The 121,896-nt window shown below is 41.1% G+C and overlaps 6 protein-coding genes across 7 annotated transcripts; 4 read left to right on the plus strand and 2 right to left on the minus strand.

Annotated features, from left to right (window-relative positions):
* Window positions 1-51,702: 51,702 nt before the first annotated feature.
* On the plus strand, window positions 51,703-55,747 carry LOC139304277 (beta-1,4-galactosyltransferase 2-like). The gene is made up of 2 exons (XM_070928193.1): window positions 51,703-52,383; window positions 53,232-55,747. Exons 1-2 carry the CDS (start codon window positions 51,961-51,963, stop codon window positions 53,898-53,900), a joined length of 1,092 nt encoding a protein of 363 aa, XP_070784294.1. The 5' UTR covers window positions 51,703-51,960; the 3' UTR covers window positions 53,901-55,747.
* A 5,278-nt stretch (window positions 55,748-61,025) lies between these two features.
* On the minus strand, window positions 61,026-63,113 carry amer2 (APC membrane recruitment protein 2). The gene has a single exon (XM_070928489.1). It carries the CDS (start codon window positions 63,111-63,113, stop codon window positions 61,026-61,028), a length of 2,088 nt encoding a protein of 695 aa, XP_070784590.1.
* A 7,297-nt stretch (window positions 63,114-70,410) lies between these two features.
* Window positions 70,411-82,193, minus strand: mtmr6 (myotubularin related protein 6). Its single transcript, XM_070927798.1, has 15 exons — window positions 82,019-82,193; window positions 80,000-80,131; window positions 77,880-78,042; window positions 77,560-77,717; window positions 76,519-76,647; window positions 74,898-75,032; window positions 74,568-74,700; window positions 74,293-74,402; window positions 73,860-73,985; window positions 73,624-73,673; window positions 73,235-73,328; window positions 73,006-73,112; window positions 72,137-72,271; window positions 71,903-72,029; window positions 70,411-71,032 (listed from the first exon to the last, which is right to left on the minus strand). The coding sequence occupies exons 1-15, from the start codon at window positions 82,040-82,042 to the stop codon at window positions 70,688-70,690; spliced, it is 1,968 nt and encodes a 655-aa protein (XP_070783899.1). The 5' UTR covers window positions 82,043-82,193; the 3' UTR covers window positions 70,411-70,687.
* Window positions 82,194-83,098: 905 nt separating this feature from the next.
* nup58 (nucleoporin 58) lies at window positions 83,099-94,424 on the plus strand. Of its 2 annotated transcripts, XM_070928109.1 has the most exons (14): window positions 83,099-83,477; window positions 83,988-84,151; window positions 84,274-84,306; window positions 84,400-84,678; window positions 84,771-84,939; window positions 85,150-85,215; window positions 85,642-85,816; window positions 86,032-86,111; window positions 86,397-86,515; window positions 86,792-86,874; window positions 87,018-87,219; window positions 92,623-92,706; window positions 93,448-93,546; window positions 93,968-94,424. In XM_070928109.1, exons 1-14 carry the CDS (start codon window positions 83,398-83,400, stop codon window positions 94,135-94,137), a joined length of 1,803 nt encoding a protein of 600 aa, XP_070784210.1. In that variant the 5' UTR covers window positions 83,099-83,397; the 3' UTR covers window positions 94,138-94,424. The 2 variants fall into 2 exon arrangements, with proteins under 2 accessions (XP_070784210.1, XP_070784211.1); XM_070928110.1 differs by lacking the exons at window positions 92,623-92,706; window positions 93,448-93,546.
* Window positions 94,425-96,879: 2,455 nt separating this feature from the next.
* On the plus strand, window positions 96,880-100,587 carry ropn1l (rhophilin associated tail protein 1-like). The gene is made up of 5 exons (XM_070928466.1): window positions 96,880-97,010; window positions 97,767-97,890; window positions 98,720-98,881; window positions 99,538-99,713; window positions 100,533-100,587. Exons 1-5 carry the CDS (start codon window positions 96,880-96,882, stop codon window positions 100,585-100,587), a joined length of 648 nt encoding a protein of 215 aa, XP_070784567.1.
* Window positions 100,588-108,635: 8,048 nt separating this feature from the next.
* Window positions 108,636-121,216, plus strand: ankrd33ba (ankyrin repeat domain 33ba). The gene is made up of 6 exons (XM_070928446.1): window positions 108,636-109,079; window positions 117,700-117,829; window positions 118,152-118,292; window positions 118,950-119,091; window positions 119,721-119,919; window positions 120,671-121,216. The coding sequence occupies exons 1-6, from the start codon at window positions 108,636-108,638 to the stop codon at window positions 121,214-121,216; spliced, it is 1,602 nt and encodes a 533-aa protein (XP_070784547.1).
* Window positions 121,217-121,896: the final 680 nt, after the last annotated feature.

Raw genomic sequence — 121,896 nt, forward strand, 5'->3', positions numbered from 1 at the left:
GCTATTAGAGAGCTAGCGCAAGAAAATGGAAAAAAATGTGACATGGCGACTGAAAAAAAACCCTTTCTGAACTAATCACAAACTCTACTGCACATATTCTCCCATCCTCTGCAGAATCATTTGCAGAGATTATGTGGAATACATTCATACTCCTTTTTCTCCTGCTGATTGTCTCTGTGTCTCCCTCATTGCCCTCAATTCACCCTTTCTCTCAGTATCTAACAGTATCTCCTGCCCTCCTTCCCTCATCCGCCCCCCCCCCCCCTTGCTCCCCTCCTCTTTTCCCCTCCTTGGCCTATCAAACCCCTCCTTCCACTATAGCCTCAAGGTGCTATGTATCTGTGTGGGTGTGTGTGAGAGAGAGAGAGAGAAAGAAGCAGCATACATGCATGCATGGATGTGTGTAGACTTGGGTGTGTGCATGTGTATATTTTCCTGGTTGTGTGTTAATGTGTGTGTGTGTGTGCCTGTATGTGTATGTATGTATGTATATCTGTGTGCATTTATGCATCTGATGCAAGGAAGCAGGGGGTGTGGGAGGGGTGGGGAGGGGGCTTTGTTGGGTCTGGCCATCCTCAGTGTAGCGTGGTCTGTAGCACCGTCCAGGGCCTTAATGCTGGGGTAATTAAGGAACAGCTTCAAGGTTGCATGGACACAAGACAATCCAGGCCTAATGAAGTATCGATCGGCCACATTGGGGCCCATGCTTGGACTAAGGCAAGCTGACATTCATTTAGAGCAGGGCCACTGCAGGGAGAGGAAACACACACACACACACACACACACACACACACACACACACACAGCACACATCACAAAAGCAGGCTGATGACAATATAAGTGACTCAACGGCACTCGGTTTTAATCACATGGGAAACAATGAAGAGCCTCGTTTAGAGCCGCTGGGTTTATCTGTGTGTGTGTGCATGTGTGCGCACATGTGTGTGAGTCCCTCCATCTCCCCATCACACTCTGAACAACCAATAGGAGGCTCAAAGCAATCTCCCACTGAAAACAGTACTGATTATACCAATGATGATTATGGTGATAATGATCGTCCTGCCATCAGCCCGGTCATTACTGTCTGTTGCATATAAAGAAAACGTGTCACACCTTACAATCAATGTCATCACCATTTTCTTTTCCAACAGGAGGGTAATAACCCAATTCACATTATCTCAACCTATTATATTTACATTTTAATTTTCTCACATTTAGCAACCTGACAAACTCATCCAATGCAATTTAAGTGCCGGCTGCACAAAGTGATGCCCATGTGTTTTTTTGATGAATATAGCTATAGGCATATATAGATCTGTCAGCGGGGGCAGCTCCTGAATTCGCCTCAATGTCATCATCACAAGTGTTATCATTTCTTTCAGCCAAGTCAAATCTAAGCCAAAAACAATAAATTTCTACCTCGTGTTCTGGGCATTTAGTCAACAGTGTTAGTGGCTCACACTGAATGAGCAGGTACATTTGAGGTTTCAGAGTCCTGCTCAGGGACACTTTGACCTGACAAATGGCTGTTGCTGGCACAGGGGCCAAAAATCACACTGGTGACTTTTCTTTTTTTTTTTTAATGAACTGGTCTTCATATCTGCCATTTCACAGATATGGCATCTGCTCTTGAAACTTTTCCCATGAAAGCTTTATGTGTGCAGCAGAAGGATTCGGCTAGGTAATGTACACGGTGTTCTTTGGACAGTACCTTTCATTCACTGCTGCATATTGTCTACTTACATATTATATTCCATTAAAACTGTTGTAGCTGTCAAATGTGTTTTCACTCTAGTTGCAACAATGACTGTAAATCCGATCTTTTTATATAGTTCAGTGTATAGAAACTAACTTTGCACCACATAAAGACACAAACAAGTTTGACCCTAACTGTCTGTGTGTATGTGCTTTCTTTATGTATACATGTATTCACATGAATACATATATGTGAATGGGTGCGTGTGTGTGTGTGTGTGTGTGTGTGTGTGTGTGTTTGCGCATCCATAAGGTGCACTGTTACAGTTCCCACCTCAGCCAGAGGCTTGATGATTATGTCTCTGATTGACATATGCTTGGATTCACATCTATTGGCCTACTTCTGCACTGATTGAAGACTTGACTTCTCATCTCCAGACAACTTTATCAAGGCAGTAATGGTCAGACAATCAGACTGACAGAGAGAGACAAAAGAATAAAGAGGAGAGAGAGAGACAGAGACACAGAAAGGACGGGTTGAACATGAATGATCTTGATTGTAATGGGTATAAGTGCTGTTTTTCTTGAAAACCCTGATGCAAAGACCCTAAATTTCCCTCTCTCTGTTTCAAACACACACACACACACACTCACAAACACACACATATTCCTAAACCATGCCAAATAAAATCTATGAGCATAACTTTGCCATTAAAACATTCATAATTGTGCAAAAACTGCACTGCTTGCACTCTTTACTCCCACGGCAATAGAGCTACATGTTCAGTGCCTGTTATTTCTCGTCCTTGTATTCAAATGTATTTAAATGAGAGATGTTTAGATCCACTCTGCGCTGGCAAAACAGCCTAATGCTGAGAGCTGCGCAAAGATGGAGCGCTGCTGTCCAACTTGTATCTATAACCATGATTTTGAGGACGTAACCCCACTCTCACCCCCGCAGTCCAAGCAACTTTTAAACCTGCAGTTAAAGCGCTGACTTCACATTACTATGCCCCCCCCCCCCTCCCTTGATCTGGCGGCGTACTGTGAATTTTTGAGCAGCGCCAAAATGCTCTCATTTTAACTGATCGCTCCAATCATATGCAAATGTGGCAGGCAGGTGGGGGGATATCTTTCAGCGGTAATTGGCGGTCTTCTAATGGAGACTTCGGGTGTCAGTTGGAAATATGTTTTAAGCCTTAATGAGTTTTGACGGGTCAGATCAGAAAGCGCCTGGCGCGCAACTGTGTGTATGCATGTGTGTGTGTATGTGCATGCTAGTGTGTCTAGGCATGTGTCTACGATGCCACGCCAAACCTGATGCATTTTTAAACAGAACCAATTACCCCACATAGTGAGTTTTACTGAAACATTTTTATTGTGTAATACCCGTCACGTATAGAGACATCAGTATTCATTATACTCACAGTCACAGCCAGGTGATATCCAAGGTAATCCAGAACAAAAGGGGAGAGCGACTCAAAATGGATGCTAAATGCAACTGACTTGGGAGGGTCAAATATAACCTTTCATATGTTAATCACATGCACTCACGCCAACTTCATAAAACTCATTTCAGGTGTTTCATAAAAATGTAAAACAAAATAACAAAGGATGCTGGATAAGAGTGTTGAAAAGGGAGAGGTGGTTTCATGTTTCAAAAAGCAATTCAAAAATATGTGACAAATAAACGGCATGTCATAGATGCATAAATACTAAACCTGGCTGGTATGCATCGGTTCAAATTTATGTCTTAAATGTGTTTCTGCGCCTAAAGTTAAGCATCCATAGCCTAACCGTGATTCACAAAACATTCAGCAATTATTCATTTTGCATTGGTCAAAAAGCAGGGACATCCGAAATCTCCCATTAATATGCACGTGTCGCTATCCCTGCAATTTACAAAGCAACTTATCATTTTGCCCCGCAATAAAAGTGCAGCAGAGGCAACAGATTGCTTTGACACTCCAAGTGGTTTAAGATTTATTGCGCATAATAAACACATGAGCAGGTTTTGAATGAAATCATCCAATGCATCTACATCTAGTTTTACTTTATCTGTAGTGGGTGCATGTATAAACGAATGGCTGAGTAGACGGCGGCACTCCGGCACTCTGATAGATCATAAATCATGTGAATTATAAATCACGGTTTGTTTGGACGTACAGGAGGGGGCTGAGGAGTGAAACTGCTGTCCAGTTTATAAAAGTGTGCATTAATAAGAGATGCCCTCCTGGGTGGTCGTAAATACAGAAACACGAGGTGGCAGCTGATGATTTGGGCTTGGAGAATCAGATGATGACTGATCCTGCAGAGGGAATGGCTGCTAAAGTTTCTTCTACTGGCATCACTTAAAAAGGAACATCTAAAACATTATAGTCTTGGATGCCAAATCAGTATTTGTGACCGGGGACAGCTCGTTCACAAAGCTGTACTCCAGGGAGCCGAGAAAGCGGCAAGGTGACTTAGTGGAGTCTAGTTCATAACTCTCAGAATACAATGACACTGTCATATGACGTGTTCAGTGTGGTCATTTCCTTTTAAAAGTCACATTGGCAGTCTCGGTTTACTCTCAGTAGGACAGGATTTGTTCTCTTGTCAATGCAAGTGCCCTGTGTATATTCCTGTCTTATACATGGACCTGTTTGCATAATAAGGTAAAATGGTGTTTCATCTTAACTCCTACAGTGCCAACACACAAAACTGCAAGGGCAAATTCATATATCAAAGAGCTTTAGCTTGGTTAATTTAATTCAACCTTCATGACTTTTATATTTCTTTTAAACTATGGGTATGTTAAAACTCCTTTACTGAAGCCTGGACTTCACCATGACATAGTTGTCATGATTTGAATTAAGCAGCACTGACTGTAAATGAATAACCGTTAAAGATTATCCTGGAAGTTGAGGAGGAACGCAATGTCACTGCAATCAAGGCTCTCTGTGCGACTTAAGAGTTAAAAAGAATGTATTTAGCAGTGCTTTGCTAAACAAACCTCCATGTCAATTTATGCCATGTGAAAAAGTAGGACAGCATAATCCTTTAGCACAAACCCAATCTGGGAGATCTGAAAAGTACGTGATTAATTCTTCGGTATTAATCATGTAATTCTTTCATATAAAACAAAGCTTAAGCCTTATTTGCTAAGATATTTGACCTTGGCGGAGAGTTAAGACATTACAGCTTGGATTTAAAATGCATCTAAAGATTAAAAATGATGGTTGACTATTACTGAAGATTATAAACCCAAGGAAAATTGCTTTTTCATTTTGAAACAAAACTGATTTTAGAAGGGAGCTACAGGGTCAGGTGGTATATGAGGTGATAACTTGAACTAGGATACAGCATATTTTCTGATGAGGAAGGTTGGATGGAAGACATGTTACCTTCCTGTGTGTTGTTTTTTGTATTTTTCATAATTTGCCCCCCACATTTCCCTTTTTTATCCAAGCATAGAAATTAAAGTAATACCCTTGTAAGAGAAACAAGATTTGTTCTAAATTTATGCTTCACTGCTTGAGGCTACGCGGCACCTCAGACACACAGAGTTTATTTGATCTCTGCTCGTTGAGGGGAAAAAATCCTTTATGACTATCAAATGTGTCTCACTCTTTCCCCGTGAATCTTGTTTACCGATGCTGCCGTGTGTTTATCTGTGAATGAAAATGACTCTGGAGACACCATGCACTCCTTTGCCCCAACAACAACACATATTTCTTTCATTTCATGGTCTTTACAGAGAGTGGGAAAAAAAGTAAAGTGAAAGTACAAGGTCGTTTTCAAAGACATCAGTTTTATAATTCATGCTGAAGTTAGATGCGGGTCTTCAACTTGAACCAGGGGCCTCGTCAAATGTTTTATTTAAATGTATTGGTCAAACAGTTCATGTCTGGGGAGCCCTTCAATAGAAACAGTTTTCTATGCATATAAGTACAATAATCAAACTAATCATCAAATAAGTTAATAACTTCCATCACTTCAAGAAACATAAAAGCTTTTGTGCAGGTTATGCAACAGTCAATAATTTCATAGCCGTTGAACGCCCACCCGCTGCACCACGCACTCATTATAACCTGCCTGTGATCAGTCCTGTGTTGCATAATCCACAAACAAACACAGAAACATTTCATGTCAATAACATCGACACAGAAACTTTCATAAAATGGCCGACAGCAGCCTGGTTTAATAAAATGTTCTCATTTATCTATTTCATAACACTAACACTTTGAAAACTTAAATACATTTAACACATTCTTGCGAATAAATTCTAAATCGATGTGCCCTTAACATTATCATAAATATATTTTTAGTGTGTCGGTAAAAACAAGTTTTATTTAAAAAATTAAAACGTTCTGTTTCTAAGCAGTCAAATAAGTGTAAGATCTACCATGATGAGACTGAAACACAGGCAAAATTACACCACATAATGTTTTATTATTAAATTTAATTAAAAAGCAGTCTATACAATTATTGAAAGTTTATTTATGCGTTATGTATTTATGTGAGAACTGTGGAAAAAAATAGAATTTACCACTTTAATTTGAAAATGCATTTGGTTTTATTGGCCTTGACTCAAGTGTCAGCATACACATATGAAATAATTGTCAGGTTAGGGTATTGTAGGATAGTTACATTTATTTATTATTGAGATTAGAGATTAAACAACTGCATTTTAACATGAAGATGTTAAATTTAGCTCAGCATTCAGCTGATGAGTTTGATAATGACAGGGATAAGCATAAGCCATAGAATATCATCATTATCATAGTGGACTGCATGTTCCTCCGTCTCTTAGGAAGGAAGTACTGTAAACAGCAGGATTAAAGATTATGCCGGCTAGCAATAGGACTCCACTTCAAGATATCACTGTGAAACGTCACATAACCTATAAATTGCCAACTTTCCATTCCGATAATAGAACCTTGTTTTTGTTGAAATTAAAAGTTATTCCTTTAATTTCTGCTGATCGTAACTTTCACTCTCAAAGTCTCGGTTCGCTCAGATGTTGGGGGTTGACTTTGAAGGATGGGGCATTTGTGGTGTAAAAAAGCGGGGCCCGGCCTCTGAAGCAGATGAGCCCAGGGGACAGCTCGACACGACATGCACAAACAACTTGTGTTGACCTTGGGGCTCTGGGCAAAAGGCCTTTAAGGTGCATGCAAAAGCCGCGCAGACACCTCAAAAAGAAGGGTCTGCTTTTGAAGTGAAGTGCGTGAGTGAGTGTGTGTGTGTGTGTGTGTGTGTGTGTGTGTTTGTCAGTGTGTGCGAGTGTGGGGTGGGGGGGCAGCGTGCATTTTTCAAAAGCAACCAAGGATACCCATAGGCCTGAATTCTATGAAGCTCTTTGATATGGGCGTCTCAGAGTGTTTATAATTACAAACAAACCCGATCATGATTAAAACATTGCAACAGAGCACAGAGGTGGCCAGGGAGAACTGATCTGACCCAGTGTGTACATGTGTGTTTGTACATGCACGTGTACCTACTGCATGAGTGTGTATGAGTGTGAGCTTGGCATCACAGCAGCAACAGGGGTGGCCTTAAATCTCACATTGACATCATCAACTGTCGCCATCGTGGAGGCGAGCCGTAATGACACGCGATCAGCATGTTACACCTGGAGGGCTGACAGCCAACAGCGCTCATGTCTCTCAGCATGTATATTATGCATGTGTGCACGTGTGTCCGTGTGTGTTTTCATCATGGCCATGTTTCAAACAGGGCATGTTTCAAAGGGAAGACTAATCCTCAGAAATGAGGCATGAGATCAATATTCTCATGTTTAATTGGATGCCGACTGATTTGGTTCAGAAATAGTCGGCACAACATCCCTCTGTCATGGCAATATGGGCCCGCATGTCTGCCAATTTGACTCTTGAGGAAAGCGTGTAAGAAAAAGGGAGCCAGACAGACGGGCAGACGGACAGACAGATGGAGAAAGTAAAAAGAGCGGAATTGGGACTTGACTTCAAAGTGTTAGGACGTTATGATTGCTCCAGTCATTTAAGGAGTGGTTGGGGAGAGAGGAAAACCTCAGGGGGTCGTCCCATCATCATATGCCCCACTTGCTGCTGTGATTTGGTGATTTTTGTCCGGAAGCCATGTTTTGAGAGGAGCAAGAGGGAGTTTGGGAGGGGGTAGGAGGGAAGGAGAGGGGAGGGGGGGTTGAAGGGGCTGCAGAGAGAAGAGGGGAGGAAGACAAGGACAGAAGGAAAGAAGGAGTCAGGGAAAAAAAAAAGATGGGTGGGTGAGGAGGAGTATCCGGGACCACTGTCAAATGGTTGAGGTGTTACCATGGCGACAGTAATGAAGGGTCTCAGGACACCCTGGGGGGATGGAGGAGGAGGGGCCTGTGCAGGGGTGGAGAAGGGAGAGTGATGGTGAAGAGGATGGGGGGTCAGACATTGAAAGCTGGAGAAGGAGAAAAATGCCTGCAGGGTTTTTTTTTTTTACACTCAGACAAACGGACTATGTTGACACACATTATGCTACAATGCTGTCATGGAAATATACTCTATGATGTGTTGTTAACATTCACACATCACATAATTCTGTGTAAACTGTTCAGAAAAAGCACAACTCTGGTGTGCTTGCATGGTTGTCTATATTGCATTTGACACAGCAAACTGAATAAAATCTCTGAATACAAGAGTTACTTTGAGTGAAAAGTCATCAGAAATGTATATGTACTGGGGCTGTACCCGACTCAAAATCTTTGGATTTGGCTGTTCAATACAAATGTTCGACTATTTGTTCGTTTTTTTTCATATGGACTACCAAGCAACGCTTTATTGAACTGCCAGATTTTTGAATGGGGCAGGACCTTCAGGGTGACGGCAACGTTCACATAATATAGTAAACAACACAAGTTAGCCCTCCGAGCTAAAGCGTGCTAAATAAGCTAACGACGGATCGGAAATGTGCAGCATTTTTATGCCAACACTAAACACCAAACAAAAGCCAGAGACTGTTGTATTAAGTGGCTGTGAACTGTAAATTCACCACTTCTAAGCAGAAGGCAGGAGATAACGTTATCTCGGAGCCAGACCGGGCAAGGCCTCTCTTCCTGCGTCTCACTCAGACCCTGGGTCTATGTCCACACCTGCCTGTACCCGTCGCAGACATCTTCACCGAGCAGACGGGATAACTTGACGTGGTGGAATGGTTTTAAAGCTGGATGAAGACTTAGTTTATATAAATGTATTATCCATCATCCCACAACATATTTCCTGTATGTAACATCAGAGATGAAAGACAATAAACACTCAAAGCAACACAATTTCCACCTGCAGATGGTAAATAAATAGCCATTTTTGCAATTTAAAATCTCAACAGTACCTCTTTCCATCAAAGCCAGCCCCCATGAATGGACTCACATATAATTTTTAATAGTTAATCATCATTACAAGTGCAGATTTGCTTTTTGCAATTAAGACCAAATTTTAGTCTCAAAGTATTCTAAGACTTTATTTTCATCCTCCACTACCTTCCCCTCCAGCAGCACATAATTTGACACCCTCCTCCTGTTCTCACACCTGTTCCTGTTATAATCTTACTTTGTTTTCAAGTCTCTGACCTTTACACACTTGGATTCAAACTGATTCTACTTTCTTAATTATTGGTTGTTGACTACATGTCTAAAGTGTTAAAGTAAGTTCATATGATAAACAATTGTATGACCAATTAACAACTAGATTTTTTTTTATCTTAAAAAATGTTAAATTGTGTTTCACAAATTGTTAGCTATAACTTTATATAATAAAATAGTATACTTTGTCCAAAAAGGGAGGTCAAAACTAACTGAACTAAAATAAAATATGTTCTAGTTTTGTTGTCCTAAAAAAACACATGTATGTAAGTCTTTTTTAGTGCTTGCATGTAGAGGCACTAAGAGACACACAGTAGAAAATATACAATACAAACACAGTCACACAGCTTACATTATCTTAGCAGGATGCAGATGTTAAATAGAATCAGATACAGTGTGTTCAGTGTGTTAATTATGCATGGAAACTGGCTATCGGTTCCACGAACTCTGGCTCTGGAGTTAAATGGGCCGTGATCCTGCTGCTGGTGAGTTCCCACATGTCAAGAGCGGTAATATGTTTTAATGAGCCTGCTTCTCAGGGTGAGAGACTAAACTTCTAATTTTGGCGCGGGCTGAAAAAGATGAAGAACCTCTGGCTCAAAGTAAGCATGACTTCTCCAATCCCGGGTGGCCCTCAAATTATATTTATAGAGCAGCGCATGTGTGGAAAATTGACCCTTTGTTACTGTACTGTTGCATGTTTGTAACTGAACTGTGGTTTGCCATTGTGGCCAACAAAGACCAATGATTTAAATATTGATATTTTGTTTCATCCATTGATCTCTTGATATAGGCTAATTCCTTTATTGGTCACCAAAAAGTACAAGTTTAACTTGTACTTGTCTGCAGAGTGGTGATCCATGAAGATGATTCAACAGAAAAAAAAAAGACTAAGTTCACGATCAAGATAGACTGTCATTTTATTATCAATGCATATAACTTTAGATTAGATTTAGATTTATAATTTACACTTTCAACTGCAAAAAACTTTTGATCAGCCTGTAGAGGGATATTAAACTCTCTAGCTTACAAACATTATATCTAATGATTAGTGATGTGTTCGACTATCACTGTCCAGAGGATAAATCCTACAAATATATGTGTAAAAAAAAAAACACATCTTTTCTTTTGAAAAAATAAGAAAACATGCACATGTAATAATATGCATTTTTATTTGATATACTATAATCAGATGTGCATTTAAAGCTGCCTGTAAAGCCGTCGAAGAGCCAATAATCTTGCCCTGGAGGTGATCTTTAGCTGAACTTGAGCTGATCTCACTGTGTGGTCTCAGTATAATTCTAAACAGATCCACAAGGCTCTCTGCAGCCTGAGATCCCTCATCGCACATCGATAGACTGATCAATATGTGGACATGTGGGTATTGACTAGGGTAATGATGATAGCTGCACAATCACACACACATATGGAAATAAAGAATGTACACACACACATACGTCACACTGGCTCATAAACACGCACACATGCAGTCTTAGCAAACTGATCTCAGAAGGCAACTTGGAAGCAGAGATGGATTTAAGCTGAATGAAGGTACTTAGTGTGTGTGTTTTCAGTGTGTGTGAAATGTGCATGTAAAAGGTACAGTGTGTGTGCTTGTCCATGTGTGTCATAACAAATAAACAGCACTCCTCTTGTCAATGGTTATTATGGACTTTCCATGGCACCGCTTTACTTGCTCTATCATGACCCTGACATGGCAGTGAGTGACATTCATCGACTAGCTGACCCAGACCGACTCAGACCATAAGACAGACAATTTGACTCCATCAGTCACTTTTTTTCCTGCTTTGATTTACTTGCTTTGCAATTGTGACAATAGAACTGAAAAAAAATAAAATTCCTGCTTTTTAAGAGTCCATTTAAAACAGTTGGCTTCGACTATGAGTTTGGACCAGAAAATAGGTCATGGGTCTGTTTTTGGCAGGTCCCCACTGGACATAAGAAGCAATATATTTTAATGAGCCCCAGCCCCGTGATAAAAGATTAAATTACTCATTTCTGTTCTGAAAAAAAGTTTAGAGACCTCTGCTCAGACTTGGGTCAAACAGGATTGAGTTTTAGAGCATTGTACTTGGAGCACGAGAGTAAAAAGACTGAAGCTTCTGGCACTATCCAATGAGGAGGTATACTGTTCTCCTTCAATGTTGGAATTGAATTAAACAGTTAGCTAAAGTCTTTCTTCACAACTCCTCCAAGGAGCAGGCTTTTGTTGTGACTGGCAGGACTTTAATGAAGAAACGGAATCCAAATCACTTTTCCATTCAGGTTAAAACAAGCCCTAAAAATGATTTGAAAGCAGTGTTATACCTAGCTGTGAAAAAAAAAAAATCTAATTTAGAGGGGAAATGGAGATATACAGAAGACCTGGCAAAATAAAACATATTTGTAAGGTGCAAAAGGTGTGCATTGATCACCAATCAGAAAATGCCTCACAGCAAAGAGGAGGGCACCTTCGTTCATTAAAATAATCTCGGCATGTCTTGATGGTGGTTTGAGCCGTGACACACATCAAGGCGTTGTTCAGGGAGGCCCAATAAAAGCAACACTGACTTAACAGGCAATTGTGTCTGTCTTGCTGCGAGCGCACTCTTAGTCACGGACAGTGAGTTTATTGGGCGGATCAGTGTCAAGAGCACATGCACACACACACACACTCACACACACATACACTGGCTTTAATAAGCCCACACTTTAATTTAGGCCCCGTCACTACAATGAGGCTTCCAACATCAGACAGCAAATTGTTCTTGTTCAATGAAAAAAAAAAAAACATCCTGTCTTCTTGTCTGGAAAGAAAGACTGGCGGACAAAACAAAAGAAGGAGGAGGGAGGGCGGGCAGTGAGTGTGCAGCCAAGTGTGTGTGCATGAGGGCATGGATTTGTATGTGTGTGTGTGCACGCCTGTCTACAGTGAGTGTAGACAGAGCAGGGACAGGGCTGTTGTGTGTGCATCCACCACCTTGCACACCTGGTGCTTCTACATATGCATATGTGTGTACTTGTGCATGTGCATGTTTTAAACTATCAGGTGGGTGTGTAAGAGTACTCCAGGCAGAAGTGTGTGTGGGTGAGTGTGAGGGGAGGAGGGGAGGGTGTGTTCAATGTCTCTACAGCCTCTTGAATATGTTCAGTTAAATAAGCCGATTGTTCTTTAAAAGCTTAATCAAACCCTAATTAGCATAGCTGTAATTGCACTTGCCTCGTGGCTGTGGCCCATTGACATGGATTCCCATGTTAATTATTGTAATTGCCTCGCTAATGCTATGAATACTTCAAAGTTATGCAAATTGTGATGATGAGTAATCCACCAAGTGTTTGAAATCGCTGTCATTATACACACATGTACACACACGCCGTGGACAAGCTGATTGTGAATTGTTGGATATGTTTCTTTCTGATGGTAACACTCACATCGACACACAGGTCATGATATAACACACACGCAGAAATATTCATCCACAGCTATTGAACACAAGCACGCTAACACACACAAGTTAATACAAAAGGGACACACACACACACACACACACACACACACACACACAGGCACTAGCATTAACTAACACCCCACCCCCCGCCCACACACAATCCAACTCTCAGATCAAAGTGTTAAATCATAAAGATGAGAAGCTCTCAAAGAGTCTAACACTTCAAGCAGGGTGCTGGTTGTATTAGCACAAAGAATTAATGAGGGCGCACAAATACACTCGCCCTCTCACTCACACAGTCACACACAAACACACACAGTCAAACACAATCTCCATGGCAGGGACGCTGCATGTCGGACTATTCTATGGACTAATTACCCTTGGTTCATCTCTCTCATCTCTCTTACTCACTCACTCCCTAACACACACACACACACACACACACACACACACACATCAATGAAGGCCTGTTGACTGCTGTAATCCCATGCTAATACTCCAGGGAGTCAAATCAATGTGACCCCACAGTCTTTGTGCATAAAGCGGCACTATAATGAGGTTGGTGTTGGAACGCGTAGGCACACGCACACACGCACACACGCACACAAACATACATACACACACATACTATTTTTTTGTATAAAGGTTGATCTCTCTCTCTAAGTGAAGATCCATGACTCAGTAAATGAAGGGTCTCTATAAAAGTGTGTGTTCACGCAGTGCAAAGAGAAAATGTAAAGAGAAAAGGTCTATTTGTAAAATATAACAAATGTCAACAGTGTGAAGCTGCAGGCATAGTGTCTGAGCATCAAAGACAGACATTATCGTACCTATTTAGCAGGTAGGGCTTGGAGGGGGATAACTGTGATCAAAGATTTTATTTTGAACATTTTGAAATAACATTTGCTGCATATGATGCAAATGCAAAATCAGTATTGCACAGGAAAATAACATCTCCATTGTGTTCAATAGCTGCATTTGCTCACTTTAATAGCCAACACCAAAGATTTAATTCATACTTGTTCAATAGAACACAACATTGAACAGGGAAAAAAAATGTAAAGGGTCAAGTGGCAAGCGGGAAACTCTGAAAACAAGACCGACATTTCTTCACATAACAGGGCAGCGAGAGCTTTTTCTGTTTCAAATGTATGCCTATTTAAACTGAAATGCATACGCCATACAGTCATAAAAGCTCCACTTTATATACGTTCAAGTTCAAATGTGCATTTTCTCACATGTGCTTTTAATGAGAACGCATTCAACTGGGCCAACTATAGCCAAGCATATTTGCATAATGTGTACTGTACACTGCTGTAGCCGCTTCAGCACTTGCAAGTGAAATAACCCAGACGTGCTTAGACTGAACGGTTAAATTAGGGACCAAAAAGCAACACGTTTGATTCTTACCCTTGTATGCATAAATTAAATGAAACTCTGGTATGAGTAGAGTTTGTGCCCATAATCACATCACCAGATTTCATACACAGTTTCCTTAATCAACTGCGATAGCTGCTCCGTCTTTCACACAAATACAAAAATCTGTGTTTGAAACACTGCTATCCTGCTTAAATATGACTTGCTGCCACCACATTCAGTAACTTCTACTACTGACAGGGAAGTGTTTACTGACATTACAAGAAATACATACATTATGTTTAGTTAGTCTTAATTTTGATACATTTCTTATATTCTCTTCATGAGTATAGGTAAAAGTATATATTGTATACCACACAGTGTATTGAGCACTGTTGGACATACAGTTTCTACTGTGTAATAAATATCATAGTATCTTGCTTAGTTTTGGTTTTCTTTTACTGAACTTATTTTTTATAATATCCAATATTGTGTGCTAGCCTATTGTCATTATTGCAAGTTGCTCTGAACAGCAGCAAAAACTAAAATGTTTAAATGTGTTCCAACAGGGTCACTGTGGTGTCGATGGGGACAGCAAAGAAAGAGGGCACATGCATATATCTACTACACACAAAATCATATACATACATAGACACATGCGTCCCCCACCCACACACTCTCTCTCACACACACACACACACACACACACACACACACACACAGTGACACTGTCCACACGGACAGCTCCCAGGAGAGTGCCACTACAACTTCCACCACTTTATTATTGGTCAATTTGGAGGCTTCTTTCACAGGGGTGACATGGCTTAGGAGATGTCACAGCCCAACCAATCAATACCACTCTGAGAGCTCAGGACCCACAGCCAGCGTGTGTTGTGCGTGCATGTGTGCGTGTGTGTGTGTGTGTGTGTGTGTGTGTGTTTGTATGTGTGTGAGTGGCTGAAAGCTGCAGCAGCTGTGGCTGGACTCTACCCTTCTGACCTGTTTACCGGACAGTAATTACATGGGAAGAGACGTCCATCCAGCTCCTGCTGACCAGCTCGACTAATGAAGTAAAACACAGACAGATAGGCAAAGAGAGGGGCAGACAGGAAGACAGGATAGACCGAGACAGACAGACAGATATGCAGACAAACAGATGGACAGATACATGGCTAGATAGATAATATCTGTGTCCTTGTGCTACTGATGTTGTGTGTTTATTTGTTTGTTTTCGCATCTGTGCATGCAGGCCTGTGCGAACGTGTTCATGTATGTCCTGTGCATACCTATGTGCGTTGTTTTGCCATTGCCTGTGGCAGGATAGGCCTGACTAGTGGATGAACAAGCCTCACAGCGTGTAAGCAATCCCAGGCGTGAGTTTCCCTGACAAACCTATTGATTCTATGGATTTCCACCCAAAGTTGTGATAATGATACATCATGGGCGGATTTGGCAGGACAGACTGCTGGGGGAAGAGGTGGCAAAGCAATTTGCAGCTGTAAAGACTAAGGGGGGGCTCTGATTACTAATACCCCCATCAAAACAAAAAGAGAAGGAGAAATATATCCCTCCATCTCTCTGTCCATTCCTCTATCCCTCTCTCCTTGGGTGTCTTGTTTCCTGGTGTGTCGATATGGATGTATGAATTTGTTACAGATGGATCCGGCACAATGGATTGGCTTTGCTGCTTTGTTAAGGATAAGGGGTGCGCAGGCATCATAGACTTTGCCGTGTTTAGCGTGTGAGCAGCAAGAATGGAGCTCATAGATAAACCCATTGTACGTATGTGTGCAGTTTTTCTTTTCCAGGCTCAGAGCATCTTATCTTAGCAGCTAGATCCTGAGGTGTTTTGTAATATTAAAACTATCTTTCACTTTCTGGCTGAAAGGTATTTTAAATAAATGTATGAGTTCTTCTTTTCACACTACACTGCTGTACAGTACCGTACATCAGCTGTAAGATTTAACAGCACATGCTTTTATGAGTTGTAGATTCCAGAGTGATGCAATGCGTTCAGTGCAGCAAAGCACACTCCTTGAGGATATTAAGAGATGAAGCTGAAGTTTTCCAGGTATTACACAATGAGAGCTGAAGGTCCATGACATGTATTCTGTGTTTGTATCTCAGATGGCTGGCATGTATGAAACACAGGCAGTTGTGCTGCAGCGAGGGCAGGTTATTTCGAGTTTATAATGTAATTCTGAGAAAAACCTTACAGTATGGAACATAATCCCCATGAGTGAAAGTATACCCGAACGACTTTTAATTCAGAGTTCCTGAACAAAAATAACTATCTTTTAAGCCTCTTAAAAATGCTGAAAAATTAGATTTGTGATGCGCCGGTGCAAAAACACAAGTCTGCATGAAAGGCAATAATTTATGGCCCATATTTCACTCTGATTAAAAACCTAAGCAGCGATTATAGTGACTACTCAGCAATCTTCTCTGACATCAAGGCATGTTTTTTCCTCATTCTAATCCACTACATTATAATTATTCAGTCATTTCAACTTTCATAGGGGAAAAATAATCATCTTTTGGTTATGCAAATGATTGGGCCGCTGAAAAGGCCCTCCTTGGCAGATGGCTGGTATTTAAAATGGGGTATGTGGTCATTTGGGTATTTCTGTCATGAGATAGATCTTTGATTTAATGAAATAGGGGCTTAGGCTCATTCTGAAGAATATACAATACAATTACTTTATAAACACCATCTCTGATTATAGTAAGTATATTGTCTGTGTGTGTGTGTGTGTGTGTGTGTGTGTGTGTGTGTGTGTGTGCATCCATGTGTCTGTAATGTTCTTGAATGTGTGAACACTTCAGTTCTGCTGCATTTTATTCAACACTTGGTGACCCACATACACATGCTTAATCACAATTTGCTTAGTATCTGATTACAATTATTGATGTACATTGTTATTCATTAATCCTAAATTACTTCTGTGTCATCTACAATTTACAGCAAAACAGCTTGTAGCAGTAGTAGTAGCAGCAGTTATATCTTTCAAATGGTCCTCTGCCAGGAAAGAGTCATTTTCATATTCCTTCCAGATTATGAAACAAAATGGCTATGGACATTAAGCTAAAGGTGTGTTAGATTTCTGTCGGTGCAAACATTTTTAACAGTTTTTTAGTATCTGTCTGATAGATAGTTACTCCTGTCGAGCTGGTTTTCCACTCTTTTATTTATTCCTCAGTCATAAAAGAACACACAGTCTCCAGCCCCTTTGTCTTTAAAGGAGAGTGTCTAGCTGCCAGTTGGGTATCCAATCCCCAGCCGTTACAGCCAAATCAGGATAATAACACCTCCCTTTAAACCAAATGACCGCAGCGTGGGACTGCCAGCTAAAATTAATTCCACCTCTGACCAGAGGCGAGAATACCCCACTGCTTAACCCCCCCTACACACTCACACACACAAACACACACTTAAGCTCTTACACACACAAACACACACACTTAAGCACTTACAAGCACACGCAGGCTGATGCATGCATGCACACACGCACACATACTGAATATGGAGTAGTCCGTATTTGCTCTCGCTGCTCACTATTCAGTCTTGATCACAAGCCTGTCAGCAGACACCAAGCTGCAGCATTTGACCAAACTATTGTGCGTTTAAGCAAAGCATTTTCCCTTTCTTATCTGGCTCTGTAATCTAACACTGAACTTTGAAATTACAAAATAACCCTTTCCGCAAAAAAATTACAAATTACATGCAAATTAGGGAGACAAGCTAAATTTGGTCCTCTTTTGTCCTTTAAGACAAACATCAAAGGATCAAGATGAGTCGCAAGAAGGTAGTCATCTCAGGCCTTGGTTTGCCTTTAAATAGACTGTTTGACTGTTATACAGTGACATAACTTCACCAGAATGGAAACTTTTAATTGTCCCAAAAACGTACACATTTGAAAACTATTTATACTTTATGCTTAAACCATAAAAAAAGCACCAGCACATAATATTCTGTAAGGAGGTATTCTGCTGCTGTTAAAATATATAAGTCTTGAATGAAACACTTGATACCACAGCATTAGCTCACCTCTCCAGCAATATTGATTTACAACATCGATATAGGCTGGCTCCCTCTTAATACATTTAAACTCTAAAAACAGCAATATGTCACAGCTACTTGACTGTGATTCTTCAAAATAAACACTATGTTCCAAAAACACTGCATAATGCGTGTCTCTTAAGACCCTTGGGTTTTGCTTTATTACGGCTGGTTGTTAAGTGACCTTTTGTTAACTCGTATTTAAGTGACATTCGTTCTCCTGTCTCAGGGCACACTTTGTCTTTGTTACCAAGGGTTGCAACTATTCAAATTTTCACGTTCGTCATGCTTCACACCATCATCGAACCAATAGAGGCTCTGCCTTCTGCGGCCTTTAAGGTGTTTAAGCGCAGACAGAGGTAGCAAATGATCAAGATTCATTGCTTTTCATTTGTCTTCCCAAAACCTGAGGAAACACGTCCAGCTGCTGCCAAATTTGAGTCAGGGTTCAGGGATTTTCTGATGAAGATATAGAGGATGTGAGTGATGTGAGGTGATTTTTAACATTCAAACTTGTTTTACATACATTGGTCTATGTAGACGCAGGACGCGGCAAACTGAATTATGATACTGTCTGTTGTGTAGGAGCATGACTCTAAACTAAGGGTGGTGGTTATCTCAGTCAGGTTGTGAGCATGCGCCTGTGTGTGTGTGTGTGTGTGTGTGTGTGTGTGTGTGTGTGTGCGTGTGTGTGTGTGCGTGTGTGAGTGCGTGTGTGAGTGCGAGAGAGAACATGGATGTGTGTGGCCCCCATGTGTGTATGTGTATGTTGTTTCTAGGGCAAGTCTAAACTCTGTCATGTTGATTAGCTGTAGGTGTTAACACACTAGATACTGCCTCATCTCATTCTCTTCCTGACTGATCAATGTCACTCTCTGTCTCGCTTCCTTTTCCTCTTCATCACTCCCTCCACTCTCTTTGCGTCTCTCCAGTTTGCATTTGATACATTAAGCCATTTTAAATTTTCAAAATCAATTCTTTCGGAGTGACTAAATCCAAGAAGAACAAGAAGCATCTAAAGTGCATGCTGTATGTATGTATAAATATTTTTGGGGCATGGTTTTGTGATGAGATTTCAGCTTGTTGCTAATTGTTCCTTTTCGGCTGCCAGAGGGTTGTAACCATGCAGGCATCAACAGATTGTAGGCTCTCAGCTGCCAGCCTCCCACCAACTGCCTTTGTGCCTCTGCCACTTGACATCTCCATTCGTTGTGTGTGATGATGTAAATAATTACACTCAATTAGCACTTAATTAACAATGTTGAAACAAAAGGACAAGTCCCTGGGCGCAGCTCATCTCCGCTCTCTGCTGTACATTGCTCTCTCTCTCTCTCTCTCTCTCTCTCCCTCTCTCTCTCTCTCTCTCTCTCTCTCTCCACACATCAGGGAAAACAAAACATGTCAGCTTTTGACAATGTGCCATCTGTCCTCGAGCCAACAGATAGGCTTAGACACACGCACACACAGATACAGCCCCTCAGCGCCCATAAGACATGCAGGAACACTAATCGGGTCCTTAGGCGAACATAATTACAGCTTGCCATGTTAATTACCTAACAATTAGCAGCCGTCTCTTCCAAGGGGCAATCAATGAATTAGCTTGTGATTCCCATGTTGAGTTGCCAGACGAGCCCTCCCATTCACGTTCTCCTCACTTCTTTTTCTGCACACACACACACACACACACACTGTATATGTTTAATACATATAGAACAAGCACCTACATGGCACAGAAAATAGGAATTAATTCACACTTCACCCAATTAGCTGATTTTACATCCCAAAGTGGATTGTAAAACCGTTTTGCACCTTCAGTAAGCAAAATGGTCAAGAATTTCATTTCTCCTTCTCCATACGCACCTAATGCCTGAGGGCAGCAGTTTAAAATTCAATGTAAAATAGGCTGAGGAAGAAAAAACATTATAAAATAATCACAATAGAGGAAATTGAACAAATTGGGTGGCTTGTATTGCTCTTTGTCTTTGTAATTCTCGCTCGTTATCAAATGAATAATGAGAACATTTTGCTGCTGTGATGCCAAATATGAATCTTAATGCCAATTTTGATTGGAAACAAATTGGTGAAGCAGGTGCAGTCCTGAGACTAATGATCAATAAAAAAAACTCATATTTCATCATTTTTAGAGGACCCAAAAAGCTATCAGTATGAAAAATGTGCACCCTTTACCAGAGAAATCATCCATCACTGCTCCTATTGAATTTCCCATATTAAAACTCCAATATGGAAGTCATATAGGCTGATAACACAATCAGATTGAAAATTGAGAAAAATTCACCTCCTGCCGATAAATGTATATCACGGATTAGTGCACTTGGATGGTTGCTTCCTCAGGAAAAAAAAACCAGAATCTGTTGGTGGACAAACCTTGTGCTTTCTCTTGTTGCATTCAAGCCAAGTCGAGTAGTAACAGTACAACTTAAACAATCATAATGCAGCACCAGGCTCACATATATTATTTGATGTATATAATTGAATTGCGCCTCTTTCTCTCGCCCTTATAGACATTTTTATTCCTCTCATTACTCTTCATATTGCAGTGGATATTACTGTGGATATTAGAGCAGTACAGATTGGCCTTTACTTTCTTTTATTACTGAAATCTGAGGCTGGCCACATGCGTAGGTAATTCATTCATCCTGCTTGCCTTGTGTTATATTTACACGTCAGTACAATATGCCTGTGCATGCCTGCTGTGGCAGCTGCTGGTGACATATTATATACCATGAAATCAAGAGATGAGTGGCATACTTACTTATATACATCCTTTAAAGTAACATATATAGACAACGGCCCAAAATGGATATTCTCTCTCTCTCTCTCTCTCTCTCTCTCTCTCTCTCTCTCTCTCTCTCTCTCTCTCTCTCTCTCTCTCTCTCTCTCTCTCTCTCTCTCTCTCTCTCTCTCTCTCTCTCTCCTCTCTCTCTCTCTCTCTCTCTCTCTCTCTCTCTCTCTCTCTCTCTCTCTCTCTCTCTCTCTCTCTCTCTCTCTCTCTCTCTCTCTGTGCATCACAGACCACAGTGGCCATGCTAGTCCAAGCCACAGACAGCTCTCTAATAGGCCCGGCTGTCTCCTTCTTAATTTGCTGAAATTGCAAAATCAATAGGTGTAGTCGTAGCCGCCCGCTCCCTGTTTTAGTGGGAAAAGATAAAGTCTATGGGAAGGCAATCTTCACTTTCAATTTGCTCCCTGTTCAGCATCGAGGCCGAAGTGCTTATCACTTTACTTAAAGAGACCGTATGCCTGTCTCATGGTGGGTAGTACTGGTGGACAGGCGAGGGTTTCATTCATTGTACTGGAAAGCTTGGAAAACAAACACATCATTATTCCCAAATAATATCAGCATTATTAATTACTGTCTGCTATCCAGACTTGCTTCATTTTCTAAACTGGACCAAAAATACTTTGGAAGTGAAATAATTCCATCCTCTTTTGCTTTTGTCTCGTTTATCTTGTCAGGAGATTTTGGATTTGCGGATTAAACTTCTTCTTTCCTATCGATATAACTGCCCCACCTAAACTATTGCTCTCTGGATTTGAAAACTTTAATGCTTAGTATCTCAAGACTCTTCTGAACTCAGAGGGGGGGGTCTTCTAATTCCAAGCTCACAGGGATTATGTGACAACATCTTGGCTAAATCCTTTACTGTAGGATCTGTATGTTGCTATGTGTCACTGGAATTGTAGGTTTCCATAAGAGAGCAATCCCAAAATTCACACAGAGACACAGTCAGCACCTGCACATCTGGCCTGACTGGTTTTGTGCATTTCCATACATTAGAGTGTGCTGTCATGCATGTGTTTGCAGATATGGCTCTGTGGATACATACATGTGAGGGCACATTTTCAAGAGTGTGTAGATGGTGTGTGTGTTTTGAGATATGTGTGCTCTAAGCAGCTCTTGTCAGTAGGATCTTTTGTCTCAGCGAGCCTGGTCGTCCTTTCCTAATCTCCCCTTGATGCTGCTTTTACCCATAATCCTTCCTTTCATTAACTGCCCTCCTTGTACAGCGCCACCTTTATTGCAGTCTTTCACTTTCTAATTGCAAAGAGACAAAAGCAGGGGGAGATGAGTGTGTGTGTATGTGTGTGTGTGTGTGTGTGTGTGTGTGTGTGTGTGTGTGTGTGTGTGTGTGTGTGTGTGTGTTTGTGCGCTGTAGGGAGAGTCTGGGTGGGTGCATTCAGAGCATCTGCATGAGAAGTTGTGTGAAGGCCAGGCCATATCGAGTGGAAAAGGAAGGACAGAGGGTGTGGGCGGGGTTGGCTTTGTGGTTGATTGCAGAAATAATTTCTCATGTTGTAGAAAAGAGCTTAAAGAAAAAATTTTAATCTGGATATTAAGAACATTATATGTCCGAGTTAAGGGGGTCATCGCTGTGGCTGCTCTTGGCAGGAAATCCATAGAAATTAGAAACAGGATTTTGATGATGAAGATGAGACAGACAGAGATGGGGAGGGTGAGCGAGAGCGAGACAGCAGTTAATGTGTGTACTTGTAGTACCTCCATTATAAGTACAATAGTACCAGTTCGTGGAATTTTCTAATTATTTTGTGACTTCAAAAACATTTTTCAAATCGTCCCACATTATAATACAATAAGCAGATTTACCGGAAGAGAGGAGGAGAGACAGACAGAGAGAGAAAGAGCAGCTAGGAGAGAGGAGAGAGGAGGGAATAGGAAATGTTTCCAAAACATCCACTAGTGGGTTGCATTTTAAAAATGTTGTTTTTGTGTTGTTAGCACGGAGCAAAAAGAAGGAGGGAGGATAGAAGGGAGAAGGGGGGAGGGAGGGGAATAAGAGAGGGGAGAGGTTCAATTTTGAAAACACTCGTACTGATGAATATTTATGGCTGTGCGTCATAAATGCACTTTATGATAAGGCAAATAATTCACACGGCGCATCACAGACATCACTTTAACATATTCTATAAGCAGAGTTAAAGACCGCCTTGTTTGCCGTTTCCTATTTCACAATAACCCCTCCAACAATAGCCCCCCTTTCGCCGTCCTCCCCACCTGCTCCCCCCAACCCCCCCGACCCCAGCCTGTCTCTCTTCCACCTCAGTGAGGCCCTATACTTGGTTACACACTGGCCCCTATTGGCAGTCTTACCACTTAACACAAATCTAAAGTGATGCATGCAAATGGGCAGAATTGCAATCTCTGCAAATGCTCAGGCTATTTTTATTTGTATTTTTGAGATTTAAATGAACCGGCCTGAAATGTTCTTCTGTCACATGATGTTTCTTTTATCATGTTATGATTTTTTTTTTTAAATAAATAATAAAATTCAAAAAGTAAAGGATAAAAAGGAAATGTCGTATAAAATGGTCCAAAACAGAATCACCCTTGAATTCCTGAATTCACAGTGTATGTAATCAAAATTGTACATTTATTTCATTTACAAGTATTTTAAAAACTGACTGAAATGATGGAATAGTTTTCATATTGATTTTTTTTTCACCTAGACATAAATATTTGTTCAGGTCTGAGGGAATGAATATCACTGTCAGAAACATGGAAATTGATCTCAACAGTAATATCCCTCAATTAATGTTGGGAGTTCTCTTTTTCCAGGGAGGAACAGTGCGTCAGTACATTTCTGCAGCTAAATACATGATTATACTTAAGCCCCTGTAGTTAGGTGTGCCCAATTTCCACACACTAACACAGAAGGAACAGAAGGTCACACACTGAGAGAGTGAGAGAGAAATGGACAGAAATGGACGAAGAAATGAAGACACATGGAAGGTGTAGCATGACCACGTTTTTTGTTATACTGTTTTGAAAGACATTCTAGAGACTGGGGAAAAAGCCATTTTACCAACCGGATAACCTCTATGCAGCTTATGTCAGTTATAATGAGTCAAAGATGAAGAGTGATCATGAGGTGAAGAACTTGTTCTCTTTTCTTGCCTGGTGCACACTAGAGGATTTTCAAATCTTAACTGATTTTAAAAACGTGCGAGACCACAGACATAACGACAGATTTAACTGATTTTTAATATTTTATTTGTAAGAACGCCCACACCAGACTGTTCAGTCAAGATGCAAGAAAACGCCAAGTGTGTGGCGTTTATGCTAAACAATTTCAGAGTGGAGTTTCCAGGGACTTGAGATCTCACAGAAACTCATGTGATCAAACGTGACTTCAGAAAAAAACAAGGCGGACTGTCGTCATCTGCTTGTTGCACTTGTGTGTGCTATGTTTTGCACCGAAAAACCAAAAAAGAGAAGAAAAGAAAACTGTGGATGAAGTCATGGCTGAGAATACGGAAACAGCATGATTTATACATTCTCTGCTTCCAGTCTCTCAAATGAGAGGATTTGCTGCTTTTCTTCCTCATATATATCATTGTAAATTGATATCTTTGCATTTTGGACTTTTAGTTGAACAAAACATGACATCTTGGGCTTGGGGAAGTTGCGATGGCCATTTTGTATCGCTAGTTGCAGCCTTAACCTTGAACGGCAGGGGTGAGCAATATGCCAATATATAGTGAGCGATGAAAAAAAACAACGGTCATGAATGCTGTTTAGAATTTTGCATCAGTATGATGAAGCACCTTGATCTTCCATGATTTAACTCACTGGATTAGAAAAACAGGCCGATCCGATCAGTATTGCCAGAGTTACGGAAGAAAAACTGATGTTTCACTTGGTAAGTAAAAAATACAAAACAGAGTGGGGTTTTTTAAGGTAATGTTTATTTGTTGAAGATTGTAAATGTATATCATCTGTTAGACCTATCAATAGGCTAAGTATCAGTGAAGGTTTCATTTATCATGCTAGCCTTTCTTTGGTGCTAGCCAGGGTAAACCTGACGGGACGATGTTACACTGTGTTGAAATAAATTAACAAAATGTTCAGAATTGTTACCGCTTTTGCTGTTAGCATTGTCGTTAACAGACGGCTCGCTTCGTGCATGTGGTTGTAAAATGTATGTATTTTATTCCTCTGTAATGTATCACAGAGTTAACAATGTTACATTCTCAGCTCTGGAACTCAAACCATTTTCTGATGCCCCAAAATATAGATATTTAAATAATTAGATAAAACGTGCGACGACTAGTCGAGTAATGGCTTGAACTAAAATCAAATCAAATCTTTGGTCGGGGACTGCCCAAGTAAAAGCACCCCTATTCATTCCAAATTTTTTCATTTTCAAAGTACTCCCACAATAATCTAAAAAGATACAGAACAATTTCTGAGTCAAATTTCTCATTTTAGAGATCTATTATGAAACTGTTCATACATTACAATACAACATTCAGACTGTGGCACTGAAGACAGGTGTAAAGGAACTAAGAAATGCCACAAAAGTAATGCAGAAGTTGTCAAAAAGACCTTTTTTAATGCAAAGGCAGTGAGATTGCATCTGTCACCACACGCGCAAGCGGCACACACACATTTATCCTCAGCTCCTCACACTGAACAAAAACACCAAATGTATACATCAATACAGCCATATATTTTGTTTGCTCTGACAGCTTTTCAACAGTTACTCTTCCCTATGCAAATGAGCCGACTCTCTCCCACTCCCAATCGTGGTGAAGTGATATGAGCCGCTGAATATAAATGATTGGGAATGATTGATAGACCCTCCCGCTCGCCGCCCTCCACAGACAGATAGAAATTCAGACAGACATATGCATCTCTCTCGCTCCTTCCTTGCATGTCTCTCTCTCTCTCTCTCTCTCTCTCTCTCTCTCTCTCTCTCTCTCTGTCTCTCTCTCTCTCTCTCTCTCACCCACTAATCCACAACATAACAAAACATACTAATTGCCAACAAGTTATAAACCATTAATAGTGCTTCAATTCGCCACTGTGAGCCAGGATAACCAGTCAATAGTGAAACTGCAGCAATATCCACCTCAGTTTAGGTTTCATGCATAGTAGGCCTCAACCAGCCTCAAAAGCTACTATATATGTAGAATATTTGCTATAAATAGTATATTATCAAAATATTTTCCCTGTCCTAATTTATGACAGACGCTTACAGAAAGAACAATGATATTTTGACAACTAGCTTCCTGAGAAGTTGAACGTCAACTCTGTAGACTACAGGACATGATCAGTATACATGAATAAATCAACTCAATGGACCATGAGAGTTTTCAATAAGTCACTGCAGCCATTTTAAATCCCTCAAGGTGTCAACTTTCCTCCACGTCGAGCCTTAACGTGTGACAAGTAACTGCTGAAAAATCCATCTAACTGGTTCTGCAACATCCCCATTGACAGCACAACTCACCTCGCCGTTCAGTGCATTAAATTTGACTGCAGCTCTACCTGGGCATGCACTTACTGGGCTCTTTCCCTGACAAAGCAGCACGCTATAAAGAAATAAGACCCGTCCTCGAGATGGCCAAACTCGAGCAGGGGCCTCTTTAAACATACACAAGGATGAGAGCACGTTTGCAATCAGAAACAAACAAAAGCCACACAGCTAACACTGGAAATACATATAACTCTGTGGACAATGAAGAGTGAAAAAATAATAAGAGATAAGGCTATATGGTACATACGGCATGCCGATGCAGACAAACACCAAATATCTACAAAAGACTGTATTTACCCGACTGTTTCCATCCGTTCCCTTTCCCCAATGCCCGACTGGCCAGGTGTGTGTATGTCAGTGTGTGTGAGCTACTGTTGGAGGGTCTGTGTGTGATTTCCTTCAGACAGGAGAGTGGAAATGGGGTAGAAACCATTACACTGGGAGAATCACCCAGAGCACCCCGAAATGAGGGGCAGGGGCCTGTCAGCACGCATGGATGTGTGTATGCGCGTGTGTGTGCAGGCAGGGTCCAGCCGGTGACCTTCTTCCAATGAGCCCCCCATGATTTATTTACTGTGCCCTTATCCAACCTCTCCCTGCACACACACACGCACACACACACGCACACATACACGCACACACACACGGACAAACACGCGATTTCCAGTATTTCAGTGATAAGGTAGAATCTGCAAATGTGGCTTTTTTTCACTCGGGACAGGACAGGCAGGAGAAAATGGTGTTTGGTGCGAGGAGAACAGATCTGTCACCCTATCTCTGACTGCAGTAGCATCTTATTTTCCCCTCCATTTCTCTGCTCTCTCTGTCCTCTTCTCATTTTAGCTCCTTCACCAGAGCCAATGTCTGCCTCTCACCCTTATTCTCCCATCCTCACCCTCCCTGCGCCTTCCCCTCTCACATTTTATACCGCCCAGACTGGCGAGTCCAGATGCCATCTCCCGCTTTCACTCTCTCTCTCTCTCTCTCTCTCTTTGTCGGTTTCATTCTTTCCTTCTTCTTTTCTCTTTTTCTCTCTCATTCATTCGTTTCCTGTCTCCCTCACTTTCCCCCTCTCTGTGTCTCTCTCTGAGAGGGGGGTGGGGTTTAGCTGTTGTGGAGCGAGATGAATTTCTGATTGCTGTCGGGCAGCACAGAGTGCTCTCATTGGTCAGAATAAGCCAGGGAGGAGAGGCAAAGGCTGCAGAAAAGAAAAAAAAAAAGAAAAACGACATTTATTTTTTTCATTGGCTGCATATGATCATAATTGCACCCCTCCCTTTTTCTCCCCCTGTTTCCCTCTCTCAGCAGAGCAGCAGCAGGCTATAATTTGAACCACCGGAGCCAATTATGCAGATTAGCTTGCCCCAGGTTGACCAATGACCTTCTCCCCTCCGTTTACATTTGTTTACAATATGCAAATTACCTCTGGGTTCAAAAATGCGCTAGAGGATGTCAAAACACCTTTAGACTAACATTGTACTGCCACAAAAACCGCCTCACCCTCCCTGCTAGCTCACACACACAGTGAACATGTGCAAATGAAACAGAAACAACTTAGCAGGAGATGTTGTTTGATGAAGTGTTTGATGAAGTGTTTGGGGTGTTTTGTGCCATGAGGACTTATTAATGTCGCAGGGGTTTTCTCTTAACTTCAGACACTCAGTTTACACTCCAAAATGTCAAAAAGACATGCTTTTTCTTGCTTTTCCCCCCTTTCACCCTTATTTCTCCTCCTTCCTTCCTTCTCCACTTCTCTAGCCTTCTCTCCCTCTTCCTTTCCTTTCTTTCTTTCAGCCTTCTCTTTCTCATTCCCTCCATCCATGTCTCCCTCTCTTCATTCATGCCCCTCCCTCCTTCGGCCCCCACCACCACCACCCCACCCACCTCCCCCCTTGGTACAGAGATGGAAGCTGGTCTGTCTAATTAGCTGTATGGTTTACCTTGGCTCAGTGGGGCCTGGCTGCCTTAGCCGGGTTTAAACAGGGAGATGGACGGGCTGAAACGCTGAAACCCTAGACTGTAATTAGAGACAAGCTCACTGAGGGCACACCACTGCTGACACAGAGCCTCTGTTCCACCGCGCACACACACACACACACACACACACACACACACACACACGAAGCTGGTGGCAAACATACACAGAAAATGCATGAAAACAAAAGGTGTGGGCATTAAGTGCACCCATCCATCCAGGCACGGTCACTGGCATAAAAACACACATACATATGCAGAGAGTTGGCATGTACTCCTGCCAACAAACACAATAAGTCCCTGAAGCGCACACAAACACACACACACACACCGTACTGTATAGTCCGAAATATACATGAGTGCTCTCAATTTGGTTCCATCTCTCGTATTCCAACTCATATTTTTGCGGTTTATTTTACTGTGTTGCAGCAAGATGTCCCCAAACACAGTACCAATTATGTCTTTTCCCCTCACCTCATCTATTCTAGCCTGCTCTCCGCCACTCGTTCCTTTTTTTAACACTGTCTCCTTTTTTTCCCCCATCTCGACCCATGATTTATTACTTCTTTCTTCTGATTTTAATTCTCCCTCTCTCTGTTACGATTGTATGCTTTGTGGTAGGGCCTATTTCTATTTTCTCTTGTTGGACAGATTAAAAAGACACACCACCGCAAAATCGGCCAAAGACAACACACACAGCCGATGCCACACACATGAGCGCACATGCACGTCCGCAGCTGGTCTGATTGCGCTGGAAGTGTTGTGTTTATTCCCCTCAAAGTTAACTTCATCAAAACAAGGAACAAAGAGACAGAGCCAATCAATGAAATTCATTAATGAAAACTGAAATGCATTTTATTCTTTTCTAATTACACGCATTGTAGCTCATAATTGAGCGGGGTGTATCAGACCTGAGATTACTTCACACTTGTGTGTATGTGTGTGTGTGTGTGTGCGTGTGTGTGTGTGTATGGCTCTCTGTGTGTGTTTGTGTGCGTGTGTGTGTGTGTGTGTATGCATTATTGTACTGTATGTGTGTGTGTGTGTGTGTGTGTGTCTGCGCAAGCAAAATGAGTCGGGGTAAGACAGGCATACAAAGAGAAAGAGATGGAGCTGAATGTGGAGAAAAAAAGTGATATCACGAGAGGACAGAGGGAGAGGGTAAAATGAGAGACGGAAATATGAAGCAATGGATTGTATCAAATCTATTTTTCTCTGGTATTATACTGCCCCCTTCTGTCCAAGCACAGAACAGCATTTGTTGTCAGTCAGCCAGTGTGTGTGAGACCAGACCTTCTGTCCCACATCTTTTCAACAAACTGCATTCACACCAACTAAACAGGCGCACTGCATCAAGGCGACATGTATACTTTGATTTGAGTTCATAGTTTGACAGTATAAACTAGATTTGGTTGAGTTTATTGACTTCCCAAGGGAAAGATCTTGGCAGAGAGCTCAACAGCGAAGACAGAGTCATCACTGAGGGAAAAATGTGTGAAGCCAAAGCAAAATTGATTAGATTTTATTTTTCTCTATACTTGTTCCCTTTTTATCTGTCTAAAAATGTGGTGTTTTGTCATGAATTCATGTCAGCAAAACAACCCTGCTGTTACGTTTCATTGCTAAATTGTGATTGTTGTTCTTGAGATTAAAGTGGACCGCTATAAAGACAGCATGTACTTACAGGTGTCATAGTGTTTTAATGTGTTGTGACAACTGCAAGGCACTGTCATCAACGTCGTGCATACGGAAAGTACAGACACCTCGTATTCTTTTAGGCATTGTTCACCCCCAATCAAACAAACGATGATTAAAGAAGGGTAGATGTTGTGTGTGTATGTGTGCGTCCTTTATGCCATCTGGCCCTAACTGCCCCACAATAATAAATGTTCCAGCTCTCTGATTGGGCAATTAAAACCAGCAGGGGCACAGTGTTGACGGGTGAGAGTGTGACATCCATCATCTGAAACAATCGGCCCCTACCAAGTAGAGGTGGGTATGTATGTGTGTGTGTGTGTGTGTGTGCGCGCATGATATAGGCTCTTCAAACTACCCCAAGCCCCCTGTGTCTCTATAATAACTCCATGAAATCAAACACACAACGCTTTATTCCCAGGTGATGCACGGTAGCCAGTGGCATCAAAAAAAAGAGAAGAAAAAGAAAATCAATAATGACCATGTGACCAAACCAGGAAATGCTTGGATCGAGGGCGAGGAAGAGTAGAAAACACTCAGAGAAATCTCATGGAAACACATGAAGCACATCAGTTTTATTTGCAAACCTGAAAACGTTTGGTCAAATAGGAAGCTTGGTCGTCAATTAGGATTTTGTGCTGATGAGATAAAATCCAAACAAATCAGAGAAACCTGGTTATAGAAACAAAACTATTCCTGATCTAACCATTATTACAATGGATGCAACTATTTGAACCATGTACAAAAAACTTTCATTATTTTAGTTGTATTGCTCCCTGTCATGTTCACAGTTACTGTGAAAGAACTAAAGGGTATTTGCGGATTTGAGGATTTTACTGAGGACTGAGGAGCGCAAGCTGATATTTCTTGTTGCCAGCATCTAGTGGCCATTAAAGGAACTGCAGCTTGAGGCATTACAGCATACCTATCCCCTGAGAGTGTCTATAGATTCATAGCTTATTACTGGTATGAACTATATAATGAATGTGCATAAGGCCAGCATAGATGTGCAGCTCACTTCTTTATCTCACTTTAGAATTAAACAAACTAAATATTCATGTGTTTATTGCTGTATTTAGTAGTATGTATGTAGTATGTAGTTATTATGTAGCTAGTTCTGTCAATTTTTGTTAATGATTATATGTGTTTTTTATGTCAACTAGCTGGCAATGGTGTTTACTCGTTCAATCAAAGTATTGTAAAAGAACCAGACCTCCACCCCTGTATACTGAAGCATGCTGTCAGAATCAGTCAATAATTAAATCTGGTTTCTATCAATTGTAGTCTGAAGTGAGCTACCATCATGTATCACACCAGATCCCATGAGGAATGAGTGACAACCATTACTCAGCAATCTGACAGAAAGGAACTGAATAATGTACAACCAGTGATTGACAATCTACAGCTGCAAAAAACAAACTGACTCACTCGCATTAGTAGAAATTTACTTGCCTATCGAGTTGAAAAGTAGCCAACTCGTCTGGGTTTAAACGTTTTTTAAAAGAGTAATTGAACATCAGGCTTAAAAGCAGTGTTTCATTGCCCTCTCTGTCTAAAGGTTTCAAGTCTGTAATACCTCTGACCCCACACAGCATCACCGGGTCTGGTCAGAAATGTGCTTTGTTGCACCTGTAACCACATGCAACAGTGATGTCACAGGGTTAAACCACTGGAAATCAGAAAGAACAACATTTTCTCTTCAAGTCCGATGACTTACCACAAATTAAATGCTGCTCAACATCCTCTTCTTCTGGACTGGGCATGGTAACAATATTTCAACTTTCAAAGCGTGTATTTTTCTTTGGGATTGTGTGTGACTGTTTGCTTGCCGGTGAGTTTGTTCACTGAATAAATAAACCACAAACTGAACCTGAGATGGGGAATAAATTGAGAGATCAAAAGAAAAAAAAAGGTCATCAAAGCATTTTCAGAAAAGCGACACCATGAATCAGTATTTTTATGCAATACCTGCATATGCTATCATTATTGTGTAAATGTGTAATCTTACAAATAGGTAAATAGGTAATTACATATCTGTTAGTTTGAAGATTTATTAAACTTTCTAAAGGTCGAGAGACATAGAATCACAAATTAAGTCCACTTGATTACTCCACCAACTGTGATCTCAAAAACAAACCATCACTGAGAGCTGATGTGTACTTATTATAGAAATGCGCAAAGAAAAGTGCTCCCGGAAAAATAAACAGAAATAAGTCCTTTAAGCCAATATTACTAATATGACAAGTTTTATGTGTCTGTTTGGTATGCAAAAGATGTACTATATTTAAAAAAGAAAAAAATAACACTGATGTTTCTGGTTCAGCGCATATCCAAGCTGGACTTATACTTCCTGCAATGCAGAAATGAAGCTCAGTATCAAAGTGGAGCCTTAGTCTTAGCTGTTGATTGTCTAAGAGCATAATTAATGCAGCAACTAATCCAACATGCCATCTAGCCAACCCAGAAATGTCCAATCACATTTACTGTTTCAGCTGCGGTTTGAAGCCGTTCAAAGCCTGAGTCCACAGCTGAGGAGCTTTGAGACCACTGAGTGAGGCACTAATCATGACACCATTAACTAAGAAAACACTGGGAATTAGTCAGATGAGGAAAAGTTGTGCTTTTCCACAGAGCTTTTGTTTAGTTAATTCCCTGTTGACAGCCAAGTGCTCCACTTGCCTGGAGAAAACTTCCTTGAGAGGGAAAGATTACTTTTTATCCCTAATTAAGGCAGCTTATTTGCATAGCTCACCAAGTCATAATATATGCTAATGTGCATTTACATTGGAGAGTGCTGCGTAGGCAGTTAATGTGGCCTAAATATGTCCATAAATATTATTTTTTTATGTTATTTTAAGCCTTATCACACATCTTTTACATATATTTCATTTTCTCCTCATGATGTTCTTAGTCTCTCAGGTCTTGCTCAATAATACTGAAGTACAGATTTCTTACAGCAAGTCACATGACATCTGCAATCAGAACGTAACTAAAACATAATAATTGCTGTTTTAGGTCTGTGGTGGATGTGGTTCGGGCAAAACGTAAATGCGGTTGAGTGTTTGGGATGAAGACAAGACAATCAGGACAATATGATTTGCGTACGTGTGCGTGTGTTTACTTCGCCAGCAGACCATCCTGCAGACCAATCAACCACTGAAGTGGAAAGTTTCAAATGATACCATGAAATGAGAGGAAGAATATCACAACTGCGTTTTCAGTGCATCTTTCTAGGACTGCCAAAGGGAACGAATGCATCCAAATGCTTAACAAACGCAGCAATAGAGTGATGCAAGACCTGCTCATCCATAGAAGGACCCGCCTCATGTCAGCAGGTATCTGCATTACTGTGTGGCTTTTGGAAAAAACACTCAATCCTTACCAGCTGACAAGGAGAAAAATCCAGCTTTGTATTAATCGAAATATCGTTAATATCATACACAGTTAAGGTGAATGAATGCTACTAGGCTTCCAATAAACTTGGAAGTAGAGGTCTTCCCTCCACTTAGACCAAATTCAAAATGCTGTCAACCTGTAGACACAAATAGAGAGAGAAGATCGACACTGGCAGCAGCACGATACGGCATCAATTAACAGACAGCGGCAGTTGAAAAGAGTCGGCCTATTCATTTAATAGTCATTTCAATTGTCACTCCACAGTACAGTCTCCATCTTTCAACCTTAGACAGTAGAATAATTTGGAACCGGTCCTACTCGGGTCCGGAGTCAGGTCTTGATTCATTAGAACCAAGTGGACCTGAGAAGACCTGATACAACCTGTAGGTGATCTTTTTCTAGGGCCATGTCCTGAATGGTGTTAGCAGCTCTTAGTGTGTACCAACCCTTGTGTTCACACTTTCTGTATAGGTGTAAGACCGTTGGGCTTTGGAATAGATAAAATTGATGTACCAGCCTTTTTCTGTTGTTCCATTGTCCACTCAACATGATACAATATCTGTCAAGTCAAGAGAAGATAGGACTGAAATTATAATAAAACAAATCATTATGAGCTTAATGTTGAATCTATTAAAAACATGTCATATGTACCATGTAAGCCTTCCAAATGACATTTTCAATCACTCAGGTCCTTCACAGTTCTTCTCACATGGACATAAGATCTTACTACTTCAAAAACACAACAGGGTACACAGGTGGAGTTGAAGGAGGCAATGTTCCCCTGATCACCCTGGTTCAGTTCCCTTTCACCCATCAGTATCTTCAACAAACACATGGCTGTCTCCACCCTTCCAGAGCCAGCTGTTGAGTTAGCAGTGATAGGGACTGCAATGCATAGTACACTGGGCAACCAAATTGGTAGAAAAAGGAGAAAAACACATAAAAATAGATCATTTTATCAGAAAAGGGGGGAGCACAGAATTGCAGTTTGTTGATACTAATTGGCTCATCCTATTCATTCCTGTCTCGATTCCGACTGAAGAAGTGGATGCAAGGTTTATGATCTCTCCCTCCTCTCTGGTCATTTGCAATCCTCACTTAACTTTTCCCTGACTGATTTAATTTGGCTTCAAGTGGTTTTGAGAGAAGAATAACAGATGAGGCCAACTTAAAAACAAGGTTTCTCAGAATTTCCTGTCCTTCTTATGGGTATTAAGTGTAGTGATATCAAGAAAGCGAGGCCCTCCTCAACCATTGCAAATGGTAAAAAGCTGGGGCCTACAATTCTGTTTTTACACAAAGAGGAAAAAGAGAGACAGGAACACATACATAAAAACAATAAGCACTTTCCTTTCAATCTGAGGTAGTGTTAGAGCGGTTTTCTGATAATTGGGTTTGCCTAAAAGACGGGGAGATTGAAGAATGCAGCAAAGATGATGGAGAGAACAGGCCTTTATTTTACAGAAGATGGGGACAGCAGCACTAGAACAACAGCCTACCGTTTTCTCCTCAAGTGCTCTTTCGTTTGATTACCCCTTCTGTCCTCCTCCACTTCTCTTCTTGCCTACGAGCAGTGATTTGTGTGCCTTCCTGTGGCTTTTTGGTTTCAACACCAGGAAGTCTGAGCCACAGAGGGCAATGTGCATGCATCTGTGTAAGCGCTTGTCCATATCTACAACCACGAGCATATACGTTCATGCCTACGCAGGAGTATGACTGTGTGTCCATAAACTTTTCCGTTTTCCCCCCATGTGGCCAAGTTAGAGACCATATTCCATCTTTAAATCACACGGCAGCACCATCGAATGCGTCACCCCTTTCATCTGCTTCCACTGCTCTCGGTTACTGCAGCTTCCAAGCCTCGCCTAATGGATTTTCAAATGCAGGTACACGATTTCTTTCAAGACTTGACAGGCATTTTCCTTTGTGTTTAGAGATGGGGATCAGGCACTGAGTGGTTTGATGGTGATGATGTTGTTGAATGATTCTGCATACAGAGTAGAAACATTTTCCCTGAACTTGTTTGAAAAGGCCAAATGTGAGACTTCGTGCACATTTTCGCATTTGGCCAAACAAAGGTAATAAAAGCAACTCTGAAATACTTCTCTCTTTCTCTTATGAGCAGGATACTACATGTAAAAAGGTGTGTCAGACAGGACTGGAAGATGACTAGGGTCTTAGGATGGTTCTGAGGGGTCACCTCCAAATGTATTTTCTCAAAATGTAAATTATAAAAACAACCTGGAAAAGCACAAAACACATCACTAATGGGAAATGGAGTTTTACAATGTGGGTTCTTTTAAACATTTCAAAATATTGCAGTTCCTATCCGGCTTTTAAGAAAGATCTGACGTATTGAAAGTGCATGAAAAATTAGATGTTGTATAAAATAATCATTCTGCAGATTTTTGACATTTTGCTTTTGAGTTTTTACTGATTTCTCATTATCAAAAATCATTCTACTATGAAATGCCTCAAAGAAAACCATATCTGTGGTCATTTTGCTGATCTATTTCTTCCAGAATGACAACTAATTTTGCTTTACTTTGCAGTAGACTCAGTAGTAGACAGTAGACAGTCAGTGATTAGACAGACATGCATTGACTGTAAATATATAGTATGAAGCCATTATGGTCAGCATCAGATAAGCTGTGACAAGCTGACTTGCGGTGCCAAACTCATGTTATAACCTGGATGTAATTGACTGTGATTTCCAACTGCCCTCTCTGAGCCAGAACGGCAATGTCTTCTAATTAACTAGAGAGCACTGACAGCCTGGTGCCACCTCCATTTGGTCCCCACTTGAAACGAGTGCCATGTCCTGAGGGTTCCTGTCAGACCTAGTGCTCTGTGAACAGTATGACATGTCCCTTCATGTCTCCATTCATCCCTCCCTCTCTTACTCTCTCTCTCTCTCTCTCTGACAACTGTTTTCTTCTAATCATGCTCAGGAAGAAAACGAGAGTGTTTGGCTAGAAGGGAGAAACAGACTGCGTCTACTGTACGTGTGTGTGTGATGAGAGAGAGAGAGACCAAGTGAGCAAATCAGAGAGATGGAAAATGGAGAGAGAGAGAAATGTTCATAAGTCTGTCATCTTATCTGTCTCTCTGTACACTGTGCTTCATTATCTGCCTGGCCTGGAGACTGATGTCTTCCTAAACCAGCACCAGCCTGCGGGCTGCCACCGCCGCCTTCACACTTATTGCAGCACACACATCAGCTACATCATTTATTACTCACACACACATAAACGCACACACACTGAGACAATTAAAACCTTCAGAGCTTCTGAATGCGCACTGACAAAAAAGAAAAAAAAGCAACGTTACAATATACACGTGCAATATACATTTGGTGAACAAATACAGACTACTAAAAGGACAAAAGGCAGGGAGCTGTCACCCTGATGCAAGATGAAATAAGAAGAAAATGTATCGTATGTATAGTGGAGCAGCCATCTAGCAGATCACTAATGAAATAACTAGATTGGTAAAACCCCATTAATTGTGCTGAGGGCAATGGGGTTTAATTGAGAACCAGGCCCAGGTCGCTCAGAGAAAGGCTGTTCAATATTTTCATGAAGGCTCATTTAAAGGGCAAGGCCAGTCCTATATAGCATTACATAGTTCAGCTGTTGGTTGAGTATCTTTATAGCTTTCAAAGCCTTTTAAATTCCTAATCTGTGCCAGTTTAATAAACTCCACTTTGAGAATAAAAGTGGCACAGTAGCAATGATTAGCTGCATGCTGGCTACACTGTGTTGTACCTTGTAAGATCTACTGCTTGGGAGAATTGGACTGTAAATTTAAGACGTATAAAGTTTTGGCCCAATTCAAAATTGATCTGTGGAAAACCTCCAAATAGACCCGAGGAATATCAGACCAGATCCAAAATGTGGTCGACCCAAACTGACCCATTGCTATCATCTTCTACGAAATGGTCACTATGGGCACTAGCTGAACTTCAGTCAGACAAACAAGACAGACGGGGCTGATTTTTCCATTGGCGTTGTATGCTGCAATATTGATCTTGAACGGTTAAATATAGTGTTAGTCATTCCAAAGACAAAAAACATGGGTTATTTCTTCAGAAAACTGCCATGGATGCTGTCATTCAATGTGAGTGGAGCAGCGTCAGTTTATCTTGATGATATGCTGATGATGAGGTTTCACTTATCTTTCAAGTTTGGAGAGACTTCCGTATTTTAAGACTGATGGTACAATTATGCTTGCAAGAGAAGGGCGTGTTTTCATTGAAAACTTCTATATGGTAGTTAATAGTGCCAAGGGTGGGCCACTTAAAGAGTTGAGTTTTATGTAAACTACACAGAGCAGGATCCCACCTTGATTTACTGAACGTTCTGTCTTTGAATGCAGTGCCACCCAATGGCAAATACCCAATTCCTGTGCACCTCTGCACAACAACTCTGCATGACAACTAGCCTATGAATTGGTCAAATAACAACCCCTTTGTGTTTTTCCAACTTTTCCTGAAGAGGGGTTAAAAAAATATGAATAAGGTGTTTGTGACAGAAGGCATGCTTTTTATAGTTGCATTGGGTGGTTAAAAGAGCAAGACTATAACATAGAGCTTATATGGATATAAAATGTTGGGCTTGACCGGGCTGTCAAAAACCCAATGTACGAATTGTTAAATTGAGTGATCATCTGTTACCAAATCTCTAAAATGTTAGTGTCATCATATCTTCTCACCTCTCCTTTTGCTACTTTTTAATGAAAACACAAAAACCTTTAAGCCAGTGCACCACTTTTAAGTTTAGACATGTTTGAATTCAACTATAAAATGTTTTTTAAAAAACCCTCCCATAAACCTTGGACAACCTATAATTCTCACCACTTTTGTGACACTGAGTAAACTGACGTTGGAACTTAAATTGAGTGGAAAGACTTTTGTCCTTTTCTGACAACTGACTCTTGAAGTCCCCTCAATTACCCTTCACTAAACCTGGATTTACAGAAAGACATTTGTCACAAAACTGCAAAAACATCCCTCTGGAGCAGAAGTATTTAGTGTGTTTCGCTAAATCTCTGTGCCACGCCGCAGGATCCGTCTGGTAGTTTGAGGTGCATCACAATCAACCTAATTGGACAGGTGTTTGCAAGCCATTATGATACTAAACCGTTGTGTCAGTAGAAGAGCCCCAAAACAGCACGACACCCCCAAAAACCTGCTGAAGGATTAGCTCTGGTTAAGATGGGAGGGAAGGCTTTTACGTGTCAGGGTTGAGAGAAATTATGATGGGGGAGAGAGAAACACAGAGAGAAAGAGAGGGAGGGAGATTAAAGAAGAGCAGCACTCTCAGTGTGTGGTAAGCCACAGTCATCTCTTGTCAGCCACCCCTGGTGGGAGTATGTACCCCACACAGAGAAACAGAGACAGACATTAACTCCCCACTCAACCTCAAACAACTCCCATTTACCCAGTAGAGAAAAATACACAGAAAACAGCAGTAAACTGACAGGTGTATCCCATCAAAATATGTGATGCAAAATAGGTCTTTAAACTTAACTGTACATGCAACTAATAATTATCTTCATTAATTCATAAAGATAAAACAAGTACTGTAAGTACTCCAGTACTTGGGTGTTAATGTAATGCATTGAGTCAGGTGTGTAGACTTTGTGTTATATAATATAACATATAGTTGGGGGGCGGGGGGTCCCGGGTCTTGTTGATGAGGCCAGCTGCGGATGGGAAAAAACAGTTCTTGTGGCGTGAGGTTTTGGTCCTCTTGCCTGAGGGGGATAACTGAAACAGTTTGTAGGAGGGGTCAGGGGCCTCAGGCTCCTGGAGGCGTACAGGTCTTGGAGGGATGTCAGATTGCAGCCAATCACCATCTCTGCATAGCAGAGATTTATTACAGCCTACTTGTGAGGCCTGAAGTGATACAGGAGTCAACTTCAAGGGGTGAAAGGTCAAAAGGGAAGATCGAAGTTCCCTCCCAGGGGTTATGTACTGATCAGGAACACACTTAGCCACCTGTACGGAGAGATACACACATAAATACTGACACACAATAACGCCCATCTCCACCCGTTATTGGATGAGGCACACAAGCCGGGAGTGAGGCACTCAATGAATAGATCCTTACTGATTTCACCTAAACGACATGTACTGCAGGGCCAATTGAGCCTCTCAACAAAGCACTCATGCTACATCTCCCCTACAAGCTACAGCTAATCCCTACCATGAACAAACACACAGCTTCAATCTTCAATGCACCACACGCACATACACATGGTGCAAACCCTCTCCCCACCACTCAAAGCTCTCCTACATGACCTCATGAAGTAGGGTGAGGCTCTTCACACATTTAGCAACAGTGGTGGAAACAGAGCAAAATATCCCCTTATTGATCGGTTGACGGCACCCAAAGGTCAACAAGGCTGCGTTCTCAGCAGGCTGAATGGCCCACACCAGGTCCTGTTGGCAACCGATGAGGTAGTGAGAAACTCTCAGTACTTGAATGAGATGAGCTACTAACTGGTGAGCACTCTGAAGCATTGGAGAGATTATTTTTCATTGTGTCTAACTCATGCGTTTAGTTTGTTTACTAAACTGCTCTCATGTTGAGTTTTACTTAGCTGAGTAATTCAATGCATTTTATTATTAATTGGACTGGTTTTTATTCGGTTATTGATCAGATAATATATACAGCATTATCCTCAGTCTCAACTATACAGTACTGTCATACATTAAACCTGGTTTATATGTGGCAGGCAAGTCAGAGGACAATTTAGCATTGCTTTTATCATGGGTAGACTGTTCACATCAAAGGCCTGTTGGTGATCCATCTTTGAAACAATCTGAAACCCACAGTGGGATTCCAGACCATCCAGTCTTGTGTGTCATCTGTGTATCAAAGTTTACAAATCTTCTTCAGTATCTTGTAAAACCAAAGACGCAAAAACAAGCAGTAATATCAGTGCAGGAGTGTTTACAAAGTGAGTAATACCATTTTGCTCATGTTTGGGGTATGAGTGATGCCGGAACTGTTCGAGAATATCATAGTAATGATGTGTTTGGGTAATGGGAGAGTAAGGGTGTTGCCATCATATCATTTTCTACATGGATTGAGTGCCACAGTCACTGCTTTGCTATTTTGTTATTTTTGCTATATGATACGTTTTCTTTTCAGACTTCACAAAAAACCCAGTTGATTTTGTTATATGTCAATTATGTGTTACACATAAAACATGAAACAAATGTACATTTCATACAAACTGGGGGAAGACACCTCTGATGGGTACCACTATGTATGAGCTGATGACTGATAATTAAAATTACCCACCACATATATATATTAAATGAATCAAAGATCAAAGGTCAAATTCTTGGCGTTTGTGTCAATGGAACCTCTAGTCATTTCCTACAGGCTGTATAAATGGTAGACTAAGTATCCAAGAACAATGTCATTTGTAGCTGATACCAAAAGGGTTGTACACAATTTCACTGGGTTTGTGAGAAAAAAAAATAAAGACTCTGATACAAGAGGCTGTGAGCTATGGATATCTTCCAGCCCTATCAGCCCATGATTTTCTGCATATTTAGTGAAAGTAGTTGTAATATGGCCATCATTTCACAACGAGTAATGTGCAGTCACGTGCCCTGCACAACGGTTTTGTTCAGGTTTTGGCAGATGAACATTTGACATCTAATTCACCATTTTTTCATGGATTCCCAGGATGTATTCATTTCTTTGTGTGCATGTGTGAGCACATGTGTGCATCGTGTGTGTTTGCATGTATGTGTGTCACTGGGGTAATTAGGAATAGGAGGGAGGGAGAGATCAAAGGAGGCACTTTACACTCTCCATTTCAGTTCTGATATGAATGTGTGTGTGTGTGTGTGTGTGTGTGTGTGCTTGTGTGATGATCTCCTCCGAGCTTTGATGCTGTAAGCTCCGCCGGTTAATGTACTACGGATAAAAATACTACACCATGTAATCTGGCATTTATCCCTCGAGAGCAGAAGCCCAAAATGTGACACATGTCAAGAGGAAGGAGGTAGGGAAAGGGGAGAAGAAGAAGAACAAGCAGGGGGGAGAAGACGAGGAGCAAAGGAGGTAAGATACCTAGAGACTGCATTGCTTCTTCTGCTCTGAGATAATTCAAAGATTGTCAGAGATTCTTAACTGTGCAGAAGAGTTTCCATTAATTATTAGAATTAATTCAGCACGGTAAAATACAGAGGGAAGACAGGGATGCATTATGAGTTTGCAACACATCACAGGCAGCAAAGAAGGAGCCGGGCCCCAAATTTAGTGACATGAACTTCAAGTTTTAAAAAACCATTTACATTTTCCATCTCTCTAATGTTAGTTGTGACAGGTTTTATATGCACTGACAACTATGGCCCAGTAAGGTAAGTAAGTAAGGTAAAGCATTAGTTTTCCACACACCTCCATTCAGTTCAAAACAGGACAGGAAACAGCTCCACTTCTCATTTAGTCAGAAAAGTTTAACCGTATATTTACAATGACAAAGCACCAAACACATTTCTAAAGTTGCATAAGAAAGCTAAAATGAGGCAATAAACTTTTACACCTTAAAACACATTAATGTCACAGTCTTATAATAATGCTTGCATTCAGCAACACAAAGATGAGAGCATCTGAATTCTACCTCCTGCTTTCTTATTTTCCACATCCAAAATCCCATTTACAAGCCACACCAACCCCACTTGCCAGTGTCTACCCTAACTGCTGATGGATGGTCAGATGTAACCTGATAAAATTCTCTCTTCAAGTGTCTCAGGTGAAGCAGCCCCACTAAAACAACTAAGTGTGAAGCCGTCATGAAGACAAAAAGTAGTGCTACACCGTGCTAGAGCATAGGATGCTGAACAGATGCTTTCTGGCTGTGTAGTGAAGGTTGCATCCTATAAGTGCTTTTGCAACAGCTTGCAGGTGTATCAAGCCTCCCAAAGTGCTGCAGTTGTTTGAAAACTGTGTTTGAAATTCTACATTTTGTTCACACTGGTCATGAAGAAAATCCATCCAAATCCTTTCCAGACCTTCCAGTCAAAGCAGTGCACACAGACACTTGGTTTCTTTACAGATATTACACAAAGTCGTACAGGACAACACACAAAACACTGGGAAGCCTTTTGTCGGCCTTGCTCATTTTAACGTAGGTCTACTGAAAGTCGGCTACCCCACAGATCGTATTATGAAGGGAAATATAAACACCAAATCTATCAGCAGATACACATTATTAGATTGCTTATTGAAATCAGAAGAAAAACCTAATCGGGACCAGGATGGTCTCATTATTCTCACCTACACCAAACAGTTCATAACTGAAATGTCATTCCACAAAGATCATAAGCTTTAATTCAACACAAAACAGTGGCCACTGAGCAGAGAGACAGAGAAAGAGGAAGCAATGTCACTTACAGCAGAAACAGCATCTGAGACGAGAAAGAAGCTCACTGTACTTGCACTTAAGAGTCGTCACAGCACAACGCAAGAATGCAAATGTGATCAAATAATCCTTCAGCAAAGAGCAGCCTCTACATTACGCCAAAAACCGGTGTCATGACACATAACCAGAGAAACAGCGAGGAAAGTCTGACAGACAAACTGAAACAACAACAACGTTACACACCATCTAACTCTGAGTCCAAACAGTCCATCTCTGGTTAGCAACACGGCAAGAGTCCCAATGAAACCCGTAACTTAACATATAACACAACTTCTACAAGGAGCTCCTTACCTTTTAGAAGTGACGTACTCCGGATATCCTTCGCAAGTCGGTCAAATCCACCTTTCGCAGCTCGTCACTTTCACATAACGTTAGCGGGCGAACACTGATGTTTTGTACTCCGTCCTCTTGTAATGTATGGCACCAGCTGAAGCATCTCAGATCCAGTCCGTTTTAGAAATGTTCGCGTTTTCGTTTACCGTTTTTTCGCTCCCCTGACGTTTTACTGTCTCCTCTAATGATCCATGATGATAGTAACTTCTCTAGCGATGTCGAGCAACTGTGCTCCCCGCGTGACCTTTACCCTCACGGCAAAACCAAACATGCAGGCCTTTTTTTTCTCTCTTTTTTTTTCTTGAATTGTTGTAGCACAAAGAAACGCAGGTGCAATTTAACAATAACTGTACATTTATAATGGCTCTGTGGCATTTAATATCCAAGTAAATGGTGCTAGTGAAGAATGAAGAATGGAATGCAGCCTTAACTAATTAGGTACACCTGGCCTCTTGTCTGCCTCTGTCTCTCACACAAAGCCGCCATGACAGGCGCTCAGTGTTTCCTCATTTCCTCTGTATTTATGGATTTTTATTCATACATTTGTATTAATTAGCTTGGGGCTAATTAATTAAAACATTAGCAATTATGATAAGTAAGCCATTAGCAATTATGATAACTAAAGTTTAAATTCTACTTTTGTTAATCCCAAAAGGGACATTTATTGTAATTTAACTTTTAAAGAATAATTTGACATTTTGAAAAATACGCTAATTTGCTTTCTTGAGAGTTGGATGAAAAGTCATGTAGGTATGGAACTAATCATGAAGTTACCACCAGCATTAACACATTGCATCTTGTTTGTTTAAGCCATACAAAAACCAAAGTGTAAAAGCGGCAATTTGACGTTTTACAGTTAAGTTAGCTGGCTGCTGGGAGTAGCTTCATACTTAGCATAAAGAGAAAAATGTCTTAGCCATGTTATTTGTACATATTGGCATAAAGTCAAAAGCAACTATTATGTCACTTTCACAGTGAATGACAGTGTTGCTGAGGAGATATTCTCATTTAGCAGGGGAGAATATGGGGGGGGACTACGCTTTAAAATGGTGGCGGGCGAATAAATGTGCATGGAAGTCTATCTACCTGAGATAGAAAGGACCTGCGTTAATGAAGAGGGAAATGAATGAACGAGTGTGTGAGTGAGGGAGACAGCTAGTGTGTGGGTGTTCGAGGTTGCAAGTGTGTGACTGAGCGAACAAGTGAGTGAAGAGGGAGCCTCTACAGAGCTACCTATCAGGGATGGGAGAAGAAGATAGTTAGGTGTGAAGACCATACGTCAATGGGCCCTAATTGAGCACTTCTCCTTCGTTCTCCACTTGCTACTGACACATCGCCCCAGGGCCTATTGGGAGAACGCCGGCTTCACGTCACGTAGAAAACGAGAGCGATGGATGATGAGGGGAGCAGAGGACGGTGCTTGCCGGTTTTCCTTCCCTGGGTTTTCGCCCCCATCCCTGGGACTCAGGGCTGATGTTTCTCCAACTTTTGAAGAACTGAAGTTGCCAGCTCAGCTTAAACACTGCAAATGGTTGTAGCTTAAAGGCTAGAGTGGCCTTGATCAAATACCTGGACAGGCTATAAAAACCTGGGCAGGAGAGCAGAAGAAGAATGCTGCTCTTGAGCAAGGCCTTTAACCTGAAATTCTAGTGGTAATGGCAAAAATAGACCAGAGGTTGTGTCTCGGCTCAAATGTGTACCCCGCGTCACTAAGGGGAAAATAAAAACTTTAAACCAAATCCAACCCCGAAGTGCTCTCATTATTTCAGGTCGATTTATATGAACATGTGACACCTAAGATTGACATATTTACCTGATTCACCCTCTAATAACAGTTGTCATTTCCCCAGTTGTGGTATTTATCCTCTCCCTGTGTTTCAAGTGGCCATTTTTGTTGTTATAAAGGATGAGGTCTAATGTTCATGTCCAAATATTTCTATGCTAGCTCTTTACTGGTCAGACCACCAGTGAAGATAAATACAGCCTTTGAGCCCAGTAATGTGGCATGACTTGTTTAAGGTCACCAGAATAGACTTTATTTTGATTTTCCCACTTGGGGCCATGCAGCACAGACAACACAGGATGACATGTCTTCAGAACTGTCCAATGAATAAGTTAACTCTCATATAACTGTCAGGCTGTAAACACTGGAATTTACTGTAAGTATAAAAAGTAGAAAGCTAAAGTAAATTATAAGAGGTCACAACCATGTTAGTTTTGGTTTATAAAATATCTTTATTATTCACACTGGGTCAAAACAACCCATTGTCTTGAATAGAGTGGAAGGAAAGGGAGAAATGGAAGAGGATATTAGGTGTCTCTTTAATTTAGTTAATAAATAGTCTACAGGTGTCTGGGAGTCAGGGTTCATTTAAACAACATTAAACTCAGCTGATCTTGATCGATATAACTTTAAGGAGGAAATTTCACATTTAAACTGATAGCTGAGAACTCTGTTATGTGTTGTAAACATGAGAAATAGGTATAATAAGCAGCAAGGCTTCTCAAAAACAAGACAAAGGGGCTTTTTACTTGATTTATTTGATTATTTTCAAGTCAAATTCAAATAACTTTCATACATTTCATATCATTTTGCGCCTATGGAATAAAAGCTTTGGAATACAAATGCTGAATACATCAGAAAACAGATTTTGTCAGACCATTTGGGCAATGAGAAGCAGGTGGAGTGCGGAGTAAGGTTGAGAGGTGTACACACATACACACTCACACACCCATGTACACACATACACGCACACACACAAACTGCTTTGTTCCCCTGGGTAGACCATGGAGCCGTCAAAACCACTCTGATTCTGAATTAGCTCTGATTGGCTGTCATTGCAGTGTGTCCCACACAGCTGAGACCACTCAAAACTACACACACACACACACACACACACACACACACCACACACACACACTTTTATGGTCTGGGCATCATGTTTCACTAAACTGCTGAGTTCTCTAGGCTGTAGCTAGGGCTGTTTTAAGAGCTGTGGTTGAGTATAAATGTGCATGTGTGTGTGACTGTGTGTGTGTTCACATCTGTCTATATGACTGCAGTAAATGCATGTATGCAATGTATTCAAATTTTCAGATGGTGGGGGAGTATGTTGTCCTGCCTCTTGCAAGCTTTGGATATTCTCTGAGGGTCTATACGAGGCCAAAAATACATTTTAATACATTTTAAGCTACAAAAATCTAGAAAAACATGTTACATATACACATATATTTTGTTAAACAATGTCTTGTGTTTTTCCACCACATATCTGGTTGTTATTCTATTATTGTGGTCTCTGCCATGCCTGAAGGAAAGACCAGAGCTATTTACAATCATTTCAGTATCAAATAGATTGAGTGTGACCCATATGAATAAATTGAGTGTGAGAACGTCCCAGTATTTGCAGAAACGAACTGCATCTGCATGTACGTGGTGTACTGTGTTATTAAGGTAATTATCACACTAACCTGTACTGATTCACTAAATTCCATTCAGTAAAAAACGACTGGTCAACAAAAGCCTGATTAAAACTGGGGAAATGGTTCTGTATCACCACCACAGAAGTCATACAAAAAGTCCTGGATCAGTTGTGTAAACTTCTCAACACAGAGTAAAGAGAAGCACTTGTTTTAACATTCCACTCATCTATTTAATTAAGAAACGTTACAGGTTTTGCATAAATGTCGCTCTGACACCACAAGCATGCATGCTAAGTGAAATGTGGGTCCAAAAAAAGCAGACCCGCCCATCTCCAAAGGGATGCCGCAGTGCCAGCACTTGTGTGGCTAAATCAGCAGGGGTTTACCAGTCTTGCTAGTGCAGTTTGGGTTGGATGTCCATCCAACAAGCCTGCTTCTCTGGTTACAAATGTGTCTCGGTAAGCACCATTCTTGTTCTGAAACTCAAGTTGGTGGGAGCAGCAAAAATAAGCAAAAGCGGGAGGAGGTGTAAAAAAAGAAAAAAAAAAGGATTTCTTTTAAAATGTTCAGACCAAAGCTGGATTCCATCTATAGAGGCCTCGGGATCAGGTTTCTCTACAAACAGCAGCCCATTTGTCCAAAAGTGTGTGGTTAAGAACAGAAAGCAGACAGAGACACACATGTGCAGTAACATGCATAAACACGCACATTAATGCACATGGGCATGCATGAAATACCTGTGTGTGTGTGTGTGTGTGTGTGTATTGGGGGATGTTCAGGATCCTACACATGGGCATGCCATGTCTCTGTAATCGGAGAAAGACACTTCCCTTCTAGTACATTGTGGCTCATGTACTCATTCTTCATTGGTGATACATGAGCACCCCCTAGTGACGATACACAAGACTGCACACATGATGTCTATCGATACACTGAGCATAAACTAGTAGATACTGCACAACAAATAACCCGGATAACAAGTAATAATATGTGCCTACTGGTGTTTTGGTCCCTCTAGTTTCAAAACATCTGTGTTTGCACCAAACTTTTCATACTGATTATTAAAATAATGAACTGAACACCTTAAATTTACTGAGTAACCTTTAAATTATAAAATAGTTTCTCCTCACCATCCTCTCTTTCAAACATCTACCACAAACCGCTAATAAAATGTCTGCGGCTGGAAAAGTACCCATATATTATTCTTGTTTTTGAGGAGTCAAAAAGTTGAGCTTTTATGGTTGCCATCAGAACACTTTTAGACAGAATTCTGATTTAAGCAAACATTTAACCTCCTGGTTGAGTGCCAACATCAACATATTAACCATGTACATCACATAACTGAAGCAGCAATGAAAACAAAGAGGAATCCCCATGGTGAACATGATGAACCATGGTAAATGGTTTAAACAGGCAAATAGGGGGCGAAGGAACATCTCCATCAAAGTTGTGGGAAAATTTTAGGGAATGTGGCTTATTTCTTAACCCTTCGTCCCACAGCAGTGTCAGTAGCACTGCTTAAAGCCATGGCTTACATAAATATAATTAGCTGTTGGATAGAATCTGTAGTATGGGAATATATTGTAAGCAGCACTTAAACCTTAAATTGTAAAGGACACGATGTATACTGATAAGAACACATAGAAATGAGATGCGAGGGCAAACTACATTTGTCTTTATGGTGGTGAAGAAGAAAGTCATCAGCGTTTCTCCTTTGTTGTATAGAAGGGAACACAAACCAAACTGAAACTTAACGGTATTTGTATTTTTGGTTTTTTTTTTTTTTTTTTTATTGAATTGCAAGTGCTAGAGCAGAAAAAATACACAGTCTTAAAAAAACACAGTGGCAGTAAGCTCGCACAGATGACACCAGACTGCCTTTGTTTCACCACACAAGCAACCCTCACTAAATTGAACACTCTTTTAAGAAGCACTTTTTTGTGCAAAGTCTACCAAAGGCACTCATTTTAGTTTAAACAACTAGTGTTTTTCATGTCAACCAGGACACTTGCATTTAAAATGACAAGTTGGTTGAAAAAAATTCAGTGCGCATGTGCCGACCGTGCATGCAGCCTGTTACAGTCGCTCCTGTTTGTTTTCTTCTTTTTCTTACTTTTTCTCCTTTATTTCTTTATTTAACTCTTATTTTTATATTTTGTACATACCTTTAGTTCTAAATTATGCTACTTTTTACTCTTGAATGGGAGCACCGGTACTGTACAATTTCCCCCTGGGGATCAATAAAGTATTTTCTGATTCTGATCCTGATTCTGATTCTGAAATCCACACTTGAAAGCCACCTTGGTTCATGGAGTGCAGGGAGCCACATGACCTCCAGGGGTCACTAGCAGAGATTTCCAACAATTTAAAGGTCCCATATTAAAAAAAGTCCTTATTTTTTTGATCACAGTATTTATACAGCACCTAGACCTGCTTTCTAATCAAACAAGACATGGAAATCTCACTTTCTACAATATGGGACCTTGAAGGTTTTTGCTCCGTTATTATCAGTGATGTAGTTTAGTGTTTACAACACATTGTTTGCCCAATGGTCATGTCTAAAATGCCACAAATGCCACAAATGCCACTAAGTCACTGTTTTAACAACAACCTACTGCACATTTGGTTTAAATGAGGTCAAGCAATTAGTGTATTATGGGTACAGTAAGAATGTTGTGGCCTTCTGCATTCCTGGGTGGATCTTACAGTATCCAGTTTACCTGTGGTTTAGATGCACCTGTACTTGTCATGACAGAACAATGAACTTGAAGCTTGAGGCAATGAAACTGAAGCTTTTAAAGCAACAGGTTCCTCCTATCCTGACAAACAATTTCAATTAGGTGTATTCAAAACACACCCAGCACATGGGGAAGAAACACTAGCCATGTTTGTATTTTCACATTGTTGTTTTGTGGTAGCTGACTGAAATAGAGAACTCCACTATCTCTGCTGCAGAGTGCAGCACTGTGTGAAAAGCTACAGATTTCAGCTTTAAATCCAATTCAGACTAATTCAGTTATAAAGTTACTGGTTGATAGCCACTATAGTCAGAATGTCTTGGAGAGCAGAGACCATTACTGCTGTGGAAAACATCTTCCATCACTTGAAAATGTACTTACTTAAATCTTAACTTACTAGTAAGTATTGAAAGCATAATAAAGCCAGTCACTGAAACACTTAAATAGAGATGTCCAAGTGAAGCCTTGGGCCAGACCTATGTAGGATTCTCCTGATCAGCTACTGCTTGGTTTTGAATGAAATATATGAATCCCTTACTTTATGAAGGTTGTATTTATCTCTATCTCTATCATTAGCAATGTTATACTATAATTTTGATTTTATGCCTAAGCAAATTATTGTCACACAAATACATAAATACACTCATCCACAGAAGTTGATTTGCAGTTATGTATCTGACTATTCAAGTCATTGCATACTTTTTCAACCAGTCAGTTATTTAATAAACCAAGCAACCATTTCCTCTCACTCACATGTCCTTCCTTTCCTTCTGAGTAACCATGTTTTTAAAACCCTCATTCAACCAATTCCAAACAGCAGCATTTGTCCTTGACTCAACTTGTTTACGTATTTTTATGCTTTGGAATGAACGCCATCTCTGTTTATCAGTTATGGGTTTGTCACATGACTTTAATACTGGCTGCTTTGTTTTCAGATGGACGTTTGGGTACTGATGTCACATGAACGGCATGTATCTCCACACTGTATATGCTGTGTTTATTTTATTTAGACATTAAAGATGACTCCCTATTGTAACATTGACATTTGAGTGTAATGGGGAAAATGTTGGTGCTGGAATATTATTTTGTTGGTTTTATAAAATGTGTGGATGCACAAGAAGATTAAAAATGTGTTCTTAGAAGTTCACACATGATCAATATGATAACTGAACAGACATCATATCTCCTACTTCAGTGCTGTGAGCAACAGTTAGCTCATCTGTTCCTGTTTGGTCCTTTTATTCACAGTGAACCTGAAGTACTCCCTCCATGTCACACAGCACCCTTCAGCTGAATCTCAGGTGCTGGATGTGTGAAACCTGCAAATCTGCATGTGAAGACTGATATAGGACATTCCCGTTTTCTATGAACCACGTGTATAATGTTACCTCATGTGAGCATAAAACATCTCAATAACTTAGCTCACAATACAACACATACACAACCCACCGTTATACTACTGTTATAATACATAACTAAACATGAACAGCTGTTGCAAACAAAGTAAAGTTGGGTGTGACCAGTAACTAATACCATTTATCTGCTTTCACATAAGACCAGTTTCCTCATTTTTGATGGCACTCCCCTTACTGACCCTGCAATTGGTTCATCTGCACACAAATAGGAAGTCAACTGCTGTGTGGGATTTTTATCAAGTTTACTGCAGGCGGAAATAACCTCAATCTTGTTCCACTTAGCGAGGGACAACCCTGTCCTGCAAGCTGCAGTGTTTCAAAGGTTTAGCCCTCCTAGGACAGGCTATTTCTACAAGGATAGTGGTGACAGACAGAACCACGGGGACGTCGACAGGTTTCAATGGGCAGATGTGGACAAGTTTCAGTGCCTGGGACGTATCTCACATTCATGCTGAAGGATCTGGCTGAGGACATCTTTCAGGGTTGAGAGCATGTGCTAGGTTCTTTGAGGACTTCTTGGAGGACTGTGGATAACCTGTCGGTCTGTTTTGGTTTGATTTGAACACAGGACGCTCAGGAAATTCAGCAAGCACAATCACCAGTAGAGGGCACCATTTGACAACATACAGGAAGTATTATTATTCCTCTGATGTTTTATAGTAGTGATACTGCATTACTGCAAGACCACTTAGCCAATAACTAAGTAATTCTTCTCTTAGTACATTACTTTTGTGTTTTGTTTTTGTTTCAACAGCAGTCTACAAGTACTTGGAGATAATATACAAATTAAAGTAACTAATGTAATAATATTGTAGACATACTCAAACACACAGGGATCCACTTTCAATTGGTTGAAACTTTCAACTGTCACTAGATTCTGGGTAACTTAAGAGGAAATAAATGAAAAAAAAAAAAGCATGATTAATTATTAACTACAGATGAGAGGCCCAACCTGATCAGCTGACTTGAACAAGGAAGTTGCTCAGAGAAAATAGAAACCTGTCTGGTTACTCTTGTGTTTGGAAAACCTTTGACTTGCAAAGAGAAATGCAGGTAGCAGAGCAGTACGAGAGCTGTTGAGCATACAGAGCTCAATGTCAGGGCTGGCAAAAATGCTGAAAAATCTCTTTAACCTACTGGCAATTTTTGCTTTGTTCAGTCTGGCGTGTTTTGTTGTGCTCACATTCTACAGCAAAAGCAACACTTTAACTTTTTTCGCGAAGTCATATTATGTGGCAAATGAAAACGACACCCTTTCCTCTGTGATAAAAGAACGTGTCCACGAGCTGTGGGAAATGAAGACTGACGCCCCAAAAGCCAGCCAAGAGATGATACCGACACTAGTCCCAAAGAACAAGACTTTGGGACCCTGCCCTGACACCCCTCCAAGACTTGTGGGTCCCCTCCGCGTGGAGTTTAATTCCAAAAGGACTTTGGATGAGGTGAGAAAGGAGATCAGCTCTCCTCTTCAGCAGGGAGGACGGTACAGGCCACCAGACTGTATCTCCAAACAGAAGGTAAGTGAATCAATAGAGAGACAAATGGACAAATGAACAGAATAGTGAAAGCAGAGATAAAACAATAACAGGTTTGGAACAGTTTACCATGATTTTAGAATCTGAGTGAATAGTACATCAATAGTACTGTAGTATTTGTTTAATGTGTATAAACAATAATAACTTAACTTGCATTTAAGTTTCTAATGTAGCACAGGAGAAGTATATTGTTATCATCATTTTGCTAGTCTGGAAATACATTGTTAACTTTAGTGGGATTTAAAGCATAACGCATTTTTACATGATATTTATACTTTAATCTTATTTCATTTCATTTGTGTTTTGTCTTTTTTAAATTGAATCTAAATTGAAAAATCTGAATGACATCAAAAGTGAAAACTAATTTTTTAAGTACTATGTGAACTCACTCACAAAAAACTTTTGTGCTCAAAATATGACTACACCACATTCTGCTATTCACTGCTAACAGACTTACTGTCAGTATAAGGTTTTTTTTTTTCAATTTATAATTTTTAGTTTCAAAAACCTGTAAACATGTACACTACCTAGGCAAACCAATAATAGCATACTAGAAAATAGTATCGAAGGTTATGTAGTGCAAGACATATAACAATAATAAAAAGGAAAGATTATAGAAATAAAACAAGATAGAACTAAATGAATTATAAAATAAAGCAATAACAAATACATCAGAGGAGTTACAGAGGTGAGCTGCGGGATAACAAAGACAGGTCACTGGGAGTCCAATCTGGGAACTGATAGTATAAGGGTTATAACGAAAAAACACTAAAGCCTAAATGACTCTCTGCATTCATGTTAAAGCAAACTCACTTATCTCACTTGTTAAGGTGGCGATCATCATCCCATTCCGAAATCGCCATGAGCACCTGAATCACTGGCTGTATTACCTCCACCCTATATTGATGCGTCAGCAGTTGGACTACGGTGTGTATGTCATCAACCAGGATGGAGAGGGAGTGTTCAACCGGGCCAAACTGATGAATGCAGGCTATGTTGAGGCACTGAAGGAATATGATTATGAGTGCTTCGTCTTCTCCGACATAGATCTGGTTCCTATAGATGACCGTAACCTCTATAGATGTTTTAACAATCCCCGACACTTGGCTGTGGCTATGGACAAATTTAACTTCCGATTACCCTATAACACCTACTTTGGTGGGGTTTCCTCATTGTCCAAGGAGCAATACTTGAAGATTAACGGCTTCCCAAACACTTACTGGGGCTGGGGTGGCGAGGATGACGATATCTACAGGCGAATTTTCTTCCGTGGAATGTCCATTTCTCGACCTGACTCGGTGTTGGGAAAGTACAAAATGATCAAGCATGAGAGAGACTTGCACAATGAGCCTAACCCAAAGAATCCTGGCAAACTGACCAAAACCCAGTGGAACATGGATAAAGATGGAATTAATTCCCTCAATTACAAAGTCAAGGAGATTGTGAAGGATGTGCTGTACACTTTTATCAATGTGGATATTCAGGCTCCGCCAAGCTGAAGGAGCATGGAACCTATTGACTATTTATTCATTGGTGTTTCACTCTCAAGACTCAAACAAGGTGGAGGTGGCACTCTACTGATTCAGTCTTGGGTGTGTCAGGTGTGGGCTTATGTCTGCAAACCTGTGAGCATGTGTGTGTGCGTGATTCCAAGTGAACATAAAGTGAGGGTAAACTTTCTGAAAATGACGTGAAATGTCTAGTTTTCTAATGTGCACGATGCTGTTGTATTTTCTGTACAATGCAGTTACAACTTTTACTTTTTTTGTACTTGGCATTATTTTTACTGCAGGTGCTCACTGTGAATATGGAGAATAAGATTCGAGAAAGGTGTACATTGAAATGGGAAAACCTGAGAAGGTACTTTTAGTTGAAACTTTTGATGAAACTTTTCAATTGATTCATAAGGATATTTAACATTACAACTTTGTTACACAGTTCCTGAGACGTTTGACTGCTCTGGGTCAAGAATGAAAAAGGTGAATCTAATTTTGGTGGCACTGGTTGCGTTCTGCACAGTCCAAACTGATGGCATATATGGCAACTATGGTCCAGCACTGTGCTTCCTCATGAACATCAAAACTAAATTAAATTTATAGTAACCGCACTAAGTTTTATGTTTGCTTGTAAACTGGAATATCACTAACAACCATTATTTATCACACTATATACTATACTATATACTATATTCAGCAGATCTAGTTGTTAGTTGGTGTAGAACTGTGTTTCACCACCCCTCTAACAATGGAAAATATTCCTGGGTGTCAGTTACAGTTTTAATGTTTACTGGGGTGTATCAAGTTCTGCGTAAGACTTCTTGTTTCTTTTCTGGAAACAGGTACAGTTGGAGGCTTCAGGGGTCAGAGAAATATGAGCTGACTGGCCAGTCATGCAGTATTCTATAGCCCTCTAACCTGAACACACACACTGACAAACACAACCATACATATGTGGTGTATCCTCCAGCCTGCCCTACCTCCTAATTAAATTTTCAGCGTTGTTGCTCTAGTAAATGAGAGGCAACACAACACACTTTGAGGTGAGGGGGGTTAATGTTGAGCTCATGATGTTAAACTGTTTATTATCTGGTAATTACACTCAAGTGTTCAATAGGGGAATTAATTTAGGAAGTTACAGATACATACCAGTTGTGTGTCTCACAAAAGTTTCAGCGCAAATTCAGTTAAGTGAAAATGTTAATTCAAGATTGAGTACTATATTCAAGCCATTGTGCTGTGTATCAGTCAATTTCAGTCATCTCGTGATTCATAATTTAATCCATATTCTATTTTGCTGCTCACAAGCTCTCATTCAGTTTGGAACTTAATTAGATATCTTGTTTCCTGTTGTTTTATCATTTCAAAGTCAGAACATGCGCGTGTTGGTCCTTTATACTTTAACCAGATTTGCATGTTTGACTTTCTGCGGGGCTAAAAGCTTCACTCAGCACCACACTGTGCCGCGTGCTGTTGTCTTCACGGTGTACCAAACTGATCGGCTCATTCACTGAGTCAAAAGCCTGTCTGTTGATGAATTATTGACAAGCAGGAGGATTGCGCAACATCACCCTGAGAGGAGCTGGGGCATCCTACAGGAGACAGCGAGAGAACTGAGGGAGGATAGAGGACGAAGCAAAAACAACAGCAACACAGAGAGGGGAATACACAGAGAGGAAAAATGGTGGTGGTGGCGGGGGCTTTGCATGAGGTTGCAGAGGTGAAAAACAGTGCTACAGAGTGAAACCTTTACATGAGGAATTGATGTGTTTAGAGGATGTGTGCTAAAGGTCAGTCTCCTTTTCTTGATGCTCCTGTTGATGGTTTATTAAAGGATGTTTACACTCTGACATTAAGGGTGAGGCTTTGAGTGTGTTTGCATAAGCAAAAACAACTGAATTTGTGTCTGAGACCAGAGTATATTTGCATGTGCATTTCAACATGTAGGTTAGTGAGTGTGTTTTTATTTGTATAAATGTATTACTGCACCAGTTCAACTCTAGTCACGTCTCTCACACACTGTGTCACCACCACCAAACACTCTCCCATCCTCCTTCCTGCCCAGCCCCCTCTTTTCATTGGTTGACCTAGTGGAGTTACTATGGCAACGAGTGTAGAGAGGCTGCCATGCAGAATGTGGGGTACAGCTTTTGAATGGTGCTTAGGGCTCCATCACACATGCACTCATGTGTGTTTATCAGGGCAGGGAAACCCTACCTACTATCAAGATATCATATTTTAGAAACATCAGTGTGACCTTTGCTCTGCTCTTTCCATGCAAACATTTTTCTCCACCAGCATCTGTAATGTAGAGGGTCGTTCTGTGGAGGGCTTCTTGTAGTTAATATTCTGTTTTATCTTCTATAAGATAAATGGCTATCTACTATACTACGGTGTATATGAACACCTTATCATTTTATCATATCTCTTAAGTCAAAGTTTCATAGGAGCTGTAGTTGAATACTAACACAATATAGCTTTGTTAAAATGACATCAGTTTTTCTAACTCAAACAGCAGTAGATGCCGATTTAGCTTGGAATATGGAAAAAAGATTCTTAGTATCATGTTTTAGCTCTTTAGAAAGACTGCTGAAACTAACTACTTACAACACACTAATAATTGATGATACACATTAATTGCATGTACATTCATACGTCAGCACATATGCTACCCTAAAGCAAGACTATGTAACTTTTGAAAGCAGAAACAGCACATTCACAGTCTTAAAACTCACCCTTGTTCAATTTATTACACTCATGGGTTTTGCCACTTCACTTGGTCTGGTAGAGTAGTGGCTAATGCTATCAAACATTAGGGAGATATTGCTGTGACTGACATTACTGAGTCAGTTTGCTGATCCAGTGACTCTTCTTGTGTTACAATTACACTACATTTTAGTATACCATTATCCCATTACTGCTACATGTGGCGTCCTGTTCATCAAAAGTTACATAGTCTAGCTTAAAGCTTCATTTAAGGGCACTGAAGCTCTGAAGCCAGACAAACCCTTACTCACACTCACAATAAATCTCCCACTTTTTCTTCACGCATTTCTTCCTCACTCCCTCCCTTGTTCTCTTCTCTTCAGTGGTTTGTATTAGAACGTCTTGTTCGGCCCGAACTAAATCCTCCCTGTTGAGCATTTATACCAGATTTATGCACCAAAACAAACATGTGCACACAGGCACAAACATGGCTCACAATCAGGATAAGTGTCCACGTCCAGCAGCCAAGCAGCAGCAGATTAATGATGAGATCAGCCGGCATATACACACACATGCACCAGCACGCACCATTCTCACTGTCAGCATCACTAGCTTTGAACTGGTGGGCTGGTACAAGTGAGTGTTATGGTCTTACGTAAGGCTTTTACATAAACCTCAGCGTGCAGAAACGAGTGAGAGAGCTGGATAGAAGTGTGTGTGTGTGTGTGTGGGGGGGGGGGGGGGGGGTTGCTGCACCATTACAAAGGGGATTCGCACTGCACCAAATCCTACTCCCACTACACATGCATGCGCACCCACACCACAACAACATATGAGCTTTCTACAGCAACATGTGTCTTCCTCGAAACAATGAGACCCTCCCTTTCATCCATATTCAGGACACACAGACACACACAGCTTCCATATCCACACGCATCAGCTGTGCATCAGCTGCCTGTCTTTGTCGTCATATTGGCTGTCTGTCCCGGTCTCTACGCATCTTTTCCCACGAGAGACCAACAGCAGACAATGACACATCCATCAGGCTTTCATCTCAGCAATCAATAAACTGTATTGATAACCTATTGCTCCCAAGCCACGCAGACCTCTCTCCAAGTGCTACACCATCAACAAAAATGGCATCAACAAAAGCATCTCTGTTTCTCACCCTCTCTCCCACCCAACCTACTCCTCGGGGATTCAAGCCACCAAGATGTGGGGGTGGAAAGATGGAGGAGGGAGAGTGGAGGAGATAAAGGCTCTATCTATCTTGTGTTGCTCTAATTATATACAAAGCCTCTGACATTAAGTGTGTTGATTCTTATATAAATGTGGTTACAAAGAGTCAGGAGCTCACCTATCAGCGCAAACAGTTTTATTCATTAAATAAGAAAAGTGGAAAGATTTCACACTGGGAACAGACAGACGGTAACAAAAAAGAAGGAAAACATAATGTGCTTTTCATTGCAAGGAATGACCATTTGTAATCAGAAAGAAAAGAGAGTAAAGTATCAGTCTGGAAAGAAATACAAGGAACTGAGCCAAAGTGGCAATATGGCAGCCTCTGTGGGTGATGTCATCACTGTGTGTATGCCAGTGCAACAAATAAAGGTACCCAAAGGTTCAGCTTACTAATACTTGGAAGAAGCGGAGAAACAACTTCTATTTACACACTAAACTGCGACAGGTGGGACATCAGCCAAGGAGGACGCCATATTTAAACAAAATCTGTTAAACACATTATCATGATAACGATCACTTCTTGTCCAGTTCATACTTCCCCACTCTCTCTCAATCTTAACATTAATATAATTTGATTGGTGATAGTGTGGCTTCCCATTCATAGAGTAAAATCATAGTTTTTGGAGGCTGTTTTGGTCAACAATCCATAAGCATCACCACTGCTGTTTGAAGAAAATATTCTTTTTTTTTTTACCCAGAATACTTTGAATGATTAGATTGTTGACCATCTCAATCACCCCAAAAGTTACCTCGTGTCACCATCCATCGAATCACCCTTTTGTAAATCAGCACTACATGAAGGGAGAAAGGAAGTGATTGCATAATAAATCAAAAGAGAAACGAGCACAGTGTAGGCAGATTAAAACATGAATGGACATAATCATTCTCTGCTCTCCAAGTGATCTTTAGTCTGCCCTTTTATCATTGGGTGAGAAACACACTCACTGCAGACCTGGGCTCAGGTTACCCCATGGCCTGTCCTACGCTACACCATCAGGTGGCTGAAAAGGTATCTGAAACTGGAGCAGCGTTGTGGATCAATCATCACATTCTAAATGAGAAGGAAAGCTATCACGAACTAGAATGACCCTCAAGTGTCATTGGTACCCTTGTGGTGAGGATTAGAGAAAACTTGCATCATCTCAAATCGATCTTGTCCTATGAAAACCCCTCTCTTTAACTGAAGGGTAGGGAACACTCTGCTCCCTGTAACTTGTCTCACTGAATCACTGACAAAGGCCTTTTAGGGCTGCAATACACCCCCTCATTCTTAAAACAAGTGGTGCTTTGCGAGGCTGCAACACTGTGCAGCAGTCTGTCTTCATTTTTCAGAGCATGGGGGACTTAGAAAACAGTAAACTCCACTATTTGTCTTTGCCCCCACAAAAGAGGGACAAAGAGGAAAACAGACCAACACAGGAAAATATATGCTGACCAGTGACCTACAATGATGTCAAGCTACATTCAGATTCGCACACAGCTGCAGTGGCTCCTAGAATGAAGTTGTACCATGTTTATTAGTACAACAGCCAGGAGAAGAAGGGTGAAGGACTCTAAACTGGTTTAGCATTAGTCCCAAAATGTTACTTTGTATTTTAAGCTGAGATCCAGCTAATCACATGACTCTTTCTCTGAAACACTGTCAGAATTTCCTTGTCTTTTTTTAGGTGGGGGTCACAGCCTATTTAGAAAACACTTGCAGGCTTGACAGCAAGGATGCCTCCCTGCCATCCACTTACATCAACCTGTACAGTATGTACAGTATGTAGAGAAGAACAGAAAGAAGAGCATTAAGAACCTGGTGCGATCACAGTTTAAGATCCGTGCAGTATGACTTAGGAAGAAGAAGCCTATAAAAACAGTATGAAATCCAGTGAAGAAGAAAGTACTAACTTGAAAAAATTGGTTGTTTATGCATGTGTCCTTAGAGAAGACAGTCATCCAGTGTAGCTACAAAGACAGTGCCAAAGGCTGAACAGTGTGTGTAACTAAGATCATTCAGTATTAGATGTTGTTCCCTGACCTTTGTGCCTTGTATGTGTGGCACTGCATGCGGAGAGGGAGAGAAAATGTTTGCAAGTATGATTTTGTATGCGTATGTGTTTTTCTGTGTATTGAAGCGTCAGTGCAAGGGATCCCTCCAGGTCGAGTATTGCGATAGTTTTGCAGGTTTCCATTGGTAATTCAACATTTGTAAATCCCAGAGATTGAAATCCTATGGATGTTATTTCGGGTGATGTGGTGGGGTGCAAGTGAGATCCAAGTGCAACAGGCTGAAGTCAAACTTAGTCCATCCATAAAAAAAACAAACAGTCAAAACAGAGGAGGACCTCCAAAAAAACACAAGATACTGTGTGGCCTCTGCGAAGCAGCTTTGCCACATTTGTAGCTGCAAAGTTGGTAAGTAATAAAACCGGTTCAGATCTCAGTGTTCATTTGTACATTTGCAAATATAGTTGAATAATCAGTGTGCGGTCAGAAGAAGACCATCTTCAAAAAGCAATAAACGCATACCAAACAAAAAATGGTGGGTTATTCCAGACTGTCCATACTTTTGAGTCTGTTCAAGACTATTAGAGGCTTTGAAATGAAGGTTGTTTTTTTTACTTTGGCTCTAAAATCAAAGGATTAGGAGGTAATTTGTTACAGATTAGACAAGATGACAGATGAAATTCAGCAAAAAACTTTGATTAGATTAGGTCCTTGTGAACAAATCATGTTATGCCATGTGGAATTCCATAAGAAAAAAGTTCTGATAAAAAGGTGCTCTGCTTCTTTTTTTTTTTTTTTTTTTGCTGTGTGTAGTCAAACTCTCAGCAGGTCGGTAGCGTTTCCAGGAAGTTACAAGGCAAATGAATGTGTCTATTGCAAGTCCATGGATTGTCAAGAGTCAACCTCCAAAGTTCCAGTGAGGGCTGTGAAGTGTTAACCCAGCCTTTTGGAGTCTCCTCGTGACTTTCTCAAGTGAACAAAACCACTTATTCTATTCTAGACTGTCGTAAGCCAAAACACTTAAGGAATGAGAGCTTTTAAGATTTGAGAGGAATTTATAGGCTGTTAACTCTACAGCTCAACATTTTTCTTGGTCTGGGAAAACTTTTGGCTCTGCATAAACAGCACTGAAGTGATGTACGCTCAAGTCCATACATTAGTAGGAGAGAACCACCCATCTGACAGGAATTATTTCTTGTGGGCAGTTCCTCTGGTTGTGCTGCCAGGTTTGTTTCCAGAACGACGGACGGGAACCTTGGATACAGGGATCCTGGTGCGAGCTGGGGGAGGCGCTTGGGTCTTTGGCGGAGGGGATTCAGCCTCTAGAACAGAGGAGAGGGCTGACTGGCTTACAGAGTGGGGAGGTGGGGTTGGCCTGGTGCTTACTGGGATCTTGGATTCCCGAGGGAGGCTGGTGCTGCCTTTCATTGATCGGAAGGAGGAACAAGAGGAGGAGGAAGGAGGAGATGTTTGGGAGGTGGGGCTCAGTTTGTATTCAGTGGATGGAGAGGGAGTACTGTTTAGATCTTCATCTCCCTCTTGCTCTTCATCCTCTGCTTCCTCTTCAGGGTCATTGTAGAGGTCGTACAGGTGATCTCCAGAGCAACTGTCGCGTGATAGGGCCATCTTTTGGTTGCGCTGCAGCCCACTCTCATCAGGTGTTGCTGTGGGTGTTGCTGAGGGTGTGTCCCAGTAGCCCTCATCACTAAGTGGCTCTTTTTCACCTGGTGATGTGGGATGACGGCCATGTGTGAGAGGGAGCGGGGGTTTAGCTGCCCGGCTTCCTGCTCCACCACCTACTGGAATCTTACTGAGCCCCAGTGCCTTCACCTGGGGTACCTTTCGGTCTGCACTTCTGGAGGCTGAGGGCAGGTGGCTGCTGGCAAGACTGGAGGTGGCACGAGGGGGATACGTGGAAGTGGGGGTAGTAGAGGGAGGTTGGTGTGATCGGGGCAAAGCAGGCGAGTTGTCCCTTGTGGAGGGCAGCATGTGCCAGAGCCCCTGCATGTCTGCATCGTCCACTCCATCTGGACTCGCCATTTCTTCCCCTCCTCCCATGTAGGCCACTACACCACTACCGGCTGGGTGCTGCTGTGGTGGAGGCGGTGCCCGGGCCCGGGCTGGGAGGGAGATAGGCACTGAGCTTGGGGAAACAGAGAACATAGGCTGGGACAGCTGGGAAGGTAGAGGGGTTTTGGATGGGGAGCCATGAGATGTGGCACTGGTGATTCCAACAGCTCTCCCAACACTGGCTCCCACACTCCCCCCTCCTCCCCCACTGCTGCTGCTGCTGGTGCCACTGCCCCCATTACCTGCTGGCCCCTCCTCATCTGCGTCTGCAATAATGTCACCACAACCTGTCAGTGAATCAAAGCTCTTGAGGGATGTGACGTCAGTGAAGAGGAGAGAGCAGAGGCGGTCCACCGAAGGCTCTGAGGGTGGGTCACCCGTGCTGCAGCGATCCAAAGGGGGTGTAGCAAGGGGGGGGGTGAGGCTGGAAATTGAGGCTTTGGCTTTTTGGATGGGAGGGCGAAGTGGCGACTCAGTGGGTGTGTAAGGAAAGGGGGAGTCTGGCTCACCAGATGGCCCTGGCATGGCAACACAGTGTGGGGGTGTCATGGTAACACTAGTAGTGGGAGTCTCTAGGTTAGGTTCTGTCTCTGTATTCCCACCATCCTCTTGGTGATGATGTGGAGGCGGTTCAAGGGTGAGTGTGATATCTTTTACCTTTTCAGAGTCAGCAATATCCCCATCCTTCTTCTTCTTGCCTTCCACCTCTTCGCCCTCTCCCTCGTTAGTTTTTTCCTTGCGTCTCCATCGCATGCTGCTAAAAAAGCCCTTTAGGCCCCTCCCTCTTTTGACAAGCCCCGCCCCTCCATTTTCACTCGACCTAAAACTCCCCCGTCGAAGTAGAGAGAAGAAACTCAGCGATTTGCTTAGAGACCTCACCGGCCCCGCCTCCAGGCTAACAAGCCCCTCCCCTCTCTGTCCATCAGTGTCGTTGTTAGAGCCCGTTAGTCCATCGTGGGTTTTGCTCCTAACTAGCTCCACCGATGCCGCTGAGCCATTTCCATTCAAAGAATTCCCATGGTCAGAATTCCCATTGTTCCCACTGTTTGTAGCCCCTTTGTTCCTGAAGGAGAAGAAGCTGGCCATTCCAGAGCCGGTGCGCCGCTTCCCGAAGAGTTTGAAGGCAGCTTTGTTGATCTTCCCAGTGGGCTGAGGGTCACAATGAGGGGCCACAGGAGGCTCCAAGCACTCCGGCTGCACCTCCATTATGTAGCACTCTATCGTCTCCCTCAAGCTCTCTCGCTGCCTTTCTGTCCTCTCTCTCTCTGGCCACACATACACTCCCCTCTCTCTCTCCACCCTGCTGTCTGGTGCTCTTTCACTCCCACTCTGACTTGCTCTAATGCCTGCCTGCTGGTTTTCTCTCGCTCGCTCTCTCTCTCTCTCTCTCTCTCTCTCTCTCTCTCTCTCTCTCTCTCTCTCTCTCTCACAGGCACACACACACATGCTGGGAGCTGCTCCTTTCTGTATCCATGGCAACTGGGTGGGCTAAGCAGCTTTCGTCAACGTTGGCGGGGCGCCAGTGTCTATCCTCCACTCCCTCCCCCATCCTCTTCCTCCTCTCTTCCTCTACCTTCCCTGTCACCAGTGCCCTGTTTGCTCTTCTCTTTTAACTGTTCATCTGTTTATAAGCCCTACATACACTGTTCCCATCCCTGTATGTGTGTCTGTACTGTGTTTTGTACTGTACATGTCTCGTGGCAGTTAAGTAGAGATACACGCCCACTGATGAATTATGACGGATTAGACATGAGTTTAATATGTTCAGTGGGTCATGAGACAGAGTGGAGTGACTAATTATAAAGACTGCGTGCATGCTTGTTTGGATTTGATGTTGTTTATACATGTCGGTGAAACGTGGGCAATGAAGGTGGGAGCAGACTACTAACAGCACAAGTTTTATATATGAATATTTTGAATAATTTTCTTGTAGATGTGTCTTACTGCATCATGCTGTCACGTCGAAGCTTGACATTACAAATGTATCAGTCAATCATCTGTGTGTGGCTGTGTGTGCGTGTGTGTGTGTGTGTGTGTATGTGTGTGTGTGAGCATGGAAAAGCTCAAAGTAAACATAAATAAGCGTGCCAGAAGCCTGACTTGGCTTGAGTCTTGAAGACTCAAATACAAGACCTGCTGATCAAGTATGAGTGGGCTTAAACCGGGATGTGGATTCAGGAAAGAATATTTCAGTGCTGTTGCACACACTCACACACACACACACACACACACACACACTCAGACATGCCTCCAATACAGTTTGGGCTAGACATATAGGCCATATGGCCTCAAAGCCTCGTCCATATGGACGCACACAGGACCAGGTGTCTGAGAGCTATGACAACACGTCTAACTGTCATCCTATCATCCTAAGCGTGTGTGTCTGTGTGTTTGTAACCACTCGCATAATCAACAGTACAATCTGTCTTGTTAGATTAGCTATACTGTTGGTGCCTACCTTGGCAACCAGCAAAGTTTCTGTAGGCATTTAGAACAATTAACTGTTCACTAACTGGAGGAAAAAGCAGTGTATAGCCTTAACTTGTTGTCTTGTTGTTATTGTCCTTTTCTTATTCTCTTAAACATACATAAGACGTAATATACATATATATAATGGTTCAAGTCTTAAAATATGTTGATGAAACAAATGATGCAAAGATAAATTCTGCTTCCAATGAGGTGTGATAGCATGCAGTGAAAAATGAAAAGAGATTTTAAATGGGTGCTCCCCATCTCTTCTGTTGAGACACTGTTTTAAAAATATCTCTCCCAAAATATATGTCATCATCGCCTGCAGTGGATTCACCCAGAGTTCCCCGTTTTTCATGCTGCGCGTGATCCACTGTGGGTGCTCTTTTTACTGCCTATTCTATCCTCCCAACCCCCCATGAATCTCCCTGATACCCCGACCCACTTACAAACCTCCTCTCCCCTCCTGCCTCCCCTCCCCTGCTCCTTTTCTCTCTTCTCCTCCTCCTCCTCCTCCTCCTCAGTTGCTGTGGGCACAGGCTATCCTCTTCCAGCCCACTGCTATCAAACAATGTCTGCATTCATCCGCCCAAGGCAACACACACACCCACAGATCCACAGACATGCTCACACCCACACAAACACATTTTGAGGGCTTCCCCAGAGTGAAGCATTGAAGCATATCTTCCTTATGCTCTCCCCCAATAGGAAAGATAATCTGTCCGCTCAGCCCACAAGTCAGTCACCCAGCCTGCTTGCCAGTCAGTCAGTCAGTCGCCCGGTGTGCAGGTTTTCAGGTACATCAGATACTCGAGCAGAATGCCCCACAGCCAGGCTAGCAGGTCAGCTGGCTATTGGTGGACTTGAAGCGGACTCTGAGGAGCAGATGGCTGGCATTGAGTGGGCTCAGTTATCACATGATGAGACAAAGGATTTTGCTGAGTTCTTAGGATGTAAATGCACATTGTTATGCTGCTTAAATCATTTCGACATCAGTAAAGCTACTATGCAATATGTGTATATTCTGTGATCAAGACCAGTATCATAAATCTGGCAGCCCGTACCAGCCTTCATGATTTATTTAACAGTGCTGATCCAGGTTAGATTTGGTGGGAAAGCAACAGGGTTTACAGGATAATACCTATTTACTACAAAAATGTATAAACACAGCATGCTTTGACATTGATTTTATATTTTAAGGTAAGTATAATGGCTAAACTACCACAAAATGATGATGTAGCATTGTGATCCACAAGCTCTTTATGGATATTTCTGGGTGTAAAATGCAACATGTGCTTTCTTCACAACCTAATTTCGTTCTCTATTTACTGTGAACAAGAAGATAGACACATGCTCACACACAATAGAAGAAGTACACACCCTATTATCTTTCTTTACCCCCCACCCCCCACCCCCCATCTGTCTAAATAGGGTTCCAATTTCAGCCCCCTGAGTGAAGCTCAGCACTAAGTGGGACAGTTGGAGGACATTTTCTTTCTCTTTCGATGCTATTCTAAAAGTGCCGGGGTGTGTGTGTGTGTATGGCATAGGGAAAGCATGAAAGGATGGATGTATGTGCCGTTTGATAACATTATTAGAGTGTACAACATTTTACATCAGCGATAGTCCTGATATGGTGATAGAGTGAACACTAGAACTTTATATGCCAATATTTTCATTTAGAATGAGAGTGTACAGCACATATCGGGCAAATCGAACTTTGCCAGAGATGCGAATGATTTCTAGATAAAGGGAATGCATTTGTTTAGTTTCCCTGCTGCTAGGTGTGGCCATACAGTAGCTACTCATCCTGTAAAGTTTACCCTAGTATACTGACTCCACATCATGATGTAATTATCTTGATTTACTAAAGCTTGTGTCCTTATCATCCAACTTTAATTATCTGACTATCATGAGATTGCCACTGGTGCCAATGGTAAATACAGTGGTGTCTCAACAGTTGTGATCTCTTTTCACACATTGGTACCAACCTTGCCAATAACAGCAAAACCATGACATCATTATTTTGAGATAAATAGTCCAAGTGCAATCTCGATGTATCAAGATAAAAACTGCCACTACAAACACATTCTGCCTCTCAAGGCTGCAGCTCCCAACCACCTTGTTTACTTTGGAAATACAACTACCAGGTTACAGCATCACCAACATGTGCAGGATAAAAACACACTGAATGAAATTATGGTGTTTTACGTGCTCAAAACAAAACAATTGAGCATACCTCTAACTTTGTGATATTCCCTTGATTGTGCCAACCCCCCCCCCCCCCCCCCACAAAGACAAAGGTGTTTACATGACAAATTCGATAGCCTAGAACTTTGCCTCAATGGGCTAATCAACACTTAATCACACATCCTAATCAGTAATGTCAGAAAATGCTATGCTGCTATGAATTTACTAGCTGGGGTGTAGCCAGAAATGTTAGAAGTTTCAACCTTTAGACAGCAGTGCTGCAGCAATCGCCTCCAGTGCTGATTTACTCTTTAATCAGGTTTGATCAGGATCGGCATGTGTGCGTTTAAATGTATGACATTTGTCAGGGATGAGAACAAATAAATCACAAGGGATATCCATATTTTAGTGTGTGTGTCTCTGCCTGTATTTTGGTGTGTACTGAAGCATCAGTACAACAATGAACAGCACACATACAATAGATCTGTGAATGGTTAATAATGCAAAGAAGGCGCAGGTGTGGCTGCTTATCCATGGTTGGTCAGTGACTGTGCAAACAAACCCAACCTGTTCTGGTGTTGTTAAACAGGAACAGATCACAAACACACACACACACATTCTTCATCATCATGATCACTAGAGGTCCTGTTGGACAGGTTGTTTCGGGACAGAGGGTCTTCCAACTCCAGATTAAACTAAGCTATAGTGTGTGTGTGTGTGTGTGTGTGTGTGTGTGTGGGTGTGTGTGTGTGTGTGTGTGTGTGTGTGTGTGTGTGTAAAGTATTAAAATCTCCAGGATTACCTCCTGCGCTCTTTTGTTACTTTAGTAATCAACAGGGAGTGGTACTAACTGTTATTAAGCCGTCAAAGCACAGACTCGCCAAACACTTTTACATTCCAAAGGCTGTGAACAGTGTCTCTAATGTAATCTATGAGTACTTTTGTCCTATAGGTCAAAGAACCCCCACCCCATCAAATAGATTATTAGATAAATAAAACAAGGTAAAATAAATTATAGTAATAATCTGACTATATATTTTTTCATTCAATTACACATTTTCAGTGCCAAATTTTTCTGCCTTGACTCATCAAAGCATGAAAAGCACAGGCGTAATTGATAATATTAATGATGGCTCTGTTCCATTTAGGTGTACCAGTTCCAGAGCCCTGGTTTCATGTATACTGGCTCACTAGGGCATGTAAATGGAACAGAGCCATCGTTAATGTCATTCATTTCTGCCATGAAAACGGTCTATACTGGCTCCATGTGCATGCTACACACTAATTATAGAGCAATATGCCATGAATTACACAAGTGAGTAATCTGTTTGAGCAGTTGCCACTATAGAAGCAAGATGATCATTTTACAGTTTAGCCTGATGTCAGAGAAAATGAGTGAAAAGTAGGAGATATCATAAGGAGACAGAGAGAGAGAGACTCAAACCCATTTTACACCACAGACCCACACATACAACCTGTATATGCACCATCTACATATAGTGCGTGTGCATGTATACAGTATGCATTTTTCATGTGGGCTGTCCATGTGTGTGTATAAAGACGTTTTTTGCACGAGTGCTGGATGTGTTTACGTTGTACAGCAGCTCTAGTACAGCAGTCTCTCCTTGTCCTCAGGAGTGTTCTGCCAGCATGGCGTGCAGTACTCATCTGAATGATTCAGAGCCCTGGGAGAGCCTTCAGCCGCTTGTCTTGACTTCTCAATGTTTAATATGAGGTAACATGCACAAGTAGGCTACAGGAAGGCCTCTCTAACAGAGAGAGTAGTGACGTAGTGTTAGAGGTCCATTAACCTGACTTACAGTTCTGTCAACATTCCAAATGGAGAGCATGTGTCACTTAAAAGCAATAATCCTCTACAGCAGATAATTACAGTTTTTATCTGTAATCTGATGTTGCAACTTGAATTAATTAATTTATTCTGTAGCTATGAACACCTATTAAAGCAACTCTTTTACATGAACTCAACACTGTAAGCCAGTTTGTGACTGAAATAAGGCATAATAAAGCTTCTTTTGCACACTGCATTCATAAAAATAATGCATATAAATGACTGATCATGACATGTTTTTGCTTGCTAAAAACTCTGTTCTTCATATTTCTTCTACATGTGTGGGTACCAATAATTGGGCCCTTTTTTCTCTTAATGTAAAGAGTATTGAGCTTTGGACAAAGCTGACACAGGGGGTATACACGTCACACTGCACTGCCAGTCTGTCTTTATTGTAAGTTGTTGAAGCTGCTCATAGACACTGATTTGTCTGAGGCCAATGGCCACTTTGTCTGATTGCTGTGTGAATGTGTGTATGTGTGTGTAAGCACAAAACTCCATTTGTGAGGATGGCGAAGAGAGTGGTGTTTAAGGAGGAACTAGTTCATTGCCGGTGCAGCTAGCACAAATTGCATAAAGTATTTAGAAGCACGCAGGCTTGATAAAACACAGCAGAATGAAAAGTGTCTGGTGTTGTGAAATCATGCTTTGCTCCTTTTTGTGCCATGCAAAGCACTGTGTGAAGAAAATATATGTAGATGATCATGAACCTGCAGAGACACACATTCCCTCTGTATATGCTGACATCCTCCAGGTTGCACATCTTGTTTTTCTGATTGAAGAAGATGTTTGCTTGTAAATCCAATCCAATGAAGAACAAATCCTTTCTGAGCCCTGTTATGAAGCAAAGTTACAACCTCAGTCTGGAATTAACGCAGAATTATTATGGGCTCAACAAATAAAAGCTGAGCCAAAACAGTCTGCCTCAAAAATAACTCATGTTGGCAAAATTCACCTAAATTCACATGCCACATCCCCAGAGCTGTAAACCTAACCCAGTTCAAATAAGGGTGGATAAGAAAGATGTATTGACCTACAAGAAATTTAAATATTTTACTTTATTGCTTTAAATTCTTTTTTATTGTTCCCTGCAATATTATTTTGTGCAGATATAACTATTATGAAAAGTCTTTTAACATTAGCACCAACAATAACTTCTCTCCAGTAATGCCAAGCTGCAGACTGATGTAATTGCAGTGTTTCATTTTTGTTAAGCTTCAGAACTTAAAGGAGAAGGACTAAAGAGAAAAATCATGGATAGTTTATGGAAAATTTAGCAAAATTCGTTTTTAAAAAGGTCCAGCATTTGTCAGTGCTTCGACAAGCAGTGTTAAGCAGACTCATTAAACTTACGCCATGTCCCAGCGTATCCATGACAGTGACCCCTGATCAGGGTCAGCTGTCATAAACAATAAGTCACTGACATGGCAGATTGAGATGACCAATAGGATTTGGGATCAATGCGCATTAGTAAGTCAGATTATCTGATCAATGTGAGATGCAAAATAGGATTAAATGATCAATGAGGGTGACAGTTGACAGCTGAACCCCTTCAGGGTCTGAACATGACTGTCCATTTGTCCATTGTCACAGTAACGGTTAAATAAGTGAAATGACCAGAGACTACTTAAAAAAACAAATCAAAACTGTGTTTAGTCAGATACAGTTAGTAGTGCAGCCAATTTTCAGTTCAGCGTAAGTGAAGATTATCTTTAATGATGTAGAATTTGATGTTTCATTTTTTCAATCAGTCACATTGGAGCAAAATCGTTGGAGCTCAGGTCACAAACAACATTCAGATTAGGCTGCATTCAAGCGTTTGGATGAGATGAAATGTTTCTGGAGCCAGAAAACAGATTTTCTGAGGGTTTGCATGTTGAGAAATATGAGGAATATATGTTAGGAATATCAAGGCCATGTATTTTAAAAATGAATTATAGTAAAACTGAACAAACTAGAGGACTCACACATTTTTTGATGAATTTATTCCCTTAATCTATTCATTAATAGTGCTTTTCAACATTCATAAAAAAAAACAAGCTTTTTTTTTCCTATAGGTGCAGTATATGACATAATAATGACGCTTTCCATTGAAATTTAGACTATACAGACATACAGCTTCATCCACTCGGCCCATTCAGGACCATTGCGTAATCAGCACGTTATTGCATACAGAACGGCAGCTTCCCCTTGACACGCACACACACTCTCAGTAAGCCCTCTCATTCAGTCGCCCCTGTCCCTCGGTATCCCACAATCCCCCTGTTTGGTCTCAGCAGGTCATGCGTGCCACTCCAAACTCCAGACTGACAACAGCTGGCTCTTCTTTGGCCAACTCGCTGTTGTATGTCCCTTCCAGCTCTCCGTAGCTCTGCTTCCTGCTCTCGGTGCTGCCCTCTACTGTCCGCTCCGTGTCAGTGCTCTCTGTGGCCTCCTCACCCACCTCCTCCTGCTCATCCTCCTCCTCCTGTCGCTGCACTTCTTTGTGACTGATGGGCGCCCCCAGAATGAGGGAATCGGGACGCGGCGGGAGGGGGTTGGAACGGTGATCTCGGGTGGGAGGAGGTGCAGGGAGGTCAGAGGTCGTAATGGGGGTCACGCCAAGCTGGTGGAGCCGCTGGACAGAGAGGGAGGGACAAGACAACACAGAGAAAGGGGTTTTCATTCACATTTACCCCTCGTCACTGACACAGACACTGAACCCCTAATTACTCCCAATGGTCACCATTTGAGCATTGTCATTTTCCTCAAGGCAAACTGCAGTATATGAAATACCACATGCTCTAAATATGATGGTATATTTGAGGTTAACATTATCAGTTTGCATATTAAACATGTTTCAATATGTATATTCCGAGATGGTTCTGTGGATCAGACTTTATGTGCACCCACTAAAAATGTTCCTGGAAAGTAAATATAATAGAAACAGAGAGCAGCCGGTTGCGATTACTTTCTCAACAATATTCATCATAACAACATAATTACCTTGTTATGTGAAAATAATGGAGGTCTTTTTTCTCAACCATTTGTTTAACCAGTATCACAAGAAAAACAACTTTGTTATCCAAGCATGATAATCAACTCATGATCTCGAGATAATGAGATTATGCAACCATGGCTGCTCTTGACTTACGTAGAAATGGGATTTTATTAAAAAAGTTAAAAAGACAACAGTATATATCCACACTGAATGTATAAAACAACAAAATACACTCCATTGCCACAACAGTCCTGCAATAAAGCCTTCCTCCATGAAGGTTATAATGTTCAGTGATTGCTGAAACTCTTTTAGAGAGGTGTTGATTCAACTGTGTGGTCATGGAGGCTGCAGTTCGTGATGCTGTTGAAGTGTACTGCATTTTACTGACAGGTGTTTCTATTATTTTGTTCACCCCATTTATAATTATTATATACATTATATACTAAAGTCAGTGTCCTAACTTCAACATATGGGCTCTGTAGAGAGAATTGTTGTGTGTCGACTCACACTCTCCAGTGCCTGCAGTGTGCTCTCTGCCTTGCGGCTGTTCTCTCTCAGAGTCAGGATGGTTTTGAGGATGGACTGACGTGGGTGCATGGAGCGATCGAACTGGTGGTACATGTTCCTCCAGAACCTTGGAAACACAAACACTTAGTTAAGATTCCTTATAGAGTGATGGGGGGGGGGGGGGGGGGGCACCATATGTAACAACAGCGGGGAGGTGAGGAGGGCTGTACTGACTTGAAATTGTAGGGCAGAGTGGACGGCGTTAGCACAGGGTGCGCTTCAGAGTACGCAGGGCTGTAGAACGGATTCAAGTAGTTCTGTTTCTCACTCATTAGAAACGCCCACAGTGAGTGAGTCCTCTCTCTTAGCCTGGAACACAAAACGGCAGTCAGAGAGACATATGACACATAAACCTAATTTCTTTGACGCTAAAAAGCTCACAGTATAGTCACACATGTCTCTGTGTTTTATCAAAAAGAGGGGTCACAATCTATTCTATACATCATGTTGCTTATTGACTTTATTTATGCTTAGAAGTGCAGATATAGGTGAAGAAATACAGTCAGTATAAATGATTGAAAGCATTGTTTGCAACCCTTTCCTAATTGGTAGAATATAAAGACTGTCTGACTATACATCGTTGTTTGTTATCGAAACTGCCTTACGTGGGTGTGAAATGATTGTTCTTTTGATGTGCTGAAACCTCACAGCAGAGTAGGTAATGTGGCTGGATAGTGTTATATGGTGTCAGACCTGTGTGAATCACAATCCTATATGAATTGTGTTAGTTTTAGCCTGATACAGCATGAGGACGTTTCCCACACAGGACAATGAGCACTTTAACAACCTGAAAAGTATTTGAAAAACTGTGGCAGTGTCCTCACCTGATAAATGATGACAATTATTCGCTATATTAGTTAACCTAGGTTTTGTATCCTATATGTGTGTGTGTTTATGTTGAATGAGGACAATTTTGCACAAAGAGGGCATTGTGGCCAATCCTCACCACTTATTTTAGGGGTGGTACTTCTGTGCTGATATGACATAAAGTCTCTTTAATGTCTCTTTAAATACATAGATACTTGTGTGTGCCTTGGACTCACTGCAAGTCCTCTCTCTGTCTCTGATTGTTGCCAAGGAAGTTTCCATATTGACAGGAGTGGACATGTTCATGAATCTGCAGCAGGAACCACTCGCTGAACTCAAATGCCTAAGGAGAGGGTTATCATTAAATAAATACAATAAAACATATTGCGCTGTAAGTCAGACACATACAGTAGGTCTGTGTAAATACAACACAGCTGTCATGTTAGCTCACACACTCCCACACACCTGCGGGAACTGCTCTGTCAGCTGCCAGACACACTCCAGGAACTGAGTGAAGATAGGAGACACCTCCTTTGGATCCCCGTCCAACTGGTCACACCTACGGGTGTACAATTCAAAGATACAATAACAGTCACATAACAACTATTAAAGAACTAACTAAGTAGTATAAATAGTACAATAGTAGAATACATATCTAGTAATTTCATTGAAAACTATAAATAACTATGAAATTGGGGTAATGCAATTATGAGGTCCTGCTTGTGTCCGCTCAAGTAGCAAATTATTTCTTTCCAAAAAGGCCACAACATGCTTGATTTTGTCCAACAAATGAGCAGAGCAGAACCCAACACTGACTAAATCTCTGGGCTTAACTGATCCAGTTGAATCCTCACCTGTCGGCAAACTTGTGGCCAAAGGAGATCCAGTCTTTCTCTATCAGTACCTCCAAGACAAATGTGAGGACAAAGCAAGTTTGAAGTAAGAGACACAAACATCTGGCAGAAGAGTAAGTTCATATTCTTATCAGCTCTTTAGTCCTTCTTTTAACTAGTGCCACACTGTGTGTGTGTGTGTATATATATGTGTGTGTGTGTGTGTGTGTGTGTGTGTGTGTATGTGTGGTTGGTACCATGAAGCCCTTGATGGTGCGGTAGTAAGGATCCATAAGCAGTGACCCCAGCGAGCAGACCTGGGCTGTTCTGTCCCATCCGTCTGAACAATGAACCAACACACTGGCTCCTTCCACTGTCACTGCCTGGGGTCAAGAGTGAAGAGAGACAGCAGAGGATTGTGGCATTAAAAAAAAAAAAAAAGAAGAAGAAACAAAGCCCTTGACAGTCACTGTCTGTGATGTGATAGTGGAGATAGGCCAATGATGGTTAGTTTCAAAGTGGACAGTCAAGAATTAAAGAAGAAAGAGATTATGTTATTATCATGGTTATCGCTGCATGCTTTCAAGTGGATTTATAGGAATATGCCACATTTTACTTAAAGTAAAAATAAATAAAATAAATGTTAATGTGCAAAAAAAATCAAGGAGCAGGAAAGGGAACATTTTTTACCTTGGCAAGAAAGATAGCTGCGTCTACAACAGCTTTGATGTGCCGCAGCCAGCCACTGCTCTCCAGGCCAACCAGGTAGTCACTCATGGAAAGAGACCGAGTCCCAATCACTGAGAGACACACACACAGACAGACAGAAAGTCATTTAAGATTAACCATTTATTAACTACTTGCAGTTGTCTGAATAATCATTATAAGTGCCTTTCATAATCTGCAAAAAAATGCAATGCAATTTTTTGTATGTGTGCCGGTGTGTGTAGCAACATGTGTTTAACCTTCTAGCAATTTCTGCAGGCTGCTCCGCATTACGTGGATGTTTTCAATGCCAACAAACTGGAAGCGGATGTTGGAGTAGTTGTCCTCGTTCTCATAGCCTTTACCTGCTGCTCGATTAGCTAGCGCATTCAACTGCAGGACAGATAAAAAACAAAACAATTGCAGATCGTCTGCTAACTCCGTTTTCAAACTGTGTTTATGTAGTGTTTGACCCAGTTATACATACAGCACATTAAATTTTTTGACTTTATAAATAGAAAAAAAAACTACTTCTGATGTTTATGAACCTTGCACATCTTATTCGGAGAATGTTTTTAATTGGCTGTTACCTTTGGCCTAGTATCCATGACGTAGACGAATCGGCTGTTGTGATTGGCCTTGCTGATGGCCTGCAGCATGCTCTCATCCTCTAAGCACCGAGCACTGAACCCAGAGAGAGGCTGACTGCATCGACACACCGCCGCCTGTCAGGATGAACAGAATACACTGATCAGGACAAGGACAGTGACACAAAATACTGCTGCTAAATTACCAACTAAAACTAGAACATTTGAACACATTACACCTGCCATTACCTCCCTCTATGACTCGCCTATAATCTAACAACTACGGTCTGCTAAAGCCTGATATAATAATTATTTAATCTTTATCAAATTAACAAAGACTTCAAACACCAGTATTGTGTTCTAGCCTTCCAATCCTTAATGGATAATTGCTGATGACTAAGCCATTTTGTGGCACAGTATATTCGCTGTGTTTGTACCCATTCTGTAAAAACCCCAAATGAAGTTGCTGTGCCAAAAAAGCATTGAGTGCAGACAGTTCATTTTGCCAAATCATTGTTAAGTTTCAGGTTTTTCCAAGTTGACATACGTAATGTGAAAGAAAGTGGGCAGGTCCTCTGCTCTCTACTCAGAGCTGTTTTACTGGAAAATCAGGAATCTAAATATGCGTGGATGTGTGTGATGGACAAGGTAGTGAATTCTTATCATTCATCAAGTACAAGTGGATTTGTGTGAGTAGGTACACATAGATCATGTTGATTATCCCGTTTTCATGTACCTCCAGTGCTGTAAAATGTGTTTTATTCAGTTTTTGTTTAGTAGGGCCTGGTGATAGCGATGTCTATTCATCAGTTCCTCTGACATTCTTTTGAATAAGACATCTGGACCTACTGTCCAGATTTCCCTGAAATTTATTGGGCTCAAGACAGTGAAAGGTCAAAATTTCCATCTGTACACATGAAATGTCAGAATCTAGTGAGCTGATTTCCATGAAATGTGTTAACTACATACATGTGCGCAGATGACAAATCCTTTCCATATTGGACACCCTGTAAGATTTTCTTTAGAGCCATCCTTAGGCCAAAATCTCTTTTCACACGTTATTACGAAATCCCATTGGTGCACTTCCATGAAATTTGCTTAGCACATTTATATAACGCAGGGAACACACCCTTTCAATTACATTAATCCTATGCCCTTTCCTCTAGCACCAACTTATGGAACTCCTTTTTAGGCTCTACTATTACTAGTAAGAATAAGACTAAGACTAATGATTAATATGTTGTTTGTCCCTTTAAAACATTTTGTGTTGTGGGTGTAATGTCAAGTTACTGATTGGGCTTTAGATATCTAGTCTTGTGTTATTACTGAACAATTTTTGCAGAAATACTTAAAGAAGAGAATGTACACTGAAAAAGCAGCTTTCAAATGAAGTGATGGAAGAATTGTTTCTTTTGAAAACCTACACTCTCCTACACCTTTAATAGCAGTCTTTCTTACTGTCCATGGTGATTTGTTTTCCTTTCACATTTTCTCTATAAACTTCCACAACATACAAAAAGACCAAACCAAACTTAATATAATAAATGTATAAAAAGGGTAAGGGAAGTACTTTTTACAGCACAGAAAAATGGTTTGTGTAAATCATTCCAGTTTTTTACCGTACCTTCTTTTCTTGGTAGAAGTATGTGAGTACAGGAAAACGTCCTTTGCTTCTGAACTTGGAGCTCCCCACAATGATAGGCTTACTGGCTGTGATGGGAACATACAGGTCCCGTGGATACGTCTCACACACCTGTGAAACAAAACACATCACGCACACATAAACACACGCAGACACAAAAGATATTGGCAGTATTAGTATTACCTACGCTGAACCCTGACACATGGTGCTGATAGCATTTGTCAATAGATCAAAACAACACATGATTCTAGCTTAAAAAGTACTCAGTATGTAAACATGTTGTGGTGAACCAAAATGTTAACAGTAATAAGACAAAACTATAGTTAGGGTTTATAATATTCTGCACTTTGCTGCGAGCAATCACTTCTTTTAAGTAAGTGTCAGTTTTCTTTAGAGATAAATATCTCTCTGCTTGTCTATTATACTGGAGCTGGAGCTAATAATCAAAAGTGAAGATCCAGCGCCCTCTTCTGGACCTATGTGCATCATGTTTTAATACTGGTTTTTCTATTAAAGTCTATAAACCAATTTCCTATAATACCACCACACCCTTGCCTCATATTTGAGCAGGCAAGCCTGGACAATGTTTGCACAAAGCACAATAAAGGAATAGTGTCAGAAACTGTACCATATGCATGACTTTATTGCTTGGTAATCATGTGACATCAACACACTGCTTACTCCTTGGGACTTTTTTTCTTTGTAGTAGGTGCAGTTTATGGCACACAGAGACAGTACCAAAGTTCAACAACAGTCAAGCTTCAACTGGGCAGAGAGCTCGCTAGCTACCATAGTTTTATTTCACCACTTCCTGTTTACGGACAATATATTCCTTCCAGTTACCACACCCATTGACATAATTTATGGTGTTTATCCATTTTGTCCTGATTAGGGAGGATGTTAGGCTACTAAAAAAGTGATTCTCCCTCTCAGCACAGAAAGAAGCAGTCATGACTGCAGTGTTCTCCATTTGGCACTTCAGACACAGAACACTTAGTTTACAAGATACAGCCAACTATCTACCTTGTAGTCTCTGTTGACGTTGGTGAGCTGCCATTGGTCGCAGGGGACGCCCATCCTCTCAAACTCCGCCCCCAGGTCGATGAGCTGCCATCCCTCCTCTCTTTGTTGGTCGTTCTGTTTGGGGTTGTAGGAGAACGCATATAGCTCCTCATAGGATACTGCACAAAGGTGAAGGAAACCAGAGACAGAGCTTTAACAAAACACAGAATAACTGTGTGTGGTGGAGGCAAGAAACTGAGAGGGCACAGGTGGAGACATGTGAATGGGACGGACCGGTAAAAAGACAGATCTCAACACAGACAAGACACACTGGAACCCACCGGGCCGTAGAAGACGTAGTAGCGAGCTGTAAATGTCGTGGCAATCTCTTTCTCTCTGTACCACAAAATGAACCAGCCTGAAGTTGCGACACTGGATGACCAGAGGGCACCCTGTGGTGGTCAGGGAGAGCTTCTCCACAGACGCTATATGGTGATGCAAAATCTGCAGGGCAGGGGAGAAGTAAAGGAGCAAAAGAAAGAGAAAATCATTACTTCCTGCAATGTGGATACACTAAAAATGCTGTGTGTCAAGAGATTAACTAGTGTAACACTCTTAAAAGCTTACATAAGAGTAAGACAAATCATTGTGTTACAAAGCAAAGCCAGAGTAAGAAGTAATTATCAACCATTTAAAAAGGCACAATTACATATCCTGGCACTGGACACTATGTTCAGGGAGTCTGACAGTATGTTCAAAATTATTTGTAAACAGAGTCTTTGTAAAAATGGGCCCTCGACAATAAGCATTTATGCCTACAGCAGCATTTGCAGTTTGCTCCACATTAGCATGCATCATAAATTGTTTTCATATTATAAAGTACAGAGGGCAAAGAAGGACAAATGCAGCACATCACCATATTCAATGAGGGTAGTTTGAATTCCACAGGGATTCCAACTAAGGGGGAAATCATAAAGATGCACATTCATCAGCATTGGTAATGACCAGTGAAACACCCTGCTGCGAAACTCACACACACACACACACACACACACACACACACACACACACACACACACACACACACACACACACACACACAAAGAATATGCTGATTCTCCAGCTGTTGAGACAGACAGTAACTCAACAGCTGTTTAATATTTTATGAGACAATAACAGTCTAACAAACTCTCTCTCTCTGACCAACAGACTGATTCTAAATTGCTTCCACAAATGCAGAATGTATGAATGTGCATACAGACACAAACAGGACCAAATACACAAAAAAACACACAGTGGGCAACAACACTGCATGCTACACCAGACTAAGCCCATAAACAGAGGAAAAGAAACAGTTACTCAGCACATAAAGCAGGAAGGACAGTGGGGAGGAGGTTGTGGCCCTGGATCTGCTGCACAAAGCATTTTAAATCACACTACCCTTTCTACAATGCAGACCAGCCACTGTGGCTATCTCAATACTAGACTAGAGTACTATTTTTACGACATCAACAGGATACAAAAAATATAGGACTACTATCTACAAACAGATGGCAAAATGTACTGTTCAAATTGTGTTACACGAGACTAAAACTAACAAACTAACACATCATTTTGCCAAAGATACATTCCCAATAACCCCCTGTCTTAGATGACTGTTCCAGGCTCATCACAACAGTATTGGACATCTCCTAGTTAAAGTTCTTCTATTCCTTCTTTCTTATACTCCAACACTGCCATTGAAACATAGAAAAGCGAATCAGGAGGCTGTACTGACTTTTGCTGCCAGACAATAACCCAGTTCTCACGGTGCTATAACAGTAAGCCTCTTTCAGGTGGAGGCAGGAAACATCCACATGCACGCACAGAGGCCTAACCAGACAACTTGCTACTGTATAATGAGGCTTTTGAACCTCTTCCCTACTTCCTCTTACCACACACAAGCTTGCATATTCTCTCCTTCTGCCCAACACACACACACACTGTCACCGCCACTTCCTTGCGGTGGTCACGCTGATGAGGCAACACCGGCATTACACTGAAGCTCAAGTTTCTGTAAACAACCATTTACAGCCTTCATTTGAAACTGAAACATTTGTCTTCCTTTTCCATAGAAAACTTGACCACTTTACATAATATGTATCTCATCTCAATTCAAAGGGTAGATCAGGAGCTTAAAAAAAAAGAAGATAAAACCGGATGCAAATGCAGAGAAAAGGACATGAGTTGCTGGAATCAACAGCAATGGTTTGAGAGAAGCTACTGGCAACATTAAACTGCATAAGTACTTCCAGTGTGGGAGTGCATAAATTATATATTCCAGCCAAATAAAAGTTAATTAATAGGCTAAAAACAGGTCAGTATTGTCAAATGAGCATCCTCAATTACCCACAGTAATTAGTGTGGATGTAATAATCTCACTTCTGACTGGCAGAATGCAGTCAACACCAAATCCACTCACCCAGATCTCCTGCCCGGCAGATGTTGAGTTGTTAGAGCTGCTCTCCACAAAGATGAGATGTGTGGCTGTGAGGTACAGTGTGCCATTTGTGGATTTGTTGCTAAAGCGATCCAACAGTCGCACCTGCTCCACCTGCAAGCACACACAGACACACACACCAGTAATAACAACATTAATCAGCAGTTAGCTAGTAGTTAGCAGTAAGGTTAATTTCCTCGGCTGGGTGTTAAGTTATGTATAGGATATACTGAAAAGGACAAAGATAGGATCTTGCCTACAGGAATGACACCTGTCACAAAATGACTGCAAGTGGCACTTGGCACAGGCTCCAGCTGGCACGCCACTTAATCCTGACCACCTGGGCCTAACTCAGCTGCCAGTTCCATTATAATGAGAGTCACAAATGATGTGTGGATATGGGAAGAAACGGTATTGACTGAACAATGTGACAAATGTGCATGAGCCATCTGGCTCTTCAATTTGTCAAATTCTCCTCATGCACCTCAAGTCAAATTCTCCTGATTTTCCAGTCATTTAAAATGTATTTTCATATACTGCTGAGGTGTAGCCTGGCAGTGTTCTTCCAATGCACATGAACACAAATACTGTAGATGCTCATAGTGGAACATTTATTCATACATTTTCACACAGGAAGAATGCTGTGGTCCACTAGCTGTAATAAGCAACAGGTTGTATTGCCTCTGGTGGTCAGAACATCCATTCATAACTCCACTACATAAGGCAGATAAATGTACTTTTTAATGTATGCATATTGTCTATTACATTTTTTTAGTATTATCAAATACATATCATAGGCCTTAACACGATTTCTCCCAACATCACAGGCATATATTATAAGAAACTGAATGAAAATACTGTTGATGGACTTTGTGTAATTTGTAAACATGACACTTAAAAAAATAAAATAATAATAAAATGCATGTGCACTAAATCCATTAAAATAAGAGTTTAAGAATAAAAAGTTTGCAGTTTGCATTTCTGGAAAGCAATAAAGCCCTCTTGCTGTTTGATTCCAGCAAACAACCTAGAGGATTTGAGACAGTGAGGCCACACCCAGACTGCATGCAATCACACCCACCTGATCCCAGCATATCCTTACTCCATAGGTATTGCACGATTATCCTGGAGCCATCCTAACATGGTGAAGAAAGCTCACCTTTCAGCACAACGCACCTCCATACTGGGTGAACAGTGTATTCAAACTGTATCAACTTTGTGATATGAAATGTAACTTGAGCATTTAAAATAAAATCAATCATTTACAATATCTGGTTGCAAATAATTTGCAATCAATCACTGTCTGAAGTCTACAACCCACCAGCCATCTGGTATTTTTTCTAGTGATGCTCTGCAAGGCCTGTGCTTCAGTAATCTTCAGGTCTTGCTTGTTTGGGGGCGTTTTGCCTTCAGTCTGGTCTTTAACAAATGATTTGCAGGTCAGGTGACCTCAAAAGCATTACACTGTTTGGCAAATTCCAATCATTTTGTTGTTTTGGCTGTATGTTTAGGATAACTGACTATGACTATATATAAAAAGGACTGCCAGACCTACAATGATCAGCCTGAGTGTGAACACCTTCAAAAACGTACTATACGTGTATATAGTAAGTCCATTATTGTGTCATTACGCTTGAATGTAGCTTGGATTCTCCTTGTGGTGTTCTAACACACTGGATGCATTGGCTGGCTTGATAGTGTAACGTTAACTCAATGAATTGTAGGGCGTAGAGGTAGTAACATTACACAGAGGAAGCCCAGCTATCTGCTGTATGGGAAAAACAAACAGCTCACTGATGCTCGTCACGTCTGACACCTCAAGCTTCTGGCGACACCTGCTAGTCATCATGCTCTTAGATTGATCCACACACATTTAGTGTACAAATTGATATGTGGCACACGTAACCACACGCAAGCATTACAAAAATCCCCAGAAGACAGGCCGAGCTGCTGACTGTAACCCATCCATTTGCAATTAGCTAGAAATGTTAGCTAGCTTACCTTTGGCGTTCGGATATGCTCCATTTCTCCGAGTCGAAACAGCTGTCAGCGACTGCAAAGCTTCAAACGACGCCTTCTGGTGATACCTGTATCACTGATAATATAGTAGCTCAAACTGCAGCATAAACCGCCTTTACTTTGTCGGAGGCATACGATATGCGTTTATTGTCAATTATTTTACTCCTCCATCCGCGTAAAGATCCTGGCAATCACGTCACAGTGTGGGGTTTTCGAAGTAAAAGCACGAGTTTATGTAGACATTTCGATAACATAAAATGGGTCCCGAATTTATCCCACTCTCTGTAAATTGTGTATGTATTAGTTATTTGTAATTATTTTTTTGTCTTTATTAAGCACAACTTTATCAGTAAAATACACCATGTATGCACAGTATATACTCCTCTAAAAGGTGGGGCTTCAAGATTAGGTAATAATGCAGGTGTTGCCTTATGGCCATATGTTATTTCAGTTTATAACGTGCTATTGAAAAGTCACGAGAGAGTGAAATTGGACAGTACTACAAAACACCTAACAAATCTGCAGTAGAAGTAGGAGGCAGAATTTGGGCAGATTAAGTGGTGTAAGGGAAAAATGATCTTATTGTATATTTGCAGTATGAATTCAGCCATAAAAGATGTACATATGCAGTATAAAACAAAACAGAGAGAAATGACAAAAAAGTAAAATCAATAGAATAGAAAATAGGAATTATTCACAAATAAAATGAAGCAGTTATGGCTATAATGCCAAAGATGACAAGAGGTAAAAACTTACGAAGAAAAATAGTCTGTGAGTGAAACAGCATTGTGCAGTGTTGCCTGAACCATGCACGTGCCTTATAGTTTAGAAGGCTGGCGTATTTTATTTTGAAAGTAAGGCCGGACTCAATTTGTGGTCTTGTTGTCGTTAATGGACGAATTTTGGAAACGTCCGCAAGAACCAACGTTGGTGCCATGCGCATGCATGAGGCATCACGCGACACAAAAACAGCGATAGGGACGACGGGAAACGTAGTTAAAAAAAGATTACCCAAAATGCAACAGCATTAGGGAATTACCAGGCGGGGAATAGGAAAAGTGACACCATGCGAGAATTCACCCTGTGATATTTGGCAGCTTTAAAAATCTAAAAACAAAACAATAGGGTGCGAAAACATAACGAGTGGCCGTTGCATAGTTCCGGATATATTTGGGAAAGGCGACATTATTTGTCCAAGTATGTTGTGAGTAAAGACAAGACCGCGGATTTGGCCCTCACGCGGGCATCCTTCAAAGCTAACTAGCGTGCTAGCCGTGATGCTCGGTTGTTCGCTAAGTGTCTTCGTGAGTAGTTAAGGTCCAAATATCCAATTGGTGTTAATGTGTACGTCCTAAGAGAAAATGTCTGGCTTTAACTTTGGATCGGGGACTCTTGGTTCCGCCAACACTGGTGGGGGATTCACATTTGGGGCCGTTACCAGGTAATGACATATTTCAAATATCCGACTTGGCTAATGTTAGCATAGCCCGAGTTAACCTGACGTGAAAACTTAACAAAGATTCCATGGCTGTATAACATTACCCGAGTGTCTGTACGTTATCGTCAAAGGTACATACATTTGTGAAGTACACTTAAATGGGAATCGTTGCGTGGTGTAACGTTAGCAATTTAACAAGAGGGCTTATGTTCTGTTTGTTGTGTTCTTGTGGCAACTTCCACGTGACATTATTCTTATCGCAGCTTTCACTTTGATCCACAAAGTGTAACTGATAATCTGTCGTCTTTGGGGTATATGTAACTAATAAGATGTGTAAGGTAAAGAGTAGGAAGGCATATCCTATTGATATTGACGTCTTTCTGTCGAGTAGTTGTAGAACAGTTTTGCATTACTGTGACAATGACTGATGCTTCTTAGTTTGCTCCTCGACTCTGGTGTCATGGAAGAATTGTGTAATTGTCTGACTGAACTTACTGCCTTTTGCCTCTTTAGTGCACCTGTGGCCAATACTGGTGGTTTCTCTATCGGGACTGCTCTGGGTACAGCAGCCGCAACCCCTGCCTCCACCACCAGCACCACCACGTCTCTCGGCCTAGGAGGCAGTCTCTTTGGTCAGAAACCTACTGGAGGATTCTCTTTCAACACACCTGCCTCAAGTAATAATGTCACACAGATACAAAAACAAACCCAGTGGCAAGCGGAGAAATACATTCCTGTGTAATTAACATGTCTGCCAGAAATCATACACCTTGTCTTATGTTGTGATGTTCTCTTTTAGACGCTGCTGCACCCACTGCAGGCCTTACATTAGGTATGTTTGTATTTCTCGGATATTTTTGAACTAACACTTTGGAAACTCAATGAAAACAGGTTATAACCTTGATTTCTATATACTTCCTCTCAGGTGCCCCAGCCGCTACAGCTGTGTCCACCGGCTTCAGCTTGGCCTTCAACAAGCCCACCGCCTCAGCAACACCCTTCTCCCTCACCACCACCGCTACCACCTCCTCATCAGCCCCTGCAGGGGCAGGTTTAACATTTGGCTCTGTCCTGACATCCACAGCTCCACAGCAGCCTTTAGCTATGGGCTTCTCCCTTGGCCTTGGTGGCACGACAACCACCACAGCCGCCTCAGCAGGCCCGTCACTGGGCGGTAGTCTCTTCTCCAGCACTGTGCCTACAGGTGAGATGCAAACAGATAGCCAGAGTTTGTTTATTTAGAAGTAGCACACTGCATGGTGTTATAATAACCTATATGTTTACTTTGTGTTGCAGGTTTGGGTCAGACCACTCTTGGAGGAGGAGGCGGGTTAACATTGGGTTCTTTGTTAGCTGCCTCCACAGCAGCATCAGCGGCCCCTGCCCCCAGTATTGGCCTGGGTGGAGTCGACTTCAGCACTTCTTCTGAGAGTAAGAGCGACGCATCATCTGGAGCCAATGCACAGTAAGTCCTGCTGGCCAATATGCACATGGTTCTTTACTAAGTTGAGATGCTAGAACACCTGTCCAGAGCTGTTCATGCTAAACTGTACATAAGTGCTTACTGTTTACTGAGAGGCATTCGGTGGCTTCCTATCCATTTAATGTATATCTAATCAGTAAGGACTGTTCAGTTTATTGTAACGATGTGAAACACTCTCTTTCTCTCCCTCAGGGACAGTAAAGCTTTAAAGGATGAGAACCTGCCCCCAGTCATTTGTCAGGATGTCGAGAATTTCCAGTAAGTGTTGTTGTATTTGTATATATTGTCACAGGATTTGATCCAGGGACTGTTAGGTCACAACCCTGGGCACATTGCTTGGCACGGTAGTCATATTTGTTTAAAGATGGAAATATTAACCTGTGTTATCAGTAGTGTTATTGTTCCAAAGGAGTCGTGGCTTATTTGTGCTGTGTGTTGTAAACATAGCTAGAAGGATCATAGAATCGTACAGCTATGACTTACCCATATTAGGTGGAGTGTGGAAATGTACTCCAAACAAAATTTGGTGTCTCCAGGGGTTTAATCAGGTGCTGGCAAATTATCATGTAAAATCCATAATTCATGTTTAATTAAAATATAAATACTTGGTACAAGTGCACCGAAAACGTTTTGTGTTGTCTGAGTAATTACCAATGGTCTCTCTTCCTACTTTTTTTTAAATAGAAAATTTGTGAAAGACCAGAAACAAGTTCAGGAGGACATCAGCAGGATGTCATCTAAGGCCATTTCTAAAGTCCAAGATGACATCAAGAGCCTCAAACAGCTTCTCTCTGTCAGTGCCAGTGGTCTGCAACGCCAGGCTCTGGCCATCGACAAGCTAAAGCTGGAGACGGCGCAGGTAAAAACAGTACATCAGCATAAACAAGCCTAAGTGTAAAAAAAAAAAAAAAAAAAAGGACTTGAAATGAGAGGAACTTGATTGTCTAGGTTGTTAACAGTGTCTGTTTCAGTCACACCATGAACTGAAAATGATCTCAGAGAAAGAGATGGCATCCTGAACATGTACAATAAGAAAATCTGTCTTTTGACTTTCCTCTTTCCTTTCGTCTTTAGGAGCTGAAAAATGCTGACATAGCACTACGTACACAAAAGACTCCCCCTGGACTTCAGCATGAGAACACTGCTCCGTCAGAGTAAGTACACTACCAGATAATAGTCCTGAAGCAAATCAAAGTGGGGTGTGCAGAAGTGCAATCAGGTAGCTTTAGTTATCTCTTTTAAACTTTTGTTAAATTTGGTGAAATTTTCATTTGAGTCCCATGAGACAACGGTTAGTAATCTTATTAGTGGTGCCAGCTTCTTGGCCTGTTAAGCCAATATGCCCCTCCCCACTAGTCTCTCAGTTGTTTTCTATATATCAGCTTTTATCATTTCATGGATTCGACAAAGATGAAAATATGTGTAATTTTTCTGTTTAGTTATTTCCGTAGCCTGATAGAGCAGTTTGAGGTGCAGTTGCAACAGTACCGGCAGCAGATAGAAGAGCTCGAGAACCACCTCACAACGCAGAGCAGTGGCTCCCACATCACTCCTCAGGGTAAGAGGACGTTTGTCTGACTTTGATCACAACTAAAATGCCTCTTGTTATTTATCAATATATTTTACGTCAACGTAAAACCTGATGACTGTAATGTGCAAGTGGTGACTCACAATGACAAACGGCAAACTACAGATCTGTTTAGAACCAAGTTAAACACTGATCAACATCTAAATATAACATTGCTCTATTGCTCTTTCTTCCCACTTCATCTTTTCATTAACTAGCCACAAATGTGCACACAGATGATGATATTTTGTATGTTTTTGTCTCCAGACCTGACCATGGCCATGCAGAAGTTGTACCAGACATTTGTTGCGCAGGCTGCCCAGCTCCAGTCTGTCCATGAGAATGTCAAGGTCAGTTATGCTATTATCAGTATGTTTCTTATTAAATATTGTCATCAACTTGGTATCGTTTGAAATTGTGTTTAATAATGTCTATGGCTGTGTGATAAGATGTTCATTTTTGTCTCTCCCTTTGTTTATGTCTGATATCGTAGATCTTAAAGCACCAGTACCTTTCCTACCGCCGGGCCTTTCTGGAAGACTCCACGGATGTATTTGAGTCCAAACGGGCATCTAACAGGAAGTGGCAGAGTGCAGCGCGAGTCACGACTGGGCCTGCCCCATTTTCCAGTGTTCCCAATGCTGCAGCGGTTGCCATGGCAGCCACGTTGACCCAGCAACAGCAGCCAACTCCAGGTCTGACTTCCTACAAGTTCTAGAAAGTTCTACTCCTCTCACCTTTTTTTTAAATAAAGGAGGGCGAGGAGAGACAAATGTAATAAGTTTGGGAGAGGACAGGATAAGTGCATCTTAGAATGAGGCAATTGTGGGAGTGGACAGGTCAAAAGGAGACATAGGTGAGATAATTACAAACAGAAAAAAGCCTTAGCTGGTGCCAAACTATTGTCTGTACTTTCTGTAGTGAAAGAATGGCTAAAGAAAGTGAGGGAAAGGGCGAGATGAGCTCCGACAGGAAACCTTTGTGCTGCCTTACCATCTTGTCTCTGACTCTCAGTTCAAGGGTTAGACACATTTATCTAATGCGCCTTACGACACCAGAGTGAGGACATTTTATAGATGGCTCCGATGGGAAATCTGGCAGTGTTGGTGCCAAGCCTGTACACTTGAGAATGTCATACAAACACTCTCTGTAAAACCAAGGACATAAAAACCTACTTCACCTAACTTCTCTCTGTACCCTCTCTAATAGGATGTTAGAGCAGGTGTATGAGGCTGACATCATACGAGAAGTTATATAACAGGAGAGCGCTTTCTCAATTTTACTCACTTGAATCTTGAAGTTATAATTGGAGCTTTTAAATCCCATTTGAGTTAGAACTATGTTTTATTCAATGGATGCTTGAAATGAGCCAACTCAATGAAGGTTGTTATGTAATGGGGTTAGAAGCGTTAGACACTTGCTGTGTGATTTAGATATACTTAGCAAACCTATTCTCTGAACCATTCGTCAGGATTTGTTGATTTTCTTTTTAATTGTGTCTGGGTGATCAGTTGGTGTACAAGGTATCATTTTATTATAATGTAGCTCCTACTCTCTTCAGCCACCAAATGGCATCAGCTTACTTAAATGAAAATACAGGACTGGAAGGATTATTAAGAACAGAATGCAGCTTCTCTTGTTCAGGGTCTTATCAATAGTAGGCCCAGTTTAGACCACCTTTTTAAGAAACCATACTCTACCATGATTAAACTAAAGGCTTAACATTAATTTGTATTTAAGCCAGTCCTATTTATTAATCAAAGAATGTAAGATATATTCATTCAGTGTTAACTATCATACCACATATTATTTCAATCTTCTGCCAGTTAAAAACAAAACTATAGAAAGATTATTCAACACAGTATTAATATCCAGTATAATCAGATAGGTGTAATTAACATTTCTAGGCCTTTGTGATGGGTGTATCCCAAAAATATTCAAATAAGCCCTATACACAAATGTTATAAAACACAGTCGAGCAGGTCATATTGTTTCAGTCCCCTCAGCACTCAATGGCACACACAATTCCCTTTTATTAAACATCATACAACTGAAATAAGTATTTTAAGAGTAGTGTACATTATGGTTGTGCCACATCTCTGAGGTGTTAAACCCATTTTCAGCCTTTTTTGTAGGCTTTGGTTAGGAGGCCATTTTACTGGCCTATCAGGTGATGAACAAACAATGAACAAACTAAGCTACTATGTATTAGCATGTTTCTACTGTTTTTTTTCTTGTAAATGTACATAAAGTGTAGTAAAGACTCCATTCAAAAGTTTGAAAGCAATATTTTAATTGGATTGGCTTGCAGAGGCAGTATGGTTAAACAATTCTCACATAGAAACTTCAGCTTAAGTCTGGTTTCATTAGCCATTTTCTGCTGCTTCCTTTTCACAAAAAAACATTCTACAATCTGCTCAGACTGTTTTCAGATCTGATAACCACAAATTGTTACCCAGACAAAGAATGTGGCTTACTTTTTCAGTGTAATAATATTTGAACATTCACATACCTTTGATCGCCTAGCAGGAAAAAAGCCCTTCACAAACAGCCCTCCTGCCACTGTAGAAAAGATCCACTTGTGTGGTAGAAGTGCAAACTACCTTGGTGCCTGCTGAAGATTTGTTTTCGCGTTGCTTTCCATTTTTTATTTCAAAAAAGCCAAATCAATTTCAGATCATTTGTTTATTGTATCCCTGCGTGCTCTGGGTATGCTAGCTGTCTAAAAGGCTGCATTGTGCTGTAACTTATTTCTAGCTCATAGCTTTGCAAGTCTGTTAACCCCAGAGTTTGGCACTTGGTTACTTGATTGCTTTTTTTTAATGTCAGTGATAATGTTTAGCAAAATTCCCATCCCTATTGCCAAATAGTGTTTATTCTCTAGACTCAGTCATTTCATAGACTAAGCCTAATCACAAGTGGATGTCTTAGTCTCTTCAGTATTTATTTACCTATTTATTTCTATTATTTTTTTTGTGTCTTACTTAGTCCATAAATGGAATGGTGTAATGGAGGGAGGCCAGTATCACAGCACATACAACACTAACCATGCAGCTTGGTGGCGCTTACTTCAGACTCTTGTTTGACCCATATACTTGTCAGTGCGGTGGTTGGTTGTGTAGACCAATAGCTTGTTCAGATTTGTGCCTCAATGGACATAAGGTGAAAGGTGCCAAAAGACTCAGGACTGAAAATAGGATCTATTGAATTACCTGAACTGTAAATTTAAATGAAGAAATTGTCTTTCTATTACTGCACTTACTTGGTCTTGAAGTGGAAGCGAGGCTGATAACCTTGTAGAATAGCCCTGTGACAAATATAGTCTGCATTATCTCACTGTTCAATACTAAAATGTTTTTGGTTGGTTTGGTTGTATGAGGCCATACCACTGTTACTTGATTTAAGCTATTTCACCTAAGGGCTACTGTCAGCGTAACAGGGCTAGATCATTTCACATGAAGTTCAGTTGAAGGAAGATGTTGTGCTGTTCACAAGTTGTAATTTCAGGTATTTATTCAAGGTGGTGGTACTTTGTATGGACCTTTGCTGAGACAAGTTTCTTGATTGTGTAGGAAATCTACTTTCTCATATTGGTTTGACTTCCCTGGGTCCAAATTGTTTGGTCGCTCAGATGCTGCTCACACTGGTCCTTCAGTTACCAGTAAGATACATTGGTGCCAAATGAAGCAGACAGATCAGTGTGATGAGATTGTTTGTCTGTGTGGGCTTTTATTTCCCACCATTTTATCATGAAAGGAGACTTGGTGTAGATACTGGTGAGAGCTTAGCATTTTTGGCACTCAGAAGAGTGAGGACAAAAAAAAGTAGTTTAATATGTTGTGATATAAACTGGTTTTCATTTCAGTCTCCAGCACTTATCTGTATATTGCTGCTAGTTACAGTGGTGCTCAGTGAACCCAACCTAATTGATTCTTTCTCGACGGGTGCCGCTGCGTGTTAAGAGACACACTGCTGCTTTGGACATTCCAGTCCTCTGTTAAACAACTCTAAACATTTTGTAGGATTGAGATACAGTTTTGGACCGAGCTGAACGTCTTTTAGCTTTAGCCCAAGTTGTTCAGATTTTTTACTTTTGTGTAGTTTAGCTTACACTGAACATATTGTCTTCCACATGTCTACAGTCGCACTTGACACAATGGCTATTAGATTATGTAATAATTATTAGTCTGTCAAAGCTGTTTGGACCTTGAAGGTGATAGTGGATATTTAACCACCTTATTCCTGTATCTTAGGTATCTTCTCAATATCTGTCAGTAATATGTATGCAAATGCTGACTGCTGTATTTTCCTGATTGCCATAACAACAGCAGGAGTGATCCCATTTTTTTTTATACACATGAAGGAATTAAAATGTGATTTTCTTTTTTTGTTTGTTTGTTTTTAAATGGTTAGTATTACCACCAAAATTTGCCTACAGTGCTCAACTCAAGTTGAGTTATTCTAAAACTCAATGATTCTGAATAGCGTAAACGGTATCTTACTTTTTTGTGTGATGTTGAGCTTCAGCGCAGCATTTCTCTAAAAGGGCCCGATTAGTCAAAAATCCAGAAAATCAGAGTGAGGTCTTTTGAGTGGTTGGCTGTTACAGACTGTTTTGAATGTTCTTAGTCTCGCCATCATTTCCTTTGACCGTTTTGTCTCATATGCTTACATTATGCCTTTTTTGTAGTGGTTTTTCTATTATATGTGGCTTTCAGGAGGTACGACTGTTGCAGGTTGTGTTTTGGGGGGGTCTTTGTGATCTCTGACAAGCTACACATTTGCTAATGTTTATCTGAAAACTAGACTGAAGAATCTCTTACAATATGTTAAGCAGTCACCTCAGCTAAGTCAGTGATCCAACAAAGAAAAGCATTTGTGGCCTGTAAGCACGTGCAGATGTATCCACGGTGCAGCTCCTGTATTTAAAAAACAAAACAAAAAAACAACCATTAACCACCAAGAATTTGGCTGTTATTATGTCTAAGAATACACTGGTGAAAAGTGTTCACACACAAACCACGAAGGTCATTCAATTCCTGTTGAAAGAATGGCCCGACACTTGAACACATTGACTTCCACAGGCAAACTGTTAACATATCACTGAGTTTCCTTTATTTTGACCAGTTTACACTGAGAGGCAGCCATAGATGCCAAATTCACATTTCTTATCTAAATCTCGAGTGCTTTTACTTGTAGATGAATGTGTTTAAACTTATATAACCAATGCCTGTTGATACAGTATATTTAATATATAATATGGTGTGCCTTTTAAGCTATATTCAATTGTGTGATGCATTTCTTTTTGGCGTGTGCTAGTTCATTCACTCCCAAATCTTGAAAATTTGGAAACTTGTCAAATGCAGTAGCAGTTAGCAATTAACAATCAATTCTGTTCTAAACTGTTTGTTTGTGTTTTATGTAAGTGGAATTGCATATTAAATTGACAATAAATCAATTTTTAAACAAACAAACGTTTGTCCTTGTTTCTTTTTGACTGAAGTTGTTTTAACAATGCAGACTAATTGGAAGCCTTGCAAAATTTGAATACATAAAAGAAAAAAATGCATAGAGGAAAAAAAGACAAGTTTCTGAGTGAAAGAACTAGCAGCACTTTTTCCACAGTTTGTCAGCAACAATAACTGTACTGCTGATTAGCTGGAATGTTAAGATTTATGAAGTACATATATTCGTGCACTGCAGTTGTAAAGGCATGGTGCATTTGCTGATTCTTATACTGTAGTATTATTTCTAAAGCACCATGTGAGGGTTATACAGTGTAGTTACTTAGCTGCTGCAATCTTTTTGATGTCCCTACAAACACAACCACTATGTTCCATTACTCTTGTACCATCTATTGCAGACGCATTTAAACACAGTATTGAAAACCTTTATATGTTGTATTTTAATCTTGATATATGAACATATTTTCTAATTTCATATTGTTGAAATTCAAGTTTATGCAAGTCATAAAATACATAATGTGTCCTTGTCATGGTGAATGTTCTTACCAGCTTTTTTTGTCAAAGGAGGTGAGGAACATAGTCACACACACACATTCAGAGGAGTAAAGCATATGCTCTCTCTCTGTGCCTTAGGGACCCAGGCACCCTTGGGGGCAGGGTTCGGAAACCCCTTTGCCTCGGCAGTGGGCACTAGCTTGGGCTCTTCTACCCTTGGAGGTATTACCTCTGCCTTTTTTTAAAGTTGATATTCCCTTTTGTTTTGTCCTTCCCTTACACAATCTACCATTTCCCTAATGCCTCCTAGCTTTTAATGCCAAGCAGCCTTTTGTTGAAGGTCTTTGTTCTCTTCTATGAAAGTAGTGGTAGGCAGTGTGTATGTGTCTTAAAGCTTAGCAGTTTTTTTTCTGCTCTTCCTTGCGCAAGAGGTCAAGTGCGTTCATACCACAAGATAACTGAGCAACCACTTGCCCCAGGTCACTGTGCTTTTACTTGTGACGTGGAGGATTTTTGTCCTTAGTGAAGAGAAATTTGGCCAAATTCACTAGTCTGTTACACTAAAATAATGTTCTGTGTGTTGCTAAAACGCATTTGGATGTCAACTGACAAATCCACTTGGCCACAACAGCCATTTAAAAGTAACTTGGCAGTGTGGGAGCAAGTGGTCTGAACGCACACCAAGTTGGCGTGTTCTCTTGTAGTTGGTGTGTTTGGTAAAATCTTCCTCATGTCATTTTTCTCCCTTTGGCCTTTGCCTTGCCATGCAGTGTACCATGAGTCCTGTTTTGTTCTCCAGTCAGAAGTTAAGCTGTGCGTAGTGATCTGTCGATTAGGTTAGGTTGAATATATGTTTGCTAATGCCTGCCTGTGTGTACTCCTGAGGCACTGCTCCTTGTATTCATTCCTAGTGTAGGCTGTGTGCTTAGCCCCAACTGACTTCCATGTCACTCTCTCCCACAGGTTTTGGTGGTGGGCCAGGATTTGGTGGGGTGGGGACTGGGGGGTCTTCTTTTGCCTTCTCCTCCACCAGTAAGCCCACAGGAGGCAGTCTGAGTGCAGGTACAGACATACTGTATATACCCCCTTCACATCCGGATCCTAAAAATGACAGCAACTAGAAAAATCAGTAGTCTGAGTACTTCCTGAATTGTGACATTTCTCTGAGCATAGTTCATCAGATGCACTTGGACAAGCTATTCTGATCTTCAAAGCAATATACTGTATAGCAAGTTTGTCTGGTTTCCTCTCTGCTGTAAGTGGGCTTTTACGCATGTGTGCTGGCAGTTTGGCCAGAACACATTTTAGGATATGGGGTTTGACACCAGGTGGACAAAATCTGTTCACAACTCAGCAAATGCTGGAATCAATCCTGTATTTTTATCCTTAATTTGCTCCATTACTTTTGTTTTCTCTAACATGTCTTATATTTTTCCTGTTTTTTCTTTTTTGTCCTTCTGTATCCCGACTCTGGCTTTTCTAGGTTTTGGTAGCAGCAGCAGCTCAGGCTTTAACTTCAGTAACCCTGGCATCAACCCCTCGGCTGGCCTGACCTTTGGTGTGTCTAACCAACCTGCTGCAGGCTTTGGCACAGCAGTGCCCCTTCTCCAGCTCAAGAAACCCCCTGCTGGTAATAAAAGGGGCAAGAGATAGAACCAACGAAAGACTGAACCCTGTGACTGACCAGTTGACCAGCTCGGGGTTTGTAGCGGGTAAGGCCTGGTCTCCCAAAAGCATACAAGTGCTATGATAGTCATTATCCAACTACAGAATAAAGAGGAAAACATCAGGGGTGAGATTGATCCCACCATAATACAGCAACACAGGTTTACCCATTTAAAATCATTTGGAGGTATATGCTCAAAAAGAAAATCCCATTGACTAACAAGCATTATCCTTCTATCATACATTGGTCTGTATTGTTCACTGTCCTATATTGATTCCAAATTGCAAATTCTAAATTTCAAGTCCTTAGCTAGTGTTACCTGTCATGTTCCTTCAGGTCAATTTAAACAATAGACTTTTATTATTTGGGTCTTATTAATTCTTTGTAACTCAGAATCAATATAGTTGACAGTGGTGCTTATGGAAAGGTTAAAGGTAGTGTTTGCTTATTTTTAAACATGAGTTTGCCCATTTGCATTGACTCAAAATGTTCCCTGCACACTATAATCTGTAGCGCTACAATGCTTTTGGGAATGCCATCCATGGACAGAGCTGGGTCGATTACCAATCGTTCAGTTGTCTGTAAGGAATTCTTTAGTCTGAATATTGTACAAGATTGATGTGTTTTTGCGCTTTGAGGTGGACGGTGCAGATGGTTCCATTGTGTTATACAAACTCTGTCAATCACATAACTGCACTTGAATGCCTCTCAAATGATGACTTGGTCCAAGTCTCGTCCAGGGAAGGGTATGGTAAGGTGAAGGAACAGCGTAGTCCCTGCCTGAAGGTGTCAATGGGGAGTATTATCTGATCCTAGATAGTTTTATAGGCACAGGAGAGTGTCCAGGGTGGGTTTTTGGGGAAGCACAGTTTTATTTTTGTATCAAGTGGAGAAAGAGATGACATTCGGGAGGGGTAAAATGGGACTAGCACCTGGGGATAGTCCATTTAACTAGTCCACATAACCTGTGTTGTTTTTGCTAGAGTCCATCCTTATTATTGTTTAATAATTACTTTTTAGACACATTTTGTTTGCCCCAATGTAAGAACTTGGGAGAAGAAACGCTGTGCTGTTTGTATTACATGGCTCCCATTCAATGTTAAGTTAGTTGAATCTGAAAGGGATTTCACGAGCAGATTCTACTTACTCAACTCAATTTATACATGTGCTAGAATCAATTTGCACTTGCCAGTTTATATGACCTGACAGTGATAGTGTGAATGTGCATGTGTGCCTATTGCACAAGTATGAATTTGTCTCTCTGGTCTATCATAGTTGCTGACTTCTTTTGAGCATCCGGTGTGGTTGGCGCCGGGGGGGGGGGGGGGGGGATTCTGCTTTTTTTTAAATGTCCATGTCCTTTTGGTTACCAAATACTGGTAGTTGTACTATTATTTTCTAATCACAGTCTGTGTAAACCTGTATTTTCCAGAAACTGTTTAATAATAAAATCTTCAAGATGATGTTTTGCCTGTTTATGGCATCACTTCAATAAATGTGTGTGTTGACACAGAATGGTTGCAGTCATTATGTGTTTGTCTGATTGTGTGTCACCTGATTCGGGAATACATGCTTTCTTTCTCCATGAGACATACCTGTGTTAAGAGTTACTTTGGTATTGTTCTGTCTCAACCAGACCCAGGTCCATCAGACCTATTTAGAATGAATGTTCGGGAGACAAATCAGTGAAAATTCGGGATTAATTGATGTAATTGTAGTTGTTAATTGTTATTCGTCAAACACGGTTGAAAAGTAAAATGTCCTTTGTCCATTCTCCTAAGCAGGAGGGGGCGGTACTGAGCTTCACGCGGCGTTCCAGCTACCCCCAAAAACACAAAAGAAGAAGAAGAACGCTGTTGCTATGCGACGATGCTGCAATACACACATCAAGTGCTAGGCATAAATGATACGCTGTTTGAGTTTTCCACTGATATTTTAGCCCATCTCCGCAGTTTTGTTGTCCATATTCATTACTCCAAAAACCAGGTAACGTTACAGGTTTTCATGCGCTGGATATTCGGACAGTTAGCTTCGTCAGAAAAATGCCTTTTGGCCAAGTTAGCGTTAGTTTGTGGCCGGGAGAATTATGACCAAAAAAGCTGCTAAATGCATTTAAATCAACGGAGCAAACAAGAAATTACAATGTTTTGTCAACACAGAATTGCCTTCTTTTACCTCACTGCTCTTGAGCTTCGGGAGCCACGGTAACCGAGGTGACTATCTATCGTTGTGCCTTCACGTTTGTTTTGCCCTTTATAGAGCAGATTCAGAAATAGTTAACGTCACTATAAAACACTACCTTTCGGGTGGCTAGTGCCAGATTCAGAGACATACTCGCTAATATCCTTGGCCTTACTGTCTGGCTGTATTTCTTATTCAAGGAAATTTGTACAATGAATGAACAACTCCCTTGCGTTATGAGCGGGATTCCCCAGCATGGCTCCCTTTATCATACGGAAACAGCTTGTTACCAGGAAATATACATATCTGTAGCTTTTCGAACTTTTGTCCCTTTTAAAATGTTGCTTTCCTCTCAAACATCTCCATTATAACATCAACATTGGAGAGCTAAGTCAAGAGAACCAAAATGGATTTTTTATGTAAATGGTGTGTTATTGTCAATGTGTCAGGGCCAGGGAGCTGCCACTTTTTAAATTTTCTCTCAGATCTACTATCTGCTAGATTTCATTTGCTAATTGGACTATATTACTGTGTTTTATATTGCAGCCATGCCTCTTCCAGACACAATGTACTGTGCCCAGCAAATCAACATCCCTCCCCAGCTGCCAGACATCCTCAAAAACTTCACCAAGGCAGCCATCCGTACACAGCCCACGGATTTGCTGCTGTGGTCTGCGGAGTAAGTCTTAGTCTTTGTCAGTGGTGGTTTGGACAGAGGGTTGGGATACATGTGTTTTATTCCAATCTTGATCTCTTAAATAATACCATAAACAGCGTCTCCAGGCAGCAACACTGTATGAAAAGGCAGGCCCTTTTCACCTGTGCATCTCATCTTTGCATTGACTGGCTGTAATTGGATCTCAGGGGCTTCCATGTTACTGCAGCGGTTAAACTATCTGATTTTCTCCTGCAAAGAAAAAGAAAGTACTGGAATTGAAATATATAAAGAATTTTTTGTACCCCTTAGGACTGTCATATCATCTGCTTTTATTGGCCAATGTAGCTTGGCAGTGTTTACAGCAAAATACAATAAAGTGAGCCGTATGGTGAAATAAAAACAATTCAAATATCTCCTGGGTTACAAGATGTTTATATGCTATTTAAGTAACACCGGGCTTTCAGAGATGCTGAAAGTCATGCTGCCTCTAAAATGACTGTAAAATGTCATTTAAGATAGCCACAGTATGCCCTTTAGCACAATAAGAATATCTGTAAACTTCAGACAAAGAAATCGACAACACATGATGATTTATTCAACGGTCCTCATGAGAACTCATTAAATTGGACTCATGCCTCATTTTACATGGTCTGCTTTTTTCACTTTATTTGATTGGCATGTTTAGGAAGCAGGGGGGATGAGTGACAAGAAGGGTAAAGCTAAGAACAGTGTTTAATAATATGTGCGTGTTAATAACGTATGTGTCTCCTCTCCTAGATATTTCAGTGCGCTGTCTAAAGGAGAGTGTCTGCCTGTCAAGGACAGGCTGGAGATGAATGTTGCCACCCAGAAGACAGACACTGGCCTGACTCCAGGTCTAATGAAGACTCTCCATAAACAGGTATATTCTCTACAGATCCTGATCACATAATCGTTTGCTTCATATTGTTGCTGTTGGAAGAAAAGCAATGTATTTTATTCCAGTGTGTTTTGAATTTGCATGTCCTGTACAGGCTACATTCTGTAATTGATTACTGCACCTTATGTTCTATGAGTGTAATTATTAGTTGCATTAATATCCATATTTGCTTACACTATGTATCTGCATATTGCAGTGATGCCGTTTCCCCATGGTGATCTTTAAAGTTTCATATTATTGTAAACCTATTGTATCTCACCTGGGGCATCTACTGGCATCTTGGTGTGGTGGATTCATTAAAAGAACTGAATAATTAATATTTCCTTTAAGGCCGCTCTCTTTCTGTCTTTATGCCAGTAATATTAGTATTACTGTTTTCATTTTTAAAACTGCTTTTTTAGATTTAAATTCAGAAAATTTGACGAAATTAAAGTCTGCTAACTTTATGGCCACAAATCTAGCACATATACAAAATTGTACAGTTGTTTTGGGACATTAACACTCAGACATGTAGCTTACATATCACTCTACAAGCTCGGAGCGGGAATAAACTCCTCTTCTTATGTATCTACCCTTGCTGTGTCTTAATTACATATCTTCCCATACATAAAAGTCTACCATAAGTCTTGCTGCAACAGATCATTGGTATGCACGGCTTCCTGATTACCCAAATCCAATACTGCTGTTTATTTCAACAAATAATACTGAATAATTGATTGGTTGACTTTTTTACAGTCATCTGGTAAATAGATAACCTAATTTTCTTTCTCCTCGTATCTCTTAAACCCCCACTCCCTCCACCCGATCTCAGCTGTCCCCTCGGCAAACTTGCAGCAAGGAGGAGCTGCAGAAGAAGTGGAAGGGTCTGTGTCTACCCATGGACCAGCTCGAGACCCTGCTGTCGCTGGGCAGCTTTGGCTCAGACATCCATTGGATGGACTTTTTCGCCCTGGGCTGCAGTGCTCTGGGAGGGGTGAGATATTACATAAGTTCAGATATAAATGCTAACACCACTTTATATCCCTTCCTTTGAGCCTTAAAACCTACAGAGGAAAGCACAGCTGGAGATCCTCAAGCAGCACCTTTTTTGTTCATCACACTGTCTAGTTTCCGAGTGTTTAGACTAGATCCAGATGTCCGTGGTCCAGACTTCTCCATCAGGGTCCCCAGGCTCTAGATCGAATGACTGGATAAGTCCTTCTCTGACTACTTGAATCTATATTAAGCCGATTCTTCAAAGCTGCAGTTAGAGCAGCAGAGACAGATTAAAGAGAATTTCTTCAAGCACTGAGAACTTTGCAGATGATGACTTAGAATCTGCAAAAGCAAATGCAGCTCGGCATTAACAACATTATGTGCTCAGTGTCAGTAGTTTATAAGGGAGGCTGCTGTGTATGAGGCTGTTGAACACTTTACCACATGAGGGCAGTCAAGTTCTACATTGATTAGGCTGTTTTATTAACTGTCTAAGCGAGTGCGTGTGCATGAAAGTGTGTTTGCAGTGTGTGTTTGTGATGCACAAACGGGATGTAATTGTCTTTGAATGCTGAATGCATGTTTTTGTATTTGTTTGTTTTTTGACAAAAGCCTACTGTCTACTTCTCCGTGTCTCTGTATGCACTTTATCAGACCCTCATGAGTTCTCTGAAGTTTGCCTGCGAGATCCTGACAGAGGATGAGGAGGGCGGTGCAGCGAGGATCCCGTTCAACACCTTTGTCAAACTCTACACCTATCTGGCTCGCCTGGATGGGGACATGCCACAGGACCACATCAACACCTTCCTCAGCAGCCTGCAGGCACAAGTGTAGGTATCGTTTGTGTGTTCTCCTCATATTTATAGCTGTCAGTATGCTTATAGGAATGAAGCCTACCTCACTACTTCCACTTGCAACAAGCAGAGTGGATGTAGTGTTCCCCTTGGATTCCTTAAAAAGTGTATTTATTTTCTTTTTCTTTCTTTTCTTTCTTTCTTTCTTTTCTTCTTTCTTTTCTTATTTAGGTAAGTATTAACTCAGAGGCAACTGGACTCACATGACCTCAAAAACTCTCATGTGGCATGTACCTGCAAGTGCCTTTTGTTTTTACAACTTCTAGATATTTTATTCCTTTCCCCTCAAATTTTCCTGATTTATTTTGTCACTTGAGATAGCTAATAAGTGACCCAGAGTTTGACTAGGTTGAAATTTTAGCACACCTGATTACATGCCATATACATAGTGCTGTTGAACATTACGGCCTTTAAATTTCAACACTACATACGTATGTAAAATGGAGAAGAAGTTTTGACTAGAACTGCATTTTAAAACTACATGTAGTGTTTAATAAGGGACATATTAAAATTTTAGCAGGAAATACATTGAAAACTACTTTAAGCTGAAGGTTTGCTGCCAATATGTTTTCCACAGTGATGGCTCTGGATGTGCTGAATACTGCTTTAGCTCTGTTTGGCCCAACATTTCTGCCAGTCAACGTTGGTAGGCTAAGAAGCACAGACAGTTTAAGAGCTAAGCCAGGTCCCCTGGCCTCAGATGATGCTGTGAGATAGTGATATTCACTGTTGTGAAAATCCTAATGCTGCTGAGTAGAGCTGTTGCACTGATGCACTGGTTTCTCTGCCCGACAGCAACAAGCAGAACGGCATGATTCAGGTTTCCAACTTCTACATCAGCAGGAAGTGAGGGAAGGCAAGACAGAAAGCAGAGGAAGACAGGAAGGAAGGAATAGAATTAACAAAATGGCAGTGTTCAATTAATAAATGGGCCTGTTAATGCTCCTTCAAGCACAGCTGTTGTTTCATTACCTAGAAATTGGTCCCATTAATTGTTAGCATCAGGCACAGTGGGCTACTATTCATCATTGTCCAGCTGATCGAGGCTGCTATTTTGAGTCAGGTTGGAATCTTTTAATGAGCAGCAAGAGAGGCACAAAGTTGCCTCACACAAACTGTCAGGTGGAGTGTGTGTATGCTTTTTATTGCCTGTTCCCTTACGTCTGGGTTAGCCAAAGTTCATTTATCATACACACAACCTATCAGCTTGCAGCCTCACAGCATTTGGCCTCTCTGCTGGTGTATTCATTTCGCCCAGCAGATGAAAAAGAAGAGAGGTAAGGAGATAAGCTCTGAGGGCACAAGAGCATGATTTTTAGCTCATGTTAAAGACATAAAAGCCCCTGTGTTTTGTTCACTCCACCATGCAATATTATAAAAGGGTGTGTAAAAACACACACAGACAGGTTTATTACAGTAAGCACACAAAATCACATGCAGGGCCAAGAAATGTCAGAGGCACACACACATGCATAAATCTCATCCCCAGTCTCTCTAAACCTCAGCACATGATTTTACATTTACACATTTTTAAAGGACGCTCATGTGTCAGTGTGAGAACATTATCTGTGGCCACAGAGGCACAATATGACACTGTTTTCTTATGAACATGTTTTTCCCCTGACACACACACACACGCACAGACTTGTAGTTGTGTCATTTTGTGAGTATTTCATCAGGCAGGACAGGAAACAGGATCAGTGGGAATTCACAGTTCAGGCACAGCTGGCAATAGATTTTAGGGGTGGAGGATACACACACACACACACACACACACACATATACTAAAGCTTACCTCTTGCAGGATTGCAGCTATGGCCGAGTCAAAGGGGATTGGAGGACAGATATAATCCCTGATAACCTGATAACGGCAGGCTCTCCGCCCGTATGACACAGCAGAAAAGGAATTTAGTCAGGGCTTAAAACAGATTTTTCTGTGAACCACACAGAAGAACTTAAAATTAACTTGAAAATAACTCAGCAGGGAAATACAGATTTTGCCAGATAGTATGAGTATGAAACTGAGATATTGGGTAGACAAAGATTTGGCATTCCAGCCATCAAAACTTTAAAAATTTAAATGTGATTTAAATTGTGAAATAACACCACACAACCATAGCCTGTCATGTATGACGATGTGGATGATCCAGCTTGAATGAAAAAGTTAAATAGACACATGGAATTTTAAGCTACACTGACCCCAGGAGATTTTCCAGGAATCCAGAAACTTTCAAGACCTATCAAGACCTTCCAGTTTTGGTTCCGGGACCATAGTTCCTTCTCCAAGGAAAGTCCCTGCTCCCAAGTTGGTGCTTTCCAGTGACCCAGGATTTATTGGGACATTGCTGACTTGTGAAACGCAAGCCTGGAAACTGCAGCATTTCGTGGGCAGTATTCATTCACACTGTAAGCACTGTCTGCTAGTATCAATATTATGACACTACTTGCGCTTGTCCTATTGAGAAATGATCGTCTTGTTGAGTCACACCTGTCCTGGTTGACAATCCTGGTAGAGTAAATTGAAAATTTTACCTAGACAATTCACTATGGACCTTGTTACCATGTAATGATTATTACACCTGCTGTTAAAGACAAGGAGATAAAGGCTGAAACACAGAGAAATATTCCTGTACTTACAGACTTTCTGAAATTATGACTGTTTCTTACTGTTCTGATACTTTTCCCACACTTTCCCAAACAGTGACATGTTCTGAGGCCTATCCTCAAATTTCTATGCAACTAAAACGTATTTTTAGACGCATCTTGTAGTACAATGGTCATACAGTACGGCTTCAGAGTTGTATGCGCCATTGTTCTGGGATGCTTGGGAGAAACATGAAGTCATTGCAAATATGTCAGGGTTTCAGGAATCTCAGCTCCGGGGTGGACCTTGTTGCACAACTTTTACTGTCTCTTCAAGCTTTGCTCATAACATCATATCTCCGGGGACACGACGAATGTAGCAGAGCAGCGCGAAAGAGACAGGAGAAGAGAGAGCAGACACAAAGGCCTCATTTTAGTGTTCCTCTCTGTAGCTGTTGTGTAACAGATTTCAGGGTAAGACTGAGGGAAAACATGATTCATGCTGTATTCTGAAGTTGCAGAACATGGATATTTTATCAGTCAGCTCTATTACTGTAGTCAGTACAGCTGTACTCTCTTTTGTTGACAGCATTTGTTAGGAAGTTGTTTAAACATTAATGGGTTGTTTTACATGATTTAATCAGTCTAGAATTCATTGTTAGGCTTGGCCCTTTGTATTAGCTATCTATTGGTCTTAATAACAAATAACATGATTTTATTTTATATTTTTTAAGGCAACAGTGAGAAACAGTAACTGGGACGTTAGCAGCAGCTGTTCAGTTGTGTATGTATTGTTTACAGATTGGACTGTACCAATGTATGTCATAGATGTATAACAACACACTATATGTTCCAGGGAGCTCCAACATGGGATGATAAAACCTCTGGACTTTATCCATCGGGATGATATGGACTCAACTCCTCCTGATACATCAAACTTTGCCAGAGCCAGCTCAAGAGCTGAATAAGAACTATGAAAGACAGACACCTAAAGGATCTGTTGGTGGGTTCAGGGTGCAGCACGTGTATGTTGGTGTGACCAAAAGAGAGAGTCAGCTGGAAACGCCTACCACTATACTGTATCTGATGTAATAATGTGCTAGAAACGTGGAGATCATGCCATTGACATCATCCATACTTTCCTCAAGGGACTTTTTAAAGCCCATATTTGGGTTTACCACTCGCTGCTATCGTAAAGCTGAGGTGGGATGAACAAGCAGAAACCTCCATGGCTGACCATGAAAGGCACCTGTCAATCAAGAAAACACAGGTTCTTCTGCAAAATATTTGACTTTATCTTGTGGATTTACTCTGTTGTGTCAGACGTAACTGTTTGGCAAAGGGCCTCATTTGTATAGATTACTTAATTCTATGTAATGCTTTTGTGTATTTATTATTAGTATTGATTTTGTCTAGCATCTAATAGCATTTGCAGGATGTGTGAACAATACATGAAGTTGATTTGTCCAGGGTGTATGAATGAACATAAACACTTCACAAAAGGTACTTAATTAATGGCCATTGCTGGCTGATTAAAATTAGTTAATTACCACTCGTGGACTATTGAATTTCTCCTATTCAGCTGGCAGCAAAAGCTTTTCTCTGTCCCTGGATATTTAAGTGTTGTCCTTAGATTCGGAATAGACCGTGTTGTCTGGCCTGGCCTCATTAGCTGATTAAGCAGTAATATGAAGAGTTTCTAATCAAGCTATTAATAATCAGTACATTAGGCCTATGAAGTGGAAAAACAACATTTTCAGGCAATCTCCTCAGACACGCAGCCCAGATAAAACCCAAACATAAACTCTCAGTCTTGGTGACACATTCACTTTATCATCACACACATACACAAACCTGAACAGTTCAGTGTTTGTGTCAAGAGGAGACTCACAGGAGATCTTTGTGTGGCGCTCCTGCTTCAGGTATGCCATAGAGACCGTGGTGTGTTGGGGTGTTTTGGCTGTTTGTGGTTTTAGTGGGAATATATAAATGACTGAATGATGGAAGGACTGCACGAGCTGGTCTAAACCTACCAGCACCAAGGCCATGTGCCCCATTAGGTACATGTGGGATGCGGGCTATACTGAGTTATATGATATGATGTTAGAGAAATGTATCAATGATCGTTAAAGGCCTTTTAAATAATAAGCTTTCCACAGAGTCATTTCTCCGTTTAAAGGAATATTTCGCCACAAATTATGTGGACATCCACTCTACACTGATGGTGAAAGACATATTTACAACAACCACTTTGGAGATATTCTGGTCAGAGAGCCTGTCCCACAGTATCTCCATGTTCGAGTAACCTTTGCATGTTAGCTTCTCCATACTAGACCCCGAGGCATACTTAACGTGGCAGTGGGGGAAAGGTCCTTATTATGTCCAAGAGGCATATTTGCTTGCCCTTGCTTCCAATGATCATTCTGCTTATGGCTGCTTCTATAGGCTACAAACTGAGCTAGGTCACAGAAATACTTTAATGCAAGAAGATGTAGTGACTACATGTGTACTGTAACCTGCAGGGTTAGGGTTGAGACCAGCCTGCTTCACAATAGGTGCAACCTCAGCTTGATGAACTCTTCAAACAATCTCAATTAATATTTGAGGTTTTCCAACGCGTGATGTACTCCTTCAAGAAAATATTGTCTACCCATGGCATGCACCAAAGAGATAGAGGTTTTGGGTTAGAAAGGGTTGAATATCTAACAGCTTTGGAGTGCCATACTCGCGTTAAGTATAGTTGTTAAAAAGAGACTTGAATATGTAAAGGATCAGACACCCAGTATAAACCTCACCATTTACATGACACACACACATTCACGAAAGGGCTCATTGTGATTATCTGTCCGAGGATTTAGATTTTTCTTCTGGGCCCAAGTTGAGGTAATGCAATTGGCTCTGCAAGTGATGGGGTTGCTAATGTTGCGCCATTTACAGCGTGTCCAAGTCACACATGACTACACGTGCACATCGCAGAAGGTGGATGCATGTACATCAAAGTGAACGCAACAAATCAGATTTTTAAAATGGCCAAACTACAGTACACTACAAAATTGCAGTATATTGCAGTGCAACAGAGAGCATTTTACATAGGACATATGGGAAGGGGATCTGGGATTAAGTCTTTATGTGTCGCATGTGTCGCAGACCCTGTCCTGACCCCTATTAATAATTTAACTCCTTTTTGCCAGGGCTAAATATGGCCCACTAGCCCCTAATGTGTCAAATAACCCACTGTGAGCACTAGTGGTTTATTTGAAGTCATAATACAGCTGTCTAAACATCATATAACAAGATAGAAAACAACAATTGATGAGACAGGGAATAATATTGAGCAATATAAAAGGCAAACATAGCTAGGCTTTTACTGTACAGTGGTTACCAGGATACTTGCAGTGTTTTCCATTACAATTTACAATACTGAGACATCTCAAATTCTGATGAATTTTTGCAATTTAATTTTTGCAATATTAGCCAATTTCCTTTTTACTGGCAGCAGATTGTTGCTTCTATGGCAGCTTTATCCTGCTGAACATTTCTCTTAGCAGCCCTGGAACTGCTGGTGGATGTATCAGAGTGTAAAATTGGAACACAACACAACTGTGAATGAATGCATTATTGTCCTAAATCAATATAATGTGTGCAACTGAAATATTTCCTTTTCATTCCAATAAAATAGAGATGTGGATCCAACTATAGTTATTTTGTGGTTTTCTTGAGTTGTATTGAGAGATGTTTCTAATATTTTGTCTTCCCCATTTATATCTATGATGGTAGACTAAATATTAGGAAATCCTTAGTGACACAGGCGAAAAGAGAAGTTACTCCTACTAACTGTTTTCCAATTTATTTATTATAATAATGGCATAAGTTTTTACCACCTGGCCTATTTTTCAAGTATCTGGAGTCTCTGGCCTTCAGGCCTAGAACTGGAGCCCCTGTATGTTTCTGGGTCTTTGGGCTTGTTTTGATTACAACCTTCACTCTAACCCTAACGTCCCTAAACCAACTAATTTTAACTGACGACGGGAGTTTTATTTTATCATGAACTCCTCTGGTGATTGTGCCTGTGGCTTGATCAGGCAGTGAAACATTTCACAGATATATATCTCTGGAAGCACTGACAGAATCGTGCTGCCAACCACAGCAGCAGACTGATACCATAGAGATGGAGGAGCCACAGGAGAGCAGAGCTCTCAGCTGGGGGTAGATGAAGGTATAATAATGATGGGTACACACTGGGACTGTTATGCACTCGGTTTTTCCACTGCAGGTGATGTCAGCAAACTGATGTTAATAATTACTGAGAGAAAAAAGGAGCATCTCTGTAAAGCTGTAAGCAACAGAATATTGTAGTCTTCAGGCACCGCAGATTTACATACATTCTCTATGTAGATGGGTATAGTGTACAGAAGCCTTCCAGTAACTGCAAATTATGATCATCTCTTCTCACTTAAGCCTGCTTTTAATTGTGAGGATAGTGAAAACAAGCAGATATACAAGTTATTTTGGGTAACATCAAAACAGGATGCAGAGGTCAAAGCAGAAGTCAAATGTGTTCCCTGCTGGTCTAAACCTCTTGGCCCCGCCTTCCCATATGTAGGTTATCTACTGTAAAAGCAAGGTCCTCACTCACAGGTGAACCACAAAACCAGTCCAGCACATCCAGTAAAGAATCTGATGCTGCTAGTGGGAATTTCAGTGACACCAACATCATCTTCAAGTACAAAACTGACACAATACAGTTTGAGTTCCCTATTTGACAATTGCTGTTAGACCAAATCATTTTTGAGTATATTTTTGAGGTTTTGCTCACTTCTGTATAAAAAGTCTCTATGGTTAAGCCCACACAGTCGCTCATTTTCTGCACACTAGATGAAAAACATTTCTTTTGCTACAAATTAGTATGAATTTTCCATGGGACAGAACCAGTTACACACATGCACAAACACAAGCCTGACTCTCTCCATAGCTCAGCGCCAAGTAATGAAGCCCAATCTATGTCTATTATCTCGGCTGGCCAGAGGCCAAGAAAAGGAGAGAGAGAGAGTGGTGGCTGAGAGAACGACTGAGGCTGTGTGTAAAATAAACAATCTCAGAATCATACTGCACATGATTATGGGAAATGTAACCCATGTGCCATAATAATTTTAATAATGCTAATGTCTTAATTTGAACCCAATCTGCTTTATTAGCCTGAAAGTTGAGCGAGCCCCTTTTGGTTGACAGTATAGTGATGCCTTGTAGATGCTCAAATCAAATGACTCATCATAGCACTTAAATGCTGGTTTTCCCCATGTGAGTTTTCATGAGTCAGATGTAGAGTACCATAAATTCACACTCATATGGGATTTTTTTCTCTAAAAGGAGAAGAGCAAAGGGTTATTACTTTGTTTTCAATGTTACTTGAAACCACAAAAGTTTGGTAGAAAGAAGCAGAAATTGAAAGAAAATTTGTCCAACCATCATAATGTAGTATCAGAGGTAACCTCTGATTTGGTTTGCTGTATTAACACATGTGCTTAAAAACAAATTAATAGGAATAGATAAACGAAGTCACAAATAAACGAAAGAGAAAATATATATGATATTTTGTTTTAATTTCTGATACTGTACTTGCTTCCTTTTCAATCTCAATTTAAATACTAAACCAATATCATAGAGATAAATACACACTAAACTGAACTAAACCACAAACGTATATATGAATACTCTTAAGAATATTAACGTTTCACTGCAGCCTTGCGTCCAGCAGAGAGAGTATAGTTAATCTGTTGTCAATAGACAGACAGAGAGAGAGAGAGAGAGAGAGAGAGAGAGAGGTCCTAGTCCCATCTAATCGGATTAGGCGACTGTAGGTTAACAAACTGCTGTGTCTCTCCGCCCTACACGGGACGGTCGTGTAGCAGCAGTTTTACTTTCTGCTGTAGCTCCACTTTTTGCTAAACCTGAGTCGTATCTCCACTAATGTGCTCTGGAACCGGATAACTGTGAGTACAAGTTAACGTGGTTTCTGTTTTGGGGGCGCGAACCTCTCACTTCGTGGGACGTTCACGGCTCAGACGGGCATGTCAACTAACTCTCGAAGATGACTGATGGGTAAACTGCACACGCAACATGCTCAGCTAGGAGCTACATACCTCAGGTCAAGGAGTTTGTGCAATTTAGGTTGCAGTAGGCGATGTAAGTGACTTTTTTTTAAGTGCGGTAGTTTGAGTCCGCTCTTGTCTTGGAGAGACAGTCAGTCCCATGCCCGCGCTCCGCGTGCCAGGCTGCACTCTACCCCGAGGACAGTGCCCTAGGCTCGGGGGTTAGATGGTGCTTATCACGGACGATAGGGACGGAGGAGGCGCTTCGTCAGTCCGGGTCAAACAGCTCCAGCAGCAGCAAAAAATCGGGGGAAACATCACCCAAGTCCACCCGACCATAGTCGAGGAGCCGCTGTCCAACTCTGACGAGGACTACCTGGGCTCGTGTGAGGAGGACGATGAAGAGGACAATGGAGGAGAGGAAGACGACGATGAATTCGAAGAAGTTGACTTTGAGGACTTGGAAGACTGTCGTAGCATCGTGTCGGACGACTCCTTCTACCCGCTGGATGATGTGTTCGCGGACTCGGAGCGCTCCCCGTCACCGGAAAGCCCAGAGCCGCTGTCTTTTTTCCAGGCGTGCTGCACCAACAACGCGGCTATCGTCCGGATAATGATACGGCACGGAGTGAAGGAGGAGGAGGTCAAGGAGAAGGACAGGAATAACAGGGTACGAGGCACATAAAAGGACCACTTTGAGTAACTTCTCACAAGTAGCTAATACTTTTGAGCAGTCCGTTCAGACACCACAAATGTTACCACATGAAAACCTGTATCTCAAAACAGACTAGTGTGAGGGACAAGGCTTTGTTTAAGGCTTTAGTTCAGTAGCTGAATTGGCTGCAATTGCATATATTTTTTTGGTTACATCATTTATGGACAAGTTATGGGGCAAGTATAAAGTGTGCCAGCTCAGGGGCACTAAATCTTGTTTGTGTATTATTAGTACCAAACTGAGGCCTCCATCACCTCCCAGCTCAGTTAAGAAGCCTTAGATTCAGCAGGTATTGAAATGATTAAACCTGAGCTTGCTGCAGTGGCTTAACTTACTTATCTATTTCCAGGGCCATAGTGGCCTACCTCACTGAAAACCTAAGGTATTACACCAATATCTCAATAAGTCTTAATTGCAATAATTAATTAATAATCAATCAGTGTACTTCATTATTTCCTTGGTTCAGTTTATTTTTATGAGCTCACACCTTTATCCTGAATCATTATTCATACCAAGCCAGTATTTTCTGACAGGTCTGTGTGTGTGCGTGTGTGTGTGTGTGTGTGTGTGTGTGTTGTCAGACCTCAGTTTTGCAAGAGTGAGCAACCTCAAGCTCAATAAAAACACCAAAGTCCCTCACGGTTAGCAGAACACACAATCCTCTGTGTGTGTGTGGTCATGCAGGCACATTTACGTGTGTGAGTGTTCATCTGGCTGCATTTTCTTATTCTGGATTTGGATTCAATTTGTGGGAGTACGTGGGCAAACACATTATCTACCAATGAGATGATGGCATTGGTGTGTTTAAGAGCAATTTGAACAGTCTCTTGCTAATTACCCGAGATGCATTTTAAAACCATTAATTCCACAATAGGGAAGCAGCAGTGACTGTTTGTTGAATGATAGACTTTTACCAAAATCAAACACTGATGTAATCACTTATATACAACTTCAGTCGGTTGACTTTAAATTACATAAACAGATTTATATTTTTCACTAATTAATTTCATTTATCAAAAGAGTTAATGCTCATTTGAAAATTCAGAGATTTTATCTGCAGTGCAATCACAGTGTGTATCCCTTTACGCTTTGTGTATCTCTTCACTCCTGCCAAAGAACTGTGCAGCCCAGGGCAAAGAGATAAGTCCATGATGATGCAACGCTAGACTACTTTTCATTCATCCGGACATTTCACTAATTGAATTAGCTGGCAATGGGCCCTATGCTAAACAGGAGCCACACACCTTTTATTAAGTATTGTTGTTGATACAGTGTACTTGTGTTAGGTACTTTTTTTTACCATTTTATCCTGAAAAGAGTCGACAAAGCCCTTTCTCTCATTAACAGGACATCGTATTATATCTTCACATATGGAATATAACTGTAGTTTCCTAACATTGGCAACTTAAGAGCTCCAGTAGAGACGTTTGGAATGCAGTGCCTTGATCAGAGGAAACTTAATTGTTGTTGCTGAGGAAAGTTGCTGAAAGTGTGTTTTATTAATTTACTCCATTGAAAAGTTCCCGGCTCACTACTATTTCACTTTTCTCTATAGCTCTCACCACCTCTCCCTTCTCATTTCTATGTATGTATGTAATTACTGATGAGGTCATGGGAAGGAAGAGTAGAAATGACATCATTGGAATGTAAAGACTTCTTTTATGTGACATGCAAGATAGAGGGGATTCATTTGGTAAGCACCCAAAAAGGCGTGCTTGCATGCATATAGTGTGCTCAAGTGTAGCAGTGAGAGACAGACAGTTATGTGTTTGCATAGATAACCAGGATGCGTGCTAGTGCATTTCCCTTTTACTGTGCCCCATGCCCTGTGACCACCAGATACAATACAGGTTAGCAAACCCATCCATTGAAAACACATGTTGATATGAGTCTGTTAAGCTCATTAGTGCTTGTGTGTGTGTGTGTGTGTGTGTGTGTTCGACATCCCGGCACAGATGTCAACATCCTGATATAGCAGACAGCTTGACAATGTGACGTGCAAGACAAAAAGGGGTGTTCCACCTCAGGCTTGGATAGTTCCCCTTTTCTCTCATCAGGAGTTTAAAGGGAGATTTTCACTATAATGATTTGGAAGACAAAGAAACTACTGTAGCCGGAGCCGAAGGCTGTGTCAAATTATATTTACAGTATATGGAAGTATTGTATTGTATATCATGACCATATAATAGCATGACTGAAATACAATACAGTTGCAGTTGTCTGGCCTCACAGAACTAGTTAAAATTCAAGTTAAAGCAGGCACTGAAGATGCAGAAAAGAGTGTACATCTGCCCAGTTCAGCCATATTATTTGACACCCACATAATAATTTGTTGCCTCTGTTTTCTGTGGTCCCCTTTGACAGGGAGGTCAGGGGTCAGGATCAACTACAGAATGGCAGCTCAGAAGCTAGTAGGGATTCTGTGTTTTGCATAAAGGTACCTCAGCAAGGTGGACGTTTGCCAACACAGGAGATTAATCCCAAGCCTGTGGTTAATGGTAGTTAATGGATGTGGGTAACATAAGATGTAAGATGTTTGTGTATTAATATGTTGTGGCAAACCGGAATGGTAGATTTTTGCACCAAACAATCCACATGGGTCTGTAGACAAAATATCTCCATCATGGCACAGATTAAGGATAAGACATGCAGAGAGGGTCGAAAAACATCAACCCTACATTTCTAGTAAATGTTCCATCGTAACTTGAGAATACGTTTTGAGGCTTATGAGAAGGCTTATCTAGCCAAATATATATATTTCTTGCTGAAAGATCAGATCGGTCACAACTTTTGATATGATTTTTTCCAGCGTATTTCATATATTAGATAAATTAAATGAATATATCAATGTCCTGAGGCACCTCTGATCCTGTTTGGGACAGTGTGTTCCCCTTGCAGGGAATTGGATAAGTTGTCAAGCCCACATGAAAACTCAATGAACACGTACACACAGAATCCAATCAACTTAAATGAGCCCACCTGCCGGACTGTTACCTCTCTCTCTCTCTCTCTGTCACATGCATGCACACACACACACACACACACACACACACACACTCCTCCTCTAGAACATAATCAAATTTTCCAAATAGGGTGAGATCAGGTGACGAACCAGGACAGATACAGTACCTCGCAGGCACCAGGCGACAAAGTCAACCACAGGGTGTCAGACAGGCAGAAAGTACTACTGACCAACACACAGATCGACCATCAGGCCAACAGGAAGGCCGACTAAATGAGCACAGGCTGGGAGAGACAGAAATTGGGCAGTGCAGATAGTAGCAAGCATGATGCTGCTAGCAAATATAGATGAGTGGAAAAATCAAAGCGACAGTCATACACATCTGATTTGATGCAGCCATGTGAGCGCTCAGCTGTGGACAGAAAGAGAGTTAACAGGGAGGCTATTGACAGAAACATGGCCCTGTACGTCTGTGTCAGTGCTTCTGGTGTGTGTGATTGAGGGCAGTTTAGAGTGTGTTTGCCCAGTGTGTGTGTGCATGTTCTTGAACACAAAGATGTACTGTAACATGCCAAACCAATGCAACGTTTTATACTTGGTTTATGCAGGCTGCAGAGACACAGGTTTCCTGCCGCTCGGATGATTTGCAGGATTTAGCTTCAACAAGTACTTATTTGGAAGTAGAAAAAACAGTGTGGGTAAGTCCTTATTTAGGAAATAAGAAAACATTAAACAGGTTTCTACTTGATTGAGATGTTACCCTAGTTGTTTTTGTGTATATGAAAATTCTACTACAGTATTTGTTGGATAATATTTGCCAAATTTTCCAGCAGCAGCAGAATGAGACACAACATAGGGCATAAATAGACAGGGTACTAGTGCAAACATATACTCTGGTCCACTTTATGTGATTTGATTAAGATGTAGTTAATTACATAGTTGAACATTGGTTGTGAAACCTGTATTTATTGTGTGTCTATAAGAAATTATAAGGGTTGCACTGGGCCAATTATTGCAGCACCCTCACATTAACTGTAGATACACAGAACGGTCTCTCTCCCTCCCCCCTTCTGTCTGTGTCACTCTGACTGACACGGCTAAGCCTTTCTATTCCTAGCTCTGGATATTCCCCAGATTACTTTGTGAGTGTGTGTGTGTCTTTGCCTGTGTATGTTTGTCCATATGGGCTAATAATAAGTTGACCAGAATTTGTGTGTGTGTGTGTGTGTGTGTTCAGGCTGCATCAGAACCCACTGACTTTGATTGCAAATAGTTAAATTAAGTTCAACTGAAACTAAATTTCATTTGTGCTAAGGAATCTCTATATATATCACCCTGATTTGTTATGACGCGTGTACTTATTTGTGAGTACATCAAATTCTCATTAACAAAAAGATTTTTTGTGCATTATGTTTTTATGCAGGCATGTCTTTTTGGTACAGACTGACGATGTTGGTGTTTTGATTTAAATGTTACCTTTGCAGCACAAAGAACTTGTTTATTGTATCACTTCCTTTTCAACAGGCAGAGATCAGGGGAAACCTGTCATCTTATTATCAGGGAATATTAATATACTGTACTTTCAAACACACTACTCAAACTGGCTTGGGGTCAAATGTTATGTTACTTATGTTGGTATGCAGAACAAAACGTGTGCAGGAGCTTCACAGTGACACTGATCAGGTTTTGAAATAAAAGTTATGAAAGGTCATGTCCATTGGGAATCAGCGCAAATATTAGCAAGCTAGGCTAGCTAGCTTCCACTTGTGGAATACAAATTTCAAGCCCAATGGATCCTTCCAAACGTTGGATGTTTTAAAGGGGTAGACAGCTTGGATTGCTATTGTTAGATAGCTGTCTGAAAAGAAAAAAAGGCATTGTATCCACATTGATAGGCCACATGAATGCACAAAAAATATATTGTATTGCATGTTTCAGTGTTGATACTGTAAGAATCAAGAGATCAGACCATGTGCACAGAAAAATACCACTTCACACCACAGGGCATTTTGGCTTGAGTTCAAACGTAACGTATACTACTTTATACTTTTACAAGATACTATAAAAGAAAAGGTCAAGAAAAACTGCGCTTCCGTCAAAGGGAAGTTTGGGTCTGCATTAACTTTGGGTGTAAAAAGCACATTTTATGAGGGCGGCTACAAACCAGTGTAATTGAAGACGGGAGATTACAGTCTGGGAGGACATATGTCTACGTCCATCAGCATCAAGTAATGAGAGCTTTAACATTACCATAGTCTGCATCTTCATTTGGCCTACATACAAAATGCATAATGCTCCCTAAAACTATTGGTGAGGATTTGAATCTCTGTCATGCTCAGTCTCACTTTATATTTTACTGTATCTATCTCACACACATGCACTGCACGCACACTCATCCATCCCTGGAAGTACCTCCCTTGATTGTTTCAGGGCTGTTGAGCTACCTGGTAGTGTTGTTATTTTTATCCCTTTAGCCTCAGTGTTAGTCATTGAGTGGGTAATATTGTGCAGCACATGATTGCCTTTTCTTGATTCATGTGGGTCTCTGCAATTATATTCTGTGTGTGCATGTCGCTGGTGCTCTTCTCTCAGATTCTTCAGTCGCCAACATTGCCAGCAGCCACTGGTAAAATGCATCAAAGCCCAATAGATGTGACAAATGTCCCTGTGTGTGTCATTGGCATGTGCTGAGTAGAAAACTAGAGTCTGGGAGAAAAAGGTAAAAAAAAAAAGAGAAGAAGTGAAATGCTTTTGAGTATTTATGCGTGTGTGAGAGGTGAGGTTCACAGAGAAAATAGGACATTGTCAGACAACTGCGATTGCTCCAGACATGCTGCAGGGCATGCTGCTAAAGTACATCACAGCAAGGCTGGAGGGTTGCCAAGAATGTGTGTGTGTGTGTGTGTGGGAGAGAGTGAGAGCGAGAGAGAGATACAGCGTAAGTGAACTTCTTCCAGACACTCTTGCCAGTTACTCCACAGGACCTCTCCCCACCTTTTCCCCTTAAAACTCTCAGGGCTGACAACACTAACATGACTATGTCTCCAGCTGCCTGACAGCCTGGCCCTGTTTTAGCCAAAAGTCTAAGTTCAGTTGGTTCTACAGGTAAAAAAAACATCTACTGCACATGTACTGTAAATGCTGCAAGGCATCATTTGAACTGAACCAAACGCTTAGTCGCTATTTTTTTAAAAAACAATGTGTTCAGTCTGATACAGATTAACACAAACAAAGGCAGAGGTGGGGCAATCTTACACCCTTTGACAAAAATCTGTAATTATAGAATTTATCAGACCAATATTGGCTTGAGAAATGTGACATGTTAGATTGGTCACATGTTGATATTAAAATGATGCTGACATAGTCTTGATGCTTGTTGAATTGAGGATAATTGAAACATTCTGCAACATGAGAAATCTGTGTTATCTTTATGTACCTAACTGTATGCATTTTGCACAAGGTTTTTATATTCTGACTTTGGCTTGAGTGGCGATATTGTTTAGAATTCACTTTGTGGAGATGCACATATAACTCCATCCTTTCGCACACCCTGTCATTATAATGTTTGTGTGTGTGTGTGGGTGGGCGGGCAGTAGGTAGATATGGAGGAGGCTGGCACACTCTTTATAAGTTTCCTATAAACCTTCAAGCTCTTTCTGTACCAATCTTCAGTCATTATTATATTTATTTCAGCGAGACAGAACTTTTCACAACCAGGGCCGGGAGCCAAGACTGAAAACTTATCATGCCAAGAGCTGCAAAGCATCAAGTAGATTTCAGGAGTTCTCAGAAGAGAACATCATGTCACAGAAGCAGGATCACAAATCAAGTCTGCTCAAGGAATATCAAATGTGGAACAAATTGTAACAACTTACCTAAACACTTTCATCTTGCCAGTAAGTTTGAATTTATTTCTTAAGTCTACATTTTGAACTCTTTCTGGCACATATCTGATATTCACATGGCATTAGATATGTACAAACAAGTTTAATACCCCATGGTGTCTTCATACAGTGATCTGTGCAGTCAAGTCCATTTTCGCAGCAGCTGGGAGGTGATAGTTGATACTGCCAGTCGTCTGATTTTTACCACCCTCTGTTTTAGCAAAGCAGGTTAAATCTCAAGCAGTACATTAATTGGAAAAGGCTTAGCCCTCTCAGTTACTCTCAGCAGGCACCTGTAGCAGAATACATAAATATTTGTCTTGCAACTGATGCATGCACTGTCTACGTGTGTTTTGACATGAAGTAGGTCTGACTGGTTGACCTTTCCAGCACACCTGGCTTTCATAAAGCACTAATTAAGAGTCCCTGTAGAGTCTGCCAGCTTGCTCCTAATAGGTCGTTATGAACAACACATTGTTATGTGTTTGACTTTGTTGCAAATTCAATTTTCCTCCGGCTTCACAAGGTACGCTTGTGAGCCCATTGACGTTATTTAGCTTTGATATCTACTCTCCATCTTTTGCACGGAGTTGAAATACAGTAATACAATAATTTACATAGAAACTGTTTTATGACTTTAACCAAGAATATAATGTATTTCACTTCTCACATTGAAAACAAACTCCTGAGTTCCATTTGAAGGCAGATTTAAATGTAGTACAACTATACTATAGTATACTGCATGTTAAAAACAAATAGACGATGCTGACATCAGCTAACAGTTAAATATACAATTTATTGTTTTCTATAGGTGTCTAATTAGAGTTTTCAAGATCTCGGCCATTTCCTGTCAGATTTAGGTCATTTCCTATAAAATAATACATTAGTTCTCATCACATTAATCCCGTCATTTACATATATTGACTAATTTGTGAATTTTGACTTCCTGCAGGAAAACATGTATTCCAAATCAACCTGTGCTCTGAACCATCTAGTGAAAGACATTTCTTTGTATCAGAACTATTTCATATATAAATGTATAAAGTGTATAGTCTATATAGTCTACATATGATATGTCAATTGAAAGCTCTAAATTCTAACTGTTCCTAAATTCTCCTCGCGGCCCCGTCCCCCCATCTCTCTTCTCTCTCTGGTGGTAAACTTGTTTGTCTTGGCTGATCAAGTGGTGCACCTTCCGGAAAGCACCCAACTTTTACAGGAGTTTTCTGAGACTCGCACACTCCCAGACTCACATAAACTCACAGACTTAACATTTACACATGCGTCCACACACACACATAAAAGGGTTCCTGTTCTGGCATGAACACAGCGTTGGTGTATTCATGCCAGACACAGACGCACACACTTACAGGCGCACAAACACATACACACAAAAGTACACAACAACATCAAACAGGGAGACAGCTTATTTTTCCACTGAGTTCAAGACGGTTCAGTTCTCAATGAAAAGACAACAGATGTCATATTTATTCGGGGATATTAGTTTTGAAGGATGCACAAAGATCCCCTGGTCCTCCTGACACTGCCGTGATCGCACTTTTCTTCGTGCTACTTCCTATATGTCAGCACTTTACTGCATTTTTGCTTCATCTCCTTTGGCAAGTTTTTTTTCTCCCTGAACATTTTTGCTGATTCTAAACATAAGCCTCTCTCCCTTTCCCTCGTCTTTTAACTCCTCTGTCTCCTCCCCTGTCACTTTTTGTCTCAGATAGGGCTGTTGGTTGCATGTTACCAAGGTTACGTGGACGTTGTCATAGCGCTGTCTCAGTGTCCGTATCTGGATGTCAACTGGCAGGACAGTGAGGGAAACACAGCTCTCATCACTGCCGCTCAAGCAGGTAATACACACACACACACACACACACTAACGTACACAGTGGTATATCAGACACTGGCTTAGTTACATACACACAGGCGCTGACAGGATGGTTCACAGTACTGTTGAACACATGCAAGCACAGATACAAATAAATATACACACACACAGGCAGTTTGGCACTAGCGCTGACACAGATGAACACACACAAGCTTAAAAAGTCTGCACAAGAGAAGTAATGAGTGTGTTGTGTGAATAAGGACCAGCTCTTATCCAAGCCACCATCATGATGACAGACTGTGTATCGTGGCCTACAGTAACCACCCGTCCCTCTGTTCTTCAAGGCCACATAACAATCACCAACTACCTGCTCAACTACTACTCTGGGTTGGACATCGAGAGGAGAAACTGCCACGGCTTCACCGCTCTGATGAAAGCCGCCATGCAGGGCAGGGTGGAATGTGTGCGCTCGCTCATGATGGCAGGTGAGGAAAATGTGTCTAATTACATTAATGTCGAAAAACTCTATAGCAACCAGAAAGGAGGAAATGTGTAGATTTCATACATAGACACAAATGTGTCTCGGAAATGTGTCTGGATTTTACAAATTACCTGGATATTTTTGGGCTGGTGTTATTGATTGCAACCACAAAAGATGTTATTTATTCTGCCATTACTCTGCCATCAAGGCAACTCAGAAAACTATGAGCAGATTTTCAGAAAATTGGCGGACAGATGGTCAATATTTTTTGGGCAGTGATCCAGATTTGTGTTATTAGATGATTATTCTCCTTATAGTCATAACTATGAAACTAATGGAGAGATTTGATACCAAATCATCAAGGCAGGGGGTTAACGTTAATGATGGGAATGACACCTTCAGAGGAATTTTCCAACATGTATTTTGGCATTCTTTTGCACTTACACACATGTATTAACTGTCCCTGTGAGAGCTGGATGAGGGTGGTGTGCATCAGCCGTCCTGAGACAAATAGCAGCATTTAAAAACAAATCTTCAGTCATTTCTTTGCTCTCCTCTTCACGTCTGAGTAAATGTTCTAATCTATACTTTCTTATGTTTTAACCCATTTCTTCTGCTGACATTCATTGACATATTTAACCTTTGTTCTTGTGTCCACCAGGCGCTGCCCTGAATGCCAGGGACTGTGGCCGCCACTTGACTGCCAGGGAGTGGGCCTTTTTCACGGGCCGTTATGAAACTGCCTGGATGATGACACGCCTGATGGAGCGGCCCTGCGCCCACCAGTACTCTGATACGTACAGGTAAACTCATAGCGGGCTCACATTGCTTCTCAGTGTGTCTGTCTGTCTGTCTGTCATTGGGCAGTTATCTCATATTCCAATATCTGAAGAAGTGATGCATTTCTTCACTGCATTGCAGTATTTTCAAAACTGTGTTCCAAGGGAGGAAGATGGAAGGCAGGCAGATTTTCATGTATAAACAAAAAATTACTGACTAGTTATGATGTACCTTTTTGCCTCGAGGCACAGAGTTATTTTGCAAGTCGTTTTATCTGATTCTTCACTTGGGCAACTCCACAACTCAGCATCTTGATGAGCTGTTTGATGAACGCAGTCTATCCCTGCCAGCTGGCTTTGTAGAAAACAAATAATCCTGACTAGCATTCTAGCTATGTAGTCATCTCCTCGGGCCATTTGCTGCAAGACATGGGGATTTAGACATGAAGCACAAGGTCAAAATAAAGTTCTGTGCTGGAGATAGAAGGAGGGTCAAGAATATGAGGTGGCAGGAGTAAACTGTATGGAAATACCCAGCCCAGATAGAGAACATACAGTGCACATGCATCACACAAAAACATAACACAAAAGTAGCCTTAAACTTACTTTATGATGTTGAAGAGTAAAGTGATCAGTCAAATTTGCTGTCCCAGTCTAGAGTGGCCTCCACTGGTGTCACTGGTGGCCAAAGCCCAGGAGCCCCGTGGCTGTCTGAAACGTCTGTCGGACACGCTGCGGAACGTCTTCAACATCGCGAATGTCACCAACCCCGAGGAGGAAGGCGTCATCGACCACATGGTTTCTATTACAACTGCCATGAGGAGCCCTTTCATTGCTGTTGCATGCCATACAGTGAGTAATTAAGCTCGACTTCAATTCATTAATCAGCATTAAACTGTATCCCACGACATCCAAGAGCACATCTACCCCAACCCACACGCCCCTCACTTACACCCGCACACCAACAAGCATTTTGTAAATGTAAACTGAGATAAGGCAAAGCAACAAGAATACAGGCAACTACTCTTTGTGATAAGGAAGGATTCTTTTAAGTCTATAAAGTAGCTCGTCTGCATTATTCCTGGTGGAGTCTGCACATACTCAGCATAGTTGGAGATATCAGGACTTGTTTTCTTATCGTCACATGGAGCCAAACATTCTTGTACAAGGTGGGAATCACCTTCCGCAGACTTGAACTTTATGTGTTTTTGCATCAGAGTACAAATTACTTCTTCGTTTTGCTTATACGATACGCAGTAGTTCTATCACTGCAGTTTCAGAGAATCGATGTGCAAATAAACTAATGATAATATTGTGGTAATAATGATATTAAAGGATAAATCTGATGCTAATTTATCTTTTATCAAAAAATGATCTGCTTTTTCTAGGGATTTGTTCATAATCATTAAAGGATATAATTAATAACAACAGCCTCATCTGATAAGCAGGTTATTCATGCAAGATTAACAGTACTGCAATACTGCAAACAAAAGGGTGACTGAGCTCCTATTATTAGCATTAGTATTTCTACTAATATTACACTACTGATTATATACTGATTATAACTAGGAATACCAATCAGGGACTCTTGATTTTGTTTCAGGTGTGTCCTGATAGCCCCCCAAATGTGGGCAAACGGCGCCATGCAGTTCCTGAGATCATCCGCCAGCAGCGCGCCAAGGAGCTCCGCTCCATCAACCCTGACAGGGTGGACAGCCACCTAAAACTCTTCCAGAACTCCCGGGTCACACTGGTGGCCAAGAACGCAGCAGACCGCCGGGCCAGCCTTCAGCCCCAGAGCCTGGTGCCTCGACACAGGAGCTCCAGCCTGGGCATAGTGGCTTATAATGAAGCCCTGGAGCTGCGGAGAACCAGCCTGCTGCCCATGCACATGGTGCTGAGGAGGAGCAGCGTCAGGCCGGGGTTCAGCATCCCCAAAGTGAGGGTGTCCAAGGCCCCCACGCCCACTTATGAACCAGAAAAGATCCGGAGGAAGAGCAGCGCCAAAGATGGAGGGGGGCACCTGCTGCAGATACCAAAGTGGCGGTACAAGGAGCTCAAAGAAGAAAGGAGGAAAGCTGAGGAGGCTGAGAGGAGGAGGCTGGAGGCTGTGACCAAGAGACACCTTGCTGCCAGTAAAAGGAAATAATATCATTGCCTCAGAGGATGTCATGGACACTACCCCAAAAAGAGACAAAATCTGGACAGACTTTAAAGTTGGACAGATTTGGCTTTAATTTTCTATAATATATGTGCTCAGGATGAGCCTAGAATTACCAACAGTGTTCCTAAAAGAGGACAGAAGCCTGAAGGTTGCTTTTGTCTGCTCAGTTTTGCTCAAAGCTTTATGATGTCAAACCGTGAATACCCAGGGGATTTGATACTTGAAATGTTTTTAGCTTAACTTATTTTTCATATTTATTGCTTTTTAATGGATGGCCAAGCCTATATTTTGTTATGATTTGGGTGCTCAATACAGCTGTGTTTTTGTAGTGTTGCACTGTATTGAAGCAGAACACACTTATTAACACACATTCTTTCAGACTGTAACCACAGCACACACACAGCAACAGAAATGTGTTCATCTTTCTGCCTAAAAGATGGATGCATTTTTCTTTAAGATGTTATGGAATAATGTCTTTAAAAGAATACTAATGGGCGTGTCATATTGACTGAGAAAGCTAAACACAAGCTTATATAGAATCTAACGGCATTCGATAGTGTTTTTAGATGCTTTTTGTTTTGCTTTATAATGATGAACCCATGAATGTATTTTGCGTATATATTTTATATTAGAGATTTTAATGCTTTTTGATGACAAACTTTTAA

This window comes from Enoplosus armatus, chromosome 21 (genome assembly GCF_043641665.1).
Source record: "Enoplosus armatus isolate fEnoArm2 chromosome 21, fEnoArm2.hap1, whole genome shotgun sequence".
NCBI lineage: Eukaryota > Metazoa > Chordata > Actinopteri > Centrarchiformes > Enoplosidae > Enoplosus > Enoplosus armatus.

Coding starts and splice junctions, on each gene's coding strand:
- LOC139304277 (XM_070928193.1), top strand. CDS start 51,961: ATGTCAGGGCTGGCAAAAATGCTGAAAAATCTCTTTAACCTACTGGCA. Junction 52,384..53,231: donor ACTGTATCTCCAAACAGAAG/GTAAGTGAATCA, acceptor TCACTTGTTAAG/GTGGCGATCATCATCCCATT.
- amer2 (XM_070928489.1), bottom strand. CDS start 63,113: ATGGAGGTGCAGCCGGAGTGCTTGGAGCCTCCTGTGGCCCCTCATTGT.
- mtmr6 (XM_070927798.1), bottom strand. CDS start 82,042: ATGGAGCATATCCGAACGCCAAAG. Junction 74,403..74,567: donor CCTGCAGAAATTGCTAGAAG/GTTAAACACATG, acceptor TGTGTCTCTCAG/TGATTGGGACTCGGTCTCTT. Junction 73,113..73,234: donor TGACAGAGCAGTTCCCGCAG/GTGTGTGGGAGT, acceptor CCCTCTCCTTAG/GCATTTGAGTTCAGCGAGTG.
- nup58 (XM_070928109.1), top strand. CDS start 83,398: ATGTCTGGCTTTAACTTTGGATCGGGGACTCTTGGTTCCGCCAACACT. Junction 84,152..84,273: donor TTTCAACACACCTGCCTCAA/GTAATAATGTCA, acceptor GTTCTCTTTTAG/ACGCTGCTGCACCCACTGCA. Junction 84,940..85,149: donor TCATCTGGAGCCAATGCACA/GTAAGTCCTGCT, acceptor TCTCTCCCTCAG/GGACAGTAAAGCTTTAAAGG.
- ropn1l (XM_070928466.1), top strand. CDS start 96,880: ATGCCTCTTCCAGACACAATGTACTGTGCCCAGCAAATCAACATCCCT. Junction 97,891..98,719: donor TGAAGACTCTCCATAAACAG/GTATATTCTCTA, acceptor ACCCGATCTCAG/CTGTCCCCTCGGCAAACTTG. Junction 98,882..99,537: donor GCTGCAGTGCTCTGGGAGGG/GTGAGATATTAC, acceptor GCACTTTATCAG/ACCCTCATGAGTTCTCTGAA.
- ankrd33ba (XM_070928446.1), top strand. CDS start 108,636: ATGGTGCTTATCACGGACGATAGGGACGGAGGAGGCGCTTCGTCAGTC. Junction 109,080..117,699: donor AGAAGGACAGGAATAACAGG/GTACGAGGCACA, acceptor TTTTTGTCTCAG/ATAGGGCTGTTGGTTGCATG. Junction 119,920..120,670: donor TTGCTGTTGCATGCCATACA/GTGAGTAATTAA, acceptor ATTTTGTTTCAG/GTGTGTCCTGATAGCCCCCC.